General features: G+C 41.9%; 2 protein-coding genes across 2 annotated transcripts; one reads left to right on the top strand and one right to left on the bottom strand.

The window, feature by feature from the left end:
• Positions 1-280: 280 nt before the first annotated feature.
• Positions 281-26,811, bottom strand: vsig8a (V-set and immunoglobulin domain containing 8a). The gene is made up of 7 exons (XM_030084136.1): positions 26,714-26,811; positions 16,664-16,839; positions 11,186-11,384; positions 5,815-5,967; positions 5,106-5,228; positions 4,042-4,183; positions 281-589 (listed from the first exon to the last, which is right to left on the bottom strand). The coding sequence occupies exons 1-7, from the start codon at positions 26,805-26,807 to the stop codon at positions 403-405; spliced, it is 1,074 nt and encodes a 357-aa protein (XP_029939996.1). The 5' UTR covers positions 26,808-26,811; the 3' UTR covers positions 281-402.
• Positions 26,812-31,334: 4,523 nt separating this feature from the next.
• On the top strand, positions 31,335-84,862 carry LOC115383421 (amine oxidase [flavin-containing] A). Its single transcript, XM_030085601.1, has 11 exons — positions 31,335-31,518; positions 31,595-31,682; positions 33,945-34,125; positions 34,645-34,755; positions 35,458-35,547; positions 40,813-40,897; positions 52,057-52,157; positions 63,034-63,192; positions 64,996-65,082; positions 69,041-69,141; positions 83,571-84,862. Exons 1-11 carry the CDS (start codon positions 31,401-31,403, stop codon positions 83,896-83,898), a joined length of 1,449 nt encoding a protein of 482 aa, XP_029941461.1. The 5' UTR covers positions 31,335-31,400; the 3' UTR covers positions 83,899-84,862.
• The last annotated feature ends 37,034 nt before the right edge of the window (positions 84,863-121,896 follow it).

Raw genomic sequence — 121,896 nt, 5'->3', positions numbered from 1 at the left:
CCTTTTTTTTTTTTTTGAATGGTTGAGTATTTCCAAATGAGGTCTATCATGAAATAAATATTTCTCTTTTGGTTTAACATGTCGAGTCTTTTGAATTTCCCTGTCTGCTCACAGAACCCAGTATTTAATTCATTCCATGCCACTTTATCGCTAGACATTTGTGTTAATTCGATTTAATATAGAAATTTTACACTCTGCCTTCTGGATGATGATGTTTTATAAAAAAAAAAAAAAATTAATTACATATTCAACTAGTGGAAGTCAAACTTTCATGAGGCAATTACATGGAACAATGTTATCGTCCAATCGCTGCACAGCTTTTTAATTCCGTTAATTAAAGTCTCTGCAAAGCTGCTGCTGCTGCTTGGTTCGGTTTAACCACGACAGAGCGAGGCTTGACGGTCACACCGCATGTCCGTACTCGCCGTCGTAATCCACAGGTAGGTATTTGACCGGAGTGTGTCCGTGGCTGCCGGAAGAGCCCCCCTGGCTCCGGTCCACCTGGCAGTAGGCGACCTGTGGCCGTCGGCCCGCGCCCCGGCTCGTCTGGCGGCTGGCCGGGCGGCTCTCCGGCGGCGGGGCGTCCTCCCTGTCCCACCACAGATGGTTAAAAGAGTCAGGACGTATCTGAGTCTGCATTGTCTTGAAGGTAACGGCATAAATCTTAGCTGCTTGGAGGCCTTTCCCTCGAGGATGATGACTTTCACCCAGGCTCGGATTTAACTTTCTCTCAAGCAGCAAACAGAGTTTACAGTAGACGCTCCCTTCTGCCAGCTTTCAGGCTCAGAAGCTGCTTTGTATTCTGTGTTTCTGTAACTTTGCGCTACGACACCCCATCCGCTCCTGTGTACGCCCAGGACTCGGGGAATGCATTTGATTTTTGCTTTGCTGAAGTGGAAAAAAAAAAAAAAAAGTACCTCAGGCCCGTGGGGCATCATTTCTGGTGTGTGTGAATTATCCTGAGAGACGCAGGAACAATAAAACACACCGAATCGGCTCGTTTATCATTTACCAGGAGTGCTGCTTGAAGATTGTTCAGGTGTATCCAGATTCATCTGCAAATCATTCATTTCCTCATGTTTATCCAAATGTTTATTGACCTTATTTTTTTAAGCTTTGAGTCAGCAGGTTAATACCTCTCTTTCTTCTATTTCAGAAGTCTGAACAGACATCAGTCGAATTAAGACTGTGTTGTCTGTCATCAACCTATTTTCTCACATATTGAAGCTTTAAAGCTGCTATTTTGAGATTATTGGTGGCTTCACAGATTAAAACAGCAGCCCCAGAGTGAGAAACGCGACTGGCTAAGAAATGAACTTTAATTGATGCAGTCTGAAAAACAAAACAGTCTGACACTGAAAGGATGCAAAAAATTGCAATTCTGACAAAATCTGTCCCAAAGCATTTAAGCCCTGAAAATAATCTCACACAGGCGAAATGACAATTGATTTATTGATAAAAAGTATTGATTACCTGCTTTACTCAGGCTCATTTATGTAGAGTTTGCATGATCTTCTCAGTTCAGCATGTTGTTTATTTTTGTTTGTTTTTAATTAGGCTACTTCTGCTTCCTCTGACTTTGTGACTAAACTAAGCTGCACAGCAACACTTGAGATCAAGATGATACGATTTGTAGCTATGCTCTCTGATTATGAACACTATATTTTTCTATTAGCTTTATTTATTTTTTTATTTTCTTCAATTTGCCGTTTCAGGGCAAAGGGCACAGTAAAGTCAGGGTGAAGCTCTGGGGCTTAAGGATTTAGGGAGATTAAATTAAATGTTAGTTAAGTGAATGTATTTAGTCATTTACACAAGTATTGCAGAATAAAGTGTGTGTGTGTGTGTGTGTGTGTGTGTGTGTGTGTGCGCGCGCACATAAGCACCTTGCAGTACAGTAAAGTGTGGAAATCAGAACTCATTGCTCTGATGGAAACACTGATGAAGAAGTTAAAGTGAAGGCCGTTCTGCTTGTTACACATTCAGAAAAACACATTGGCAGAAAAGACATTAATTAACTTGGTCATACAATGTTCACAATTATGTTCCTCCTATACCTCTTTACATTACTACACAGTATATAGAGTATACTGTACACCGAGAACGGCTCATTAAGCTCCTGTAACTCGACGCCACCGTCAGTTGAATCATGTTTTTGCGGTGATTCACACTCAGGGAACTTAAAGGAAGATTTTCTGTGCATCCGGTCCAGGTTACATCAGAACAATCTGAAGCAAACTCCCAACAGACTGGACAGATTATTTCAGTTGTATATACTGTATGTAAGTTTCCCAGTTTGGAAAACTATAACCAAACAGAAACAACGGTGCTTTGGTCAAGACCAAGACAAGACTCAGACCAGAGCATCCCAAGACCAAAACCTAATACACCCTGATGCAGACTATATCAAACAAAACACTTTGCAGGGTCTCGCTTCCCCCTCATTTTCCCATCAAATAAACCGAGGCGTCTGTACATTTCTCTGCTCCCAGTTATATAACTTTAACCAGATTCTTTCTGAAGCAATAAGAGACTGTGGCACTTGTGGGATCAGCATCTGATCTCTGTTTCTTTCATCAAACAGCTCTTGTCGTACAGACATAAAACAGACTGTTATTGATTTACATCCTTTAAATGCTGTATATTTCAGAACTGTTCATAAGGTTAGAGGAAAACTGCTGCCAGCCTAAATGAAAAATATATATGTACTGAAGTTATATAAGATTTGTGTAACTGTCAGATGTATTCCAAGGCCTATAAATGTTACATGTGCCAGATAAGATAAGATAAGATAAGATAAGATACTAAGTTTTAGTGTAAAATGTTTGTGTATCAGTGAATTTAATTTATTGACTATCATTGCAGCAATAGACTTTTCAATAGAGGTTTTCAGTGAAATAAACTCCAATTTAACCAGGTTAAACTCGTCTAAAAACTATTTTTGGTGCCTCTCCATTTGAGCTTTCATATATTTCTCTCTTGATTATTCTTGTTCTCTTTGGATTTTCCTGTTCCTCCAGCACCAGAGGCAACAAAGCAGCCCTAAAACATTATGATCCCTCCACCATGCTTCCCATTAACTGGACTACACTTGATGTAACTCAGCCACATGGCAGCTGCAGGCTTTTCTCACACTTTTTTTTTTTTTTTTTTGTTTCGTTTCACCTCCACAAAGCGACTTTGCGATCTGATGGCTGTGACTCACGACAGAGTGATAAAAGAAGGGTATCGGGATTTCTCGGTCGCCTTTGTAAGTGCTGTGTTTAATAAGAGCAGAGCTGATGCTCGGAAAGCTCTCTGTGAAACAAACAAACAGCCAGTCGCCTTTCATTCCATCACACTGAGAATCAAGCACCACTAAGTCTTGTTTTTTGTTGTTTGAAGAGCTAATATAAGATTGGTGTTATTTCTTCATGCTGTTTGATGATCTGATTTCATAAAGCTGCTTTATTTACCGCTATTTGTGAAACTTGCTGAAACTCTGTTCTTCTACAACTGGATTACTCCAAGCAGGATTGTAACAGCAACGTGAAGAAACAACGAGGTTGAACAAATCCCACCGAGATGACGTCAGAGCTGAGATTATGTCAACTGAATGTCCATCCCTGTCAGAAACTGTAGACGGAAAAAAATAGAAATAACTGTTCAGCGGAACGGGGTGCGTTTTTGCCGGATCTACACGATGCTCACTCCTACTTTCTTCCGTTTGTTAGCCGAACAGCTTCGTTGTCCTATAATTGCCTCTCCTGCCTTTGAAGTTTGGCTGTTAGCGTCATGTTTTGTCAGTTTAGTGTTGTTTTCTATAAAGGCAGAGTTCTGAAGCTGTAACGATCTGCAGAAGTCCATTTAAATACTGTTCAGCCTCAGCGAGCTTATCCGTTTGACAAAACTCGCCACTAACTGGGAGTGAAGTTTTGTACTCATGGGACAAATTTGGAGATAAATGAGGACGTGGGAGACTGGTGCCAGACAGCGAGACTGAGAGTTTCAGCTCACTTATCTCCCCGTCTGGCCCTCGGTATTCCAGCAAGCCGGCCGTACCTGATCTCATTGGAGAACTCCTTCTCGTAACGTCTCCTGGTGCTCAGCTTCCAGTAAAGCAGGCCGATGAAGACCAGCAGGACGAAGATGAGGAGCAGAGACCCCACCGCCGTGCCGACGATCACGGCCGCTCTGTTCGGAGCTGCGGGAAGAAAAAAAAAAAACCAGCGAATTATTCACTCAGAGCCTCTGTGGGAGAAAATGACACGGTGTGAAGTATTCATTATGCTGCAGCGCACTTGTTGTCGAGTGGATTCTCATTTTGTGAAGTCTTCTCCCAACTCCTCATTCGCCAGTAGGATCTATCTATTTTTCATGGCGTCCCGCTTGAATCTCACTCTGTGTTTGTATGTAGCAGCGGTTCACAGCCTCCCTCTTCTCAGATTGAAGCTATAAAAGGCTGCGGACGCCGTCTCCAGTCCATCTTTCACCCAAACATTACAGTAAGCGCTGGTGGACGGCAGAGCCGTGGGAACACGGGCTGCAATCTGCATGTCATGAGGCACCGATGTTTGTTTAACTCGGCGATTTGATGGCAGACCTGATTTACTCTCAGAGCCACCGGACTCATTTCCCCGGCAGGTTGCTCCGGCGGCGCCTCTGAACTCTGCCTTCTCCAGAGCGGTGTTGAGGTGTTGCGGCGCTGCCCTCATTAAACACATCTTCTGTTCACGCCTTCACAACGTGCCACTGAACGCCCAACAAAGCCTGTTGCATGTGGCAGAGTTTTCTTCTTCTTCTTCTTCTTCTTTTTTTTTTTTTAATTATAGAGAGCAAACAGGGACCGTGAGGCTGCTGAAGTCAGAGGGGGAAACCCTGTGTGGCTCCAGCTTGTTGTCGCCGTTGAAGATGACCTTCCCCCCCGCCATTGTTGAGACAACATAATCAGAGTGAGGCACTTCTCGCTGACACCTCGAGAAAGTGGAGCGACGAAGATACCGAGGTGAGACTTCAAAGAGAGCAGCCTTCTCCCGTTAGAGCGTTTATTAAAGCGCTGCTGGGATCTACCATCTGGGGTTTCAGCAGATCTCACGTGTTCGCCGTCACGCGTCGAGGCTTCTTACGTTTGTCTGCTTTCAGGTGGATCCGGCAGCGCTCTGCCCCGACTTCATTGTTCACTTCACAAAGGTAGATTCCTGCAGAGCTCTGCGAGTGGTTGCTGATTTTCAGATCCCCGGTGACGCTGTCTGAGAAAAGACACACACCGCGCACAGAAGTCATGAACATGCACAAATGGAAGACTCAGTGTTAAAATTACAGATTTCCTCCCAATATGTCTGCATGTGAGTTTCTGATCAAAGCACCTTGCAGTAAACAATGTAATAAAATGACTCTGGGAATGCTTTATGTTGTGAAGAATGAAAACAAACTAGGAAGAAGCTGCAAATAGTATTTTTAATAAGCATCTTCTATTATCTGGGTGCCAGAGTAAATAAATGTTGTTGTTTTTTTTTGGACTATGGGAGGAAATAATGTGGTAATCCAATACAAACGTATCAACTCACATGGAAAACATAAAATCTCAAACCAAGGGCTTCATTGTGTTTTCACACACAAGTAAAGTCTTTTCCAAAAGGAATTTTAACGTCTTTGTTATGTTTTGTGATATAAAAAGAAGTGATTTCTAAATTAAGACAGAATTCACAAAGAAAATGGTGTTTATCGACTGATCCCCAGCCTACACACACACACACACACACACACACACACACACACACACACTCTGTCTTTGATCTGCAGTGTCATTGGGACATCAGCAGAGGTCAGACTTACTCTGCGTGGCGGCAGCAGGGATGGGGTCGGCGCTCTCCCTCCTCCACCTGTATTTTAAGGGAGCCGAGCCTCTGGCAGACTTGCAGTGCAGCGACACGGCTCCTCCGACCAGCTGCCCTCCCTCCACCCAGCACTTAGGCACCGACGGCTTCACTGCAAATCAAAACAAGGCATGGATCACTTTCTGTTGCCATTTCTTTTGCTGTTTTTGGAGGAAGAAGAAAGCCGAACGAGCGGAGGTTGAACTGGGGGAATCATCAGGCTTGAGGCATTTTTTTTTTTTTTTTTTTAGCAATTTAAAGTTTGTGGGTGGAAGATGTTGAACACACGAGGTGTTTCATTACTCCAAACCAACACGTTTTCCAATTAAATCCTTACTTTTAATCACTACTGAATCATTTCTGTGTCAAAAACTGGTTTAAATTCATTCGAATTCCACTGAAACTGATGATAGTTTCATTATGTTCAATTAATTAAGATTCCCATCGCTGCCAAACTGAGGATTTTGAGTTCAATCCCCACAGAAAGCCGTGATGTCTGATAATCCAAGCCCTGTGGTTCATGGAAACACGACATACACAACATATCTTTGGATGGAGACGGTAAATTTATGACGATCATAAACCGGATGCACTTCTAAAACTTCAGGGGAAGATTCACGTCAACAGTTTATGGCTTAATTTCTCCTTTATTCATGATTTTTAATAAAACGTTTCCAGTAAGTGGACGGTCTGGACTGGAGGAAGGCTTTTATTAGCTCTGTAAATCCATGTTGTTGCGAGCTGAGTACAAGCATGTTTTCCTTGAAGAACCTGTTCTCAGTAGAGCTTTAAGTAATGCTGGCGTAATCCGTAATATATGCACTGATGAATCATTCCACTATTGTGACTCCTGGTTTTGAAGCTGTGCACGAACAAGCTGCTTTGTAGGAGACAAAGTGCATGACAGTCGTCCGCTTCGTCAGAGCTGCGGATATTAGTTTAGATAGTATTTCTGAGTACTGCAATGGCGATTTCAGCAAATCTTACAATAACAATGCTCTTTCTCCTCTTTGACTCTTTTTTTTTTTTTTGCGTCTGCAGTTTCCACCATCAGCGTTTCAAAAGCAGAGAAATCGTTGGCTTTGTTGTATTTGGTCATTTTTCAGTGATTTTTATGCTTTTTTCTTTGTGACCTACCCCGGTTTGAACTGCGATGACAGACAATGGCTTCAGGAAGTCTTCTTGAGCTACTGCTGAGATACCAACCACACAGTTTCATCCATTTGTTGTCACTTTTACATGTCTACGTTAATAAAATGAGTGAGATAATCATTCTATTGGTTGATAAGTTCCTATATGTTTAAGCGGACTGAGGCCCAGCTAACATGACATTTCAAGTGGAAATTCAGAAAATTTTAGCGTTGATACAACATTTACAAAGAAATGGCAGAAATACTGAAACCAAATTAGTTTTCATTTAGGGAAACTACGGGGCGCTGTTGGGTCTTTTTGTACCTTAAAAATGAATTTTATTCCTGCTGGCGCCGACTGAAACGCCACCGCACGCTACTGTTTTACTCACAAACATGTCGCTGAATGACTCGAAACAGTTCTGATCTTGTGAATTTATAACTTATTTGATTGTGAAATGCTTGTGAAATGTGTCATTCGTTTAAACGTTTGATATGTCCCGTATTCAAATAAAGCTACATTCTGTTGTCGGAAAATGTTTACTCACATTTCTCTTTTTTATCGGAACGGTGGTTGTAGAAAGTGAACGTGAGGACAGCTACGGCTTCATTCAGGCTGTCAGACCAGCTCAGTAATAGCTGATGATTGGAGAAAGCTCCGCAGGAGTTTTTCTTTAACTATCATCCTGAAGTGAAAGACACCTTGGAAATAATTTCTGCCAAAATGTCTGAAAGTCAAGGTCTTCCCGCCACAGAACCGCTGCTTGTAAATGAAAAGAAAATGAGGCTGGCTGGGAGAAATGAAGGTGAAATGGTCTGGGGATGTTATTTTTGGACGTGGGCAGATATTTGGTTCGTGTGAATGTTAGCCCAGAACCTTTAATTTACAATAATAAGCAGTCTGTATTAAGAATCAATGTTAGGGGTTGAGCGGTTTTAGAGCAGTGTGTCAGACCAATGAAAACCACAAACTGTGCAGTTCTGTCTGTTCAATAGAAAAGACTCGCTTGGATTTTTTTTCTCTTATCAGTGAACATCTTGAATCTAGAATATCTCTGTTAAAGAGCTTATTCTGAGGTATATGTGTTGAAATGATGCCAACTTGTAGAATCACGAGGCATTGTGTAAAAACTAGTCAGGAATGCTGACTTCAAGTAATTTTGCCTCAAAATGTCAGTTTCTACACTTATTTCGAGTGTGCTTTGGACTTGACTAGTGAATTCAAGAGTGGCGTCATCGAACTGAGAATATGTTAAAGACTTTTGAAATGAAGACTGAAAACATGACAATACTGGGAAAACACAGCAAAGAATTAGGTTCTCCCAGCTAATTTCAAGATGTCCCTTGTCTAACAAAATAACATGCACTGTAGACAAAAACATTTTGAGTCATTTAAACCAAAAGAATAGTGTAACCTGCTTTTCATTTCATTGTGTACAGATTTGCTTTGACTCGTACTGGTTTATCCGCATGTACAATTTGTGGAAAAAAATAACAAACAAATATATTGTACTATCTACAAAAGCTGAAACCAAAAAAGTAAAAAGCCTTAAAGGTTTAAAAGCTTATTATTTAAAAAAAAAAAAAAAAACAGTTTTAACAATTATGTGTAAAATGGATAAATTGAGTAAAAACATCTTGAAAATGTGAAATGGCTCCAGCAACATATCGTGGCCAAAAACAGATTTAAATGTCTTTCTTTGTGAAAACTTCATAAGCATACTGTGTAATAAAAATTTAGTGAACGCTTCAGGGAGTTGTTATAAGACAGTAAAATAGCTTCAGAGCCAGAAGATGGGACTGAATGGGAAACGTTTCACTTTGTCACAACAGACCGTCCTCAAGAAAATGCTCAGCTGGTAGCGCTGGATCTCTTCACATCCCATCGATTTGAACTTGCTATTTTGTACCTGAATTGATTTCACACTGAGGCTCAGGGTAACGACACAGAACCAAAATCAAACACTGCTGGAGTGACACATAAACTACATGTCAGGATGTGTGTTTTCAGAAACTCAGCCTAACCAGATTACATTCACTAATCTTCTTCTCGTTCCCATTTGACATGCATCCTCCCCGTAATCAGTCCACTAAGACAGAACACAGCATTACTGAATTGAACATAGTCAAAGTTGGGATTATCTGAGAAAGAGAGACAGACGTAACCGCCCGTTGCAAATTGTTTAAAAATTCTGCAGCCATAAAATCTGAATAAATCCAGCTGGCCTGAATAAATTTAAAGTACTTTACACAGCAGGTACAAAATGGCCTGTATCAAACAGTTATGTCACAGTGCATGAATTATTTAATTTAAATGCTTATAGAGAAGTTTAGTGGTGCAAACATTACAGGCAGTGGTGAAGAAGACAGAGGCAGCTCAGATGAGCCATCTTTCACATGCGAGGTAGGAATGTTCGACCCTGAGATTTCATGGTCTTCGTCCACTCATCCTTTGAGACGGGAAGGTCACTGTTCTCTATCTTTGTTTGGAGTGATTATTTCCATCCAGCATCTCTGTCCTGATGCAAATCCTCTCAGCTATATGAAGGTCCAAATGGAAGAAGCACAGACCTTATGTTGTGCTGTTTTCTCCAGTAAATGAAAAATAAATAAATAAATAAATGAACGCCAGCAGAGGTGAACGTCCTCCACCCCGCTTACTCCTCAGTCCCTCAGCTCAATGAGTTGGACTTGAATCAAGTTAATTCCTATCAGCATCTGGCAAATTTCAAGATTGGCTACACTGACAAATGACTCAGAGTGGAGTGTCATTTCGATTTGCTGTTGCCTTTTTCAGTCGCTCATCAATTGCGCCCAATGTTTCCATCACATCCAGACAAAGCCATCTTCTCTCTTGGTTCACTCGGCTGCGTCAGACGGCGCAAACCGTGACCAGGCCATTAAAACTGCCATGTTTGAGGACAGACCATCATTTGTGTCGGTTTTTGCTCGCGTACACGCCAGTGAATCTGAAGAAAAAGATGACGCTTCGGTTGGGGAAGAGTTCTCCATTCAAATTGAATGGATTTAATTCAACGCGACATCAGAAAGCATCCATCAATCCATTCAGTCGCGTTCAGGGTCACAGTGCATTGGGGCTGATTGCAGCAAAGTCCATCACAGACCATACGGAGCATGTTTTTCTCAATATATATATTTTCCTTCTTTGACAGAGAGAGAAAAAAAAAAGCCTGAAAACATTTTCCTGTAGCAGCGGATTATTAGTTCGTTCTATCAACCACCTTGAAAAAAAGCGACTTCAGTAAATAAGCAAAACATTTACCGTAATAATAATAAAAGTTCTTTGTAGCAGTGTTGTATGCGTGAAAGGGAAGGTCCTGAATGTACAACCAGTCAGTGCGATATCACGCTGACTCCTGTAGTAAGAGAGGAACCGCTTTCTCAGACCTCCTTTGCGCGGCAGCGTTTCAAGTGAAAATGCGAGACTTCTGCATTTTTTACTTCAGGAAAGTTTCACGTTCACATGGCGACGTTCTGAAGACGATGTCTGTTCACACATAAACGGCAGGAGCGCTGAACGCAATTCAACTTTCTGACACTAGAGGGTGCTGTTGCTGGTTTTTGTAATGAAACCACACACGCAGAGCAAGACGCTATAAACATTAACAATGTTAGAACACGGACATTCGCATGGACAGACGACCACGTCGGATTGTTATTCAAATGTCAAACTATTGGTCATGGTGTGCATGTGCAGCAGCTGCATTGCAGAGAAACGGCATTTCTGCCGTCTACACAGAGACGGAGCCTGAGCATTTAGAGAAAGTTGGATTTCTCCACTGTTAATTCGGAGACAAAGCGTTTTCCAAAAGTTTCATTTCAGGAGCCATTTTCAGAGAGTTGTGGTGTTCAGTGGCTCCGAGCACCACCATGTAAACAAGTTTTCTGTTTTCACATATAGACACAAAATGGGGCCTAAAATCTAGCTCTACGTAAATAAAGGAATGATCATCTATCTTATAAACCTTTTTGTCAACGCACGCTCTTCCTCAGTGTATCACCACCAAATGTAAAGTGAGCTCTTTTTTTTTCATAAAATGGTCTTATACCTTTAATCCGGCCAATTTCTGTTTTCACAGCTGAGGCTCTCACTGTGAAGGGACACTGCGGACATTCATAATGCAGCTGGGTGTCATCTGTTCTGCTCACTCCAGGGTGAAACCTGATCCGCGGCCTTACCTAACACCACCAGGGACATCTTGCGCGTGTCCACCCCAGGGGACTTCTTGACCTTACACTGGTAGGTAGCGCTGTGGGCAGGCGACAGCACGGGGATAGACAGCGAGGCGTCGCCTCTCGAAGGGTCACCGGCGGCAAAGCTGAGCCCGTTGGCGAGATCGGCGTGGAAGTATTTAGTGCCACCGGTGTAAGACAGAAGCTGGAAACAGAAAAAAGAAATGGAACACACGATTTTGCAAAGCGTTTGCATGGTTTTCAAGAGCAACCCAATGGATTCACATTCAAGAACCTTCTGTCTGAGATGCCTAGCTTCAAGTGCTTGTAATTTGACACCAGCCTCCTCCTTGGCAAAATGACTTTGGACTGTATGAACACATCAGATGTTTTTCTTTAATCAAAACTGCAGCGGTTTTAATGTGGATTCCACTTTTCATTCATGGAGTCTTCATTAAAGGAAAAATACAGTTTAAACAGTTTTCACAATGTTTATAGAACGAAATAGAACAATATACTCACCCAGAAGGCTTTTCTGATCCGAACAGTGCTTCGTGAGAAAATTACATCCAAAATCCAGTGGCGGAAATCCGTATACGTCTAGCAGACGGGGCATGTATAGCGCCGCTCCTAAAACGGCTTTAATCGTCCAAAAACTCATTAGTTTCACCAGTATTTCATCATGGTCCGCTCACGCCTCTCCTCCACGACAGCCCGGTGTCATGAGATAAATGTTGTGCTTTTGTTGACCTCTGAACTGAAAGCTTTGTTTACGGCTGCACAGTACGGCTCTGGCCAGCCGTTCTTCTCTTTGCCTCTGCGCTCAAATTTCGATGTGCTCTTCACCTGTATACTCTGGCTCGAAACTGTGAGGACACCCTTCATATTCAAAGTTCTCGTCCACAACATCTTCATCTGATTGATATCCATCCATTTCGTGCCGAACTGGAAGAAGAAAGTTGTTGTGTAGCCTCCGGTTACCCGGGAAACAAGAGCCTCACTGCGCATGCGCGCGGCAGCCGTAAACAAAGCTTTCAGTTCAGAGGTCAACAACACCACAACAACATTTGTCTCGACACCGGGCTGTCACGGAGGAGTGGCGTCAGCGGACCATGATGAAATATTGGTGAAACTAAAGGGTTTTTGGATGATTAAAGCCGTTTTTGGAGCGGCGTTATCGATGCCCCGTCTGCTAGACGTATACAGATGTCCACCGCTCGATTTTGGATCTAAATTTCTCCCGAAGCACTGTTCAGATCAGAAAAGCCTTCTGAGTGAGTATATTGTTCTACTTCATTCTATAAACAACGTGAAAGCTGTTTAAACCGTACTTTTCCTTTAACTTCTTCTACTGGGTTTGAACTTTTCACATTTTTACCTTTATTTTCAGAGCCAGGAGAAGGAAATGTCTGATGTGCATACGAAATTCTGACTCCCTTAAATCTGGCGCTGAGCAGCGAGCAGGAAGCGAAGCATCACTCCACAAAAACGTTTCATGTGGAAACGCACCGTCGCTGATTTTATGCTGCAACATTTTGAAATAGAGGTCCGTTTTCACAGCAGAAATGCTGAAAAAGATGAAGACAGAAGCCACAACGTGGCCCCATTAATTGTTTCTGTAATCCATCAGCTCGCACATGCACAGAAGAACCATTTACTGAGGCCATGATGCGCATGGGCAGTGGCAGCGCTTCAGAAAAATTGCATTTTGTGAGCCATTTTTAATGGCTCCGAGCAACATTGTTGTTTGAACAGACTCCCAAAATGCAACAAAAGTTTTCCATTTCCACCGGACATCGTCGTGTAAACAGGGCCTCCGTCGATTCTGCACTCCACTCTTCTTCTACTCTCCGCAGCAAGCGATACTTTGAGAGCAACGCAGATCTTATTTAATATTATCACCTATCTTTGCTCATCACGCTGGTGAATTTATTGTAAAAGAGGCTTCTTAAAGAAAAGAAAAAAAAAAAACGAGAGGCCGATCCTGCAGATTTATTAACTCACTGTTTCTGAGCATTACTCTGCTGTTCAGTTTTTTCGCTCTCAACAGCCTTTTTCAGCAGCAGGGAGTTCATTCGTTTAAAGAAACCGGGACAAAAAAAGATTGATCGTATTCTACCTGCCAGTAAGAAGCAGACAGACAAAGTCGTTACCCAAACAGTTATTTTTCTTAATTAGTGGAGACCGAATCAGGGAAGAAACACAACTTATAATTGAGAGCTAATGGCTGTCAGTCGAACAGTAGACTCATTCTAACAGTATGGGCATTATCGTCTGCTGGATGTGCACATGGGAAATTGCCTGCTCACACGGAATCATAACAACTTTATGCTGCTGTATGTCAGCGCTATGTGTGTGTCAGCTTCTTCACAACCCTCCAAAAAAACCCTTGATTCATGTTTTTTTGAAAAACACAATATTTGACTTTGTCCATTTGCAGTAAAGCCATCAGTCATTTCTCTGAAGCAGAATATATCCGCTGTATTGACTGTGGTAAAACTCCTGCCACCCCAGGGAGGAGATGAGGGCAACAAAACAGTAACGGCTCATTGGATTTAAAGGGTAAACGGGATAAACAACTAATTCCTGTGAACTTAAAAAAGGCGGTGAGAATTCACCCTGCTGGGACTCACTCGCACTTAATTCCTGTTGAAGTTATGGATTTAGGAAAGCATGACATTTGAATGGACTTAGAGTTATAAAGACCGGATTGTGAAGTGGTCTTTAAAACCACAATTTTGCTTTAATTGTGCTCTGAACCCTCATTATCTTATGAAATATAATTCCATTTCCAAAAGCCTTTGCTGCGTTTCAGTCTACCAACAGTGTAAGAGAATAACTGAGAGGGTGTGTATTTCATTTGGGTGCTTGCATAACCTTCAGTCTTTTGAGCACAGCAGGCCAGATGGAAATACAAAAAACACAGAAAAGACATCTGAAATAAAAATATAGCAATTGAATGAATGTTTCTTTTTCAGAAGACCTTTTTACTGCCACACTGTTGGAAGGAAATGTTCTCAAACATACAAACAGAACCTTGGATGTAAGAAACTTTGTACATCAAGTTTTGTTTGCCACAATTTAAAAGGGGCATGCGATCTCCTGAGAAAGGTTGGCAATTTATGTTTAATAGCTCTGCTTCTAAAATATGTTTTAGTACCCAGAGTCCTGGATGCTCGCTGCTCAAAAGAAGATTAATTCATACTTTGTGAAGGACTGAGGAACGTGAAGTTTGCTTTGGTTTAGGTCTTGTTTACAACAATTTCAAGAGAAAACACACAATGTTCATTGCCTTTTGGGTTCCTGTTTCCTTAACTACGGCGCTCAGAGGCCCTGAAAACTGCAGATTTTGAAAACAGCTCCCAAGGTGGGACTTTTTGGAAACTTCTCTGACTCCATCTCTGTGTAGATGGAGGAAAACACAGCTTTCCTGAAATGCAGTCACTGCACGATATGAGTCCATCTGTTGATGTGCAAGGTCCGGGTTGAGGTCTGTGATTAGGGCTCGTTCTGCACATATCAAAAACATCAGCCTCACTCTGTTCTTCCTCTAGTAATCCGGACACGTGGCTCTGTCCCCATATGTTCAGCCGACTTTAATAAAACAGACAAGCAAACAGTAAAGTACGAGCATCCTAAAGTCACAGCTGTGGAAAAATATTTCGTCATACAATGACATCTAAATGGTGCGAACTGGAATTTTATACGTTGTTTCTGAATGTAAGCTTTAATTCTTCCTACCCCTCTTCAGACATGTTACATGAGATGTTTTATGTGCATTTCCATGTTTCTGTTGACAAGTGACACTTGGATCATATGTATTTATATTCATACAATATAGCTTTGTTGATTATATAAATAAAGATTTATGTACAAGATTTATATTTGTGTAAGTATTGTATGTATGCATATGTAAGAGTGTGTGTGTGTGTGTGTGTGTGTGTGTGTGTGTGTGTGTGTGTCCACATAGATTTCATTTCTTTCTTGTTGTGTCTGCATTTTGCATTTTGACATGTTTGGAATGAATGAATTAAGAAAAGAAAAAGTTGCAATGACTCGGCAAACAGTACAATTAGTACTATATAGTACGGTATTGATGTTAATGAGCTTGAACCAGATGCCTGGAACAGTGTGCTGAGCTCAGAATTTACCGAACAGAACTGAGCAGGATTACTGTGCAACAGCACATCATCAGTAGGGTAAAACTAACTTGTCTCACGACGGTCTAACACCAGCTCACGTTCCCTATTAGTGGGTGAACAATCCAACGCTTGGTGAATTCTGCTTCACAATGATAGGAAGAGCCGACATCGAAGGATCAAAAAGCGACGTCGCTATGAACGCTTGGCCGCCACAAGCACTGCACTGCACTCTGTGTTAATACAGATGACGTCAAGACGTATCTTGGACATTTCAGGCGCACTTAGGACTCGTCTCTATTCTGAGAGGCCGACTATCAGTGAACCTACTTATGCTGACAATGACACACAAGAAATCCTTCAGGTCTCGGCTGCATGCTCTCTGTGATGAAGTAGATCCTACATGAACATCCCGATCACCTGTGATTCTTCTTCAAGTTTGGAAAAAATATGAAAGGAATTTATGGCAAAAAAAATATTATATAATCTGATTTATTAGTAAAGTTGTCATAGTTGGTAACTTACACATTTCCTGAATAGTTCTGCTTAACACTGAGATGTGTGTTTGCTGGTATTTTCTCCATTTTTTTTTTTTTTTTGAAGTATGCGTGAATTTACTTGATAAAAATGTATTTGAAACAATGAAGTGCTTGAGCACAAGAAACAAGTGCAAATGTTCAATTTAGAACAAACGGAATCCTTGTAAAAGGTCACGCTGTAATTGGGTTCTATTGTGTGTCGACATTTAGTCAGAAGTTCCACCAACTTAAGAAAATATTTCAGCTGGAAGACGTGAACATTTTCATCTTTGCTGCTTTTCAAAAGGTTTTTATTGAATGTGAGAGCTAAAAAGACTCTTCACAGTATGTAGTCTTCACGTCTGGAAATAATAACCTTTAGATTTTTACATATCCAAGTAGTTTGACGAGTGGCCTTTAAACAGTTATGAAACACAATTGTTAGACTTAAACAGTCCGTTGTTTCCTTTGTCCTCATGCTCACACTGCTCAGTCCATCTGCTGAGAGCAGTTTGCAGTTCAGTGTCTTGCTCAAGGACACATTGACAGAAAGAGAATCAAACTTGTAAACCGCCTCCAGTAGGAAAGTAGTCCTCTTTGTGGCCCTCATAATGGCCCCAGATTGTCTCATTCGATCAGTGGATCAGCTCCTAGTGAGCATTACATATCATGCTCGTGTTGTGATCAATACATACATAAAACCCAAAACATATAGATGTCAGATTTGTCATAAGACACTAGTCTGAAAATAATACACCAAATCTAGATTACTGAATACCGCCTCATGTTGATGGTGCAGCGTTTCGAGCTCTCACACAGCCTCTTACCATTTGATCCTTTTGCGTTGTGTCTGGACTCACAGCAGACCACTCAATGTCCAGATCGCCGGTGTCAGCGGGGCCGGGTGTGTATCTGCATCCCAGAGTCGCACTCTCCCCCTCGGCCTTGTGGACGGTCTGCGAGCCGGTGGACGTCACCTGCAGCCCCCGTGAGCAGATCAGTCCTGAGTGAGAGCAGAAGATACACTCATTATCCTCCCTCGCTCATCCTCTCTGTATGATGATGAAGATTAAATGTTGTGTTTCCACAGATACTGAGCCGCGGCTTATCCTCTCCTTTTTGTTAATGCAGAGTCAATAATGGATTCAGAATCATTTCTCAAAGGGACTTCAGCTGAGAAAGAAGAGAAAACACCAACAAAAAAGTTGCAGCCAAACTGCCCACAGGAATTAGATTATAAGGTTTTTGAGATGCATTTAATACCTTACTCACAATAAAGGAGATCAATAAGAAACACTCAAAACAAACAAAAACAAGTGGAGCGGTGTGCTACTCTTTTCAGAATGAATTTCAAGCAGCTTTATATCACCCATAGTGGAAGGTGCCTCAAACAATGTTTAAATCCAATAACATTAACAAAGGTTTGTGAATTAGCAAACATACTGAATCACGACCTTGAGGAGCAACAACAATAAAAATATCTGCCACTTGCTAAGTGCCGAGGAAAAATAATTAACACGAGAAAAAAATAAAAGATTTCATGAACGGAGTAAAAATTCAACCAAACAGCCTTTCGAAATGGTGATTATGCTGCTCAAGTATTCAGTTCAGGGTGAATATTATCGCTGTAGTAATGATTTCACACAGTAATCACACAGCATTAACATGAATAAAACTAATAAAACATGTTTTCTTGGAAATGCAGCCTCTCCGTACACAATCTTGACACATGGACAAGGAGAAATGTTTTGCTTTGATTGACCTTCAAGATCAAAACAAATGTGGTGAAAGGAAAGCAACTCATTTGTCAGACCATGTATTCTGTATTTTCTCAGCACATTGTGGATTTACGTGTAATCATACACTCTTTAAACTATGGGTGTCAAACATCCATTCCAAGGCAGGAAAAATAACTGTCATTCCTAAAGAGGCTTCAAAGGTTCGCATCATTTACTTAAGAGAAGATGTTGTCTGTCAAAACAGATATCCGGAACTGATAAGTGGCTTTAACTGCTGTGCACTATAATGGAAATAATGTAGACAGGGTAAAACGCTGCAGCGAGGGTGAGCCATCCAGCTGCTCCAGGTGTGGCAGCATGGATGACGCCAGCCTGCTCAGAGTTTCAGAGTCCCTTTAATTTCTTGGGTCAGACACAAAAGAAGATCTCTAGAAAATGAAAAGAATGTTTCTTCCCTTGTGCACTGAGACCTAAATGGTAAAATCCCATAAAGTTTGTAGCATTACAGAAAAGTAAAATATTATAGTACAATATTTTGAACAATATGGCTCAAAGTATTCACAGGACTGACACAGCTTGCATGGATTTGACCTGTGCACAACCTTCTGGATCGAACCACCGATCTTAGTTCTTATTTCTTTGACTGAGAACAAATAAAGTTACTGAAGCCAAACAGTTATGTAGCGCACGGGTTTACTCTGAGTCAAAAAAAAGTCAGAAAAGGACTTGAAAATAGCCTACATATGAACCTGATTGTGTGTGGATCTTTGTCCGTCTTTGTTTGCTTTGTGGTAGATTTATGCTGCACTCTTGACCTTGGGGCTGTTCTGAAGGAGTTCTGAAAGGACAGCGAAGGACAAAACCTGCACAAACATACGTGACATTGAGAGGTTGAACATTATCAAGGACAGGAAATGTGTGACTATCCTTACTGACAAACTAAATGTATTGACTGATAGAATTTTTAGACTACCGTATACACATTTTTATGTGTAACAGAATGTGTGTGAAAGTTCAATGAAAGATCCAGGTCCAACCATAAACCTAGATATTTAAACTGATCAACAGGTACGATTAGTGATGATTCTTAAAATGTAAGTTACAGGCCGCAATCAGCTCTAGGTCTGCTTTTTTGTCTTTCTTTTTTCTGAAATAGCACTGAATGGGATTGGGATGTTTTTATTAGTTTATCTGTTTGAAGCCATAATTGAACTGTATCAAAATCACATTGACGTGAATGCAGGATATCAGGAATATTAGATTTCAAACAGCAGATAATTGTATCATCTGCATAATGTTGAATATTGCAGTCTGTGGAGGTGAGAGAGGACCAAGTGAGGAACCCTGAGGTGCTCCTCTAGATAGTTTGAAAATCAGAATGGCTGCCTTGAAAGGAAACACATTGTTGGTGCTGATGGAGATGTGAGCTAAACCAGAGAAGACAGGAACGGTCAAAACGAACGGAGTGAAGCTTGTCTATAAGGAGATAGTGATCAACCACATCAAATGCTTTAGTGAGGTCTATAAATAACGCACCATTAAGCAATTTATGATCAAAGCCAGATAAAATATCAAAAATGAATTTGACGAAGGTTGTTGAAAAGTATTTTCTAAATTAAGATTGAAATGGAAACAGAAGATTGTTAATGGAAACATAACCAGATAGTTAATTAAAGATACATTTCTCAAAAACTTTGACGACGCTATTGATGATTGATACTGGTCTATAGTTGTTGATGTTGCTTGGATCACGGCCTTTGTGGAGGGGAATGACCCATACACACTTCCAAGCATGAGGTACTTCACAGTTGGAGAACAATAAATACATTTTTTTTTCTTAAATACTATCTGAGCCAGCAGTAGCACTTGAAGAGAGTCCACTAATGGTCTGTTGAATGTCAGCTGGGCTAACTGATCTAAAGGAGAAAGAACCACCACAGGACGGGGCATTAAAAGTCAGAGTGAGAAGGAGATTGTACATGAGGTGGTTGTGAGAAGCACTGACTGAACGCATTTGCAATAATTATAGGATCAGTAACATTTTCACTATTGGTATGCATATTTATTGAAGAACAATCAGATTTACCTGATGCATTATTAAGTTGCTTCCAGAAATGTTGGGGATTTTTTTGAATTACTTGATCATTAGTTTTGATAATATTTAGATTTAGCATTTCTGGTTTCTGCTGTACATCTGTTTCTAAGCCATTTCTATGTTTTCCAATCAGCAGCATCATGTGTAAAGTGTAAAGTCCATCCATCCATCCATCCATTTTCTACCGCTTATCCGGGGCCGGGTCGCGGGGGCAGCAGTCTCAGCAGGGATGCCCAGACTTCCCTGTCCCCAGACACTTCCTCCAGCTCCTCTGGGAGGATCCCGAGGCGTTCCCAGGCCAGCCGAGAGACATAGTCTCTCCAGCGTGTCCTGGGTCTTCCCCGGGGTCTCCTCCCAGTGGGACATGCCCGGAACACCTCCCTAGGGAGGCGTCCAGGAGGCATCCTAAACAGATGTCCGAGCCACCTCAGCTGGTTCCTCTCGATGTGGAGGAGTAGCGGCTCTACTCCGAGCTCCTCCCTGGTGACTGAGCTCCTCACCCTATCTCTAAGGGAGCGCCCAGCCACCCTACGGAGGAAGCTCATTTCGGCCGCTTGTATCCGGGATCTTGTCCTTTCGGTCATGACCCAAAGCTCATGACCATAGGTGAGGGTGGGAACGTAGATTGACCGGTAAATCGAGAGCTTCGCCTTTCGGCTCAGCTCCTTCTTCACCACGACGGACCGATACAACGACCGCATCACTGCAGCCGCTGCACCGATCCGCCTGTCAATCTCACGCTCCATCCGTCCCCCACTCGTGAACAAGACCCCAAGATACTTGAACTCCTCCACTTGGGCTAGGGTCTCTCCACCAACCTGGAGGGGGCAAGCCACCTTCCTCCGGTCGAGGACCATGGCCTCGGATTTGGAGGTGCTAATCCTCATCCCTGCCGCTTCACACTCGGCTGCGAACCGCCCCAGTGCATGCTGTAGGTCCGGGTTCGATGAAGCCAACAGGACAACATCATCTGCAAAAAGCAGAGATGAAATCCTGTGGTTCCCGAACCGGAACCCCTCCGGCCCCTGGCTGCACCTAGAAATTCTGTCCATGAAGATTATGAACAGAACCGGTGACAAAGGGCAGCCCTGCCGGAGTCCAACATGCACCGGGAACAGGTCCGACTTACTGCCGGCAATGCGGACCAGACTCCTACTCCGGTCATACAAAGACCGGACGGCCCTTAACAAGGGGCCCCGGACTCCGTATTCCCGGAGCACCCCCCACAAGACACCACGAGGGACACGGTCGAATGCCTTCTCCAAATCCACAAAACACATGTGGACTGGTTGGGCAAACTCCCACGAACCCTCGAGCACCCTATGGAGGGTATAGAGCTGGTCCACTGTTCCACGGCCAGGACGAAAACCGCATTGTTCCTCCTGGATCCGAGGTTCGACTATCGGTCGGATCCTCCTCTCCAGTACCCTGGAATAGACTTTCCCGGGGAGGCTGAGGAGTGTAATCCCCCTATAGTTGGAGCACACCCTCCGGTCCCCCTTTTTAAACAGGGGGACCACCACCCCGGTCTGCCAATCCAGAGGCACTGTCCCCGACAGCCACGCGATGTTGCAGAGACGTGTCAACCAAGACAGTCCCTGCACATCCAGAGACTTAAGGTACTCAGGCCGAATCTCGTCCACCCCCGGTGCCTTGCCACCGAGGAGCTTGCCAACCACCTCAGTGACTTCAGCTTGGGTGATGGACGAGTCCACCTCTGAGACCTCAGCCTCTGCTTCCTCCACGGAAGACGTGGCGACGGGATTGAGGAGGTCCTCGAAGTATTCCTTCCACCGTCCAACAATATCCCCAGTTGAGGTCAGCAGCTCCCCACCTCCACTGTAAACAGTGTTGGCGGAGACCTGCTTTCCCCTCCTGAGGCGCCGGACGGTTTGCCAGAATTTCTTCGAGGCCGACCGATAGTCCTCCTCCATGGCCTCCCCGAACTCCTCCCAGACCCGAGTTTTTACCTCCACAACTGCTCGGGCTGCAGTTCGCTTGGCCTGCCGGTACCCGTCAGCTGCTTCGGGAGTCCCATGAGCCAGCAAGGCTCGATAGGACTCCTTCTTCAGCTTGACGGCAGCCCTTACTTCCGGTGTCCACCACCGGGTTCGGGGGTTGCCGCCACGACAGGCACCGGAGACCTTACGACCACAGCTCCGAGCAGCTGCTTCGACAATGGAGGTGGAGAACATGGTCCACTCGGACTCGATGTCCCCAGCCTCCCTCGGGACATGAGAGAAGCTCTCCCGGAGGTGGGAGTTGAAAGCCATGCTGACAGAGGGTTCCGCCAGACGTTCCCAGCAGACCCTCACAACACGTTTGGGTCTGCCAAGTCTGTCCGGTTTCCTCCTCCGCCAGCGAATCCAACTCACCACCAGGTGGTGATCGGTCGACAGCTCTGCCCCTCTCTTCACCCGAGTGTCCAAAACACGCGGCCGGAGGTCAGATGACACGACAACAAAGTCGATCATCGACCTCCGACCTAGGGTGTCCTGGTGCCAAGTGCACTTATGGACACCCCTGTGCTCGAACATGGTGTTCGTTATGGACAAACTGTGACTAGCACAGAAGTCCAATAACAGAACACCACTCGGGTTCAGATCGGGGAGGCCGTGCGATCCAATCACCCCCTTCCAGGTCTCACTGTCGCTGCCCACGTGGGCGTTGAAGTCCCCCAGTAGAACAATGGAGTCCCCAGTCGGAGCACTGTCCAGCACCCCTCCCAGGGACTCCAAGAAGGCCGGGTACTCTGCACTGCTGTTCGGCCCGTAAGCCGAGACAACAGTGAGGCACCTATCCCCGACCCGAAGGCGCAGGGATGCAACCCTCTCGTTCACTGGGGTGAACTCCAACACATGGCGGCTGAGCTGTGGGGCTACAAGCAAACCCACACCAGCCCGCCGCCTCTCACTGCGGGCAACGCCAGAGAAGTGGAGAGTCCAGCCCTTCTCGAGAGGTTGGGTTCCAGAGCCCAGGCTATGTGTGGAGGTGAGCCCGACTATATCTAGCCGGTACCTCTCAACCTCCCTCACAAGCTCGGGCTCCTTCCCCGCCAACGAGGTGACATTCCATGTCCCTAGAGCCAGTCTCTGTGTCCGGGGATCGGGTCGCCGGGCACCCTGCCGTCGGCTGCCACCCAATCCACACTGCACCCGGCCCCTACGGTTCCCTCGGTGGGTGGTGAGCCCACCGGAGAAGTGTAAGGTGTAAAGTCTTCCCGGCTTTATCCCTCTGTTTAAAAAGACATACAGTAGTGGTTCACAGTTCACTCAGGGGAGATGGTTTACAAAACAACAGTGTTCAGACTCACTGAAAAAGAAACTTCTTGAGAATGGCTCCCAAGGTGGAACTTTTCGAAAATTCTCCAATTTTTTAGCATGCAAACGGGCAACAACGACGCTGAAAATGATTGGGCTGGGGGAAAACACTGGTACTGTGCGTGTCCACTGTGGCCGTATGAAACACTCCTTCAGCACACGTGTGAGGAAATGGACAATAACAATAATGGCAGCCTCCAGAAAGGCATAACTCTCAAACCATACTCTCCTCGGACTTGGTAGTTTGATAGTTGAGAGTCGCCTTGAACACGAATCCAACCTCTGTCCATATGACTGTCCATGTACTCTCTATTGTTTACAGTGTTTACAGTGTTTGCTTCTCTGCACACGTGTCAGTGGTTTCATCATTAAAAACAAGTAACAGCATCCTCTAGTGGCACAACATGAAAACTTCATTGTTTCCATGTAAACAGACATTAACTTCAGAATGCTGCTGTATAAATGTGAAACTTTTCTTAAACAAAAATGCGAAAATGGTGAGTTTTCAGTTGTGTCAGTGTAAAAGGGCCAAAATGTTCACAGTCACCAGCTTGTCAGTGTCTGCTCCAGAGCTTCTGTCCCAGCCTCTCACTTTACCTTCTTTAAGTGTGTTTGGATATTGTTTTGGCCCCGAGTGTTTACTGGACCATGCCTTGGATTTTTCCCTGACTCTACTGTAGCACATGGATAAGCAACTGCTGATAACTGAAAGCTGGCATTGCAGCAGGAGCAGCCACTTGGACTTATTTGGGAAGTCAAGACAATGCTATCAGAGAGGAACCGAAAGATCTCTTGACTGGAGCAGAGAATGGATAAACTTGAAAAATATACAAGAAGAGATGATTGTATGGTAACCGAACTGGACACGTGGCTCCAAACACCAAAACTTAAGACAACAGAAAATGCTCCACAGGATGAACGGCTGACACTTGAACAGCAAGTAGTGAACTTTATGCAAAGCAAGAGCATAAACATTGACACTGACTGACACATCGATATGTCACAAAAAGGAATTCCAGATAGATGGATATGAGTTGTACGACACAAATAGAAGGAACAAATGAAGGTAGAGGGGTAGCTCTGTAGCAACATGCCAGCAGTCACTGACAACATTACGGTCACAGTGGAATTTATGAACGAAAAGTCTGAGACTTCTCTCAGCTGAGTCTATGGATCGGCAGGATTCTGAGACCTTCGCTGATGAACTGAAAGAGTTGTGAGACAGGAGGCAAAATAAGTTAATGTTTTTATGTTGGGACTTTAACATCGATCTTAAAAATACAGGTGGACTGAAGAGAGCAAGTGAATTTTTCAATTCGATGTATACTTTGGGTCTGTTTCCAGTTATATATGCCAACAACAATGACATCACACGGTGCTTTTGTTATTGATAGCATCTTCACAATCAGTGATTACTACCAATTCTTTCAGTCTGTCAGAACTATCAGTGTAATTTCAGTTCAATACAGCCTTATTTATATGGCGCCAAACACATCACAGTCATTTCAAGGACCTTTCACAGAGAAAACTCAAAAGGGATTGTGTCATTTATTTTTTGTGATTCTCTTTTGCCTCTTTAGTGCTTGATTTAAAAAAGAAAAAAGCATCTGTAAAAGTCATTTTTCTTCTCACAGGTATTCAGTAGACCTTTAGTCCTCCAGGGTAATGTTCATGGTAATGTTCTTAAGTTTACAGTTATCTTTTTTTATTTTCAAACAGATTTAATAATATGTGTATGAGTGTGTCATAGGCTATATATTCATCTTGAACATGTACTTTACTCCAGTTTAGTTTCTTTAGGTCCTCTTCCTCCAGAGCTTTCAGTGATCTATCCTAATACCGGTATATAGGTGTGAATAAGAAAAAACAAAAAAAGGAATACTATATTCATCTGTTAAAGAAAATAGAAATAATATGAAGGTGATATGAGAAATAATGAATAGTGTAATAAAAATGAGAGAGTCAAAACAACTCTGGTAGATTATTTTGTCAATAATAATTCCGATATCTACTATAAAGCCAAGATAACGAATAAGCTGAATAGAAACAACAAAAGCCAACTGCAACGTAATAATGAAGAATGTCAATAGCAGTAGTAGACAATAGCAATAGTGTCAAATGTGGTTTACCTCAGCAGTTGGACCAAAATTTATAAATTAATGACTTTATTTATGTATTCAAACTACTCAAATGTGAGATTTTTTTTTTTTTTTTTTTTTTTTTTGCAGATGATACCACCGCATTTTATTGGGGAGATAATTTAAAGCAGGTGTTGAATGTGGTCAAAAAGGAATTGAAATAAAATTAAAACAACAACAACAACAACAACAACAACAACAACAACAACAACAACAACAACAAAAAACCTCACTAAATCTAGGAAAAACACATTTCAACTTAAAAAATCAGAGATCTTCACAAAACCAAAATTTAAGACCAGAGTGAGGGAAAATTGCATTACAGTTAAAGGAGTCCAGTTATGGATCAATAAAGAATTTAACTCATACCAGATTTAAGAAAAAAAAAATAAAATAAAATCTAGGTTATTATTAAAATACCAAAAAAATCACAGAAAAATAGTACAATACTCTTAAGAGTGAGAATGGCTGCTGGCTGCTCAGAGTTTATATTTTTTTATGTGCTGTTTGTGTGCTATGTATTGTTCAGTGGAATGTATTGTGTTTTTTTATGATTGAAGAGAAATAACAAAGAAGTTTATTTGTCCTTCTGCTCCTTTTCGTTCATGCGACTGAAAATATAGTTCTATATTGTTGGACTGTTTTTTATTTCTACAAAGAATAAACTAAACTAAAACAAGCCTGTTGAAGTGCCTTAGGTCTGCGACCGTAAGTAAATGAAATTAGAGTATCTTAACAACGTACAACACCAATTTCCTTCAAAAAAAGTGAATATAAATTACAGTTTTGATTCACAAACATCATTTCAGCTTTGGCTTACACATATGAAGTCTGTGTCTGAGCAGAGAGATGCCTATGGAAAGAAACAAGTCAGTTTAAAGCAGAGGAATAAAACAAATTTTCCACAAACATGAGAAATCACAATGATTTGTGATGCTCAGGAAGAGAGAGAGAAAAAAATAGTGGTATAACAAACAGCTTTATAAAGGCTGTTCTTTTATATGGCCCTGAGCGCTGGATAGTAACAAAGGGAAATATGAGAAAGGTTGATGTCTGTCATGATTGATGCCTTAGTAGGATATGCAAAATCTACTGGCTCAACAAGATCCCAAACAAGAAGGATAAGATAGTGTGAATATGTCTGTTCAAATTAAGAACTGCAGGCTGGGATGGATTGGTCATGTCCTCAGGATGCCCAACATCGCCATGAACTGGATTCTAACTGGATAGAGGAAAAGAGGCAGGAAAAAAAAAAAAACATCTGGTGGCAAAGCACAAATCAAAGCGCAGTTCCAACGCAATTCCAGTCACATGCTTTTCAAAGAGATGTGGTAGAAGAGGAGTCAGTATCACAAAGACAAAGGAGAAATAGGAACTCCCTGCAACTGTCTCCCAACAGAGCGACCTCCAAGCCTGATTGGACGGATAAAAAGCACCATGGCAACATGGCGAGGTGGGACTTATCTTTCAGAAACATGAAAGACTGTGAGAAGATGCTTCGCTCAACATCATGATGTGTAGAAGTACTAATGGGACAAATAATGAGATGCACATGTGTCCTGCTCTTCCTGTGTTCTCGTCTTACCTGTGCTGAAATAGGCTGCAGCACACAGGAAGTAGATGGAAATCCGGGTCGGGATGTGAAGCGTCCGTGCGTCTTTGAAACATTTCTGGGACATTGTGGCGCTGTTATAAATCAATTGATGAGATGGTGAAAACAAGGAAGGAGTGCATTTCAGACTCTTCAGCGATAAAGAAAACGTATGAAGCTGTAGAAACTCCGGAGTGTGTGCATTACCTGAGTGTGTACATCCACGTCTTTCCACAGGGAAACAAACAGCAGTGTGCTACCTGATGCTCTCCACTCAGCCCCTCCTTTACTCCGTCCTCATTACCATGGAGCCTCCCGGTTGGATGGCAGCTCCACAGGTCTCACCTGTTTACTGGAAGGTTTCCATGGCATCGCGATTCAGCTGAAACACACGCAAGCTAAAGGAAATCAGCCACAGGATATTAATTAAATGGCTCAACCAACATTTGAATGATAATAAGAAGACCTACCAATGGTTAGAAAATGCTGGACTGACAGACAACGCGGACTCACAAGAACAGGCAACGACCACAAGAGCCATATAGGAAAAGGTAGATTAGATCCAAGGCCCGGGCAAAGACGCCCCAGAGACGGCTCAGCACATAGTAACAGGTTGTAAGATGCAAGCAAGGTCAGCATACGTGGAGAGACACAGCCGAGTGGGATCGTGTACAGAAAGGATATATAAACAGAACTCAAACTAACATGAGAAGCATGAGCATGAGGTTTTACTGCCTGTGTGGCTCATTCTCTCCTACCGTTCAAGAACTCCTGATTAATATGCACTTCTTCATTTAGTTTTCAACCTTCAGCTGTGCACTCACACCCCAATACCTACTGCGCCTGCTACTCTGCCAGTGTGGGGAAATTCCCTCTTATTTGCCGCACACAACTTGCAGGACACACCACTTAAAACACCTGTCACTCCTCAGATCTGCCAGGTTTTAAATAATGAGGCGGGCGAAAACAAAGCACGCAAGGTCTCCAATGACAAGAAACTGGTTGTTCAGCCAAAAAAAAAAAAAAAAAGCGAGGTGGGTATACATTACTGTGCCGTTTGAAAACTGCTGAGCTTATCTGGGTGCCACATCAGAGAGGAAACGGCTCTTTTAAATGAGAAATGGTGAAGTGTCCTCCTGTAGACAAGTGGACAAAATGGATTAGAGGTGTAGGACAGGGAGCTTTGTCTGTCATGCTGCTGCTGTGTACAAATATCAGACTCTTTTCTCTGGATTTCCAACACTTTGGGCAACATTTGAAAGAGCGTTTCTTTATTTATTCCCACCAGCTGATGAAGTTGCGCTCCCAGAGACATTTAAAAAATCAGCTAAACTCCCCTCTGACCTCATACACCCACTCCCTCCAAACTTTCAGATCACATATAGTTTTCTCAGTAACTGCTTCAGGAAAAGAGTGATGCTTTCTGGAAAATATTACATTTAAAGGAAGCTAAAAGCATAAGATTGGTGCTCTCTTTTTAAAATGACAAGGTGCGTTCGCAATGGGCTTTTGGGTCGCTGTGCTGAGGTGGGTTACCGAGAAACACCGGGGCGCAATAATGGCTTCACATCCTGACGTCTGGCGAAGAGGGGAGCAGACGGCCAGGCTTAGATGGCCCATGGCGGGGGGAAGAGAAATCAATATAAATGTGAGTTCATGACAACTAGATGACAGAAAGCTGCGTGCAGTGAGTTGGCCTTCAGAGTGGCCGCTGGCCGTGAGGTCGCCAACAGAAGCGCTTCTTCACCCTCACCGTCCGGTTTGGTAACGGTCCTCCTGTGTGGAGGCAAGACGGTGTGAAACATGTGTTTCTGAAAACCATGAATATGTTGGTGCTTGTTTGAATAAATAATAGAAAAAAAGAAAAAGAAAGTTGATGGCATGTAGAGCATTGCACAGTCCTCATTAGGGAGCTGGTAAAGGTGGGCTGGAGGAAAAGAAATGTGTGAGGTGGAGCGATGGCTCTCATGGTACACATTCTGTCTCTTGTGTTGTTTTTGAAATTCTGACTGTGTCTCTGATTCCAGGCTCCCTGACTTTCCTGCATGTTTGGTTTGAGGAAAGTATTCCTCTGCCCGGATCTGTGCATGACTACGTGATTACTGTCACCTGATGGTGGTTTGGGGGTCTTCTTCTTCTTCTTCTGTACTTTCCAATGCTGTATTCAGCGGTATGCGAACAACATGCGAAAAGAAAAGAGGAGCTGAATCTACTGTGACAACAGAACGTAATACTTTAATACGTTCCATGCTTTCAGCACTGCCTTCTAGTGGTCAGTAGGGATGAAATAATACTGCAGACAGCGTAATAACTTGTAGTCTTCTTGGAAATGTACAAAATCCAGATGAAGCTCTGCAAAAACACGTAATCTAAATCAGGATTTATGCACCACAATGAATTTATGGACTGTTACCAGATAAAATCTGTTCATTTGTTCTCTTTTTCTGTGGCTCATTATGAAACCACAAGGACGTTTGATTAATTTTCCAAATAACATTGAAATAACAGTGACATAAAAATATGATAATTCATATGTCTGTGACCGTGAAAACCAAGACAACAAGAGAAAGCGGAGTATTTTTTTTCTCTGTCTTTTAATTTTCTGTTTACCACAATTCTGATGTTTTCACCTCAATTATTTCTCCTTTAGAATGATCACATTTTTTTTGCAAAAACATTTGTGTATATATAAAAAACTGTTGTGAGTGTGAATTCTTGAATGCATTTTACCTTAAAATCTTAAAAATAGAGTTTTCTCAAGAATACATACCACATCCTTAAATCTTTTATGCAGCAATGTAGGTGTTTACTATTGAATATTTGATCGAATTTAATAATTGAACTGCACATTTGCAGACTCCCATTTTGAGTGCACATTTGTATTTTAATTTTTCCATTTTTAACATGAAACAACAGATTTCTCTCTCTCTCTCTCTCTCTCTCTCTCTCTCTCTCTCTCTCTCTCTCTCTCTCTCTGTGTGTGTGTGCGTACATGTGTGTGTGTTCTTCTTGATTTATTGTTCACTTTTTCCAAGCATCAGTAAACCCTCTCAAGCTGCTCAAACAGGGGTTTCAAATATGAGACCCACGGCTAAAGCTGGCCCACAGGGAGCTCTAATGCGGCCCACCAAAGCTCACCAGATTTTTTTTTTTGCACAAGAAGGTATCAAAAAAAATTTGATTCATGTTGAAAATTTAGGTTAAAATTGTTTGGTTTTGAAAAATATCGACATTTTCTTTATGGATGCTCACAAAAACGATTAACTTAAATGCAAACTTTAAGGTTATTATGGCCCCTGTTTTACCAGACTGGCCCACTAAAGATGAAATCAGGCAGTATGTGACCCCTGAACCCCCGAACCAACACAGGTCAACAGGCGCTCCACACCCAGCGTACGTGATAATCCCGCTCCTTGAGTGTACGCATTAAGCCGGCTAAATCCTCCCATGTCTGCTGCAGCGATCTGCCCACACTGAAAGTTTCTCACCCAACAATGACCTTTCCAAAAACAGCGTGCCGTCTGTAAATCAAAACAGCATTGTGATGCTGCGCCGTGTAAGCAGGGGGAAAGTGAGCTCTGTCACACCGGTAGATGAAAACATGAAAACAGCCCAGTGAGGGTTCGAGGGAGGGGATGTGTGGCCATTAATAAGATAACCTTTAAGTTGACTTTACACTGGGAAGGGTTCTTTTTGTTTTGTCACTCTATTTAGGTTTATTTATGGAAGTAGAAAGCTGCTGTCCTGATGTTGGGTTTGCAACAAAACTAAAAAAAAAAAAAATAAAAAAGCTAAACTACCACCATTTTCAAAGTACTTAGAAAGTAAAAATAACCCAACAGCAATCCCACAAATACATTTAGCCTACCACACAGTATTGATGTGGAAGTTATGAAACTCCTCCCACGTTATATGTGTCCTAAAGGGTTTCCATTATGTGTCCATTCAAATCCTTTGACTCTGTTTCACAGAATTGTGCTAATGGAAAACATGCAAAGCATTCATGCTTTGCATGTAATGTAAAAAAAAACCTCTCTTTGAAAATGAAGTGAAAAACTATAGTTGAAGTTTTTGTCTAATATCTAAAAAAAGGTTGCTTGTGGAGGTTGCCAGAAAGAAGCAGCCGAGTATGTGTGAAGACCTTTATTCCATACACCACTGAGAGCTGTCACGTAGACACACACCCATTCGACAGATCACGTCTGCCTTCTTAACCCCCACCGTCAGTGCACCACACCTCGAACCTTCTAATGTGACATATCTCAATCCGCAGACACCATATGCTCATTTTAAATTTGTTTTTTTCATCAAAAATTGTTTCAAAAGCATAACTCTTCTGGCAGTCTCTCCCTCTCTCTCTCTCTCTCTCTCTCTCTCTCTCTCTCTCTCTCTCTCTCTCTCTCTCTCACAGTGTGTGTGTGTGTGTGTGTGTGTGTGTGTGTGTGTGTGTGTGTGTGTGTGTGTGTGTGGTGTGTGCACTGTCCTGACTTGCTTCCTGAAGTTTACACACCCAATTTTCTGCCAAGTGGTTCACAGTTGTGCACAGTTTCAAAGTGCACTGTTACAAAAGCCACACATGACCCAACTGATAGCCAGAAGAAAAGAAAAACACAAGCCGGACTTGTTTTCCCCGTCTTCACCATTTGCCAAACGGAACTAAACAAAGAGCCACTCTTCAACTATGACTGCAGAAATATGGGATGTTGTTATTGTTGGCGCGGGGCTGTCTGGACTGAGCGCGGCCGACTTGCTCAGAAAAAGGGACGGAAGTTTGAAAATCCTGATTCTGGAAGCGAAAGGTAAGTATGTCTTTCTCAGTGGATTCCTACAATTTGGAGGCAGAGGGAAACCATGCTGTGTTGCTGTGCCGTGCAGATCGAGTGGGAGGTCGCACCGTTTCCAAGGAATTCCCAGCAGCCAGTGGGGTGGATCGCTGGGACTTAGGAGGGCAATGGGTTGGAAGGTAATGCCGAACAAAAACCAGGATATTCAGTGTCACTTCTGTCCTTTCTTGTCTTGCTCACACTCATTCATTTCTGTAGTTTCTTGTTCAACTTGAACAGGGAAGAAAACTTGTTTTGTGTATCTTTGAAGTGCTCATTATGAAGCAAACAGCCACAATTTCAGAATGAAAGAATGGTTTCCGATTTGGAAGAAGTGACAATAGCTCACTATCTTCTCAGTGATTATGATGCCTGGATTTATTTTATTTGTTGATGTAATACATAGTGAAAGGAATATACAAGCTCAGTTAGACTCACAGGCAGCTTAGATAATCTCAAGAAAATCATCCCAAAGAGCAACACATAGTGGAACAGATAATAGAAAAGCAACAACTTGTCAATCAGTTCAATAATAATTAGCAAATAGCCAGGTGAATGATGATAATCACAACCAGAAACCACCTGAGAGAAAGGACCCTGAAGCAAGATCTGGAATAAGACCTGAAACTGGAATCAAACAGAACTTGAAAAAGGACCTTAAACAAGCCATGAAACAAGATTTGAAACAAGACCTGAGTTAGGCCTGAAGTGGAACCTGAGGCAAGACCTCAAACAGGCTGCAAGCAAGGCCTTAAATAAAACCTGAAAGAAGACCTGAAACAATACATGAAAAATAACGTGAAGCAAAACATGAAATAAGCCTGAAACAGACTCAAGTAGATGGACAATAACAATGCTTGCCTGCAGTTACATGACTTCCAGTTCATATTCTCCTGGGACTTGGTTGTTGAGAGTCACCTAGAATAACTTGGTTGTCTGTCTACACGAGTGTTGGATTAACTCAGAGAGCGTTAAAGTGTGTACTCCAATATTGTAGTGTTAAAATCAACACTGGTCAGTGTTGATTTTCTAATGCCGTTACTCTTCTGCGTTCATTCATTCACCCAGAGGTTTGTCCTTTTCAGGGTCACAGGGAGGAATAATTCAGAAATAAATACAGGCAAAAAATGTAATGAGGAAAGACATTTAAAAATCAACAAATAAATATACTGAACTTAAAATGACATGAAAAAGCACATACATGGGAGTACTAGTACTTTTCTTCATACTGTTTTGATGTAACCTGAACCAAATTTAATGATGCAAACTATAGAAAAATGATATTAAAGGCACCCTGTAAAGTCTGTTGCTTTTTCGAAAGGTTGACGTGTAACCGTAAACAACTCTTTACGTAAAACAACTCTTTTTTTTAATAAATTAAATATATTTTGTATTTAAAACTTATGACAAGGATGATGACTAGTTAAAAAAGGAGTGCCAATTTAATCCAGGTTCCAGTAGCTCATTCTTTCTCTCAAATAGAAAGGCGAGTAATTCCAGGTACATATAAAGCAAACACAGCTGCCTCTTGACAGGTAACACTTTGACATGGTGACATGGCGTGAATGAAGTCCTGTGGCTTGCAGGGTGTGTTGTCTTTATCCGTAACCTTTCCTTTGCTTCAGGAGTCCATTTATACTCTTTCAAAGTGATTTATTGCTCTGTGCTTTTAGTGTTCTTTGTACTTATACGTAGGCGTATAATTTAATATCAGTAACTTTAGTTTGATTATGGTTCTGTTGTGGAACCCAGAAGGAGTTGCTGCTGTGATGGCAACAAAGCTATATATGTATTTTATTTATTATTTATTTATTTTCTCAGGGTTTCACTTGAGTTGAAGCTCAGTTCTCTTTCAAGGTTCACACAAAAAATAGTCAGTCCTGGTTTTGTATCCATTTTCACTTGTTCACAGACCATTGGCATCTCTTTTCTTAGATCCAGCAGTCCTCTTCAAATCTGCCCTCCAGCGTTTGGCAGAAGTGTTTCACAGTGTCTCTGCTCAAGAAGTGTCGAACAAGACCGTCTATGAGAACATTTCAGTCAGAATTTAGAACAATTCACAGCCCAGACGGCTCCCGCTCGAAGTAGCAAACTGTCACATGTTCTCACTGAGCGGCGCTCCAGTCCGGGATGCAACCTCCAGTCAGCTGACGGCAACAGAGCCGCTCCAGTCAAGAACTTGTGAAGTGTGTTGTGAAGAGCACTTTGAAGACGGGGCAGATTTGAGAGAGGCCAGCACCTCTCCAGTACTTCATGTTTACATTTCACAAGTTTCCAAAGGACTTGTTTTTCCTAGTCGTTGAAGGACTCAGTCAGTCGATGTCACCTCTTTCAACCGAACGCATTCATGATTCAGCAGGGAAGTGCAATCACCCCAGAATGCATCATGCCTTCTCTTTCAGCACCCAAACACACGTCATGGAACTCATAAAGGAGCTGGGTTTGGAGGTCTACCCACAATTCAGCACGGGCAAGAAAGTGCACCACATGGGTGGGCCGGCTTCCAAGGTTCGCACCTACAAGTCCAACTTCCCCACTCTGTCCCCGCTGGTGTTAATGGACTTCATCCAGTTCTTATGGAAGGTGAGAGAAAACCAGCTGATGCAGCAGTTCTCCGCATTCAAAACCGTGTTCTGTCAAGAAATGCCTTCGGTATGTTTAGAAATGTCTGATCGCCTGAATTCCACATTTTCTAAAGGAGAAAATTTATGAAGAGGAAACCACATTTTCATGCATACCTAGAATGGGACGGAGCATATATATTTTTACAATTGGCATTTTCAGGAAAGTATGCTTACCCCCCTGAGAATGCTTATGAAGTCCCAAATGGATATGGTAATGGGAAATTGTAGCCCGCTTCTACTTTGAAAGGACAAGAGTGCATTTATCACACAGCCAAGTACGACAAAATTCTCTGCCCTGAATAAATGGTTAGAAAAGCAGTGGGAACGACAGAATGTGGGGGTAAAATTGCACCGGCAAAATCATATTTGGCAGTCTCCAGCTATTATTTTGTTGTTATCTGTATCGATGGGATGCTTTTGGTTCATCATGGTGTAAATCGTGTGTGGGTGCCACGTGGTGATGAGACTCTTTATTCAGATTGACAGGCTGTGTGCGACAGTGTGTGTCCGGGATCCCTCACAGACTCCGAACGCTGCGGAGCTGGACGGCCAGACCCTGCACTCCTACATACAGCAACATGTTTGGACGGCAGGTCAGTTTTAGAGACTGAGCAACGTGATCAAAGAGACTGAGGAGATTCTGTCAATCTGATTTGCAAAGATGGAAAAGCCTCCTTCACCTGCTGGAAAATCTGAAGCTTAATTCAAGTGCCATTGTGAGTTTCAAATCAACGTTAATTATCCCATTGAGTGTATTAAAAGCCAACTCATCTGAGCTCCTACTGGGTCGTTCTGTTTAAAATTCACATAGGTTTCAGCTCTCTGCATAGTATTTTATAAGAATTTTCTTTAAAGGACTTCAAGGTTGAAGATTGCAAGTGACATGCTGCAGGCAATATCTAGACAATCAAAGACTTGCAAAAATGTCACAAGTCTTAGAGATAATGTTGTATGTGTTTCCTCCAGTGCATTCCTTCACATTGCTGTTATAGTAACGCAGTGGTTATAGTGCTCTTGAGTTTATTGCAAGAAGGTCATGGAAGAGTATTTATGCAACAAGTAAGAAGCATGATTTGCAGAATACAACATGGTTATATTACTGTCATGCACAATAAAGAAAAACTGATCAGTCCTCTACGTCAATTGGTCGGCACTTTCAGCTCTGCAGTGAAGGTGTATATGTAGGTGAAGATAACTTATAATATATATAAAATTGCAAATTTTATGTGCAGAGGAGCATCAATGGAATCTCAGGTCATCTCCGACCGTAATATCTGTCTCCTCTCCACAGGGAGGCACCCAGCAGCTTTCAGAGCGTCTGGCGGATCGTGTTGGGTGGAAGAATGTCCGGCTGGGTTCTGCTGTGACGGCCATATGGCAGGTGGAGTACAGTAACGGCTCACTCAGGGATTGATGAGGCGCGACACAGAGATAACAGCTTCCTCAGTGGGGAAACAGGCCGTCTCCTGTGAAGGCACTGTCTGTTCCGCCTCAACGTCTCCGTTATCCACAGCTGAGAGACCCAATATGGTCTCTGTGTACCCTTAAGTGCATTGATACAACGCTCATCCCTGATGTCTATGTTTTCTCAATTCAGTATCAAGAATCATGTTTCAGGTGAAAGTGTTGTGGGGAAAACCCAATGAAACACACACACACACACACACACACACACACACACACACACACACACACACGCATTATACATGTCTTTGGAAAATGACTATCATCTTAATCCATCCATCCCTCCGTTTAGGGTCACTGGAGCCTCTCCCAGCTGACTCTGGGTAAAGACAGCAGACCTCTGACTATTGATGAGTCGGTCCATGAACACAGCCTGACGATTATTTACTACAATCCAACAAACTAATGTCACTCCAAAGCGGAGGAACAGGCAGCCTACAAGATGAAAGAAGACAGCGCAGGTCAAGAGTGCGGCCCGGGAGCATGTTTGTCTTACTTCTCCAATTTTCAGTGGATTGTGTGCAATAAATCCATCCAGTTCGAACAGACCGGGGATGATCTGAGCGGCGGGCTGATTCCGACTGAGCACTTAATCACGATGACGTGCTTGCCCAAATTACTTGAGGACACATTTTTCTCTTTCCAACACGTCTGCCAGCCAGGTTTCTTCCCCCAGATGAAGTTTGGGATGAAGGCTGGTTATTTTGACACAGTGGAGGACATCCGGCATGTACGGCAGATGAAGATGAAGAATGGTGATTATAGGATCAGGTGAAAGCATGGCAGGATTGCTGGGAGGGCTTCAGGTGATTCCTTCGCTAGTGATGCTGAAAATATTTGAGTTTGCTATCTGCAAGCAGAATTTTTTTTAAGGTGTTTTGAATCTCAGCCATAGGGTTCCGCAGCAAAAAAATTTTTTCCCGTGTTCAAGGCCTGGAGGCTTGAATGCAGACTGTTATCTCTCCTGCCTTGACAGGGCCACTGAGCACTCTCCCCCTCTGACCAAAAATATAATAGCCCTTCCCGTCTCCCGGAAAAGCAGACCCAAAAAAAAAATGCAGATAATATGCAACATGGACCAAAGAGATAGTCACAACTAATTGGAGTATGAGCCAAGGTTCATTCTTGCAGATACCAGGCTGGCTAAGAAGAGCAGGAGCGAACTACTGCCTCGGAAGAGATGCGACATCATGTTTGTCGTTTCAACATTCGGAGCTTGAACTGCTTTCAAAAACACCTGTTTATCTTAAAAGCATCATTGTGTGCAAAGTAAGGGATATCAAAAGTCTGGGTGCACTGATGTCAGGATAAAATTTGTGCATGTGAAAGGAAAGAATAGTTTTGGCCTCTAATTCTAAAATGTTTCTCCTTTTGAATGTTGTTAAGAGAGGGTCAGCTATCCAAGCGTTTGGCTCCACTGCAATCACAGATCATGTTTTTTTTTTCTTAGGGGACTTCAAAGGACGGACGGCTATTAGTTTGTGGTATGGCTTCGCAAAAGAGCAGCAGTTTGGAGAAATGTGGTGCAAGAGGAGCCAAAATGAGGCACACTGAAGAAAAACGAGAGATCTCACAAGTAACAGAGCAGACAAGAGTGGAGTGAGTGTAGAAGAGGAAGAAAATCATTGTAATTCAGGTTCTGGACAGCGAACAAGATGTCTTCAAAAAAAAGAACAAATGTAGCTCCTGCAGAAAGACGAAGATGTGTATCTGGTTGGTGTTTGAACTGTGAGCTGGTCTGGAGCTGATCTGAAAAAGCTTTGTGGCTGTTGCTGTAGAAGACACAGATCAGTCTAAATGCCTGAATTTGTTCTCAAATTGTCACGTAAATGCGTCTAAGTTAATGCCTCAAACTGGATGTTACAGAAACTGAACTGGCTTTATTCATATTAATGGAAACTAAAGTCAGTTCCCAGAACTTTAACCTGAAATGAACTTGGTTTTAGAATTTCGGTGAACATTTGTGGATTAAGTACTTTACTCTTGAAAGTGAGCTGATATGTCAAATAATATAGCTCTTTGTGTTGTTTCTAGTATAGCACATACTCCGCAGTTACATTGATTCTCTCTATTTTGACCAGATTTGAATCATTTTGATTGACTTTTTTCTCCTTTCTGACAGCCAACTATTAATAATTTTCTTTTTCAGAAATAGTTTCAAGTTGCACTACTAATTATACTCATCGGGGAATTGTCCTTCCACAACCTCACTGTTTGACTGAGCACTCAAAACACTCCGGCTTTCAACAAATCAAAACACTTCAAAAGGTCATGTTAAATTTTGGGATATTCTGGAATTGACAATAATGTTTTGGACCAGTCAAGGAACTAACGTTAGACTGTGTCCTTCTGATGAAATAACAAATCATATGAACTTAATTTTACAGACTCACTTGTGGAAGTGTTTTTCGATACACACCTCTCCCATTCAGGATCACGAGGTATGGCCGGCAGCCCGGTGGAAGTGCGCGCTGGCTGGCAGGCGGAGCGCACCCTTGACATTTCGCCTGTCTATCAAAGCGCAAACACATATTGACAGACAAACACATCCGCTGCGACATTCGCGGCTGTTGGGCAATTTAGAGTTTCCACTTCACCTCGGCTGAGAGGAAACCCACACAGGCAGGAGGAGAACATGCAGCCATATGCAGGGGAGCCCCGGAAGGCGAGGCCAGGTTCACACCCAGGACACCCTCGCCGCGAGGCGCACGGGCCATGAAAAATTCAACAGCCTGGGTTTTATGAAAATATGGTGATATAATAGAATACCGTCGAACGCATGTACAGAATGAGTTTAAAAATTCATTCAGATTTTTTTCATCTGATCAAAGTTGCATGAACAGCTTTCCCAGCGCCGACTTGAGACACGGCGGCTCAGGAAGCTGGGGGTCACCGCAGAGGTGCAAGGCTGCTAACATCCCTGTGATTTGTTTTTTATGTACAGTAGAAGACTTTAAGTGGTACTGAGGATTGATATAAAAGGATTTTTTCATGTTCAAACGTACTGCAATGTTTAAATGGTCCATGGGTTTTATCATTATATAAGTATGTCCAATTAGAGTAACATTAAAAAAAATATTTGTTCTTTAGTTATTCCTACACATACAAGTAAACACATTTCAAGAAAAAAAATGATGACCTTCATTTGAAAGCAAAGAAGATATAAAAAGGTGTTATCATATGATTTGAGTTTCATGACCCACCAGCTAAAATGGTAAAAGATGAAATGTGTTTAAATTTGGCTTTGTGTGGCTGTCTACGCCCCTGCTCTCCGAAAAGCTGAAAACACCCATGTTCTCATGATTGTAATAACTTTAACCCGCCTGATTTCGAGCTTCAGAATATTGTCAAGTGGATAATCAAGCAGAAGATATTTTAGTCTGTGAGAAAAAGGTTAAAAAATACACAAACCGACTGATTATTTTCACTGATTAAAACTGGGTCAGATTAAACTGGATGATGTTAATGTGGGCTAGTTGAAACCTTTCACCCTTCAAGCAAGCAAATAGAGATGTTTGAAAAGCGTGAATGTTGCCACATAACTGAGGGATAAATGTCAGAGTCTGAGGGAACCCAACGGGGATGTTCAGAGGCATCTGAACCTTTTCGCTGCTGTCTGCTGGAGAAATTTCTGCCACAAGTTTGACTCTTCAGAATCTTCGTGCTGATAAAAATACCTCATGAATAATCTCCTGGGTAATAAACTATGCATCACAACAGCTGTTTATCAAGCGTTGTGTTACCAGTTTTTGTTCAAACACTAAAAATGATGTGTTCTTCATTTTAATTCAGTTTTATTTATGCAACACCAAAAACGGCACCGTTATCTCAAAGCACGTTTACAGAGAAAATCCCAGCTATTCCGCTGAAGCAGGCCTGAGAGATAGTGGAAAGAAAAAAAAAATCCTTTAACTTGAAGAAAAAAAAGAAAAAAACTGCAGAACCAGATGCAGAGGTGGAGATTTTTGGGAGATCTGGGCTCAGAGGTGGAGATTTTCTGCAGAACTAGACTCAGAGGTGGAAGCTTTCTGCTGTTCCAGATGTGGTTAGATGACAGAAAGAGAGAGAAGGATGGGACAGAGACAGAAAGCAAAAAGCAACAAACAAGATGCCATAAATCCACTCGCTGGAGACTTGATGCGGGCAGCGGCTGCAGATCAACATCTCCCGGTTCCACTGTCAGAAATCCTGCAGGATGGCACAGAGGGAGAAAGCGACAGCGGCATGTTTCGGGTTTGATAATATCGGTCAGACAGGACCAGTAAAATGACATCCGCTACTGAGACCCTGCTCAAGTAGCACAACATGTTCCTCATAATGCTGCTGTGATTGGAACCGACTCAACAAGCATATTTCCAATCGCTGGACAAAGACCCAGGAAATTAATGCGTTCCAAACTGCTGCAATGTCTGTTCAACGGTCAAAACTATTACATTACATAACAATTATACAACTTTGTTTTTATTTCGTTTTTTGAGTAAAAGCAAACCCTCACTTTCCCCGCTTTAAAAGTTGCATTTCATATTGCAGAATTATATTTTCTTCCATAGATCCAAGTCAATATTTTACACTCTCAAAGTAAACCGATTCCAGTGAATATATAAAGGTCAATCCATGACCACCTGTCAGAATATCTCTGCCTTTCATCCTGCTGTTGTAAAAGTTTCGGGATGCAACAGGCGTTTCTGCCTCGCATCCCTGTTCCTGCCGTGCCGGCTGGAAAGAAGCAAGAGGCGCACCGAGAACGTTTAACTTCCGTTTGAAGTTGATTTAACAGTATGTCCTTTTGCTGATTGTCAGTTGAGAACGTCTCTTTGGAAGCTGACGGCTCACTGAGTGTGTTTATCATTTAATGGTAGTTGTCAAGAACAGACTCTCCAAAGATTGCTTGATGCATAGGCATTAAATAACATATCTGCACAGCATTAGTGTTTGTCACAAATGCAAAACCTGCCTGAAAAGGTAACAGAATAGCAGACAGAATTTAAAATAGACACTTGATAAGAGGGAAGCCGCTGTCAACAAGCAGTCACTCCAGCTCAAATCGTTCGATGTACTTGCAATTTAAATGAGATCCAAAACAGGATTTTTACTCACCAACAGCTGCAAACACAACAAACACGACATCATTTGCCACCACGCTACTAAATGGAACTGTATTTCTGTTTATTTATTTGGGCAGGATGCTGAGTGGGCCCGGGTGACGACCGCCACCGACACCTTCCTGTGCAGAGCTGTGATTGTCACCTGCCCCCCTCATTTGGCAGGTCAGTGTGCGCCTCCCGCCTCCGCAGACTCGCTAAATGAAATTCTCAGCGATGCAGGAGGCAGAGCTCCTCGCGTCTGGCCGACGCAGCAAACCGTGCAGCCATGCAGATTGAATGTAACGCTGTCCTTTTGCCCTCTTCGGCTCAAGCACGTTTTGCCTGAGGTCAGGCTGTGGGCTCCGGAAGTGCCTGAGCTGGGCCAATCTTGGCAAACGGTGGAGGTTCTGTCGGTTTAGAGCAACATCCGCGATGGTTGATGTGACAGTGTGAAGCTGGGAAATCATCAAACATGTCATTAACAGCCGTTTCGGAAACACGAGGACCCCCGTCTGTCTTTGGCTGTTTACAAGAACCTCCGAGTCTTAACTGAACCAATTAGCACAACATTTGAAGGCATGCCAAGTTAAACAGGAAACTCCGAAGTCATTAGCAGACTGCATTACTCCAAACAGTCTTGACTCTGGCTTGCAGCTCAATGTGAGATCATGTTGCGTGGCAAAGCTGGGTAAAAACATTAAACCGCTAAGAGTCTTCCATGTGAGACTTCCACACCAGTACAGAGAAAACCGGTGTGGGCTTTGTCTCTACACTGGGGTTTTTGCCCTTTTCAGTGGACTTCACTGTAAGGAGGTCACGTCCTGAAACCAGAGGGGATGTGGGTAAAAGCTGAGACTGGAGTAAGGGTCTTTTTTTTTTTTTTTCAATTTTATTTTATTTTTGTCCAGGCTCATGAGGGGTTGAAGCTGAGTCAGAAGGTCAAGCTTACACTGGGCCCCTTGCCTGTTTGTACCAACCTGGCAACAGATCTGTCACTCAAAGCCTCATGCTTTGGAGCCGTGGACCACAGCCAGGATCCTTAATGAGACAGGTTTGAGAGCCGCGTTGAATTATGCAGCACGGACTCCTCCGGCTCACATGCCGCCGTGCCACGCTTGGCCTTAAATCAGTGTGTGGAGGTTGACAGGGGCTCTCAAAAGCTAAAGTCGAGTCAGTGATTGAGACTTCACCTCTTCCGGAAGAAGTCGGGGATAAATTAAAAGGGAGAATTGCTGCTTGAAGTCAGCTGTGTGACATCTTGTGCTTTAAATTTTTTTTGGGAGCGGTGAAGCTTGAGCGGCTCTGTGGGTGATTGTGGGAGTTAAAAACAAAGCAGTTGAGATTGATGATAATGACTTGCTGATTTCCAGTTTGTCCTGGCCTGTAGTGGCCTGAAGGGGCATTTAGATATGGATCTGACATTTCTAATCAATTCTCAAGTCACGTGCCTCTTCAAAAAAAGAGAACTGGCTTCGGTAAATAATCAAAAGTTGAATCATTTTTTGATATGCTGGGTGTCAAGCGTCAAACGACACATGCCACCGCCTTCACACACATGAACGTATTGTTGTCCATATATCATGTTCGCCCTGTTCTTGGCTCCTAGATTTATCTTCCCCTTCATCCATCCATCTTTTATAATGAGTTCCGTCAGGGTTTTTTTTTTTTTTATTTTCTCTTCACCTCACGCTCTTTTGTTACCTCTTCTCACATTCACATCAATGATTTATGGACTGTTGGGTCTCACTGCATTCCGAGATTGCTGCGCATGAAAAAAGACGGGCGTCGGAGATGGAGATTTTCGCCAAGTGACAAGATGTTGATGTGGAAGTGTGTGGACGCTTTTCCCGGTAAACAGACGAGCATCTTTATTCATCTCTGAGTAGCCTTTTCTCCTCATGTATTCTCAGTGTAATGCAATTAGAAAGACGTCGGTGCAGCTCAGCGGAGAGTGACTTAGCATTGCTTTTTCTGTCTGTCTTCATTAGGTAGAAAATCCTGGGGGCTGAACGTACAGGTATATATGCGTTGGGGGGGTTGGAGTTAAAGTTCTTATGATTGTGCCTAAACTTGACAGTCAGCCAAACAACTAACATCTGACTTTCTACTTCCTGTTTTCTCACGACCACATCTGCCACTCTCGGTTTCAGTCCAGAGCTTTATTTACGTGTGTGTATGTGTGTGTGTGTGTTGGGGGGGTGGTGAACCTTGCATTAGCATTGATTTGCCAACTGACACTGTGTGAGCCAGAATTCTAGGTCAGTGTCTGCTGCGCTGTGAGTGAAACTAATGGAGCCTAATTTAGGGATTAAACACGAAGTGGGAAGCGAAAGTGATTGTGAAGATAATTAACGCAATGTGATTCTTATCTTGCTGTGTTTAAACTCGCTGGAAAGAAATTAGCTGTCTCTGTGCATTTTCCAGCTCTCCTGATGAGCAATGTGGCGAGAACAAAGGAGCAGGAGATGCTCAAGGACAGACCAGGGTCAATAATCTCTTTAGCCTTGAATGTGTGGCCAGTGAGGAATTGTTCAGATCGATAATGATATCAGTAACGATATATATGAGTGACTCTGGGAAAAAAGAAATTGTGATATTTCGGTTACAGAGTTAGTTTTTTGCCGTGAAGCTGAGTATATATGAGGAAAAAGTCTATTTTTTCACAAAACCAAACAAGTAAAAATTAGACTTAATGGTTAAAGACTAGTCATCATGTTTGTGCTCATCCTTTAAAAAATGTGGCATCAGCACATCTCTAGGAAGAATTTATCAATGCCTGCCAAAGTCGTCTCTCTCCTTGAGGATTTTTGTTGATATCAACACCAGAAATGAAATCGTGGTGATACAACGGCGTGTCTGTCCAGAAATGGGGGGGGGGGTCTTTTTCTGCATCCAGGTTTCATTTCCAATGGGAGGCAAGGGGCCGTGTAGATAATTCAATAAGGGATCCTTGATGTGAGGTACCCCGCAGATACAGACCTCCATCTTTAATGTTGGGATTAAGTGCTTTGTGGAGCATGCTGCCCGTCCTTGATGGCCTTCCAGATTTATGAGGGTAAGAGAGGCTATGTATTTCATTTTCATTTCATTGAATTGCCTCCATTTGTCATTATTGCCTGTTTGTTTTTCAATTGGCCTTGAGTACCTGCAGAAAATGAGGGTCTGAAAAATTGGCTGCTCTCATTTTTTCTTCTTTTTTTTTTTTTCCTTCTGAAACACACACACAGATATGCAACATTAAACCCGGGGAATGCGTTCCTTTTTCCACACGCTTATATCGCAGCCGAACACGTCCGCTGAAGGCTGTGCCTGTCATCGCCTCCTCCCGCTCTCCACAACAGGTTGCTAGGTTGTTTGCCGCACACCGCTCTGCTGATTTCTCAGGATGAAAGAGACGATCTAATTTCACAGCACACACAGGCGCGGTGGCGAAGAACTAAACTTCAGCAAACGCTAGCTGCAGCTTTTTTTTTCTTTTTTTTTCTCCCATACTTCATGGAGTTTTCTGGCGCCGCGCTTTGTGAACTGCCATCCGGAAGCTGCATCTCTGAATCATCACCTCTTTGATGTTATGCCTTTATTTGAGTGGTTTTTCATGTTCGGCTCTCCTCGTGCCCCCTGACAGTCAGAGACGCTGAAAGCGCCTGCGCGCCGCGGCGCTAAATGAAAATTCGGAGGCCCTCCTTGCTGAAGGCTACCGGGTGGCGTGACTCATAGGTCAGCGTCGTCCACAAAGAAGTCCAAAAGAATCAAATGCCACAGTGTTTGAACGAGAGGACGCGAGGTGAAGCCGGACAGTGGGAGGACTGAAAGGAAAACCACTGCGGGGGGAAGCGGCGTCCTCACAAGAAGGAGAACCGGGTCAGGGGTCAGGAAGCGGCATTTGTTCAGATCGCTTTGGAGCCGTGAGACATCGTTGAACTTGAAACTGTTTCGCAAAGATGACAGAGTAATGAAAGGAGAGGGTGGGGGCAGCAAAAAAAAAAAGTCAAATGAGCTGTCAAGAGTGTTCCTGAGAACAATAGATGAGGACTGTGTCAGCATCTTTAAGAGAGTACACTCCTAAATCTCTCGTCTCCTTCAGGCCTCGTCCACAGTGTTGTGGAGAGTCCGCAAATTGAAAATATAATCACCATTTTCTTTGACAAGAAGTATTGCTGTGACTTTACTAATAAATACAAATAGAAAGTAAATGGTCATATGCGAAAGAGCTGCCAGAAAAGACTCATTCATTTAAGGCGGGAGCGTCAAACACATTTCATTTCAGGTGTCAGATACAGCCGAGTGGGCCGGACCGGGAAAACAAAGGCTAAATAATAAACTTAAAATTCAAACATCAAAGTTTTCTTGGTTGTGGCACAGAGTATATGTGTGGAAAATGTTCCATCAGTCTGTTTGTTTGTTTGCTTTCAATTATGCGCTGCCGTTTTGGTTGTTGTCTTTTGTAACTTACTTGAAAATGGCAAAATAAAAAGTCAAATCTAAAAGAAATCATAACAATATCAATATTTTCACTGAAGTCTAACAGTTTCCAATGGAAAAAAAACCCCCCAACAGTCTCATTTTGAAGTGAATTTTAATGAAACCTTCTGGTTTAAAATACAGTGAAGCATCCAGAGAAACTGTACCATTATGCATGTTTTTTACAGACTCCTGCTGGCAGGTGGACGCAGCTGTCTTTCATGGCAGCATCCCTGACTTCTCAGCTCGGGCCTCACTGTCATGCTGTGTCTGTGACTCCTGAGAAATTTTGTTGTTTGGTGGTCTGGACTGGAGCCTCTTGCAGGCCAGTTTTGAGTTATGCAATGAAATCTGCAAAACATGTATTTTAAATTTCATTGAGAAGTGTTGGCTGTCTCCATCCAAGCACAATTTGGGCAGAGCAAGAGGCTTCATATCACCCTGTAATAATATCACTTACATGTTTTGTGGTTTTGTCAGTTCATTATTTATGAGAACATTCCTAATTTAATCCAACTGTGACTGAGCTGCTCCAGTGTGGAGACAACAGCTGAAGAACTGCAGCTAATCCACTCAAGGTCCACCCAGTCCATATTCTCCTCAGAGTTAGAGTTGAGTCACCCATCATAGCAGTCCAGCTCAGCTGTCCATCCATGTGAATGTCCGTGTACTCACCATTGACGTGGTAACTACACGGTTTTCAATGTTTCTGCCGTTTCCAAGTGAATGCACGTTGTTTTAAAAATGCAGCCATGCAAATGTGAAACTCTTCTACACTGAAAATGCAACAACGATGCATTTTCACTCATCTGCAGCGCATGTTTTATGACTTATTGAACGAAACATGAGTCACATGGGGAGCATACAAACTGTTTGAAAAAAAAAAAAAGGCTGAAGTAGAAGCCGTGACTTTGTTGCCACGAGACAGGAATATTAACCACTGCACCATTATGCTACCTTTGCTATTGATTTATTTTTTACTCCATTTTCAAAGGCAGACAAGAGATGATTAGATCGGGTTTTCTTTGGGAGCACGCTCAACAGCGCGTTGAGCGAATGGAACCATTGTCTCTGTTACTGTTTCACTGACATCCTGAGAAACTGCTGAAAAATGTGATCAAGAACGTTTTGAACAGATCAAGCATGGCGCTTCACGACCGACCTGGACTCCACACCGGTCTGAGGTGAACGTCCTTCAGCTAGATTGGAGATCACTGGAACACCTGATTAGTAAATTAACTTTCCAAACTGTCTCCCAACCCAGGGAGGTTAAACAAATGCAATCTCCAGCCAGGATTTCTTAAATAAACCTCAGGAATGCAGGAAAACATCGCTCTGTATATCAAAGTGTTTCTCAGGCAGTTGTTATGGAAACAGCCGCGGTGTCAGACTTCTCCGGAAGACAAAGTGAGCATTTGTTTAACAGCAGCGTCGGCATGTCAGCCCCGTGGTGGAGCAGTGTGTGACCTCTCTGAGCGCACGAGTGTGAGCGGCTCGGCGGACGATGAAGGATGTACAAAGGGAAGTTCTGTGTTCTGTCACCGTAGCATTAAGAGGCCAGCTCGCTCTGTGTTTGTGTGGCTCAATTTCTTTTCCGGTCATCTCCGAGACGGCCGTGCTCTGAATTAGGCTCCTCCTCTTTTCATTACCGTCCTCAGAAAAGCCTCCTTGCCTGTTTGAAGTGTGAAGGAAGAAAAATAAAAAAAAGAGAGGAGACATGGTTCAAATTTAGCCATTTATGAAGTTTTTGTCTGAGATTGAAAAAAAAAAAAAAAAAAAAAAAAGAACCCAGACTTCCGAACTCGACCCCCAACCCTGTCTTGTCAGACTATAAAGAGCTGAAAAAGACTGAAAGGAAGCCACTCTGGGGATAGCGGCAGCCTGAAAAGTCAGAGAGTTGAGGGTCAGAAAACCGGCATTTGTGCAGACTCCTTTGTAGCCCCGAGACGCTCTTGAACTTGCAGCTGTTTTTGCGAAGATGACAGAGCAATGCAGAAAAGTCTGATGAGCTGTCAAATGAGAGCGCTTCAGAGAGCGCTGGATGAGGATGGTGTCAGCATTCTGTGGAGAGAACTTTCAATTTCCCTTCATGTCTGGTCCAAAGATAAACCCTGTCTTTTGACGAACACCTCCAAGCCGCTCTTGTCAGACTATGAAGCGGAGAGTCTCTGACTGAAATAGGTGGGGACACTGGTTTGCCATCAGTGCAATCATCGGGCAAAGTAGGAATACCTTGTCAACATTTTCAACATAACATTTCTTCCTTTTCTAAATTTGTGAATAATGTTGCCTTTTTTGCCGCAGTTTTAGTCATTCCTACTTGTGCTTTTGCTCTGCAGATAAGGTAAGGTGGAAAGATAAGGTGCTCCTTCAGTGTCACATGTGATGATCAACTCAGATTCATTTATGCATTAGCCCAGAAGGGGTCAAACATACAGCCTGCGGGCTAAAACTGGGCCTCCGGAGGGGGGGGGGGGGTGTTGCTTCTGGCCCGCTGGATGGCACTGCAGTGCAAAAATGATGAATAAAACACACTTTCTATTAAAGTTAACCGCTGATTTACTGTGGATTGCACGGTTCTCATGAGTGGAGATAACAGAAATTCCGAAATAAACGTTGCCTGGAACATGCTTTTCCACCGCTTGAGCAGTGACCAAAGCACTTAACACTGTAAATCATATTTACACACACATTCACACACCTGATTATGCAAGGTGCTCAAGCGAACCATTGGGAGTGATTTAGAGTTCTGAGACTTGTTCATGGACATTTTTGGACACTGCTAACACTGTTTTGTATTCAAAATAAATTTTTCTCTTAATTGAGAGCAATTTAAACTCATTGACTCATTGATTTAATGACGATCATTTAACACTCTCTCTCCACTTTAGAATCAGATATGAAGAGTAATACCAACAAGTCTGAACATTTGTGAGCTTGGTGAAAGTTTGAGATGTATAAAAAAAAAAAAAATCAAGTAATTCTCCATGCTATAAGGTTAAAATAGTCAAATATAAATATTGACCAAGGAGAGAGGGACAAAAATCACAAAAATGTCAAAAGAGAAGCAACGATTGATAGAGAATAATGAAAAGGAAAAAAAAAAATTCTTAATTTGTTCCATCTTAGATATTCAGGCAAATCGTTCCAAGGCCACACGCTGAAATATTTTGGCCCGAGAGCCAAGGACTGCGAACGTGGCAGTAAAGGAAAATGTCAGAGACTCCCACGGGACTGATGATTATCTGCAGAAAGCATATATTTAATCCAGCTTGAATGAGATGGAATTACTTACAGAACAACTTTGCCTTCGAAAAGCCTGAGTGGCTCACGTAAATATGTCACAGTAGAAATCACAAGAACTAATTAAACGGCATAATGTTTTCCGAGTTGTTTGAGGCAAAATTGAAAGTGACGAAACATAATTATGACTTTAAACATTTTACCTAATGCTAAAAACTCTGATAGAATGCTGTAACGCACACAAAATAATGTTAGCAGAATAAAATCTAATTGTTTATCACCCTGATGATCAGTGACAAATGTGCACAGAATCAAAAAGCACAGCTAAAATCAAGGTTTTTGCTCATATTGTGTGTCTTCACGGCGCTGAAACGAGCAGAAAAGTCTCCTGCTGAGAGTCTCCACTGTGTTTTTTCTAGTAACTTGGCATGTTTGACAATTAGTAGCAGACGTGAGTGTCTTCGACCGGACGGGCGTTTAGGGAGAGCTCTGAGTGCCGCCTGAGGCTCTTCTCATTTTCTCAGAAATCATAACTCCAAAGATTGATTTTTCTCAGGGGGAAAGAAAAAAAACAACAAAAAAAGCAACAACTAATGTGACGTTCAGGTTGATCACAACAAGTTGGAAAACATTATTTTTGTCTGTAAATGAGCAAAACAGAGATCAGCACGCCATTTCATTTGCAACCTGCACAAAGCAGGTCCACAAAGACCTGGAGGGTCCAGTGTGGCCGTCCTGCACAGAGTCCAGGCCGCAACCCGATAGAAGACCTTCAGGATGAACTAAAGCACAGACTGCAAATCAGGCCTTCTCTTCCCACAACAGTGTCTGACCTCACAAATGCTCCAAAATTCCCATAAACACACTCCTAAAGCCTTGTGAAAAGGTTTCCTAGAAAAGTTGATGCTGTTATAGCTGCAAAGGGTGAACCGACATCAGATCAAATCCTTCGGTTTAACAATGGAATGTTACTCAAGTTCATATGAGAATGCAGGCAAGCAAACTTTTCACAATATAGTGTGTGTACATACTGTATATGGAAGTGTGTGTGTGTGTGTGTATGAATGAACTCATCGTCCTTCTATTTTCAATGTAGAGGCTTCTATCTGGCTTTCCTCCAGCAATGCTCTTTATTTCTGAGGATCGTCTCAGCCATTAACAACAACATGTTGTGAAAAGATGGGTGAATTCCTCAGACAGTCCAGCGTCTCTCACAATAGGCTGCATAGCACGAGACAAAACACACGCTTTCTGTGATTTTATTTTCACACTTGTTAGGCGACAGCACTTCTCTTCCTGGATTTTAAATGGTGTGTTTGCTGTTTGCTTTGTCCTACCCTGCCGCAGAAAGAATTCAGAGGGTTTAGATTGATCAGAGGGGTAAATCTCCACAACGATCCCGGTATGAAACCTGCAACTTTCTCTGCCTCCACCAAATGAGACACTTCATCCAGATGTCTGTGTTCAATTTGTGTTTGATTGAATTTAAAAGATTTTTACAAGTAATTATAAAGAAATTTGTTGAAAAAAATTCAGTGGGTAATGTTGTTGTGTATTATTGTCAACTATTCTGTGACAGTTTGTTTAATTGTTTGCTTTTTCCTGAAGCCAAACATTAACTTCTGAATTGTTTTATTAATACTTTCTGATGCAAAATACAGTGAAATGTCTCAGGTGTCAGTGCTGTGTTGTATTCTTATTTTATTTTAATTTTTTCAAATCAACGATTTCAATTAAATGTTTACAATTTGTGTGGTCATTTCGTGGGCCTGCCTGAAGTCTCCTGTGGTCCAGTTTTGGCCCGCGGGCCTCATGTGTCACACCCCTGACTTAACACCTTTCATCCATTGCAAACTAAGTTTACAAAGACGAACTTTGCGGGCATTTGTTGGGCTGGATCTGCTTGAACGCAGTTTGAATCACACTCGTCTCACTTTAATCATTCTCCCCGCTGCCTGCCAAACCGCCGGTGACCGACGCCGTCATAAAAGCTTCATAAATGTTGCAGGCAAATGACTAATTTGTTTATTTATTCATATAATGAAATATTAACACTTGGCACCCGCGTATGATTACAAAATTGCCATGCGCAATGTCACGAGACACTGCATTATTCATCTTTTCACCTCCCATCCCTGAGTGTAAAGATCTGCCAGCCCCAGCATGAAAACCTGAGTTGAGGATACTTTGTCATTTTTCAAGTGGCACTTTCAGTCAGGGGGAGAAAAATCTCAGCGTTTGCCCTGTGGACACGCCGCCGCCTGGTCGATAGGGCTGTAATGTGGGCCGCCTTTTAAGGAGCTGTCAGAAGTGAAGCGCCTTAAAGAATACCGGTGCGGAATCTAGTGTCTGCCTGAAAAAAAAAAAAAAAAAAAAAAACGTGCATGACAAGAGTTTCATTTTGTCACCTCCTCAAATAGCCGAAGGTGGTCTGCGTTTATCAGACGGTCGCGTTTGGAAACTACAGAGTCTGATTTACTGCCTCATCTTATGCTATTTAGCTCCACAAACCTCCATCTGATTGTTTGCTCCACAGAAGTGTCACAGCAGATGGATGCATAATAGTCTTATCACTGCAGGTTTGTGTTCAGAAAATGCAACAGTACATCTTATTTAGCTACAAAATGATCAACAGCTGCCTGACAAATAATGAGGTTCCATCAGCTCTGCTTGCTCTGGTGTCGAAGCCAGTGCCATTATGAATCTGACATCGCCTGACAGGTCCTGTGTCATGTGTGCAGCGCTGTCGCCCTGACGTCTAGGTGACCATGTCAAATTAGTGTGGCGCCACTTATCATGTCACAGTTTTTCATTTTTACCACTTTGAGCTCATCAATTCTGTTTTGCATTAAGGGCATTATTTTGAAGTTGCTGACAGGCCCTTGACAGTTTCAAAACGGCGTCTCGCAGCTTCCCGCGGCTCATTCGTTAAAAGCCTGGCTTCTGGCCAGATGTTGCTTTGCTTGCCAGGGCGAGCGAGCGAGAGTCTGGCTCCTCTTCGTGCGTGACATGCACTACTTGACGAAGGTAGCGACGGAGTCGCTCCAGCGCTCTCACATCTGCGAGATGGAGCTTTTACAGATCTAAGTGCGGAGATTAGTACTCCTGGGCCAAGGAACAAGCTGAGCAGCATTAGGTCACAGAGATTTATTTACAAGGCCATTAATGCTACTCAGCAATTCAAGATGAAACCATCCTGATCAATAGAGGGATTAACTCAAGTGTGCTCTCCAGCTTCACTTTTTTCACCTCTTCTATGAAGTCTGTGAAATGCAGAATGCATCAGGTGAGAGCTGGATTACTGAATGCGAACAGGAAGAACCTGTCATTCATGGACTGTTCGCAAGTTTTCAAACAAAAATTCAAAACTCCGGGTTGTGTTTTGAGAGTCCGTTTGGACCCTCAAAACACAACCGATTCTCACGCACATGTTCAAGTAGATGGACAATAAGAACATTGTCTTCACTTCCAGTCCATGTTCTTCTTCATTCTAGTTTAGGAGTTGAGAGTTGAACAAAAACACAAAAGCAGCACATTTTCATTTGAAACGTTGCTGGACTGTTGTGTAAATGAGTAAATGTGTAAATGTGAAGAGGCAGAAACTGAGAATTATGTTCTGTTTTTGTTTTTCCCATCAGCGAAGATCCAGTACGAGCCGGCGCTGCCGACCGAGAGAGAGTTCCTCACCCAGAACATGCCTGTGGGCCACATGATCAAATTCATCGTAACCTACCAGACGGTAAGAAAGAGATGTTGAAACACAACAAAATTTAGCAAATGTTTATAATATTTAACAAACGTGTCCCCTCTGAAATTAGATGTACCAAATAAGAACTAGAATGTCAGAAACCACATTCGCCAGTTTATGGACTGAATTGGGAAAAATCACCACCTGAAAGTGTGCTGTACCTTTGGCTATCACACGTTTAACCACTAGATGGCGTCGTGTCTCACTGTCATCTTCAGTTTTCCTTGAATTTGAAGAGAAATGTTTGGAGCAGGTGTTTATGCCAGTGGATAAAAGACTGACACACAATAACAAGGCTGAGGCTCTGAGCAGGTAACAATTATCGCCACCTCCACTGACGCTGGCAAAAGGCCATGTTGGGCTTTCAGAGGCAAAAACTAAATAAGTGTTCACACCGATGCTGTGTAATGTTGTGGGAGACCAGCTCTTGGTGAGTAAATAGTTTTGATGCACTCTGTGCTCGATTCCTCCTCAAGACGAAGATAAAAGCCCGATAATGAAGACCGGCTTCGGTAATCCAACGTCCTGCTTGATCAGGTTGAGTTGACTCTTCACACTGCCTATGAAGGTTGGATGGACGGATTCATTTAGGACTTATTACCACACTTTCAAGAAACGATTTCAAGCGTTTTGTAGTGTTTTATGGGTCTGTTTAGATGACAACTGTGCTCGGAATCAGCGAAAATGCAACTTTTTGAAAACTTAACCCTGTGGTGTCATTAACAAAAATGAACATCCTGAGTGGCTCTACAGGAGAAAAAAACATCGTTTTCAGTGTTTCTGCCGTTTCAGCGTGAGTAGACGTTATCAAAACGAAATATTTCTGAAACAGAAAGACATAAAAACAATGCATTTCCACTGGAGACTTTGTCATGTAGACAGGGTCCTAGAAACTTCATGATACCATCAGTGTTTAAATCAGGACATGGGGACGGGACGAGTGAAGGTAAAAGGAGGCTCGTGCATTTACTCTTTAACGACTTTATTAGCATACTGAAGTGGATTTTTTTCTTTTTTTGTGTGCGTACAGAAGTTCCTACAATCACAACTTTTTTAAAAAAAAGCCCCTCTTCTAACAAATACCCAAACTCTAACAGCACCATTGTATTCTAAAAAGGGATTTAATACACTGAAATGAAGAGCTTAATGTCTAATTGAATTGGCATCATGTTCTTCGCACATAATCCCGAAGATCATCCATCCTTATTGATCTATAAAAACCTTTGTTTGTGATGGATTGCTGAAATGGTCAGACAGAGAAGACAGCTATGTATGAATTTACTGCAGGTTATAATTATCTGACTAAATATCTCCATGTATACCAAGGTATTTAGCACCAAAATGTATCTGTATGAGTTGGTTTCACGGAGTAGTTCTCATTATTCTCACTGTGTTAGAAATGAAGTTGAAATGTTATTTTGGGGATCTCAAGCCTGAAATCTCTATCATCCACACACACAATGAAAAGCAACTCCATGAAAGTGCTTGGCCTTTGGTGGGTTTTCAGACAAACTTAGATTTCAGAACATTTATTTTTTGGCTGTTGAAAAACCTGTTCAGAGTTTGGAAAATGTCTTAATAGTGGTAGGCGTCACAACTTATTCAGCTTGTCCAAGATTATTGATGTTAGTTTAGAACATATCTTTAATTAAGAGAAATTAAGAGTCTTAATATACTGAGCATAAAATCATAAGAGTTAACGAGCATCTAAATAGAAAAAAAAATGCCTAAAATCTGCTTTGTGGCCTCTCTGTATACAACAAGTTTGGTTTGAGGAAAGTCAAACAGGCTGTGTTAATGTGAGATTTACTGTGGAAGTGGAACTGCAGTGTCTCTGAAAGAGTGAGTGTCGTTCTGGGCGAGCTGCCCGAATAGAGCCCATGTGTGAGGAGACAGTGGTTTGATGAGCATCAAAACCACTTTGTCTGCCTCCGTCAGACAAAATTGAGCTGAGCTGACACAAATTCAAAGATCCCAGGGCTTTCTGCAAAACGGCTCTGAGCGCATTTAGATTTGCTTCATCTTATTCGTTCTGCACTTAGCAAACTCGCACATAATTAACAAAGTGCTTGCGCACCTTGTTAACAGATTAAATTTGTCAACTGTAATGAAGACAAAAATCATTAGTGCTCATGCAAACGTTTATTCAATTCGCTGCCTTGGCAAGATGCATGTTGACTCTGATAAACATGAAAATATTAGTCCCCGGTAGAAAAGGTGATTTGTATCATATCTCTTTGTTAACCAAATATATCTGTACAGAGTGTGTAATCCAAACACGGGAGAGAAGGTTGAGGTTAGTGTATTATTCATATCAAGCCTCTTTACTCACAGAAATGTCAAATAAGGTAATAGTTGTATATGCAAGAAACAGACTTACAAAAATAATAGAATAAAGATAAAAATTCCAGCTAACATTTCATTTTGTCCTCATGGATGTGGAAGATATGTCCTCTAGACATGCTTGAAATTCACATAATGATGGTGAAATTAATGGTGAAGTTTTTCCTGACTGGACAAATGACAAATGTAGGATTAAATATGTAAATCGTTCAGTCTTCTTGAGCGGTAAGTTACAATCTTCTTAGTACCTGAGCATTTTCAAGACATGTAAATGTGGAAAAAAGGACTTGATCAACCTTGCAGTTCCACAACTGACTCACATCACCTGACCTGACGCTGGAAAGCCCTGTTTAATTCCCTCTTTTAACTTTAGCTAATTGCTTATTAACTCTGCCTCCTTTGTATTTTTATTGGTAACTGCACTCTTATTAACTTGATGTTGCAAAACTATTAAACATGTAATCTTCAAGGAAGAAACAAAGCAGCTCAATTTCCTCCTCACTTAACCAAGCTGCAGTTACTTATTATTATATTATATTGATGAACAGTTAGGTCTAATTTCAACAAGTTTGGATGGAAGTGCACATTTCAAACCTTGGCTTTTAATACCACATTAAAGCATTAGATGAACAAAAGTGTGCTACACGCGATCAAACCGCCCTGTGAAAATATTATTAGGCAGAGAGAAATGTGCTGATCAGCAAATCTGTCACTGAGGCTGAGGTGCCTCGAAATGTACTTTCAGAGCCTGAGAAAAACCACCCATGCATGAAAAGACACAAATGTCATTGAGTTCAGAAGGTTCAGCATGTGAGGGTGGGCTGGATAACTCAGCTCAACTTATACTAATATACTTTGTTAATCCGCTTCTATTTTGTGTTTATTACAGCCATCTTAAAGCTTCTCTTACTGCGTGTTGCATTTTGTTCTTTTTTTGAAAACTGATTCAGTACTTTGTAATAAAGTGATAATGAGAGTCTAATTGGATGCTTCCTTTTCTGTGGGTCACCACAGAAAGTCACTGTAACTTTTTTAGAATGGACTTGGCTAGTATTCAATGTCCTCTTTCTTATTCTTTGAGAGACGTGAATGCAAGCATCATTTTAACTGAAACAGCTTGAGTGGGAAGTACAGGCGGTCTACAGACTGCCCCTTCACAAAGAACCACAAAAACCTCCTGCTGGACGCCACCGACGGGACGGGAGGAGCGAGTAAGTTCAGCGCTGGTCACTGCCGTTGTACCTCTCTGACTCCCAGTCGGAAACGATTCACCGAGTATTTAAAAACCAATCTTGCATTAAAACCCGAGACCAGACGACAGATGGCATATGACGGCAGCTTTCTCTCCAGGAAAACACTGAGCTGATGGAACGGTTTCCTCAAATGCTCTCGTCACATCCCTCGTGCAAGCTCTGGGATTTTTGCATTTTCACTTTTAATAATTGAGTCTGTATTCTTGCCTCGGATTATCTCTGAAGCGCCAGCTTGTCTCTCCCAGGAGCGGAGTCCTCAGAGGAAGCCTCCGGCTGGCCATTGCATCTGTCTCTGCATTTACCTGTGACAATGCTCCCCTGTGAAAGGTAATTTACCAGGGCGATGCTTATAGCAGCTGCATCATCTCTACATTACACAGGAATTTGAGGTCCAGAAGCAAAAGAGCGCACGTCAGCAAGTCGTGAGACCACCTGCTTATGTGTGTGCAGACAAATACACAAGCATCTGTCAGAGACTGTGGCTTTAGAGGGGAGCTTTGAACAGTATAGCGCGCATACAGACCGGGTCCAAGAGCGACACAATGGAGACCAGCAGGGCAGACTGAAGCAGGACTCTTAACAATGAGGCTTCAATTGTCGTTTTCAACCTTGACTGCCACGCTGCGCCGCTCGTTTCCCCACATTGTCATAAATTACAGGTCAGTTAAACTTAGAAGTCAAAATTCAAAAGGTGCCTTAAAAATGTGAATAATGACTTACAGACAAGCTTGTTTTCATCTCAAAGAGTTCAGTTGTGAAAATAGGCCACCTGATGATCATTTGCTCTTTAAACTTGATGCTTTGAGTAAAAACAACTTAATGCTTTATCAATAAACACCAAAATATGTTAATTTTTTTTTTTTTTTTACATTTTTTGGTACACCATCACACAGCTGAAAGCAAAAACTGGGTGAAATAAAAATGAAAAACATGGAGGTGAGATATGGTAATTAGGCAGATATGAAAAAGATTTGTAATTTGTGCTTAAAGGTACACTAAGGAGTTTTTCAACTTTAAAAATACTTACTTTCCACCATAAATATGTTACAAATATTCAATGATGTGCAATGCAAGTACCTCTAACAGCGCTAAATTGTCACTTGAAAGTTGCAGTGCCGGTCCGGCACCAGAATTTTTTGGGGGAGAATTTGAGATGATGTGACGTAATGCGCACTCCCACTGGCCTGATTCCCTTAGGTTTCGTTTTGTCCGCCATTACTCCACCAGATGCTTAGTGAGCAACAACTGAGCAGTATGAGGATGGATCTTCCGGCTTCTAGCACTGCCACAACTCCAGCACAGACCCCACCAGGCAAATGAAACTTAAATTTTACTCAAGCGCTACTAAAAGAACGAGGAAGGATTTCCCCTCTTCCGTGCTCGTACATGGACACAAGCCACAGGCACGAGTCTTTCACTAAGCTGCAGTTACGCCCAAGGCCTGCAGGGGCCGTTGTTTCACATAAAATGTGCAACCTCCTTAATGCTATTTCTATTTTTCAGTAATTTATTATCTGGTCTTTTGAAAAAAAAAAAAAAAATTGCCAATTTGCTTGGCACCTTCTATTCTGGGGGCCTGGAACTGGAAGTGCACACCCTGGACAGAAAGTCAGTCCGTCACTGGAATAACTCGAAGTTGCCAGCGACTACTCACATGCGCACTCACACCTGTGCACAGTTTAGTCAGCAATCAACTTAGCCCTGAATACATATTTTTACAGGTGCCTTACTTTGAAAAAAACCTATGTACACTCAAGGAGAAAAAAACTGGTGTGTGGGACTTACATTCGACTGTCCAATCTTCAAACATGCTTTTGCTGACAGCAATATCATCAGTAGCTTAAGCAACATTGTTTGCTTCTCACTTTGATCCAAGCGGCCATCTTTTATCTCTACTTCCCCAGTAGGGTGCAGCAACAAAGGTAGTTTTGATTTCCGCAATACCAAGATTATATGGGAGCAGGTTATGAACTTACCTCCCAACCTGGAGGGCCTGGCGATCGCTCTTCATCTGGTCTCTACCCTCTGACCTGTTCGGCATGGGTAGGAAAGGGAGGTGTGTGTGAGCGGAGCTGCAGGGGAAAGCTGGAGGAGGCGGCTCAAGGGAGGCGATAAGGAGGGAGGCAGTGCGGCACACTTGAGTCTCATCAGGGACCAGTTACCTCTCTCCACACTCACAGTTACAAGAAGGATGCTCCAGGAGGAAGAGGGGAGAACAGCCTGAAAAGGTGCAATAAACAGACTAACCATTTGATTAAATGGTCAAACGTGCGCCGCCTCGAGAACCTATCGTGCGAAGAGTCTTGTATCACAGAGTATAGCTGACATAGCTCCAGGGGTCCTAGAGACACACTGTCCCACCACGGTGAGGTCCCATGTTGAGGTTATTGTACTTTTACTAAACGGTCTTCAAACTCCTTTTTAAGTTTAAAATAGAATAGAAATAAACAAGGCAAACCTGAAGAGATGTTGTTTCCAAACTGCCGCTCCAATGATCTCGATCTCACGGAGATATGGAGCAATGAGATGAACAGTCGAATGCACATCTACATGCAACCACATGTAAATGTGCCAGCAAATGTTCACACAGATGCGAATGCAGAGGCGTACGCATATCCACAGTGAGTAGCAGTGATACACAAATCTTCTTTGCATTTCTATCACAAAAGAAACATATGCTTGAATAATAGAAAATCAAATGCTACGTGACGCAGACTGAAAACAGCGCGGCCTGCCCAAAGCTTTTCTTGCAGGTACATTAAAGTTACTAATTATTACATGAGGTAGCGATGTTGCCAATAGGCTACACTTAGAGTGTGCAAGAGAGCCAAATGATTACTATTTCATGTGGCATTTGTATGACATATCCAGGTCTCTCGCAATCTTTGGAAGTATCGAAGGCCTTGACATTCATGAAAATGTAACTTTGTTGTCGAACATATAAAAAATGCATACTCTGCCACTGAACATGCAATTTGCCTCCACATTATGGAACATCATTGTTTTCCATTTAGATATTTTTTTCTTAATCTCGCTCATTGTCATTTAGTTTGACAATGTGTGCTTGAATGCCTCTCTACATTATCGATATGATCTTGTTCTGCATTCGGTGGTTAGAGCCTCGATTGCCATCAGTTAGACTGAGGTCAGGTCTTGTCGTTCTCCACTGATTCGCATTTGAACAAAGAAATATGCCACAAAAAACAAGGTAAACTGATGTAGGATTGGAATCAGTTGTCAAATGAGATTGTTAACAACAAAAAGCAGTAAATGATACAACAGAAAGCCGTCGAGTTGCATCAATTCCCCCGGGCCTGTGCCCCCCACAGTGTGAATACAACAACCGCACATTCAATATTAATCTGCTTTGCTCAAATATTAGGAGACATGATCCTGAGGGAGCCCACGGTCCAATCCAAATTCCTTGTGGGAAAAATGCATCCCATAACCCATCAGAAGGCCACACACAACAGTCCCTGACTTTCCAAGTGGTCCTTCATGGTCCCAGATAATCCACTTTACTCTTTATTCATCTGGTGTATTGGTGCAGTGGTGCATGCACCATTAGGATGGGCAGTCTCTCAGCATTTAGGCCTGTTTGTTCGGCCTTTACTCCAGCTGTGTATACAGTTTTTAGCTTTATTAAAACACTCCGATGTGCCTTAAAGGAATACTCCGAAGATTTTGGACCCACACCCTATCCCTATCATTTTTATACTGAGACAAGATCATACATACCTTTCTTGTCTCTCTGTGTCCAGTGGCTGGCTCCCAGCTGTTAGCATCGTAGTTAGCTTAGCTCAGTAGCTGGAGGTGAAAAGGAGACAGAGTCGGACTGACGAAAGTGGACAAAATACTCCTCACAGTGGTCCGGGGGATGGTGTATTAGCATGTGAAGTAAATCCAAATGGTTATAAAAAAATTTAAAAGATGTGTTATCTTTTCAATCTGTAAAAATAACGTTTTGATACACACAGATCTGCGCATGCGCAGTGCTCCGCGGAAGGATATACCGGAGCACAGCAGTAGAAGCCATAGACTCAGCCGTTGTGCTACGGCATCCTACATGTTTAACTGTTTACGGTGGCTGTTCAGCAGACAATGGATATAACCGAGGTAAGCGTAAAGTCTCTCTGGCTGCCCGCACACATTGATTGACAGCATGACAAAGCGGAAGCTCGAAATCTATTGGCCGAAGCGGATCGGCATTTTTTTCGAATAACATGGGGGTCAATGAGACGAAGGCGGAGCTCATAAATAAATTCTTTATATTGCTTTATGCTAATATTATAGTAAGGTATCGAACCAGACTGACACATTTAAGCTCTGTTAAAAAAATGATACATACATTGGAAACGAACGGAAACTCCGGACACGAGCTTTAAGGTTTTTTTTTGGTTCGCGTTGGACGCGGTACTCGATGGACTGTCTGACCTTTTTGAAAAAAAAAAAAAAAAAAAAAAAACACTGCAGAGGTTAATCTGCGATCACCATTTTTGTAGTTGTGGAAATCTGTTGAGTCACTGGTGCTGATCGTGCGTGTTGATGGCAGATGGGGCTTTCCAGGGATCTTCGAACTATATTTCTGTGTTTGGCTCCCATTCAGCCTCTCCACTTGCTGCCTTGGTAATGCAGTTGCTGAGGCGGAAAATACTACACTGCGCTAGACTGTGAAACATGTAGAACTATACCACTGTTGACACAGTTAGAGTTCACTACAGTGTAATGTGGTTAGTTGGGGTAAATTTGTATAAAAATGGTGGTTAAACTTAATTTAAGATCCAATGTGTCGATCCAGTGTTGATTTTTACTTCTTTATGTTAGTGAATGACATATAGTCACAGTAATCAGAGGATCCTGGACTACTATTAATGCACACCTTTTTTTTTTTTTTTCAAGCCAAATGGAGCTCCTCTCATTGTACATCTGTGTTTGCTCTGCAATACATCACTGTGTATCAATCCAGTGCACACTCAAACACATCTCAATGCTATTCCAGGGATACGACATGCCAGGTTATTACGTATGTGCTTATTTTGGCATTCATCATGTTCATCATTATTTCCTGGCTTCTGGTACGGAATGTTTCAATAATCAGGTAATTTTATGCACACTACATGAAAGACATTAGTGAAAATGTATCCAGTGATGACTTCTATTCTCAGACAGGGAAATGAAAACAGGCATGATTCATGCATGCATAAAATGCAGATGTGAATAAGCCAAATTAATTTTTAAAAACTTCCTCCTCACACAAACCAACACGTCTTGGCACGTAGCTCAGTGTTTGTTTCACATTCGACCGAGGTGTCTTTTCTTCGCCTGACGATAGGAAGGTCACCCGCACTGACCTGCCAGTGTTGGTTTTAGTGCTGCGCCGTATCTCGACAGCTACTTCATACAGTCAAATTAAGCTCTTGAGTGAACCACGATTGAATCTGATACTTGTGCCATAAGGAGTGGCTGCTCAGTTCTCAAATGCTGTTTTTTTTCACTTACTCCAAAAGGCTGGGCTCTGAGAGCACTTACTGTCCCACTGACACCAAGAGCAACCTTCAGTGCTGGAAGATTGGGCTGCTTTTGCTGAATGCTTCAAAGTTCCGAAGGATTTTCAGCAATGGAATTCAGTCACAGCAAAGAAACGACTGAATAATTTTCAGTAAGGATTTATTTCGTGGTTCCTGATGTGGAGGATGCCACTGTGGTGTAGTGGTGACCACTTTTGCCTCACAATTAAATCGGTTTGATACTTCTTCGGGTCTTTAATCGTTAAAATTAGATATTAGGGTTCTCTTTTAATACGCCTACCACAATCCAAAGACATGAATGTTGGTGAAAAAGTGACTCTGAGGGCCTAATTACACAGCAGTGGTATGGTAATGAAAAAATGACCTTTTGAAAACTCCCAAGGTGGAACTTCCTGAAAGCCCTCCATTTCTCTCTGGGGAAAACACAACTTTTTGAAAACGCTTCATACCGTGCGCATGCAAGAGGGAAGGCTATTGAGAAATTCACCATGTACCTTATTTTCTGCCATTTTGGATGAATGAACTTGCATAACCACCTTTATTTCGAATATATTATAGAAAAATGCAGTATTGTGAAACATAAAACCTACAAACATTTAAAAAAGCAAGGAATGGAATACCTATTTAACTCACCTCTTCTCCATTAGTTATTAAAAATGATTTTTTCCAAGTTCTGCATAAAAGAAAACAATATATAACTTTTTTCCTCTATGTTGACATTAGTTTTTCAAAAAAGGTGCACTAAATAAGAAAAATGTTATTTGTGAAACTCTAATTCATAATGTCTACAAACTGAATGATTTATTCATTCGTGTGATTGCAAAATATATCCTTCTTTGAAATCACTTTGACATTAAAACTCATCTTTAACTTTCATCCTGATATCCTGTTGTACATATAATACAGCTAGCGAAGACATCTACAAGGTTATTTTTATGTGCTAGTAGTGGTAGAGTGAGTAGCAAAAGGGAGTAATGTGTTCAGTCTTAATCACAATTTCTCAAGAAATGTTATAAATTGTGGGCGTAAAAATACTTGGAGGAATACTTGTTTCCAGTTTCATTCCGCTGGATGACTTACTGAAATGTGCCTGTAAGCGCAGTTGCATGAATATCGCTCAAAAGGTTGAATTCTAATAATTAATTCAGTAATTTGTTGAAGTGTAAGACACGAAAGTTGATGTAAACTGATGGAAAGTAAATATATTTGACATGTATAATCTAGGAATGTGAACTTTTACATCTTGCAGTGTGATTTCATTGCGTGGGACGCACACCGCTAAGTTGGTTCATTCATTAATTTATTTGTTGTTCAGTCAGAGAGCTACTTGTGATCAGATATTGTTGTCAAATGGATCATCATCAGGACTGTATGGGCTTAAGAACCTGAATCCAGTGTCTAACTTGAGAGTGTTTGGTGTTTATTTATGTTGCCGAGCACATACTTGTACGTGTCTGAACTTCATGACAGTTCTCTCTCAGCGTGAGACGCATGGACTGACTGCTGGTTTGAGGAAGAAACAGCGAGCAGAGTAAAAAATTGCCACTGTGTCTGTTGTTGTGGAGAGAGCTGCATCGCCAGCTGGAAATTATATTTTCAGATGTATGTATTGGAGCTTGGTACAGCATAACAGTGGATTTGTGGGTCTACCAGGGTCTCTCAACGACCTCTCTCCACCAACAATCACTAACTACTAATAATTTGAACTTCAATCCTGAATAATGTGTTTTCATTTCTTTGTAGGCTTTTTGGAAGGAAAAGGGTTTCTCCGGGGAAATCGCGGCAGGAGCCTCCACTGACTGTCCGTTCGCCGTCACCTTCGATGCCACCAGCCCCCGAGGCAACGCCGCTCTGGTGGGCTTTATTTCCGGCCAGCAGGCTTCTCTCTGGGCTTCTAAAGAGGTAATGACCAACACAATTTCAATCATCTGTTTTATTATGGAATTTAGAATCCATGTTCTTGGGGGAATTAGTTTTTCCAATGTGATTCATTATAAAATAATAAAAATTTATCTTGCAGACAAATGATAATCTGAGTAATTCTTCATACTCTGCCACCATCTCAGTGAATTGTTATAATGGTATTTAAATTGATAGAGACAGACAATTCGTTTTGCAAGAAGACGTCCTGATTATCAGCCAGCATCTCAGTTATTCTTGACCTTTGATGCAACCATTGAAGATTTCACAGTTTACTGCAGCCAAATCTAAATAACTAAATGCTGTGCCCGTGTTCAGTCATTGGTACACTGAGCAATTCTTTATTGGATCCCTCTACGCACTAAATTAAAGACTACAGCTGGACTTTATTGTATCGAGTGTTGTCTAGTTTTTTTTATGTATATTCAAGTTAATTCACACATTGTAACTTTATACAATGTGTGTGCTCCTCACTGAAAGGTAGTTATTGCTCCAAGGCAGCATTATGAAAATTACATCCAGGGCTGTGCAGCACCTGAGCTCCTGAACAGCCCAGAATATAGACTCAGAACAGCGGGGCGCGGTTTCCAGCTGTCAGGAACCCTTACTTCACTGAGTAAAAGTGCTTTAGTTCAGTTTTACAGGAAAACACGACTATTCCCACTACTTTTGCCAGTTGAATTATTTCACACGTTCACTCTTTTGCCAGTGCGTATGAATTCCTTCAAATTGGGAGATTAGACTGTCTCATTTACATGAACACTGAATGGAATGTTCAGATTGACATTCTTGTGTTAGACTCAACTGTAAAACTACCAAAACTATTTGAACTTCAGACTTTCTTATTAATTCTTTTGTTTTTTGGGGGGGTAGAGGTTGAATGAATGCAGGATTGATTGCCCTTTTTTGCCTGTGCTGCCAGGGGTTACAAATGCATTAAACCCTGTTGTAAGTGAACATCTCTGCTGAAAGCTGCAAATCTCACACACTCTGCACACTCTGCACCCCCCTGCATTGTCCCTGTGTTTCGTCTGTGGTGACATTTTCATTCATTAGCAGTTCTTTCCCTCAATGTGAAGAAACAAAAACAAAAAAAGTACTCCAGCCCGTCTTTTGTGTTGTTTTGCCTTTCCAATCATTATCCTGACTACAGAATCCCAGAGTCACCGTCCCCCTGCTGGGCCACGCTGCACAGGGTGCTAAATAATTAACCTCCACTGCTATTCCACTGCTAAAAAGACGAAAAACATGGTAGCGAATGTGAGGAGTATAGACTTATAGGTTACAGATTTGCCTGGCTTGTGCAAGAAATGTAGACTATGAATGAATATAATTCAGCATCTGAACAATAGTATGGCCCAGATTGTGTATTTCTGCATTGGTTAGCAATGTACTGAAGATATGGAAGGTTCCCTCTAGCTCACTACTCTAAGCTGTGTACGGGAGGCTTTCGGCTTCCAGCTGCAAAGGAAATACCTGAAGGCATAGAAGTGACATGATGATGAAGAATCTTAGATAATTTTTGCAAAAATCTGTCAGCATGTTTTATGGTGATTTGTCCTTTTCTTCCCGAGGCCTCAGCTGCTTTGTGCAGATCTCTCCATGTGTGCTATCATAACCGGGAGCTCCAGTTATTCAAATTGACTTTGCTACTTGTGTCCAGCCTGGATGGGTTCCTCAGATTTGCATCCATATTTCAGCAGCATGCTGGTGGAGTTTGGAGTAATGAGCAATGGAAGAACCGAGTTGGGAGAGATTTTTTCTGTTTTTTCTGTGTGTTTGCAGGTTGGGGAGAGAAGAAGCGCAGTGCTTTCCAGTTTGGTCAAATACCTTGGACCTGAGGCTGCATCTTTCATCCACTATGAAGAGAAAGTAAGTACCTCAGTGGCAGGTGTGCTGTGTAATAATACAGTACTTGTGGTTTCAGGCTGGATTTCACTGTGTCAAAATTTATAGTCCAATTTCTTGTCTTTTATTCCGAAGAGGAAACTTATTTCGTGCAGAAAAAGTCAACATGGCTGTCGGCACAGCCGAACAGATCATGTTTGAACAGGTAGACAGTCGATCATATTTTAGGGAAATTTGATTTTCACCGTAATAACAAACATAACATCCTGGAAAATAAAAGTGTTGGGAAATAATCTAGAGCACATTTTAGTTCAGAGACCACATACAGTTCAATTGAATCTCTAGTAGGCCAAATAAGAGCGGCACAATACATCGTTGCAGCGCACAGTATACATTTTGAAAATGTCGATACACTTTGAAAGATGGTCTCAACAAGATAGTGCAGCATTTCCAGGACAATCTCTCTGAGCATGAAATCTGAATGAAGAGATTTCACCTCAACCTTGAAAATGTTTATACAGGAAAAGTTTTGCATGGCAGTGGCATGTCCAAACACAAACAGTATAAGATTAGCCGTGAGCCTCTGACCCTTTGGCGTTGCGCAGAATTCTTCGATATTAGCGCGTGGGCTCTGGCACACTTGGAAAACCGCTTTCTATGAGAAGCGCTGCTTTATTCAGAGGTACAAGGTAAAATTTCACCATGCAAGAAAGACTCTTTAAACTGTATTGGTTTCCCTTTTCTTCAGCTGAGCGTACTTCACAGGAAGTTCTTTCTTAATCCTGCTTTATGTCCAATGTATTCAAGAAGAGTGCAACTGTTCAGTTCATCTGAACACACTGGGGGAAAAGAAACGATGTCCGTGAGGGCATGTTTTCAGTAACTCTCAGCACCGAAAGACTTCCGTTTTCACGTGAAAATGTCGTGCCGACGAGGCCTCGCAGTCTCCATGGAAACGGTAAAAAAACTGCATCTTCTTTCAAATGCTGCTGCAGCGTATCCACCCCGCGGCCGGAGTAAATAGTTCTTCTGCTCATGCACGAGTCGATGGACAAAAACATCCATGTGACTCTCAGGGTATATTCTCCCGGGACTTTGGTAGTTTCATTGCAGCGAGTCACCCAGAATAGCAATCCAGCTGGTCGTCGGTGCTGCTCTTGTATCAGACACACTGATATCTAAACTAGCATTTCCATAAAGAAACTAAGATAAGAATTTATCCTGAAAGAAAGTGTGAAGCATGAATATCATAATTAACTTTCTTTAATTTATTTTTTTCTTTTACTTAAATCCCAAAAGTCTGTGTTAACATGAGCCACAGATAATCAATCAGCTCCTCCTTTTTAAATTGGATTTGAAAGCCTTCCGCTTGTTGTTTACTTAGATTACAGTAGCATACTGGGGGAAAAAAATGATGTGTGCAATTATTCATGTTCCTTGTTTACATAAAGAATTCATTACAAAAGGAATTAATAAAAAACAAGCCGGAAATCCAATGGGCCACAATAAAAGTAATGCGACGTGTTCTGTCAACAGCGTAGCTCTAATTCGTCAGCCCTTTTCTCCCGAAACTCCGCGCTGACTGCTGTTGTGTTTTAAAACGATGTTCCCCTTGGGTCTCTTTGTCAACAAAGCAAAATCATGATGTCTCCCTTAATGTCTGCCTCAAGTTTTCTCAGGGCAATTTTCCATTACACAGTGTACTGTTTAAAGGCTGCAGAGGGACTGAAGTCGTGGATCTGCATACCAATGCGCTCAATAAATCTGTCACTCTCAACCAGGGGTGGGGGTTCACCTGCAGCAGTCCATGTGCAAAGATTAGTTGGATTAATCTGAAAAGATAGAAAATACAATGTAATTAATTAAACAAAAACACGTTGTTAGTGTTAGGAATATGCAAAAAGCAGTAAAGAACTCAATGAATACTTTTAATGAACCAATTAGAACTAACCGCTGAGAGTGTTTTTTCATTCTGCGGATAAATTTTAGAATTTGCCGGTTAACGCAATTAATAGTGATTATTTGGAGTCGTAATTTAAAGTGGTAGATGAAAAGATGAAGTGCGAAGCTAATCGTTTTGACTGACTGTGGTTAAATGGAATTGCAGATGGTAATTTATAGGATATGATGGCAGCTTGAAAGTCGTTTGATTTTCAGAGCTCATTCCAGGGTTATTCCAGGGATTCATTGCAACATATTCCATATACATGAGACCACACATCAGAAAGACTTGGCTGCCTGTGGCGCCTTCCTTCCTTTGGACACCGACCACTGGAGACCAGCAGTGCTCGACCACAGCCACAGATCTAGAGCGCAACAGCGTTTCAAGTCAAAAAGCATCGCTTTTGTGTTTCAGTTTCAGAAAAGTCTCACGTTTACAAGGCAACGTTCTGAAAATGATTTGTGTTTGCACAAAAAAAAAAAAAACACTGGAATTGATGTCGTTTTCATGCTGTTGGTTGGATTTGTTGCCATTGTTGCTTTTGTCCATCACCTGCATCACGAGCATGAGCAGAAGGATTGGCCACATCTGTGGTGCGCATGCGCAGCATTTTTGTCGTCTTCAAGCAGCGTTTCCGGAAAGTATTGTTTCTCCCCGTCTACATGACGACGGAGTCCCAGCATTTTAGAAAAGTTCCACTCTCAAGTGCGTTCTTCAGCGACTGTGAGCATTGTTGTCGTGTAAACAGACACTCAAAAGGCAAAAAAACAGTTTGGCGTTTTTCACTTGAAATCGCTGCCTCAGATGGTCAGAGTAGTGGTTTAATAATATAAGTGAAAAATACAGAAAAAAGAAGAAAAAAAACAGGTTGTCTTGTATCAATGTTGAAAAAGTGCAAGAAATGCACTTTTTTTTTTCTGAATGTTCTTGCCCTTTATGCACAAACTTTCGAACACCTTGGAGTAGTTGTTTGTTTTTTTTCTCACATGCTGTTTGATGCGACTGGACTGGGTCTCGTGTGTTTGGCAGTGTTAGGATTCACACGTTGGTAGTCTCTAAGTTTAAAATTAAAGACTTTCAGTAGCCTATTGAGCTTTCTTTCCTTCCAATGCGGTGTGTTTCTGAGCCCTGTGAGAGATCGGGACCACAAGAAGTCTTACAAATTGCTTACAAAATGTCAATTACTTTCAAAAGCGGAGCACAGGTTCAGGTAGAGGTGAGAAGCTGTTTTGTTTTAATGAACTGTTTTCTCCTCTTTTTGCACATTAGGAGAACAGAACACACAGTAGTTTGTGTCGACGGCAAACTTTTTGGCTCCTGTTGATCTTTGGAGGAGCAGAAGTAGGAGTTCTTATGAGATGCTCAGTGTCAACAGACCCTAAGGGCCCGTTTGCACGGAAACAATTTCAAGTGAAAAGACACAAAACTTTTGGACACTGTGGGAACGCTTGTGCAAACGGGGCCTAAATTTAATAAAGCGCTGTTTAGATTCAGAAATCTAATGAGCAAAGAATGCATGGTCTAGTTGATAGATCTCAACTGCCTCATTCAAGTTTTTCTTTGTTTTTTTTTTTTTCTGCCTTGTGCTTGACTTAAATATATAATTGAAAATTCCAAGTGGAACCCTCGGGGGGACTAACACATTTACCAGCACAGTAATTGTCACTTTGGTTCCCAACGGCCTGAATTTGGATGTCAGAATTCTCCAACATCCATCAGAGGAAGTCTGCCTGGACTTGTTGGTGTTCTTAAACAGCTTTTGCAGTTTCTGTGTTATTTTATTTGTTTATTTATTTATTTTTGGAGATTATTGTCTGTACGTACTGTAAATGGACAACTTGTAAATAAGCAGATGGAGTTTTCTGGATTTAGAAAACTCCTGGCTCGCAGCATATGTTGTGTTTGCCCGAGCTGCACTATTAAACAGATCCTGCCCTCAGAGCAGCGTTAACTGTCTTTTTCTGCTGAAACAAAGCCTGGCTCCAGCATCGCGCCATGAAATAATAATGTGACATATCATTAAGCTGTTTTGTTTTACAGGACTGGGCGAAGGAGACCTATAATGGCGGCTGCCCTGTTAATGTCATGGCGCCCGGTCTGCTAACGTATTACCACCCCAGCCTGAGGATGCCCTGTGGCAGGTAATCACCCCGCTCATTACAAATACGGCGTGACACCGCGCCTCGTCTTCTCCCTCGCACTCAAAACGAGTCACCTTTCCTCCCGGTACTTACCAAAACAAATCATTACGTGGAAGGATGGAGCGCGGTAAACAGCTGTGACGGCTGGAAATGTTTCACATAAATCTTTTCACGAGGCGAATTTAAGAGTCCGCGGATGGATAAACCGTGTCACTGCTGCACTCGATGGCGGCGCCAACGGGAATTGTACGTATCTGCTAAAATTTCCAGCTATTTTTGTGTCTTTTGAAGCTTTTGTCTGAGCCTCTCCAGCTGCCATTAGTCACGACTTGCACCCAGTGCTCACAGATCATTGACACGAGTCGTGGGAGTGATTATACCTTCAACGATACATAGTAGTCCAGTTCTAAGAGAAATGGCAAAAAGGTCATCAGGAGGTGGGGGGGGGGGGGGGGGGGGGGGGGGGGGGGTTCTCATAGGAAAAATCTCCTCTAATCCATTTGTAATAGCCTGTTCAGAGATGCACCAAGCTGAACAAATGAGGAGGAGCGGCGGGGAGGGGGAGATCCAGGTAATGCATTTCCATAATGTCATGGAGTCCGTGGGGAGCAGGAGAAGCTCATTACATAACGTGACTCGCGCAGCAGCCGCTGGATGGAAGCCCTCATCCACATTCATGCCCCATATCGCAAATGGATCCTCAAGGACTCACAGTGACCTTGACACAGATCCAGCACATATAACGAAGGCCGGCTAAAACTGTTACTACAAAACGTACAGCCAGTAACATATGTGCGACGAATTGTGGCGGCGGCGGCGGCGGCGCGTAGATTACGGGATTATTTATTCGATACGGCCCGTATCTCAGAACTGTGGCCACATTGTGGTTTTCATAATTAGAGTCATTATCCCAGGTGGATATTACGCTCGACTGGTCAGTATGTGAGATGTTTACAGAGAGAGGAAAAAAGGCAAAGAAAGAAAGAAAAGCTGAAGGGAAATGTGAATAAATTGACCTCGCTGGGTCACACTTTTCTAAATTACCAGCTCTCTAATGCATACCCATTTAAAAAAAAAAAAAAAAAAAAAAAAAAGAAGAAGAAACTGCTGTGACAAATGGTGCTCGGCGAGATGATAAAATACTTAAAAGCAAATAGAAAAAGTTTGTCCTGGTACCTTGCATTGTTCCAAATATTCCCTGCATTTGAAAGGGATTAATTGAAGCACTGCTGTTGGCTCTGTTTTCTATCATGTATTTGTCACACACACACTATCATCTGAAACATGCAGTAAAGGAAGAAAATTGAAATTTGGATTGAAGCAAGACGCTTTCACGAGTCTAAAGCTCATTACGTTTTTTTCAAAGTAATCAAAACAGGTATGTTACTTGCAGGCATATTAGAACCTACTTTTTGCTATCTTTCTACTGATCTCATCTAAGAGTTATCTCTTGGGGTTTATCCAGCTGTTTAAATAAAATTTATGGAGTGTGTAGGAGCTTTAATCACTGTCAGAAGAAGATAGATGTGGAGGATTACACCCTGGACTCTCACCCTCGCCCTCCCACCAGGGACCAGAGGGCAAGGAGCTTCCTTTCAGCATTGATAAAAAGCCAAACATGAATTTAATTAACGTTTCAAATGACCGACTGACACGTGGTTTGGACCCAGAATCTTCTCGAAAATTAGGGAAAAAAATGTTAGATGTCTCAGACGTTTTACATCATTTCAGTTATTTACGTCGAACCACTTGCGACACAGGCTGCCGGAGATAATCCCACTTTCTGTCCAGCGACAGGAGGCAGAGCCGTCCATCCGCAGGACGCCAGCCCTCGCGCTTTGTTACAACCTGGCAGATAATTGGCTTACACACCACTGACATGCCCATCATTGACTCTGATGACGGGCAGTTAGGCTGTGCACTGACGACAATTAGTCTCGTCTCACTTCTCCTTTGTAATTTGTGTACTTCAGGGCATAAGGTGAGGATGGACAGGTTTTTTTTTTTGTCTTTTGTCCTAAAGAAGAGGTAATTTATTTTCAATTCCAGTGTGAGAAATGAGAATGACACGACGGAGCGGAGGAAATGTCAGCCGGCGATTAAACAAGCTAAATCTCCTGTTCTTCTGAATAGCATGTGAATGGCTGACGCTACGCCTTGATTAGAAAATAATAGATGAGCATGCCATGCTGACATTTAGAGATGATGTGTCTGTTCACTGTCTGCTCGTCAGCCAGGTGGGTCAAACTAAAGGCCCGTGGACCAAAACCGGCTTGCATGACATCCCAATCCTGCCAACCAAACTGCCAAATAACTTGTAAAAAAATTTCAAAGAAAAATTGATTTTAACAAATTCTATAAGACATGTGGACCCAAAGGAGACTGAGACCCTGAGATATCTCTAATGCTGCCATGAGTGGCTGTCATCAAACTCACCTCAAAGCCAAGGGTGAGCTGTAAAAACTTGAGCAATGCAACAGAGACCTTTCACTGTATTTTCACCAAAAAGTATAATTAAAAGTAGGCTAATGTTGAGTTTGGAGTAATTTTCCACAGTAACTGTTTAGATTTTTTTGTTGTTGTTGTTAAAAATATCAAATTTTATAAATCAAGGATACTCGGCGCCACATTAAAGTAAAAATTCAAAGTAAACATTTACAAGTTATTGTGGCACAATTATACCAGCTGACTCAAGGCGTATTGGTCCCTGAATTAAAATGTGTTTGACACCCCTGGTCTAGTTCTTGTCTCCCTGAAATAATCTTTGGAAGTAAAAAAAAATACATGGGTTACAACACTGCCACCTATTGGTAAACCGTTTTAGTCTCTGAACCTAAACCTCAGATTGCACACAGCTGTGTTTTGTAAGTACAAACTAATACTATTCCACTCATCAGGACTAATATGTATTTGATACTGCTTTGCATGTGCTGCTCGGTGACCTTAGTGTGTGGGCTATATAGGTGAAATCCATTGACTTATGAACTACTTTAACAGATTGCTGATAGAATAACCATGGTATGGTGTACACATCCAATTAAGCACGATCCCTTCAGTCACTTTGCGGTACTGGAAGCAAGGTCTCCTCCGTGATTCTTTACAATGAACATTTAAGCTGTTTTCGTGCAGTTTAACGACTTGAAATCTGTTCAGAAATAAAATAATTACAAATTCATCTGTTTACTGTTAAACTGTCATGGTGGTTACAGTGCAGCAACACATCAAGGACTCATGAAAAGGCCTTCATTTAGTCGACACGTGATTTTTGCTGTGAGTTGTTCAACACACTGCTGTACATAGAAAGAAGCTCTTTTGTTTGATTCTACTTGTTTGAAATAAACCTTGAAATGTCAGTGCGACAAAGGCTTGACTATGAGTGTTGTACATCTGTTGGTGACTGCTTTCACTGTGCTGATACTTACACGGCTGTTACCAGGTCTCAAACTTATCTGGAATGCAGCGCCTTTCAAGCGGGTTAAATTGTTCTGGGGTTCAGTCCTCCAGTCTTTGACCTTCAGTTCTGCCTGAATCGCAGGTTAAAGTGAGACGGAGCCTCAACTTTCCTGCAGCGGGGGCTGATTTAAAAGAAGTGAGTGTGTCAGCAGCGCTAACAGGAAGTTCCACAGGTGAGGAACTAAAATCTGCTTCACTCTGTTTCTTCTGACTTGGGGAACACTGAGCCAACCTCTTCCCGAGGAGCTCAGGGACCAGGATGAAGTTAGTCTGAGATAGAAGAGCCCAAAACCGTCCGACGCTTTAAAAAGCTTTACAAACAAGAAGTCAGACTTTAAAGTTGACCTTTTGACACACAAGCAGTCAGTGCAGAGACTGAAGTTCAGTTGTAATGTGCATCCAAACCGATTCCTGGAGTGACCCTTTGGTGAGAAATCATTTTTGTTATTGTCTTAATGTGGTTGTTGATTTTCAGGTCAGAGTCAAGACGGGGGGGCAGTGACCTTTAACCTTTTCTCCATATTTTTTTTAGGAGTTCAGTTCTTACACATGCATTCATCCATTCACTTCATTTATCATACAGCAGGTATAATGGATTGCAGTCAATCACTCACACCGACATATAGTGCTGCATGTCATCTGCATAATTAAGACAGGAGATGTTATAATATTCCATGATCTGAGCCGAGAGAGAGCAAGTAGATATTAAATAAAAGAGACCCGAAGATGGAGCCCTGAGGAAATCCACAACTGATTTTCAAATGCTCACAATAAAAAGATCAACTGACACAGAACAGCCCCTGTCTCGCAAGTTAGATTTGAATAAATTTAATGCTTTGTGTGTGCAAAGCGCTTTGCAAATGAGCAAAAGGGTAAAATATGCCGATTACCACTTTGATACATAGCATAACATGCTTTTTTTTTCAGAACACACATAGTATACATAAATATACATATGCAAAACATTGGGATGTGAATTATAATCACCCTACAAACACCACCAGATTCAGGAACAGCATTTTCCCTCCAGCTGCGTCCCTGCTCAACTCTGTCCACACGTATTGCATATCTGAAGAAGTAATTGCACCACTGTACATTCTGGAGCTTTGTCCCTTTGCACTATTATGCATACTGTAAAATCATAAAATACCTATGATTGCACAACTTTATATACTGCATAATTGTTTATAAATGCATGGCCATACATATTCCTAGCCTGTAAATACCTGCAGCCACAATATTTATGTGTTGTTTCAGACCACAGCTGTATATTCCTGTATTTATTGCAGCATGAGTGCCTCTGGTCAGATGCAATTTTGAACATGTGACAGATGCAAAGGTATTGAAGTTGAATCGGAACGGTGCAATTTCTATTTGCATTTATTACAGCTCATTGACTTTAAGTTGTAAATCAAGTGCAAAAAAAAAAAAAAAAAAAAAAAAGTTTCCGTATCACAAAGCGATATTATGTGATATTTTCTCACATGGCTGCTGCACGAATCTCTACACAACCTCTGATGAGCACGACTCGCTGCTTCGCTCTCCAATTTGCATGCAACGCCGTGGGGGCGGCTTCCATGCTGCCAACACATACAGTAGGATCCTGATATGCCAACATAGAGCCAAAAGCAAAACATCTGTTTATACATGGACAATCCAATAAAAATACATTTGCTGCCCTCTTTTCTTGGACCAGGGCCGTCTAATACATGAAGTGATAAAATGTAGGCAAGAAGAAAACTGTAACATGTTTTCAGCCACAGTGAGCCTGAATGAATTCTGGGCATCAATGAGGAGAACACCAAATATTACTGGGATTCATTCATTGCACTGAGTATTCAGGGGACATTTTGCTGTATTGAATTTAAAACTGAATCCGAAATAAGGACACAGAACACTGATGAACTTAGATGGCCTCTGAAGTGTTATCTGCAGCCATGACTGTCGCTGTTTGACAAGGTGAAAGAAGAACTACTCAAGACTGGTGAGGATTAAGGCAGCCTAATCAAGGCCAGGCCAGCAACGTGTCTGTACAGGAGTAATCCCAAACCCAGGCAACAGGACAGAGTGGTAATCCTAGATGAGAGGTCAAAAGGGAGCAAGAATTCAAAGTAAGACATGGACTATGAATGGCAGAAGATGCCTGAGAGAGTCTGGAATGAAATCGATGACGTATACAAGAGACAGACTGGCATGATGGGAGACAGAAAGCTCAGAATATACCATAGATTCCAGCTGAAAGGTCGACTTTTTACTTGTCCAACTGGTCATGTGACTCACCTAAAGAAGCAACTGAAATATGAAAACTACACTGAGACGGTTAGATGTCACTGTGTGACAACAGTAAAACTGTAAAACTATCAGTGTTACCATATTTCCAGACAGCACAGGTTAAATGTGGCCAAAAAAAAGACAATTCTGAGGGAAGAAAGCGGAGAAACTGTTACTCTCATGAAGAAAACTAATCCTGGGCATTATTGTTCATGCAGCTATGTCAGAGTACGGAAAAATGAATGCGACTTAAATGCGCCTTTTGTCTGCATGATACATTTTTTTGACAGATGTGAATTAGACCCTGTTTACGCAACATTTCAAGTGAAAATGCATCATTTTTGTGTCTCTGTTGAAAAAAAAAATTGCGTTTACTTGACACTTTTAAAAAAGGAAGTCCACTCACACATTCTGCCACTAGTAGGTGCTGTTGGTCATCTCTGTATTGAAACCACACGTGTGTGTGCAAAAATGATGTGCTATAAACATTAATGATGGCGAGTACACCGACATTCGTACGTGCAGACGACCAAGTTGGATTTCGAGTGACTATAGAAGTTGGAGCAATAATCAGAATTGCCAGGTCAGATTTAGAAAGTTTAATTAAACATCAATGTCACTTTAATCATCGCACCATTTATTAATCTGGCAGCACAGCCTCATTTGATAATTAATAGATCTGGAAAAAGGAGGATTACTAAATAGCCATTTTGTCCGTGATGACACAAAAACATTTTCAGAGCTCGGTAAAAGAGCAGTTTCAGGGTAAAATGCTTTTAAATGCTGGCAGCCTTTCTGTAATTATTATAAAACACTTTGTGGTGATAGCAGCAGTCTGTGGCTTTAGCGCAGTGTAAATGGTTTTATATGGGTATATTTTGAATTCTGTTATTTTGCTGGTTTTTGGGCCAATTTTGAGTTGTTGTTTGGCTGGTGTTGTCTCTCAAACCTGTCAACCCTGGCAGCATGGCTTCTAATCTGCCCACAAAATGCCAATGTGTTGTTTTTGCAGAGGAACTGGAGAACTAAACAGTCTGTAGCATTTTATTTATCAGTCAAGGAAGGTTTTATTTGCGATTTAATTTTTTCTTCATTCAGCAGACTCAATAAGGCATTTTACTGGGGTCGGCTTGCTCTGCTGTAAGCAGCCTGAGAGTCATTATGTGCATTAAACATATGAGTGTATACCGTTGTGCAAGCTTCAGCAAAGTTGCAGCATCAGGAGGAACCTGGGGGCCAAACGGTCAGAAGTAATGTGGTAAACAAACAACTGCAGTGAATGTAATCAACAAACTTAGGCCCTGAACACAGACAGCATTTTCAAGTGAAAACAGACAACCTTCACTGTGTGTTTTGGTTGTCAGTTTACAGGACAACATTGAAACATTCTATCCACATAAATGTCTGTGTACACTCTATCATTACTTATTGTGTATCCAACCTGTGGCCTGGCAGGTAAACAACATCATTTTCAAAATATTGCTGTGTAAAGATGAAACTTTTAAGTGAAAATGTATCATTTTTACATTTTTGTTTCAGAAAACACAAAATATGGCCTCAAAGCCTTCTTCATACTCATTTATATTCCACATTCTTTGTCCATATTCCATATTCTCACAGACATTTGTCTGTGGAACCCACTGTGGCGAGGACTGAAGTGGCGATAAGTAGTGGGTTTTTCCATCTTTCTCACCAAACGTTTGCTTGATTTACCTCATTATCCCAATGGGATCCCCACTTTACAGTCTTTGTGTCTCGAGGAACCCTAGAGTAGAGAGGGCTGCCTGAGGGAAAAGACAATGCAGAACTTAGCGGTCAGATGGCAAGTGCAAGTTCCATCAGGCACGGAGAGGAATAAATCAATCATAAATCAAAGACCTCTCGGTTCGTCGTCCACTGTGACAGAGACACTGGGTTTACCAACCACTGTGGATCATTATGGGGGAAAAGAAAGTCTTTGTGCATGTTTGAAAAAAGCAAAAAGATAAAGTTTAGTCTTAAGTTGCACTAACTTCAATTTGTCAGACAGACAGTGTGGCCCTTTATATTTCTAAAATAACATTTCATCATATTTGCTTTAACAGAAAACAACAACCTATTCACAGGGTGGATTAGTCATTCCACTTAAAAGCTAAAAAAGAAGAAGAAGAAAAAAAAAGGTCAAGACTGGAATAAAAAAAGAAAGCTTTCTTCTTCCCGCTGTCTGTAGTTGCTCTTATTGTGACAATGTGGACCACTTTCTCTCTGAGCCCCTTTAATTCATCTGCCATTATACGATGTGACTCAGGCTTCAGAGCCGAAGTGATAAAACTGAGACAGTTTGTACTCAGCGCAGTTTGAAATAATATCTCCCAATAATGTCTGTCTTGGAGTGTTGCTTTATTGCCATTCTCCGTTCAGGAGATTGGATTAATCTTATAGTTTTAGTGCAGTTTCGTCTTACTACAGCCTTCCAGTTATATACCGACGCTCACCTTTCTCAAGGGTCCACTCCAACGAGACAACATCCATGTTGACAAAGCACTAAATATGTACCGGCTGGCACTTGATCATATTCTGTAAACTCTTCTTGCGCAGTCAGATATTTAAGCTGGCACAGAATGCCTTCAATCAAATACACAAGGTGGTCTTTCTGATGTGACAAGCTCTCATCCGTCTCGTCGGACTGCTGCGGCTCATTATGCCGTTTACTGCCACCTGTTATCCGCGACGCCGTAATGGCCGTGTTGATTGATTTCTCCTCTCCACCCCACTCCTGCCTGTTTCATTTTTTTTTTTTTTTTATTGCCATACTTTTTAAAGGCATTGCGGTCATTTTTCATAATAACGTGTACATCTCATATCTCAGTCGTCTGAAGCGCCGCTGTATTATTCTATTATGGAGCTCCACTAAGCAAGAGTATAATCACACACCGCAGCCATTGAAAACCACTACAAAGCTTTCTGAAAAGCAATTCTAAAGGCTTTAAAATACAGGGTACCTGACAGAATGTGTTGTTAAAAAAAGAATACAGTAATAATCAGAGATGCACTGACACCACTTTTATAAAAGACAAGTATGTGTTTGTGGTCTGTCCGTTTCCCTTGACATTCTGTGCAGCAACGCCTACCATCGTTCTCTTATGGAGTAATAAATTAGACATAACGGCAAGCCAGAGCGCGTGCGCTGCACAAATGTCCCACGTCGGTCACACTTCAGTTACATTTAGCATGTAGCACCGCTGGTCTGTGAGCAGCGAGAGTCTGCAGCATGGTCCAAATGTCTCTGGTGATTTAGTTTCTGGCGTCGTACGAACTGGCTTTTGCTTCCTCTCGATTCACGGAACATGATTTACAGTCTTCATTATGTTCGTCATTCTCATTAATATTAAAGAATCTCCAAACTGCGGACATCGATCATGCTCTGTGCACCTGCTGCTGACAGATGATGCTACGTGATGCTTGCCGCCTTGTATCATTGATCTGTTGACTAGTGTGTCATTCATTATGGGACCCCATACTCAATACTGGTAAGGGAGCATCCCTAATATACATCATTATAATAAATATATCATCTGTGATACATCTGTTCCAATTTCTGTTTACCAGTTCCAGTCGTTCATAAGACACTGACATGTTTTGCTTTGCCACACTGGAGAGACCGTTTACCCTCCTGTTCCAACGAAATAAATGATCATGAAGGACACAGGCCTGTTTCAGACATGCTAAAATTTACAACAGTGTACAAAAGGATAAGTGTTGACTAAAGTGAAGACACGAACCATTTGCATTTCTTTGTAAAACTCCTTTTTTTATGAAACACAATCATAAAATCCATAACCTAAATCATAACTGTTGTTCATAACGTTTGTGTGTTTCAGTTTCCTTTTGTTTCTAATTTACAGTGTTTAGTCCATCCGGAAGTATGGTTCTTTTAACAGTCACTTGTCAGCTCCATCACAAGCATGGAACATTATTTGTTCATTTCCCGGTCTCTATACTAGTATACTAGCAGAAAATGGTACCAAATGCAGAGAAATTTAAACAATTAATTGACACATATACTGTATCTGAGGTTTTATTCAGATTCCAGTCTTAACATTTAACACACTGCATAGAAAAAACACGAAAAAACCCAACAGATCGGTTAATTACAATCCCAAAAAATAGAACTTTATATCTTTTAACTCACCGTATTTTTGCAATAAATCTTAACAATAATTTATTTTACAGTAGCACTAAAAGCAGTATGTTATTTACACATGTGTCAAGCTATCAGGGTCCCTGATCACAAATTATTCTAATCTAACACTGCAGAGCATATTTTTTTTAAAAGTGCATGAAGCTACAGAAGTGTAAAATCAGAGCATGGCATCTGTCATATTGTAAAATCACCCACGTGACTGAGCTGCAAGCGCCTCCATTCATTCATTCATTCATTCATTCATTCATTCATTCATTCATTCTTTCAATTAACTCGAAAAAAAAAACAAAAAAAAACCTTCACATAACACATCCCACTCGTGCTACAAGACACTTAAGTTTCTAATGTGATATTGTGTGATTTTCAGAGCGCACTGACCTGGAAAACACAGCTCAAGTGTTTACAAAAGTGAAGACACGAACCAACGCATTTCTTCCCAAAAGTCTTCTGAGGAGGCGGGCAGGGGCCGCACCTCAAGGAACCTGGTCGCAACAACACCAGCGCACATTAGTTCCGCTCTTCGTCTTGCAAATAAACAGAGTCCAGATCCCAATAAATGTCAAATTAATTACAATGAATGTTTCTTTACACTGATGATACAGTGATTTGATATATACATAAAAATAAAGGAGAAATTATACGCAGAAATGCAATCACACATTTTGAGTGTATCACATAAACGTGAGCTTCTCATGTTCCATGATGTTGGACAGCTGTGGATAATATAATAGAAATCTTGTGGCAACTGTGCTGAATTGACAAATTCAGCACACAGCCCATCTGAAAGGTGTATAAATGAATGGAAAAGAAGAATGAAATACATTCTTTTGAACTGCGTGGGCTGCTGAGGAAGCCAAAATGAAAAGCTCCCAAATGTCAACAGTGCACTGTAGTAATATTAGTGTCAAACAGTGTGATGGGTTAATACACCGTGGCAGAGTTCATAAAAAAAAAAAAGATAAATAAATGCTTTATTTAAAGTCTGCAGAAGAAGAGAATAGAAAAGTCACAGTGAAAGCTGATTATCAAGTTTCTACTTCAAACCATCCTTCAACGTGTTTGCAGGCTCCACAAAATAACTACACTACAGACGCTAAATGAAGGGTTGGAAGAAATTGCTGCTTTCTGTGGAGCACTTCAGCCTTTTGTAGGAGGGTCTGTGTTTCATGTGGAGAGGATCTGAGCGAGTCCTTCTGCTGAACTCACCACAAAGACAGAAGAGCACAACACACTTAAAGTCTACAACTATACAATTAAAACACCACCTTTGATAAACTCTACGAAGTCTGCAGGAGTCCCAATCATATATATATTTTTTCAGTTTCTCTGATCCCAACAGGTTGGCAGGTTCACAGAGGGCTAAATTATGCCATGTATTATTCATGTTGTGCTTTGGCCCACCATCAGCGGTGCCACACTCCACACCCCAGGCAGGAGATCTCAGGAGAACAGTGGCTTTACTCTTTCTGCTGACTCCGCAGTGTTGAAACAGCTTTGAGTTTCTCTCCTTCGCTCATACTGCTGTCCAAGTGGTTCCTCCACGCCAAAGGACAGGGGAGGGCGCTCCTCACTTTCTTCTCCTGGATTGAGGCTCCAAGGCTCACCTGCTGCTTGGGTACTCAACCCAGAGGCAGGGATGTGTGTTTGTACAGTAATGAAAAGGTACATTTCAGCATCGTCTTTCGGAAACCAATGTTTGTTTTTGTTTTTTTTTTTTGTTTTTTTTATTATACTGCACTGCCAAATATAAACCTGTATGTAGAATGAAGGTTGCAAGCTCAAATATACACCAATGAGAATGAAGAGCTTATGTAATTCTGGCCCCAGGTTCATTTGTCAGCAGTGTTTTCTGCTCATAAACACATCATAGGAATCTTTGTTGACTCAAACTTGAGCAGTTTGTAGAGCTCATGTGTGACTTTTCGGCTTTTAAGCAGGTGTCAGGGATAGCTGGGGTGATTGGCTAAACGTTCATGGTGACGGTGGTTCTTCCTATGATCGTGAAGCAGAATTCACCAAGTGTTGGACTGTTGAATAGGGAACGTGAGCTGGGCTTACACCGCCATGAGACCAGTTAGTTTTATCCTGCTGATGATGTGTTGTTGCAGCAGGAAACCAGCGGATGAAAAGTGCATCATGCCGTTTTTGAAAGCGACTGTGTTTTACTTGCTTTCTTCAAGGCAGGGAATTGAGCAGCGACTAAATCACATGACCAAAATGTCTAAAAATTTCAGGTTTTTATTGCTTTTAAGAAAGGATTTTTTTCTCTAGGACGCCTGCCGAACATTTTACATTTTTACATTTGTGCACTAAGACGTAGGATGACAACTATTATGTTGTTTTTTGATTTTCTATGCAGGAGAAGGCATTATTTCTATCATTACATCTTTCTAAAGAAATTCATGTTATTTTGGATCAACAACTGCCATAATAAATCACACTGAGTGACATCCAGGAAGCCCATCTGACATTATATTTAACTTGTTTGTTGCAAATTGGAGCACGTATAAAAGAAAGGATGTGAAAATACGCAGACAATTTGGGACAAGCGTGCTGTGACATTTGTTAAAGGTGCTGTAGGCTGGATTTTGCTAGTCAATGCTAATTTTTCTGTGTTTTATTTGGGTTAAATTTTAGAGTACCCATTGATAATCCTTTAGGAGTGTAGCATAACTGCACTACCGCGAGGGCGCAGCGTTTCCATCTGTCTCTGTTCTGAGCTGAAAAGGAATCTCGACAGCTCCAGGTATCTTTGACCAATCAGAAGAGCCCCTGAGGCTCTAACCGTGATTGGTCGAGGGGCGTTCGTCGCACGTTCTTGTGGGAGGGGCTTAACTTGCGTAAAGGCGTGATCTCAGAGAAAACAGGACAGGATTGGCTGTGCTGAGTTTCAATTCGCCATCTTAGATGGGTCAAATTGCCATCTTGCTTAGGTAAACCTAAGCAAGATGGCGGAGATGCCGAATCCTGCCTACAGCACCTTTAATGAATCTGTCAGCTGGTTCTGTAAAAAATCCCCCAAATATGCGCAGTATTCTCCATCACTATTACACCATTACTGGTGCCTCATTGATACGTTTAAACTATTACTGTTATGATTCCATAAACATTTTATTCCCTCTGTCAGACACACTCATACACACGCAACAACAACATCCCAATATCGTTCATTGATGAAACACAGCAAGTCCAACCAATTGTAATGAAGCAGACAGTGAACAGTGTGAGTTTAGAGTTAATTGCATGTTTTACTCTTGTTGGCTGAACAGTAAAGAAACATGTATTTGGTGTGTTTCATCTCTTCAGCCTGCTATTGGAGCAGCATTTATTACCACGAGGGTTAAAAAGCGTTGCATCTCTTCATTAGAAGAGATGTATATGCCAACAGAACAGCGGCTGCGTGAACCAAAGAGAGCAGCCTTCCGCAACCCTACCAGGAAAACACACCCTGTGTGTTAACCTAAAACTACATGTGGCTCAAACAGAGAACAAACTCATCAAAATCAAACCAAATTGAACGGCGTTGGGTGCCTGAGAGCCAGCGGCCCTGCAGCTGGATGATACATGCAGCAGGAATCGACTCCTGAGCAGGTGAAAACGTTTTCCCTGCGAGATAAAAAGGAAACAGAAGGCCGGCCACAGCGTCTCCCCTGTCATCCGGCCCTGGGACGCCATCAGCCCCCATGAGTTCCAACAGTCTGCTAAAAACCTGCTAATTTCAGTACACAGAAAGCAGGTCTGAGCAAACAGCGGCTTATCAAAAATGTGAAACCTCAGTTCCATCGTGGTGCCAGTGTTTCTCTATGAAACTGCAGCATTTCCCTCGTGAATTGTGAGCGTTTTGCCACCCTGGGGCCCAGCATCTGGATTTTTCTATCATTTATTTTTAATTAGAATAAGAATAGATGCGTCATCAGCGTAGAGGTCTGATCAGTTTAATGTGTTGGGCTCCAGGAATCCATTCCTCTCGGCAAGCTGGCACCACCTGCTGAAAGGAGCTTCCTCTGTAGGGTGGCTGGGCGCTCCCTCCCTCTGCAGCCCCCGCGACCTGATCCCGGATAGGCGGTGGAAAATGGATGGATGGATGGATGGATGGATGGATGGGCTTGAAATAAATCAAACATTAATATACAGCTGAGGTACAGCAGTGTTAATGGTTTACATTCTGAAATGAGAAGATGGTTCTGACATGAGGTTGAAACCATCTCTCCTTCCCTGGTGTTTCACTCTCATGGCAGAACGCTGCAACTGCTCACTTCTGAACACACTGTACCAACAACCAATCATAACATGCGATGCCATGTGCGGTGGCAGGGCAACGAACCAGGAAGCCCTGAAACTCAAGATTCCAGTGATTGCTTTTCAGCTGGATGTGAGACACATTTTAATGAAGATTGGAGCCTCTTGCAGGCCACTTTTGGTCCACAGACCATATATTTGACGCTCCTGTTTTACAGCAGTTAATATTGCACAGCTTGCACGGAGAGAGAAAGACAAGACGACGTTGTGTTTTCTCTTGCAGGATCCACTGGGCGGGCACCGAGACGGCCACCCAGTGGTGTGGATACATGAGCGGAGCGATACAGGCGGGCCAGCGAGCCGCTCTGGAGGTCCTGGCTGAGGTCAGTCAGGTGGTCCTGAACGAGGAGGAGCGGGAAGTCCTGCAGCAGAGCCTGCCGGTGCAGAGCCCCGCCAAGCCGACCACATCCTGGAAGCTCACGGGCAAACCGGTGCTCCTCGCCACGCTGGCAGGCGGTGCTGCACTGCTGCTGGCTCGCCATCCAGATGCACTGATCAAACTCAGAAACTTGATGAAAACCTTCGTGACCGGCAGATTCGGACTGTTCTGATCATAGCAAAGACATGTGGGACAGGTGTACAGGTAGAGGTTTATGTTATCCTTAAGCGATCGGCATTTGATTTCCCCAAACAGCATCTATTTGCCGTTTCAACATTCAAAAATATGTCTAGTTGTGTGAAAAACAGCTTGTAAGCTTTAGGCTCCGGAGCAATCACGGTGCATTTGAACCAACAAGAAAACTGGTTTTATACTGCATGCCTCACGCCGCTTCCCGGAGAGCCATAAAACCTGCTTGAAAGGCTTGGATCGGAGCCACGAGCGGGTTTGCGCGCTCACAAAACCACCAACAGACGCTGGGATGAGCGTAAGATGGATGAACCAGTCGCACAATGATAACGTCCCCGGGAAAGTGATTTAATCGCTATCGCTTGATTGCACAGTTGATTGAAAGGATTTTTGTCAGTCCCCATGTCTTCTCTGGGGAGCGTCTCAAACGCCCACTAATCATTGCACGGTACTCTGCGACTCCATTGGCGCGGTGGCTTGCTATTTGTCTTTGTTATCGCGAGCTCGCACTGAATCAGGCGCTTGTTCTTCCTGGTTTAGTCTAAGCAGCCCGGGCTGCTGCGGGGCCAGCAGCCCAACGTCTCTGAACCTGTGCAGGGCTTCATGCAGCTTTCCATCGTCACATTATCCTCTTCAAACGAGGAGTCGTCCTCTTACAGATGTGATTTTGAGCAAATGTAAATAATGCATTGCAGAAAAATTGGATATAAGCATTAGGGGAGTAATCTGTACCCAATGATTTTTAACATTATTTGATTACATTTGATACATATGTGTGGTTTCACTACAAAGACAGACATTATCACCCAGTCATTTTCATTGTTTCAGCCATTTCCTTGTAAACTGAATTCATCTCCAAAATGTTGACAAGTTGTAAATGCAAAACAAATGAAGGGGTATACGTGCAACAAAAATGTATCTTATACATGCTGGAATGTGCGGAAGTATAAGTTTTCAAAGAAGAGCTTGCTTTATTTTATTAAAATATGGTGAATGTAATGTGAATAAAGAATAAAAGATAAAAACTAATAAAAAGTTTAATAAAGAAACTTTCATTTTATTCATTTTTACATGATGCAGAAAGAATAGAACTAGGCTGAAAAGTCTGTTGCTTGATAGTGAATTCATGTGGTGCATTATGTTTTTGAATAAACACTGTTCATGAGTGGAATTAGATGTGGGGGAGTCTACACCAACCCAGACGAACGCCGCCCACACACCCAGCATCCCAGAGGCTCACACCCCCAACCCAGGAGGCACCAGAGGGACGAATAAATACAAGTATGAGTACTAAAATGAAGCTTCTTGCTGATACTGATTACCGCTATAAGTAATTCATCAGTACCATCAAGCCTAATTCACACTCAATCCACAAATAACCACCTCCACGCAGCTTCTGGGCCGACACCAGACACTCCTGCAAGAGCTCTGAAGGCTCCGGTGAGCAACTGCGTCCACAGTCTTTGGTGATGGAGTCGCTGCCTTTCGCCTCATCTTGAGTCCAAACCGCTGACACCACTCGTCCTGTCCTCGTGAGGAAGTATTGGAAAACACAACACGGTATCAGTGCATCCCAATTCGTAACACTTGCTATAATACATTTATTTTGCATTATATATTTGTCTCAAAGATGTATATTAAGTTAGGAAAAAAAGCAATAATTTAACTTTCCAATTATTTATTTTCATCGTAATTTTGATTAAAAAAATGAACAATCCCTTGCGCCCCCCGGGGGAGGTGCACACCACAGTTTGAGAACCACCAATATACGTTGAGGATAGTTCATTTTAACCTTCAGTTCAAACTCTGCTTCCCTTCATGTGACTTGACCGGCTAAGAAGGCTGAAATGGATTGCTGTACTATTTCAGGAGCCACAGGCGCCGCTCCAAGGTTGCTACTTATGGTATATGTCATCATCAGTTCCAGACATACATGCAGTAAATGCACCATCTGGGAGACTGGCAGCTCGCCTCAGTCGGTTGCTATTTTTTTCATCATTCAGTGCAATCCTGCTCTCGAGTGCGGCGATGAATTCACGGCCATTTTGAAAAGATGAGCGTTTGTGAAAGCCGGGTCGGCCGGGCCGCAGTGCTCTTGAGTTATAACACCAGCGTGACACAGGCAACCGCAAATAGCTCCGGTCTTTCAGGGCCGGAGGCGGCGTACGTCTTCCTAAATTAAAGGGTAAATCAGCGCAAGGCTTCAGGGGGTAAAAATAATCACCAAAAAGCAGGCGTCTCTGTTTTAACAGGCAACGGCCAGAGTTTACCTAAATTACCTTGATGAATTGTTGATGCTCATAAATAATTTTTATGAGCTTCAACCAATTTAGCTGTAAAAAAGAAGCACCGGTTTAGCTTCTCATGATATTAAAATGCTGAGAGTTTCACGGTGTTTCATATTTTTATGCATGACACATTTGCCTCCAGAAGTTTAAACGTCCAAAATGAGCTATAAACTTTAAAAGCACAACAGAGAGATTAGGCTTTTTACAATCATCATGGACATTGTGAACCTGAGGAGAGAAAAAAAAAAAAAACATAATATAAAGTAAAATAAGATTAAATAAATCATCCAAAAGATTTCCAGTAGAGCTGGTGAGCTGTAATTACTGCATCCTGTGTAAATACCTGTTGAAGCACTTCTCTTAGTGTTTGCCTTTGGGCAATAGCACCAACTTTAAAAATTCATAGGATGCGGTGTGGCACAATCAGTGTTCGTGGCCATAACACATCTTTCCAGTGAAATAAACATTTCTTCGCAGCAGATGTTCTTGCACTTGCACTCGATTTCTCTGCCTCCAACATTGTGGCACATTTAGCACCTCATTTGCATCCATTTGTTTTTTCTTGTGTTGTGATAATAATCATACAAAACACACTTATTGATAACAGCTGAAATAAAATAAACAGGAACACCAAACCGTTGGAGATGTTCCGTGCTGTCGTCACATGAAGGTGATGATTTTTAAACACAGACTGCTGAAATCAAGAGATTTTCTTTAAAAAAAAAAAAAAAAAAAAAAAAAAAAAAGATTTTCATGCTTACTCAACATGACACAAACAAAACAGTTCGTTAGGAACAAAACAAAAACTAACATTTTTTAAATTAATTTAGACCCTGTTTAAAAAAACAGTGCTTCAACAGAAAATGCATTGTTTTTGAGTTCTCTTTTCAGTGGAGTTTCGCATTAACACAGCATTTTGTCAATTTACATAAAACAACAGAAACAAAATGTAAAAATGTGGTTAGTATTTGGGACCACTAGTGGGTACTGTTGCTTCTTTTTATCATTAAACGATTTAGAATAATATGCATTAAACATAGGCAATGAGGAATACACGGACAGTTGTATGGACAGAGGAACAAGTTGCTGTTCCAGGTGACTCTTATTATAAAACCACCAAGTCCCAGAAGGATATTTAAACAATATGAAATGGGAGTCAAGACACTGTGCTACACCTTTGTTGTTATTGTTAATATATATATCAACATGTCCAGAAGAACTGTTTTCTACAACTGTGTTTTCAGTGGCTCCAAGCTCCGTTGTTGTGTAAACGGACACCGAAAATGCAACAAAGGCATTCCGAACTGAAAACCCCTGGACCGTTAGCGCTTCTTATTTTCACCTGCAGGGATTTCAGAGTGTGTGTGGCTTCAGGGTATCCCTCTTCTTGGGTTCCCTCAGATAGTTTACAGGAGACTCGGACTGAATTGATGGATTTGCGGATTCTGTCCTGGGCGTGGAACTCCGGACGACCTTTTCACCATCTCACAGATGGTCTTCATCTCCACCTTCACCAATGGCCATGAGGATTGTTTCTAGTCTTCCGTGTCGAGAGACAGTTCAAGCATTTGATTGATTAGAACCTGCTTTGGTTGCTTTCTGTTTTAACACTGGAGTTGTACCAGTAAATCTAACAGGGGCAAGTCTCTATTGTGAATGCAGGATCTTCTCAACAAATGTATTTTCCTTCGGAGCGCCTTGGATTCCCCTTCAATGACCTGAAGACAGTTGTGGGGAGCATGTAAGTGCACAAGTCTGTGCTTTCCTCAGTACCACTGCAGCTTCATGTGGATTTGGAGGGAAAGAAGACGGACGGAGAGGATAAATCACTTCAGCTGACTACCTTGAGGCTTGTAGTCTTGGAGCGTTCGCTCACAGAGCGATGATTGGAGATCAACAACCATCTCTGATTGTGGATTTCCATAATCCTGCAAACTGTTTTTCCCCTTTGGGAAATCTCCCAACATGCATTTCGTTTGCACCAGTAGTTTATCTGCATCTGACGCCTCCACTGTACAGCTCTTCAACAGGTCAGCACACGTTATCTCAAGATTCTATTGACAACTGTTTTTTTGGTGGACGATTTTACGTAATGTGGTGAAAGTGTGAATGCAAACATGCTGCAAACACGTGGATGAAGACAGAAGGAAGGTGTTTTTGAAAGCAGATTTTTGAAACAGTTTGATTTAAGCCGGAGGAAAACTTTCAGATCACACAGCACATGAAGTCGCAGAACCACTGTCTTCTCTCCTTGCAGAATATTCTAATGAGTCGCCGCAGAACAGCAGGAACATCTGCCCTGTGTGGCTGTTTTACTCCATGTTTTAGAGAAATGTGAGTCAGCTGGGTAATCTTATTCTGCCAGTAATTCTGAAATAATTAATAAAGTGGAATTCTTTCAACATTGCAGTGTTGTTGTGGAAGTTATGAAGAGGTGTGTGCACAAAGTGAACTGAAACACTACATTTTGAATGTTTTATAATGACTTGTTGAAGCAGTTTTTCTAAATATCTGTAATTACACCTGCAGACACAGACCATTAGACACATGACTGGAGGGATGTTCTTCAGAACTGGCTCCATGATTAGTTTCAACAGAGTTGAAACTACGTGAAAGTAATCCAACTTGGTCTTCTTTCCATGTTGATTGTTCAGGACACGTGTGTTCTTTCATTACAAACAAACAAACAAACAAACAAACAAACAGACAGACAAACAAACAAACAAACAAACAAACAAACAAACAAACAAACAAACAAAACAAAATCAACAACAATGCCAGCCGGTGGTCTGGCATGAGCAACGTCGTTTTCAGAGTTTCTACCATTTCCATGTAAACGGACATCGTTTTCAAACCATTGCTTTTTAATGGGAAATGTTTTCGAAAACAAAAACACACACAAAAAAAACACAAAAAAATGTGTTTTCACTTGAAACATCATGTAAACAGGGTTAAAGGAGGGCAAAAAATGACTTCTTTAAAAAAATACATTAAAAATCGCGTGGAATTAAACAGCTGTTAGCTTCTTTTAATCTGGAACATGACAGGGATGCACACAGCTCAAGGTCAAGATTGTATTTGATAAACTTCTCAGATGTTTCCTGGCTACATTTAGCCATAGAGCAATTAAAGTATATATGCTTATACATAAAAAAAGACATAAGTAATGCAATTTTGTTCAGGCGCGTGGGAAGGGGTTTTAAGTAGAGGGGGCTAGCAACTGAATGAAGGAGTGACGTTGTTGCATTTTTTTCCCCTGCTGTATAGCACATCACCACTCAGGTGAGCCATATGATACACACAAATAAACATTAGGAACTTCTAACAAATTCACATTTAATACATTTTTTCTCCATAAGGAGGTCAGCAGCAATCCACCATATGACAAGAACAAAAACACTTTCACAGCAGTAAATCACTGCCACTTTAGGAGCTGTCCTTGGTGCTGAAGATGCAAAAAATAAGACTGATGGGTCTATACTCCAAAACTCACTACCTCTGACATGACAGGTAGTAAGGATAGATTTAGAAAAAACATCAACAGATGAACACAAGTCCCGCAAACCAACAGCAAGCACAAAAAAATCTGATATTCTCTCCTGCTTGCTGTGTGCCATCACTGTTGTTTGATTGCGAAGAAGCTGCTTCCGAATGAGGAAAGAGTCTCCTCAGCGTCCTCCACTTAAATTTAATTTCTTTTAAAATAGATTTTTTTGCGTATCCCCACACCTCTGTGTAAATCCATTCCACACATACTTTTTATATTTTTATGTTTTGTTTTGTTTTGTTTTTTTTGTTAATTAAATTTACAGTCAACGCTAATGTAAGGTGCTACAGCTTACAGCTGCCACAAGTGGGGGCTGCTGTCCCGGCAGCACCCCCTTCCTGCGCCAATGATTTTCTTTATAAAACAGAGGCTTCAGAATGAAAACCATAAAAAAAACACTGTTTACTGCAAATACATCGAAATTTTTTGCAGATAGTCACAGCTGAGGCATATTGCCCAACTTTTTTTTTTTTTAAGACGATCTCTTCTGCAGTGGAAACCTGACCAAAGCAGCAGCCAGAACAAGATTAGACAAACTACAACCAACAAAGCATGTGTACAAATATCACACTAGAAAGCAGAGGGTGTGTTTTATTGCTACTTTTAAATGTATTGATAAATGTGAGCAATTCTAGCTTCAGATATCCATACACGTTATTCAGAGAAGGCAGTGCCTCAAGCCCCCTGATAATCTCTGGCACCGCCCTCCCAAAAGAGGCTCCTGCACCCTGAGTTTCCCCAACTCACTGTTACAACATATTTCATTCCAGTTCGCTGCTGCAGCAATTTACAACCTGGGTATTACTTGGAGTAAATTATTGCCTTCCGGACAGCTTCATGTAAAGGTCAGCGCTGTTGTCTCTGTAAAGGCAGAAAATATGGCAGAGCGCTTGAGGTGGCTCACATCGTATTGTAGCATGGGAAGAAGTCCAGCCGCTGTGAGGCTTATGCTCATTTCCAGTCATGTCAGCTGATTCAACTTATACGATTGTTTTCAGACGGCATTTTTATGTGATTGTTATGCAAATATCCCATCAAAACCTCTTCAGCCAGTGTTGGCCAGAGTTTCTTCACAGCCTATTCTCCTCTTTGCCAAAGCAGACAGTCTGTATTTAACATAAATCAAAATGTTTGAAGCTCTTGTAAAACTTAACGAGACATTGTGTAGCCGTGATTTTGTTACTTCCAGGTTAAATGACACTTTTCTTTTGGGACTATATCCATATTATGTGATTCTGCACATCCAGTTTGAGTCCAACATCAACATCCAAATGTTTCATATTGAGAAGCAGAAGGTATCAGACTGGAGAGGCTGACGGGTGCAGAACTCATCCCACTGAGATTTTTACCCCGTCTTAAACCATCATCAAAAGCATCCCTGCCAATTTAGCCTCATGCTTCCCCAATGCTGTGCAGGAGTTTACCATGGGAGCGCATCAAAGTGGCACTTTTATCTTCCCTTTTGCAACCAGGTGCCAAGAGAACCCATAATTTACCTAATCTGATAACAGGTTAGAATTATGCATTAAGCCAGTCCGGGTCCAGATCACCATCTGTAATCAAAGAGGCGCAGAAGACTGAAGGAATCCGATCATCTGCGCTCCACTCTATCAAAACACCCCTGGATGTTGATTTATTTTTCCAACTTCAGCTCCAAATGAGATCAATTTATGCACTTCATTGACTTTCAAACCATCTGGAGATATACATTGCTCCATATGACTTATTTACATTTGCAGCAGTGCTTCAACAGGACTGATGTGTTAAATCTCTGAACATCTCTTGGAGTTATTTCAGCTCTAAAATCAAAACAGCCCACTGTCTCGATATTGTCTTGGTTTTAAAACGGAGCCCTCCTTTGAGATCTTCCTGCATTAATCATCATTGCGTTGACAATCCTCCGCGTGCAGGGGGAAGGTGATTGAGTCGTTAACACGTGATTGCATGCCTGATTGAAAGGATTTCTGCTGGTGTCTCTCCTCGGAGAAAATCTCCAACACCCACTGATAGCCGAGCAGCAGTCTGCCGCCGCCGCTCGCTGTTCGTCTTTGTTATCGCGTTCTTGCAAGGGATCAGCCATGATGACCGCGGTCCCGGTTTCATTTCAGCTAGTGGAGGTTGAATCATTGCCAGCAGCTCTGCTGCTCTTAGCTGTGCAGCGGCAAACATCTGACAGATGTGGGGGATCTGTGGACTTACATGCAAGCTGGAATCACTGAAACAAAATGGAAATGAGAGTTGAACGTGAAGGTGAACAAGCCAACAAAGAGCATTATAATAATGCAGTCCAAAGAGACGCACTATAATATAACTAATGTAGTTACAGTGAAAACAGCAATGTTGTATATTACTTTTTGAAAAAAAATAACATTGATTTTATGGATTTTATGGATTTAATGGATTCGAAGCAGCACTTAGATTGGAATTGCATCATATGAACACTTCAATAGACTCAGACTGACCCTCATTGAAATTATACATATACTTACATACTATATTTATATCATTGTCTCTTCCTGATTCGTTTTTTCTTCTTCTTTTTGTTTTGCTGCTACTTCTTCTTTGAAGCTCATCAGGAATGCAAGAGCTACTGAAGAGAGCCATCGATAGTTAAGACAGTAGCTGATACTTCTCTTGGAGCTCTACAAAACCAAGCAAACAGTACAATAATGATCAATGTAGCTCCATGAATGGTGAAAACATCTCCAGACTGCTACCATTCATCCTGATTATGACAGATAAAAGATTTCTGGAGAGATTGGTCCCAGTGGCTTTCACCTATCATGGCAGCACAGCTTGTTCTTGGTTGACACACAAAATGGACAAGCTCGTTATTTTTTCTCCTTAATATATCAGAGAGTAACCTGTAAAGATGAATATGCTCTTAACACAGCGGCTGTCCTTGGACTGAAGTGGGACTTGTTTTCCCATTGAGCTTAATATCTGCAGCAAAGTTTAATTTAGTTAATTATGAGTGAACATGTATCATTCTTTTGTCTGTAATTGAAATAGTTTATGACTAAGTGGTAACCAGAATTGCCATCACTTGAAATTTGGTGAATAAACTAGACAGAGAGACACAGGAACACAGACACACCGACAGAACACACACAAGACCTGAACAGAAACCAAAGCCAAAACGGGTCCATGTCATAACTCCCTGTACTATTTTTCTATGTGATGATAACTCATTGCACAATTGTACCACAGCATGCTTACATTACATGTCTATAGAGGTAAACATTGTCGTCAAGAAGGAACCTCAACCCTGGAAATCCCACGGTCGTACAATTACAATTTCAGGTTTTGGTACCTCAACAAACAACAGCATTTAGATGATGAATGTGTTTATTAGTCTGGCCTTCAGGGCTGCAAACTCACACAACCTGCAAACATTTCTTTATTCTCAGCTCTTTGTCTTCTATTGGATTTCTCAGGATTCAAGTAAATTAACTTCCTTTTTTTTTTTTTTTAAATAATGATGACATCATCTATAGCATGTATATATCTGGTTATTATGAAATATATTAATGTTCAGGGACAGGTGAGACGGATCATGAGTGGTAGGAGGAGAACATAATAGCCAGTCATATCCTTAAATTGCTGCAGACTCGGTGTGATACTGTGATAAATTATTAAATGCTTCAATTTGTTGATTAAACTTTACTACATTTTTTTTGTCTAGAATGATGAAGTGATTAAATTGAAGTGTTAATAAAACATTTGCTTTGCAAAGAAATGCTCCTTTTTTAACAATTATATCAAAACATGTTGTGAATGTTTTCAAGTTAAAATGGTATAACAACAACTAACCTATAACGCCCGGAAGAAGAGTGCAAGGTATTTCTGATTTCACATTTTCTAGGGTGCTTAAAATCCGGATCAATATTGGTAAAACTTCAAAATGCCACGGGGGGAAGCTTGTTTGGAACAGCTGCTGAAAACACAGAAAGCTGTGAATGTGAAAACCGGCACGAATAAAGGCGACATCAGATGTTGACGGTAGTAAAGCACGGGTGGGAGGGAGCGGCGAAGAACCTCGGTGGCATGTGAGAACTCCCTGGGCTCACCGGGGAATGGACAGATAGCCTCGCTGCTACCAGTTTAATATCCAGGGTGTGCAAATGATCCCTCGTGGCAACGCAACCAAGGTGGCACCATCTGCTGTCAACAAACGTGACAAAGCAAACTGTCCACACAAACTGGCAATCTGGAGCATCTCCTGCAGCCATGTGTGTGTGTGTAACAAACACACACATATCTCACAGACAGCACGGCTTAAATGTAATGTTACCAAAAGATATCCTCTAAAATAACTTCCACATATATTTCGGGTGTCAGGCTGTGAGCACAGTCAGTGCAAAAAGGGGAAAAAAAAACCCAACAGATGAAACACTCGGCTGTCGGGCCACACAGCAATTTCTGGAGGAAACATTGTTTCAAGCCTTGAATACTGTAAGTTGGAGTAGTTTTGCGGTAGTTGACACCTCCCCACAAACCAAAAATGAAAAGGAATTTGAAGATGAGTAGCATAAGAGAGGCTGAAGACGCGGGGGAATGATACTTATTATTTCTCTGGATTCCCTTTCACCACAGCAGTTGGTTCTTCCTGGGGTTCACAATAAGAAACAATAAAGAGAAAAACTGAAAAGAAAAAAGAGCTGAAGCGAGACTGAGTTGCCTTGGCGTGGTAAAGTTTCGACAGGCAATATTAGTGTTCCTAACATCACTAATGCTGTATTTGAGGAGTTTGTTTAAAAAAGTCACATCGGCCACTGCTTAATGAGGAATAAGTTTTATTGTGGTCATAATCTTGTTTTAGATATGATGGCTGCTTGTTTTTAAGACTTCTAATGTTACTACATCAAAGAAAAAGTGTGGTTTTTAGTGGTAATTGTTTGTTTTTATGAAAATGCACTGAATTTCATCACTCATAATATTCACCACAACAAAGAAGAACTTTCAAAGTTTAAGCTTAAACATGATTAATTCTCTATTTTATTGCCCCGACCCACTCAAGATGAATTTGGGCTGCATGTGGCCACTGAATTAAAAAATGCTTGACACTGCTGCTGTAACATCTTGTACACTCTGCCTTTGTATATCATTGTTTTTTACAGCATCTTGTTATTTATAGACACATAAATGTCAAAAAGGTTGAGCACTGGAGTAAAATGTTTTAACACTAGGTTTACCAAGCAGGGGCCGGTTTGGCCCAACCCATCCCAGAACCCAGAGAGGGGCCACAGTGGCTCAGTGCTTTTGAATACACAAGTCGTTGTCCTCCAGCCAGCCACCTTTCATTTGTAAATGCAGCCGATACACAATGCATCATGCAGGAATGAGGCCCAAACAGAGGGAGAAGTGTAGCACACACGCCAATGTTCAGCTGATGTTTCTAAAACTCTCTTCATGTGATAGTTTGTATCAGTTTGACACAAATGACCATTTTCAGAGAATTGGGGAGTTTGCACATTTTATTAGTGTGTGTATTTCATAGTTAAAAAAATAAGATATATTTTACAGTGCATCTGTGGGTGCTGTGTATGAAAACAATATTTGTCATAACATAGTATGTACAGTGCCTTGAAAAAGTCTTCACCTCTTTTGAATTCTTTGCCCTTTTTCTTAAATTTCATACTTTGAACATTAAGTTATAAAATTGGCATATTTTGTGAGGAACCAACATCAAATGGGACACAACTGTGCAGTGAAATGAAATTTGTACAACATTTAAACTTGTTTTTAGAAATAAAAACCTGAAAAGTGGGATGTGCAATATTATTCACCCTCTTTTCTCATAGTGGCTTCAGAAGTTGTCTGATTGTTTCCTAAATGATCAAATGTTGAGCTAATGACTAAACAGAGTCTGAGTGCAATCTGATCTTAGAACAGATGTGACTGGTCTGCAATGGTCCCGATGGTCTGTAAGAGAAACAAACGCAAAACTGCACTCTTCTCTGTGCCACAAAATCAGTCCTTCTGTTGAGGGGAGGTTTGAGGTGGCCTTTTCATAAGGCTACCCCTGCACTGAAGTGCCTTGCTCCCCTTCACACTCTGGCCCCCAAACCCCCACCACACAAAACAAATCCATTGTTTGGAGAAAGAATCTTCCTCCCTGGCTCCCCCCCCCCCCCCACCCCCAATAGGTATGCATGAGCCACCAACCCGGCAGGTATCGGCTGCATTTACAAAAGAAAAGCAGGCCAGTGAGTGGCCGCTGAGCTGTGCACTGAAAACCAGGGGAAAAGGGGAAGAGTTTAGAAGATTTTAGAAGTAGGAAAAAAAAAAAAAAAGAAAACTTGGGATTACAAAAAATTCAGTCTTTTTGGAAAGAGTCTTCCTGGCCGATTTGCCAATTTTATGTATTTATGTTTGCAGTATGAAATTTAACAAAAGGTCAAAAAATTCAAGGAGGAAATATACTTTTGCAAGGCGCTGTATGTGCTTGTAGAAAATATAACACTGAATCTGCATCTAATGTAAAACTGAAGTAAGAGGTCGACGCAGTTTATGTTTTTCATTTCTTCCTGTGACATATTGATGATGCACAGAATTCAGTCTGCCTGGCTGATCCGGGCAGCTCCCGACGAATCTTATTCATTGTGCCAAGGATGGTGGTCTTCCGTCAGAGGAGTTGTTTGGCGAGAGCCAGAGACATGAAGAAATTATCTGTTGTTACCGTTCTGCCTTTGTCCAGAAACGGCTCCATCAGCTTCATCACCACATCTTCTCCCACTCTCACTCCCTTGGCATGGCTGGGGTCTTTCCCAACATAGGGGACCATGTTGCACACGTACTTATTCTTCAGGTCACATTCCACCCAGAACTTTATCCCAACCTTGTCTGGTTTTGTTGCAATGCATTGCAAGAAACAGCAGTGAGACTTTGTTGGGAACAGCTGTTTGTCTGTGGTGATGTGCCTGCCTGGACTGGAGGACCAAATGCAGTTTGCAACAAAGAAACTCCAAACATTGGAGATTGTGGGAAACCTGTCAATCTCAACTGGGTCCCAGTCAAACCCTGGGAGTTACATCACAATTTGTGATGGTTAAAAAAGTTCATTGTGTTTGGAAAGAATCTTCTCTGCCAAACTCAGGAGGAAATCTCAAAGTAGTTCCTGGCTGTTTTCAAGCCTCCTCCTCCCCCTCAGAGGTATGCATGAACCAACTAGCTGGAAGGTATCGGCTGCATTTACAAATGAAAGGTGGCTGGCTGCAGGAAAACGACTTGTGTATTCAAAAGCACTGGACCACTTTGGCCTCTCTGGGTTTCCTAGGGAGGCCAGAAAATCCTGGTATTCCTAGTGTTAAAGAAATGTTGAAACAGGCTGGTGAAAGCAAGCGGTACTAATGAGACAAGCAGCAAGAGGCAGCGGTGGCGTAAAACTGAAGGGAGCAAGCCTGTAAATATTAATTTTCTGGTCTCAGTTGATGTGTCACTCGAGCAAGACCCCCAACTCCCCACTCAGGTGGTGTCAAGAAGTTCATCTGCTGGTAAAACCTGCTCCAAACATGTGGATCAGACCATGATCCTGGAAAAGAAGCAGCCAAAAACACATTTTGTGTGTCTGCAGCAAACAGCAGTAGAAGCAGCCTTTCAGACAGCCAGAATATATCACAGGTCAGGTTTCTCACATGTTTCATGTGGAAGAGAAATGGCAAGAATGTTGGGTTATAAACAGGTTAAACTGCAGTTGAAGGCTGTATCAAGTAAATCAAAACACGATCTGAAAACATTGCCTTCTTGAAAGTTTAATCAGCGTTCATTCTCTTTAAATAACCATGCTGGGTTCACACAGAAGTGGCCATCTGGCTTGTTACCAGCGTACAGTTCAAATTCCGACCTGTTTGTTCTGCGTAGCGGTCTCATGGTATGGGGTTGAATTTGTGCCTATGGCATGTGCAGCTTAAACATCTGCTGGAGAACAAACATATGCTCTCATTCAGGCGATGTCTCATTGTGTAAACCAGCAGGACAACACTGGACCGCAAACTCCATCCAAGCCAACAGCATCAGAAGTGCTGTCATGCTCTTCTTCACTTCTCAAACATTCGGATGAGAGGCTACGCCATTAAAAATGGGTATATCCAAACTTTTGCGGAACGTGCTGTCATAGAATTTACAATGAGCTGATATTTTTAATGAGATTGTAAAAATGTCTTCCTGTCATTAAGTTCCATATGCTTCATTCTAGAGAAAGTGTGAGTTTTACGAGTGTCGCATCACTCACACTTTCCCAGTTTTGGAGGAATTAGAGTTGTAAATTGTGCGTACAGTTTCACCTTGCACTGGTGTTTTATGATTATGATTTTTTAAAGGCAGTTTTGGGAGTGCATTAAGTTGATAAAACATTTTGCACAAGTTTATCAATAACAAAATAGAATGGATACATTCAATAGTGTTGGAAATCTTTCAGGTTCCCCAAAATAACTTTAAAAAACAGTTTAATACTATATTGATGATTTTATTTGTGTTAATAGTCATTCTGCTATTAATATATTTTTACTGAGTGTGTTGTTGTGTGTGGACATGTGTTGTGTGTTCGTTGAGGGTATGTCAGTGTTTTTTGAGCTGCTGAAGCTATTCTATTATCTACACGTAAAACTGCCTTTATGCTCCAGGAGGCACTGAGTCTCCAGAGACTTAGTGGCCCACTGTTGCCAGAAATTTACTTTATTAATAATTTAAATTGCAATCTGTTGATCTATCTGGTTCTGGAGGTAACTGCAGCGCCTAGCTTCGCCATCTGCTGGTACAATGTCGCGTAACAAGACGGATTGTTCTGGAAATAACTGCTTAGCTTGATAACTTGTAGACTTCGCTGCAACATTGATTTTTCAGGAGTATGTTTTAATGTGTTCACTAAAAAATATTTTTCACATTGGCCTTCATTGGCCATTTTATAGCAACACATTTCTGCCTGTGCCTATGTAAGTGTTGATCTTTTTTATTTTGTCATGATTTAGATGGAATCTAAGGAAATGGGTGATACTTTTGATTTGTCTTGACCAAATCTGACAAAATTAGGATTGCTGTCTCAGGAAAAAATAATAAACTCTTTCTTCATAGTAGCAGAATTGTATTTTATTGGAGAAACTCCACCTGCTGCCCTCCACCAGCCTCTAGAGGCCTTCGGTACGATTTACTAGATCCATCACTGACTTGGCACACATATAAAACAATCGCATGACCATGTGTACAGTCCACCTCTGAGGCCAGAAGTAAATGACCACTCTGCTGAGCGTTGGAGGGAATTCTCACCAGCCCATAACTCATTAATACAGGAGGAAACGGCACAGCAACGGCGCCTTGCTGCACTCGCAGTTCACCGCCGGCTACATCAGGACTTCCGCGATCCAAGTGCGAGGACGGCGCAAGGGTAGAAATGAGACTTCCAAGAGCGTCTGTGAGCGATGTGGAAATTAAGCAGCAGCACATCACAACCACAACAAGGCGCGACTGTTAAAAATAAGACTCACTCGCCCTTAAAAATAGCTGCAGGCAGACAATGTCTGAGACGAGCTAAGAGACGATAGCATCTTTCTACTCATTGCCGCTCTCGTGGTGAGCTCTTTCTCTCGAAGGCCGTTCTGCAGTAAAACAGGAGGGAACATGATTCAATGATGTTCTGTAACCATGACAAAATGACTCTGCCTGGAGAGGAAGGCTGTTATCAAGCTAATCCCAGCCTACAGTCAGAGCATGTCCTTTCTCTTGAGGAAACCGTGGTGGATACAGTTGGTGTTGTTGAAGTTGATACTTTGGTGATTTGGTTTATGAGACCAAAATCCATCACAGATAAGGTAACAGCTGAAGGTAAACGAGAATTTAGCGATTTGCTGCTGATGCTACTAAAGTGTGTGTGAGCCACAGTTGGTTGATCTTGCGCATTTCTGCTACAACCCTGTCCGGGTATGATGGTCTGCATGTATTGTGTGAAAATCTGCTAATGAGGCTTAAATGTTAAAAACGTCACTTCAGGGTGGTGTAGGAGAGACCACCTAACCCAAGATCAAGCAAAGAAAATGACCAGAGCATTTCAAGACCATGGCAAGATGACTCTTTTAAGGAACCAAGACCAGTCAAGACCAGAACATCCCAAGAACAAGACGAGACCAATACATGAAGGAGCTGAGACTGAGTCAAGACCAGAACATCCCAAGATTAAGACAAGGCCAAGACTTGAAAGGGTCAAGACCATAAAGCCCTTAAAAATGTGTTGTCAAGACCGGTCTTGAGTGCTTCAACACGATCTCTAACATGATAATGGTCTCTGATATGAAATATTTCTTGAAAGATACTTTGTCTTCAAGTTCTCTGGGACACAATGCGAAGGATGCATTGTTTTGCCTTAAGTCACCTTGGATTCATGAACTTTCATCCAAAAAAACAGCACATGCTATTCTCGTAATACTTGACTACATGACTTGGGTTGACTGAAATGATGCCAGAGAAGGGTTGAGTTCTACAATGAGCAACAGCCTTGCTTTCAATCAGCTGATTTTGAAGCCAATATATCATTCAAAAAATATTCCATATCAGTCTCTAAATTAAGAACAGCCTTTCTGAGTGTTCTCCGCTCTCTCTGAGATAATGCAGTTCAGACACATGGTTAAGTATGTTCATTTTACATAATGAATCTTTGTGGAATCCTTGGTGAGATGCTTTATTGAAGTTTTTTTTTATCCGTTGTTCAGACAGAGATCCCGAACTAAATGGAAAAACACTGCAGCAGCATGTGAGACTTTTACAGAATTAATAAACTCCTGCCCCTGTTGACCATTAGTCTTACCTTTCAGCTTCACTGACAGTGACATGTGGCAGGTTTTCGCCCTCCTATCCATACACTCGGGTGAAAACTATCCCCCTAAGTATTGCAGCACTCGCTCTACTGCCCAGTGAAGACTTTAAGCTGCTGCGAAACCATTTTACATCATCCCACCGTCATCTGTTCCAGCTAACTTACAAGTGCAGTTTATCGACCTTCTGTTGTATTAATCATCACTTGTATGGACAATTCCCACGAGCTGATGCTCAGTGCCCACAGGAACTGCTGCTGTAATATGTCTGGGATGTGGTTTGGCATCGTCTGCTGTGATGAGTAAGTCCCTCGCTGAAATGGGTGGTGTGTGGACGGTATAATATTGCTTCAGAATCAGTAAATATTGTTCATGATTGATTAATTAACACATGTCCTGGAAAGGTGACAGCAGTTCTGGCTTATCTCATATTTTCTTGTCTTTCTCTTCTCTTCTCTCCGTCACTCATTAGACTGATCCGCTCAGTGCTGACAGCCCAGGGTGCGATTTACTGTGGCAGGCGTACATGACCTCTTTCTTCTTAATTGTTTTATCAAAGCGGGGATGAAACACAACTTCCCCGCATAGTGATTAAAGCTACTTTGCCAGCAGAGCGGACAAAACACATCAAATAAATGATAAACCCAGAGTAAAGCTGTCACTTGCCACACTTTGAGATTGAAACTCGCAAAGTCACACTCATGCCAAACACAATTTGTCTAAAGAGGAACTTTCTGTGATTTACAGATGCTCAGATTTATTTATTTATTTGTTATAAACAAGAGGAGAGCAATTTCTTATAGGAAAAAATTTTGCCTCATGTTCTGAGATAGTAGGAAATCTGTAGAATCACATGAGACCTTCACTATATGGTACCATCGCCACCAACCTCACCATTTATAAAACATCCTTCATTCTCATTTTTTGAACATTTAACCATGATTTGATGCCCAGTATCCACAGGAAATAGTGTGATAATACAGCAGAATGTGTTTTATATTGTCTTCTGCTAAATATGCCTGATAGACCTAAAATATTGATTCAGAATCACTAAACACTATTCAGATTGTCTTGATTGAGTTGGTTTGAAGACACACAATGCCCCAAATAACTGTAAAACCATCAATTGAGTCAAAATTCTGCAGCAAGACACCTGATAAGAACTCACAGGCAATATCATATTTCTTCTGTGTCAATTTGTGTTCCCTGGATTTGTAAAAGTTTAGAATTCAATTAAGTCTTGTCTTAACATACATAACTGTTAATAACCAGCCTCCATCACGTCTTAAAGAAGTGTCAGCACCAAATTATCCCAGTAGGACACTTTGTTCTCTGAGCATTGACTTAAAGGAAGAGCGTCAGTTTTTTTTCTATTTTCCAAATCAGATTGACAGTTTTCTTATTGGATTAGTTCATAAAGTTGACAAAGTTTACACCACAGGGAGACCATATTGCATGTCACTAACTTTGTATGTCTCTTAGTTTCAAGTTGTGTTCACACATTATTTTAAAGTGAAAGCAGAAAACTTCTGTTGCATTTTTGGGCATCCGTTTCCATGGTGGGGGGCGGAGCCACTTAAATCACGACTTTTGACTCTTTTCTTCCAGGACTTGGTAGTTTTATAGTTGAGAGCCACAGAGTAATGACCTGATTTTCTCCTCTGTCCATACAAATGTCCATGTACACTGTTAATGTTTACAGTGTATTGTTTTGTGTGTAGCACGTGTGTTTTATTTAAAAAAAAACATGAAAAACAGCACCTACCGGTGGTCAAACATGAAAACTGTAGTGTTTTCGGCATTCCAGAACTTTTCAATGTGTTGTCCACTTGTTTTTCTCTTTCCTGTTATTTTCACTCTTTTTTTTCTTCATATTTTGTATTTCATTTGAATCTAAAGTGCTACTTCATGATTTGCAGTTTATCAATAAAACATAGGTGAAAAGAATGAAATTGAACTCCATCTCCTTAGATATGCAATCAGCGTTACTTCTTTTGATATTCTGAATGCATGATGATATTGTTAGTGAGCAGCAGCTCTCCTCTCCATGGAGCGGCTGGGTCTAACGCTGGCCACTGTGCAGGGCTGAAAACCTGAGCATTATGGAGATGAGTGCTGACAGCAAGACACTCCTGGAGCACAGGCCACATACTTTCACTCCTATTCCTCGGGTGATGCAGTCATTTCCCCTAAAAATACAGAGATTTGAATGCAGCACTGCCTGCGTGCTTCAAGATCACGGTCACCCAGGACTCATGTTTGATTTTGAGATTTTTTTGAAATTATGTAAATCTCTCAATGATATCATGCATACCAGAATAGAACACCACTGCAAAATCCTGGCAGTTTCCACAATGGTAAATATTAATTTTGAGAAGTCTTAGTATTTGACTGCACAATCTTTCACAGCATTGTGAACCTTTTCCCTTTTTTATTGCAAAAAAAAAAAAACAAAAAAAAAACCTCTCAACTGTTCCTAGCACTGCACTCTTCTGGACAGAGATCTCAGATGTTGTTCTCAGTATTTCCTGGAGTCAAGCTTAGGGTTTATTGCCCCTATTGTCCCGATCACCACTGGCACCACTGTTGCCTTCACACCCCGCATCTTCTCCAGCTGCTCTTTCAGCCCTTGGTATTTCTCCAGCTTTCTGTGCTCCTTCTTTCTGATGTTGCCATCACTGGGGATTGCTACATCAATCACTACTGCTCTCTTCTCATGTTTATCCACCACCACTATATCAGGCTGATTGGTCATCACCAGTTCGTTGTTTGAATCTGGAAGTCCCACAGGATCTTGACTGGTCTATCGCCACCACTTTCGGGGGTGTGCTCCATCTAGACTCTGGAGTCTCCAGTCCGTACTCGGCACAGATGTTTCTGTTTACTATGCCTGCAACCTGGTTATGGTGTTCCATGTATGCCTTTTTCTGCCAGCATCTTGCACCCTGCTGTGATGTCCTGTACTGTTTCAGGGGCTTCCTTGCACAGTCTGCACCTGGGGTCTTGTCTGGTGTGTTACACCTTGGCCTCTATTGATCTTGTGTTTAGGACCTGATCTTGTGCAGCCATGATCAATGCCTTTGTGCTGTCTTTCAGTCCTGCCTTTTCCAGCCACTGGTATGTCCTCTCTATGTCAGCCACTTCTTCATGCCGTGGTACATGCCGTGAGGGATTTGTCTTTCTCAGGCATTCATTTAGCAGTTTGTCATTGGGGGCCATTTTCTGGATGTATTCTTGGAGGGATGATGTTTCCTCCTGGATGGTGGCCTTAAAGGTGCATTGAGGAGTTTGCACGTTTTATGCGAAACAGCGCCCCTGTTGGCCTTATGCAGCTTAGTGCCTGTGGCTTTCATGCACGGAAGAGGGGAACTCCTTCCTCGCTCTTTTAGTAGCGCTCGAGTAAAATTTAAGTTTCTTTTAGCTGGTGGAGTCTGTGCTGGAGCTGTGGCAGTGCTAGAAGCCAGTCTTTTCTTATTTTCTGGAAGATCCTGCTCAGTTGTTGCTCACTAAGCATCTGGCGGAGTAATGGCGGACAAAACGAAACCTAACTAAATCAGGCCAGCCGGAGCGTGCATTACATCATTCCTTTCAAATTCTCCCCCCAAAAAATTCTGGTGCCGGACCGGCACTGCAACTTTCAAGTGACAATTTAGCACCGTTAGCGGTACATTCAAAAAACTGACTCAAACCCCTCTTAGAGTTAACACATTAACATTTCGTTTTCGTAATTAAAGCATATTATGTCCAACAAAACCTAAATATGTTTCATAAATGTGACCTAATTGTAATTCATTGGGCCGCCTGTACCACTCTCCAACTCAAAATAAATGTGTTTGAACAATAGTTTTGTAGTGGTGGTAGTGCTGCAATGCATCGTGGGAGTTTGGGATGAAATATTCAAGATTTAAACATTGTTTTTGTGGTTTATTTCGATGTTCTGATGTTAATACTGTTGTTGGTAGTTGTGTTTTGTTGTGTTCTTGTTCTTCAGTGAAACTAAATAGTTCAGTTACTTTTCATGTCAAACCTGGAATGAGAAGTGTTGTGCATTTCATCAGGTACTGCTACTGCTCCTATGATTACATAAAAGCTCCCGAGTGCCTCTGGGAGTAGGAAAGGCCTGAGGCATCCTGTGCAGCATACGCGGATCTAGGGGGTGGCTACTTGGGCTCAAGCCCCGGATGTTTTTTCAAGAGCCCTGGATCGCGGATCCGAACTGGTCTGAGTATAATGTGCAGTACTGGAGTGACCAGAGAGTGGCAGCATGCGCTGGAGAGCAGCCAGCAGTCTGCCGCCTGTCCAGAGGAAAAAGCGTTCACGTCCATGCGTGCAAGTCGCTGCTCCTTGATTCCACTGCTAACCAGAGTTGACTCAAGTCATGGATATCAGAAGATTTTTCGAAACGCTGACGTCGCCACCAGCAGCAGCAGCATCAGCAGCAGAAGCTGCTACACAGGTTGATGTTCCCGGTTTGTGAAACTCTGACTGATTTTGCTGGCTGGCTGTCAATATTATCCGTTAATACCAACAATAACACAACCGCACTGAAAATGAAAGACAGCAAGGTCAATGTTGCATTCCAGGATAAGACTACCAACCCTTTATGAAATGTGAATGAAAAGTATTACTAGCAAAATGATTAAAGTATTTATTGTGCAGAAAAGTGCTCCCTGTCAGTGCTTTGCAATTATATAGGATGTTTTGGGATTATTTTACTGTATATTACTACTGCAGATGTATAAGCTTGCGCTAATTTTAGCTAATATGTACACTTTTGGGTGGTTCAATCAACAGTTAATAATGTATTTTTCAGCTAATCCAAGGGAGTTTAAAACAGTTCATTTATTTGAAGAAGAGGGAGAATTTTCTAATCTCATCAAGAAACATTTCAAACATTTAAACTCAGCATGCGGATTTTCACTTGGATTTTATGAACTGTGATCTGAAAAGCAACTAAAGCTGTCACACAAATGTAGTTGAGTGCAAGGACAATATTTCCCTCAAAAATGTAGCCTACCTTAAAATGGAAATACTCAAGTAAAGTAAAAGTGACTAAAAATTGTAAGTGTACTGTCCACCACTGATGTTAACATTACAGAAATCACGCAGAAGCCACTTTACACATTTAACTTACAGCCTGTGTGTATGTACGTGTGCACAATGTATATTTTGAAATATAGGTCAGCTGCCATCCTGCAGTGCAGTGTGTCATCTGCAGTGGCATCAGCTATGGCGTTATATTTGTGCCACAATTCCGACGCGAGCAAAAGATGAAGAACGCGAGCGCACCTACAATTTTGTGCGCTCGCTCGACCCGCCTCTCTCTCGCTCTCTCAATCTGCCTCCTGCGCTCGCTCGAAGAGCCCTGTGCGCTCGCTCCACGGTGTGCGGTGTTAGAATTCTGCCACGCTGATTGGTTGCTGCGGCTCCAATCAGATTTTAGCATTCCGGAAGTACGTCTACAACCAACGAAGAAGAAGAAGAGAACGTAAATAAACAGCAAACCTTTTGATTTCGACAACAGACAACGGAAAGTTTACCACCACAGCCACAAGTAAGTAGTTTGTTTCATTATATTATTACGCTACCGCATTGTGATAAACTTAATCAAATAGCGGTTTTTTGGTAAGCTTGTGTGTCTTTACATTTTGAATTACATTAGCTGTCCAATGCTAAGTTAGCCTATCCGTGTCAACGAGACAAACACATGCCAACACGTTTATAATGTAAAGTAAGTAAATCTGTCCCAAAATAACAAATCAACTCCCAAAGCATCATATAAATTGTTTGGTATTGTAAGGATAAAATTCAGCATTCAGCATTTCTTAGTCTTCAAGGTTTTGAGCAATTCTGTGAGTGTGTGTGGATGTGTGTGGAATACTATAGCCTTTATTTATCTCACCATGGAGAAATTTACCATTACAGAGGCTCAAAGAACACACAGGGGCAAAACAGTGAGGGAATGTGTAAGGAATAAGAATAAGTAATAGTGCAAATCTTAATAAGAATAATAATAGGATAATATAATATTGAACTAAAAGGAGGAAATACCTAACTTTAAATACAACATAAATCTAAAATATAGCAGGAGCTTTAATATATATACTAATATGTAGAGTATGTTTTAGTGCAACTGAATGTGTGTATGATGAAGTGACTATGATTTATTATGGGAGTTAAAAGGTGACCATGATTGCAAGACAGTATGTCCAGGGTTATTGCTCATATTTGATATGGTAGAGTCTATGTAAATTGTAGTTAATGTAATGACCTGCTTTGTGAGATTTACTTTTTTTAAATGTCTTTCTTTTTTTTTTTAATCTTTCCACTCCAGGACATCCATCAGACCTGTTTCCCCCAGACACAACTGACTGGTTGCCATTAGTGGATCTGGGCCACAACAAGGTCCCAGCACCACCTCCAGCAGCCCAGGCCCGTGATGAACGTGCTAGAAGCCGCAACAAAAGGAGGAAAGATTCAGAAGCTGCTGAGAGTTTGGTGGCTTTACAGAACATGTCATGAAGTGACTGTGTGACCAGTGGTTGTGAACCACTGGAGGAGCAGACCTATAAGCTGCAGCCAGAAGAGGATGGAACTGATCAGGAGTGTCAGGCCTGATCTCACTGGCATCCTGGTCACTGGCATGCAGGATGAGATCAACTCTCTCACTGCAGAGAATTTAGAATGAAAAAACAAACTGACAGCTACTGAAATTGGAGAAGAAACATTAAAGATGATGACGAGAATGTTCGTTTTTATATATATAACATATGCCATATTGATGACGATGATGACAAAATTGTGCACCTGTGCTGTGCACTGATGAACATCAGTGACACCGTTGTGCCTTTTGACTAAACTGTAAATGTTTCTGCGCAGTATTAAAGAACAGCTGTATTCTTTTTCATGAAAACTTAGGACTCCATGCTACTGCTTTTTACGTTTTGTCGTAACATGTTTCACATGACTTGTATTTGAGCTGCCAAATAAAAATATGCCCTTCTGTTTAGTCGGTTACCAATTGAATGATAAATGCAAAGAAACAGTTCCACTCGAAAAACAGCTTTATTTGGTATCATCAGATTCACGGACAGTTAAGAGGTAAGAACCAGTTACATTGGACACATATATTGTAGGTTCCTGAATAATGAAGCCCAAGCTTGACACTCCTATCTCCTCCTGAAATCCACACATGAAATACAAAAAACTCCACAGAATCCTCTTGATTCACTCAAACTGTTTAAACTTCAAAGTCGTGTTACAAAAACATTACGTCCAGAAAAATAAATGAAATAACAAAGGTAATATCCAGAGATACAAAGAAAAAGAGAGAGGTAAAAAAAAAAAAAAAACTGGCTCCACTCCACTTGCCCAACTGTCTGTCTGATGCAGGACAGCCACACACAAAACGAAACTTAATTTTTTAAACAGGCAATTAAATATGCAAACTTCCAGAAAACCTCAGTTTACTCCATAACACCCAACAAACCTGATCCATATGGATTTTTAACCTTAACTTATTACACATATTTTACCTAATCATCTGTGAATATTTTAACCTGTAAATAATCACTTCGCATCTCAAACACAAATAAGCATTTAAATATGAAATGACAATTTTCACATTGATAAACTCAAACTGTTTTTAAGTTCCTACATATATGTTGGTATGGATTTTGTCACAATCCTTTCAGTATATGTAAAATTTTTCAGCAAGCTGAGTAGACACCAAAACACACCTCCAGCATTTATGTAAAAACAAACAAGAAAAGGTCAGATAACTTCAAAATAACACATATTTACTACCGCAACTTGAGTCACATCTCATTCTTCGTTGGCTCTGGACATACTTCCGGAATGCTAAAATCTGATTGGAGCCGCAGCAACCAATCAGCGTGGCAGAATTCTAACACCGCACACCGTGGAGCGAGCGCACAGGGCTCTTCGAGCGAGCGCAGGAGGCAGATTGAGAGAGCGAGAGAGAGGCGGGTCGAGCGAGCGCACAAAATTGTAGGTGCGCTCGCGTTCCTCATCTTTTGCTCGCCTCGGAATTGTGGCACAAATATAACACCATAATCAGCCAGTGAACCACCACGTGCTGTTTCAGTGGACATGAGGCATAAAACAATGAGTTCAAGGCTGCTGGTGGGAAGACATTTGCATCATTAAAGGGTCTGATTTTTAAGTGTTCTCCGTGCCTTTCTCAGCTTTGAATTGGTGGTAAGTTGATGTTAAAAAAAAAAAAAAAGAGATAGTTTAGTGTGCATGGCACAAAAAAAAGCCGGAAAAAATAAATTGGCATCTGCACCCTCAGGGCGAAGCCCCTGATCTCCTAGAATCCTAGATCCGCCCCTGACGTGCAGCATCAGCCCACATGAGCGATGTAGGCATTGGATTTCCAAATAATCATAGTAAGTTAAATAAAACTAATCGTCCTAACGACTTAGTAGTGGACAGCCATTGTATTTGACATATTTGACAAAAAATGAGTTGAACAAACTCAATTATATTGGTTTACACAGAATAATTCAGTTTTGGTTGGATCTAAAGGAACAAAACAAGTTGGGCAATCTCAAATATATTGTCCTGTGTAGATGTATTTGATTTGAGTTGGGGCTACTTATATTTTTTGGATGGAAATCCTGCACACATTTTAATTGTGTTCATCCAATGAATAAGTTTTTTGAGTGTACCTGCAATTAATATGTCAGGGGACATTGTACACATCATTAAAAATGTGCAACATATTTATGGTGGAAAATAAGTATTTTTAAAGTTGAAAAACTCCTTAAAGCACCTTTAACACTCACCAGTCCTCGGCCTCCGTCACTGTGCTTCATGTACAGCCTCAGGACGCTGGACTTCGGGTGGAACCCTCCGTGCATTCTGAGGAGTTTCCGGGTCTTGATATCGGTAGATTGCATCTTTTCCAGTGGCCAGGATATTATACCAGCTGGGTATCTGAATACTGGTAGGGCACATGAGGGCGTACCCAAAAGAAACCAGAATTTGGTCATAAAATACTAATAATAATGAGTTTCGACTTCTGGCCGTCAGATGTGCTACAGGTAAGCCTCATGCATATCTGTGAATAGTCTGAGATCCCAGAGTGACACTGACGTCTGTCACGTGCTATTTATAGTAACAGAGTGCAGCTCCTGTCTGCGATTTTTCCAAAATGGCAACATTAACTGGAAAGCCAGAGCAGCGTGCGGACATTAAATTCTGCTTTTTGCTGGGAAAAAACAGCAGCAGAAACACTCACCTTGTTGCAGCAAGCTACAAGGATGATGCTCTGGGAAGACTCAGGTCCATGAGTGGTTCGGGTGGTTTAAGAAGGGCCAGATGCCCACGTGTCAGGTCCGCTCAGCCGTGAAAACAATGCTGAGCTGCTTTTTCGATGTCCAGGGTATCGTCCACAGCGAGTCTGTCCCTCCAGGTCTAACTGTAAATTGGGACTACTACATCGAAGTCCTCAGATGGCTCCGTGAGGATGTGAGGAGGAAGCGGCCCACGTAGTGGTGGAGTGGAGTCTGGTTGATCCACCACGACAGTGCACCAGCGGACATGGCGCTGCGCGTCATGCAGTTTCTGGTGAAGAATGGGATGAATCTCCTCCCCGATCCGCCTTATTCTCCAGATGTAGCCCCGAGTGACTTTTTCTTGTTCCTCAAGTTGAAGAAGGAGCTGAAGGGACGGTTTGCAGTTGTGGAGGAGGTGACATAAAAATCGCAGCCGGCTCAGAATGGCACAATTACGCACAGGTGTGACGACACATTTGTGACGACACATTTGTGAAGTGGGAGACACGGCTGGAGCGCTGCATTAATGCGGATGGAGATTATTTTGAAGGCGACGGTGATGTTTTATTTCAAACTGTTAGAAATAAAAAGTTAAAACCAAATTCCAGTTTCTTTTGGGTCCGCCCTCGTACATGTTAATGGCCGAGATTTTATTCTTGCCATTCAGTTGACTGTTCAGGACCTGTTTCACCCTGTCGTTATTTGGCTTTGGCTGACCTCCAGGCTGCTTCCTCATGGTTGCCATTTGCCTGTTGTGTCCCCAGGTATTTGTTACTGTCTTCCACATCTCTTATGTTGCCTTCAGGTAGTTCAAGCCTTTCAGTAGTGATCATCTTCCCTCTCCTTGATACCACACACTCACACTTATCTAGTCCGAATGACATGGCGACGTCATTGCTGTATATCCTGGTCAGGTGAATCAGGGAGTCGATGTCCCGCTCACTCTTGGCATACAGCTTGATGTCATCCATGTAGAGGAGGTGACAGACGATTGCTCCACTGCCGAATCAGTACCAGTATCCACTCTTGGTGATGATCTGGCTGAGAGGGTTCAGGCCTGTGCAGAGCAGTCGGGGGGACAGAGCGTCTCCTTGGTATATGCCACATTTGATGCTCACCTCTGCTACTGGTTTCGAGGAAGCTTCCACGGCTGTCTTCCATAGCCTTATTGAGTTTCCCATGAAGGTTCTCAGTTCTCTGTTGGGGTTGTACATTTTCAGGCATTTCAGTGCCCATGTGTGCAACATTGAGTCATAGGCTTTCTTGTAATCAACCCAGGCAGTGCACAGGTTGGTGTTTCTTGCTCTCACAGTCTTGTGCAATCACCCTGTTGACCAGTAACTGGTGCTTGGCTCCTCTGCGGTTCTTGCCAATTCCTTTCTGGGCTCTGCTCATGCATTGCTCCATGTACCTGTTCATCTTAGCCGCTATGATGCCAGATAGGAGGTTCCATGTAGTGCTGAGGCAGGTTATAAGATGGTAGTTGAATGGTATTGTTCCCTTCTGGGGGTCCTTCATGATGAGGACTGTTCGACCTTGGGTCAACCACTGTGGGTGGCTCCCTTCTCTTAGCAGCTGGGCCATTTGGACTGCCAGGCATTCATGGAGTGCAGTTAGCTTCTTTGCTTCTTTAGCCAGTTGGTGTCAATCCTGTCAGGACCCGGGGCTGTCCAGTTCTTCAGTTTTGGCACCTTTTTTCTGGATGTCTGCTGTCGTAATCACTACTGGTTCTTGTTCTGGGAGGTTGCAGTGTTCTGCTTGCAGGTCTGCTGGCCACTGTGCGGTAGTGTTGTGTGGCAACTCTTTCTCCCAGATACACTTCCAGTATTGCTCAGTCTCCACCTTGGGTGGGTCTGCTGTGGTCTTACTGTCCTCCCATTGAGAGTATACTTTTGCTGGGTTGTTGGAGAATGTTGTTGGAGAATGTTATGTTTATTCTCCTGGCTTCAGCTTCTCTTGTATATATCTTTAGGCAGGTAGCTAGGGCTGTGAGTCTTTGCTTAGCAGTCTCCAGTGCCTCGGCTATGGATAGCTTGCTGTATTTCTTGGACAGTTCATTCTTAGGCTTCACACCTCTGTTCAGTTCTGTCAGGAGGCTAACTTCTTTCCGTGTTGCCTCAATTTTTGCCGCTAGTCTTCGTTTCCATGGAGGTTCTGACTTATGGCTACTCATGATGTTCATCTTGTAGTCAAGCATCTCTAGGATTACTGATGCCGCAGTGTAGATCAGCTGGTTGGTCTCAGTGATGTTCTGGATAGTGATACTTAGCAGTGCTTTGTTTACATCGTCCAGTAGAGATCTTTCTGGTACTTTGTTCTAGCCTTGACAAGCAGGAGGTAGTTGTGTTCCCCCAGGACTTCATGATCTTCTCTTTCATGTCAGCTGTTCTCCCCTTCAGCAGTTCTTTTATTGGGGCTTGGTACCCGATCTTGCTGTTTGGGGGTGATGCTGTTATCAACCCCATACTGACCTGGCATTCTGACTCCTCCTTGCCGTTGCATATTTGTACCATGGATGAGGCACACTGTGCCCCATCAATCTCCAACTGCGACAGTAATTTCCTCCTTCGAATATTTGAACACGAGTAGTTGTTTTTTACTCAGTTTCAATGTGGGGTTTCTGACCAACCATTCGTCCCACATTCTCTGCATATACCCCTGTTTGCTGGGTTTGCTCGGATAGTAGCAGCACTTCATCAATACCATGTTTTCTGATCCCGTCCATATTCGTGTTTTTGTCCTAGAGATATATTAGTCATTCTGTCGAGCATAATTTCAAACCTTCACTGTGTTGTTTTTGTTCTATTTTCAGAGATTACTGGGTTTAAAATATATTCAGATTCACATTCATGCCTTTGGTTTACATTCATATGGAAAACGCTATAAGCATGTAGGAGATGGCAGGGCGAAATATCAAAACCAGATAAATAGACTTCATTTGTAAAACACTTTTTTCTCCTGTTTCCAAGGTCTCAGAGCACTTTACATTGATATTCCTATTCAGCAGACTGTCATCCGAGGCATTCAACCTCCACTGGGGGAAATTTGGAGTTTGGTGTCTTGCTCAAGGGAAAGATGACCCTATGGACAGGGAGAGAGATCGAATCAGAATACAACCAACAACCTCCTTTACCAAATGAGCCATAGAAGACTGAAGCAAATATTGTCTATTCAACACAACTCAGAGGGTGTTTATAGTGTCGGCAAAGAAACAACAATAAAAAAGCAATGAAAAACCGAATAAAATGAACAGAGGTTCCATTTGACATTCAAAACCGATAAACACTAAAACCAACAATAAAATCAGTTAAGATGGAATAAAGCAAGGTTGCATGAATTACAGTGGAAAAGAGCCCTAGAGACTGAATGGAACTCAAATAAGAAATAAAGGCGACAGCAAAAGAAGAAATTTAAAGTTTGAGTTGAGCTTCTTTTAAATCCTGTGACAGAAGATGAAAGCAGTAAACATTATGAGGATTTAGTAGAAAACAGGGAAATGACACTCTTTCATAATGACTGAGTACACAATGGGAGAAAAATGATGGAAATAATTGTAGGATTCATGCTACCATTGTGTAACGGTTACATCGTTTATCCTTAAAATGACTGATAGAATACAATCGCAATAGAAACTTCAGTTATACAATCAGTACCGCTCCCACTGAGTGACTCTGAAAGATTGTCACTAGTTGAATGTGAGCTCAATCATTATCCAACCAGGGGTGTGCGCTTTCCGACAGCAGGGATATTCTTTTTCTGACTCTTGCTGGCTTGGTGGGTTAATTGGTGACTGTGGGTGTGTTCACACTTGTCAGGTTTGGTCATAATGAAACAAACCCCGGTACCATTGCTGCATTCATTTGTGGAAGTGTGAACCCTGTTTTCTTACTCTCACCAAGAATGTGGACCAAATACACACACACACACACACACACACACACACACACACACACACACACACACACACACACGTACATACATACACACACATATATATATATATATATATATATATATATATATATTAGTGCTGTCAGTTTTAATCGCATTGATCGCAATTAATCGTGATTAATTCATGGAGAACTGTCAACAATTAACTTTTTTAAAGTTGGAGATTAATCGCAATGAAGAATCTAATCCTCATAAATCAGTCCCAATGTCAGGAAAAACACTATTATCCTCTAGTTCTTTTCTTTGACCCAATTGGCAGATCTCAATGGATTAATCGCGATTAAAACTGACAACACTAATATATATATATATATATATATGTATATATATATATATATATATATATATATATATATATATATATATATATATATATATATATATATATATGTATATACATACATACATATGTGTGGGTGTGTGTGTGTGTGTGTGTGTGTGTGTGTGTGTATTTGGTCCACATGCTTGGTGGGAGTGTCTCTCGGCTGGCCTGGGAACACCTTGGGATCCTCCCAAGAGGAGCTGGAGGAAGTGTCTGGGGACAGGGAAGTTTGGGCATCCCTGCTGAGGTTGCTGCCCCCGTGACCCGGCCCTGGATAAGCGCTAGAAAATGGATGGATGGATGGAATATATATTCATATTTAAAGGTGCATTAAGGAGTTTGCACGTTTCATGCGAAACAGCGCCCCCTGCAGGCCTTGGGCGTAATGCAGCTTAGTGAAACACTCGTGCCTGTGGCTTGCATGCACGAAAGAGGGGAACTCCTTTCTCGCTCTTTTAGTAGCGCTCAAGTAAAGTGTAAGTTTCTTTTACCTGGTGGAGTCTGTGCTGGAGTTGTGGCAGTGCAAGAAGCCAGTCTTTTCTTACTTTCTGGAAGATCCTGCTCAGTTGCTGCTCACTAAGCATCTGGTGGAGTAATGGCGGACAAAACGAAACCTAACTAAATCAGGCCAGCCGGAGCGCCCATTACATCATTCCTTTCAAATTCTCCCCCCAAAAAATTCTGGTGCCGAACCGGCACTGCAACTTTCAAGTGACAATTTAGCACTGTTAGCGGTACTTGCAATGAATATGTCAGGGCACATTGTACACATCATTAAAAATGTGTAGCATATTTATGGTGGAAAATAAGTATTTTTAAAGTTGAAAAACTCCTCAATGCACCTTTAACACAACACTGAGGCCAAAGGCAGCGTTAGCTTCAAAACAATTGCACGTCTGTGTGGTTCCACAACAAAAGTAACCAACAGCGCCAACTCGTGGCCTGGTAAGCTAACAACATTATGTTAAGTGTTTCTGCTGTTTCCATGTGCCATGGCATTGTGTTCAGAATGTAAATGAAAACGCTGGAACATACTATAACTAAAGTCTCACTATTACATTATTACTCCTTACAGAGCCAAGTAATGAGCCTGTGAAACAGCAAAAATGATGCCTTTTCACTTGAGACGTTGTGTAGCTAAATGGGGCCTGAAGCTACTTTGTTACCTGTTTCATGTTTTTGGCATTTGAAGACTTGTGAGAGCTAAAGTGTACGATGAGTTTGGTTTCAGCAATCTGCAGCCCTGACCATTAGCAGAGAGAGTTAATGGTTATGTATTTGTTTATTTTCATTTTTTTCAATACAGTTAATTAGAACTTGAACTGGTGAAACATTGAAAGACTATAAATCTCTTTCACTAAGTGTTCTACTTGCAATAGATGAATTACTAAATTATTTAAATATCTCTCTCCAGTATGCCAAGTTTCACCTTCTATGAGGACAAATGTTTTGAATCGCTGAAAAAGTGTGCGGTTAATGAGTAGATGACATTTTTTGAGGGAACATTGACAATCGATTCTTTTTATTGTCGTCATTTGGTTCAAGGTGGGACTTTTGAAACGTTGGCAAAGAGCTATGGAGAGTGGGAATGAAGTGTTCTTTAGTTTTGAAAAGGAAAATTAGGAACTATAAAGTGCATCATGAGCACAGCTAAATAGCTAAAGCTTTGGCGATTCTGCTCATGTTCCAACTGGAACTAATCAGGAACATGTTGATTCAGAGAGAGACGCTGAGAAATTAATCCATGCATTTGTTACTTTCTGATCAGGATGTGACCAGTATGTAAGTGTTGTAATCTGATGATGTGCAAATAAAATTGAATTGTCACTTTTGTCACTTTTTTTTTTCTTTACAGTTATAAAAAACTATTCTGCTTGATGCCATTCCCAATCCCCATGGGGTTTCCCATGTGGCAAAAATGCCATATGTTTCAGGTCTATTAACTTACAGTCCAGCTGATGCTATCTGATCATAAAGGTCATGAGGCTGTCTTCCCTCCTCCACCTAACAGCTGGATTCCACTGCATGACAGACACATTCCTGTTCTCTTCACCGGCTTTTTACTGTATGCAGAATGCCCTTAAGATTGACTGAATAACTGCTTTTGTATTCATACTATTCACTCTTTGAATTGCACCAAACTCGATTATGCTCCTCTCAGGAGGGCAAAGTCATTGTTTGGAATGGATTCAGTGATATCATTGCTATCTGGACAATGCGCAGCTCTCTGAAACCTTCGAAAAATACAGCAGATATGAACAAAAGAAATCTCCTGGTGATCTTCGGGTTTTCTGTTTTCACTTGATAACCTTGTCATGTGAACAGGCTCTTGGAATTCAGGTTTGTTGCAGCAACGAGAGCTGATGCAGGACAGGGCGAGAGACCAGTGCTCCAGTGCAAATGGAGTGTTTTTTGTCAAGACAATCCACCAGGTGTGGATCTGGTCTGGATCTAGATTTTTCAGATAGTCAGTGTATGACGTTCCTCAACATATCACAGAATGTTGTGATATCAAAATGAAATCCATTTGCCATGTTATGTGGGTCATACTACTGCAAGACCCTTGCTAAGACTCAGTCCTTTTTCCTGGCATGACAATTCTGACCTTTCTGGAGGGATCAATGAAAGCAGTGGGAACAGTCTCCAAAATCACAGGAGCCGATAATTAGTGGGTTTAAAACTGTTTTTTTGGCCAGTGGGAAAGGGGTATGAGAGGATCTCACTGAGTACGTTTACATGCAGCCAATAACCCTTTTCAAACCCTTTTCAAACTCGAATGTTGGCAGTAACCCAATAGCGCGTGGCCATGTAAACACCTGCCAAAACCCGGAAAAGCTCATTTTTGAGATTTGTAACACCCGATAAAGACCGCTGGGTTACTCCTTTTCAAACTCGAAAGTGCCGCCGTGTAAACAGATAACGAGTTAAGGGACATTGTTTTTGGCTCTGCGCATGCTCCCATCCGCAATGAATCATGGTCTTTTGAGTCCAGCAACGAGTAGGCGTGAAACTCAACACACTTTTGTCCGTGTGAGGCTCCCGTAACGCACGATATGAACTGTAATTCTGAGCGCGCACGTCACACATGCTTCCTTCTGAAAGTCGGCGATTTGTATGGCCTGCAGAAAAATCATGTACAACAGAACAACCGTTCTGTCTGCGTTCTGTCTACAGGACAGAATCACCGCAGCAGTGTCTGCCTCTGCAGTCCAGTGGAGGAGATTGCCAGATCTGTCGATCTAGCCCGTCAAAAACATCTGAAACTTGTAGAAAGCAGCCCAAACCTCCATCTTGGTTGAAAATGCACATTAAAACCGTATTTTTATGATACAAAAACACGTCATAAACACATAATCAAGCCATCCAACGTGTTCAAAAAAGAAGCTTGCTTTGGCAGAAACCCCACCCAATCTGGCAACACAAAGCCGCTCCGGTCAGAGCTGTTTTGTTTTGAGAACAGCATGACGTGCGACGTGGTTTGGAAAGGGAGATCCCGAATGAATGCGCTGACTTGTCAATGGGGTAACTCTCTGTCTGTTAAAGCATGTAAACGGGGTTTTCCTAATGTTTCAGAAACCCAGATATTGACCTGAACCCGAATTTTAGCTCCATGTAAACGTAGTCACTGATGACCCCCATCCTTCAAAACATTTAATCATGAGTAACAATATGGGTTAGTTCAAAATGTGGATTTCTGAACGTTCTTCGTTATGGAGCAATGCTTCAGACCATCATTGCTCCAGAGAGCTGTGAGGATGTCACAGGACACACACTTCCAGGGCAAACTAATGGCACAGCGTTGCTGTGACGCTACAGCGGCATGCTGCAGTGACAACAGCTGTGTGGACGAGGGTCCATTCCGCTTCTTCTTCTGGCCATTTTTAGTACATGACTGCATGCACGTTGACCAGTGCACACTATGAATACCTGGATGCCGTCCTCTTTACGGTCAAAGCGCTGTCTGAAATACTGCACACACATTAACTTCGATTATTACCACCCTTTCTCACAATGCAAATGGACCATAAACTGTGGAAAAACAAAGCAAAACATGAAATATCAGTTGGTATTGAGGTCAAATGTTGCAGCCGTTATTTCCCGTGTGTGAACAACAGCAGTGTGTGATTAAAGGTCACACACAGATGCAAAATAATAAATGGTAAGTTTATAAACATTCAATGCATTACATGATCGTGCACACATGGAAGTAAGCCAATTTGAACCCCACAAAATGAAGAACATGTCACCTTTAGATTTGAAAACCTGATTTTCACTTCAGTGCGGATGAAAGAAGTGGAAGCTCTCGCTGGTCTGATGGGGTTTTATCTACAGGCGGGGGCGTCGGCGCCCTGTTGACCTGTGAGTCCTCCCGGTGTGGACGGCCTTAATGGTGGCATTTTCTACGGTCTTTGGTGTCATGCAGTGTCTCCCTACTCTAAGTGGTGGTGTGCATGTGTGTGTGCGTGTGTGTGTGTCTCTAGGTGTAGTTGTAAGCAGTCGTGTATATATGTATGCATGGATGATGGGAGGGAAGCGCTTTCCTGTTTTATGTTGTTTGATCTTGTGATGTTTTTATATGTGATAAAGCACTCTGTGTGACTTTTTAAAAAAAAATAAAAATTTAAATAAAAAAAATCCTATGGAAATATAGAATAATTTTATTTGATACATTGAACTTGAATGGACCAGACAAGTGAAACATAAGCAAATAATGATAACTCCAAATGAACAGAACTGGAATTTAAGCATTATGTTATTTTTAGGGATACATCTTCCTGAAAAATTGTCAAAAATCACATCTTTCATTTGCGGCTCCAAAAAAAAAAACAAAAAACAATCCCTGACTTGATGATCACACACTGGCTTGTTGATGGATCATCAGCCATTCCGATCATTGGCTTTTCTTATTTCTTCTTTTCATGAGGTTGGATATCCTCATGGGCTCACTGATTGGTCAGTGTGTGTTGTCGTGCAAAGTTACACAGAGAAATGGCTGCCAACATGTTTACACGCTGCTGTTGCTGACACAAGTTTCACTTTGTTGGTTCAGTATACATCGTGAGCACACTGTGTGCCTCTAAAGTGGGGCAGCATTCATGTAGCCGCAGCAACAGCGGCCTTGTCATTACTTACTTATAACTTCCCCACGACAAGCGGACACCGTCGGTAAAGGGCGAGACGCAGATGCTATTGTGTAGCTTTCTTCCATTCAGACACGTAGGATGTCACACGTGCATAATTAGGCCTGTTTTCCCTGCAAAAAAAAAAAAAAAAAAGCTGTGTTTCCTCCTGCTTTACGAGTCTGCTGTCATATGTGTGCATATGTGTTGAGATGTCAGCAGACTCGGCTCCGAAGCGAAATGGGAAATAGTTGTTTCATTGGTTCATTATGCAAAACATGCTCATGAATGAATAAAAGGCAAGTGTACCACCCCTTTGAAGCATTTACTGTACTTTGCACTCAGGTTATCAGATAAGTGGTTTTGTACATGGCAAAATGCACTGGTGCCATGAGATTTAGACCATGAGCTCCAGATATGTGAAACACAACAACAACAAAAAAAAAAAGCTCCATGTATTCTCCCGTTGACCGAAGAATTTTCTTTCTCTACAAGCTTGTTCAAGTCGTGAGGAACAGGGTTTTGTTGTCTTCTCTTCTTTCTATACTGAACTTTATGGAAAATTAATAACTGTCAAGACGGTTCGCTACATGTGCTTGAATCCTTTTTATTCAAGTTGTTAAGTTGTCCAGAAACATGAAATTAAATCAGATTTGATGTGTTCAAGCTGTTTCAGTGACTGTCTGGTTGACAGTTCTCTGCAGGAGTTCTAATGATTCTGAGGAGTATTTAAATCTTCCTTAATAACGTGACCACTGTTAGCAGATCCCCAAAGTGTTCGAAAAGGAATTGAATGTACAGATACAGGCCCGATCTGGCAGCACTCTGAGCCAGTCTTCTCAGAACTGCCACACACTGGACTCCCAGACAATGAACTAATTAGATTCTGGTGTCCAGATGTGAAGGTCATGGTCAGAGAAGTGTCACGCTTATGACATTTATGGTAAAACAATTTCTTGGACCCACATGAGTGTCAGATGCAACTTTGCCGAGGAACCCAACAGCGAGGGGTCATTTTAGCGTCTGTCTGATATTGAACTTTGTCAAACTCCTATTTATATAGAGTATGCAGTTATGGTAATGCACTATGGAGCTGTATTGATGCTGCTGGCTGCAGTGGGTCTGCATGTTGACAGAATGTAAGCCTGATATAATTATTCCTCTGTATTCATGGCTTTCAATCAATATAATGTATAGCATGTAGGAACTGATGGAGTCAGCTGCTTTCACATGATCAATTGTCACTTCCACTTCAAAATGTTACTCAACATTTAAATATATATATATATTTTTGATTTTATTTCTTGATATCTTCAATCCATCTGAACTCCAGTTCACCACTTTTTACTTTGCTGCTCCACCCAGCTGTAATAATGCCAAACCCTTAAGCTCATTCCCAGGTATCTACGGCCATCTGGCATCTGTCAACGCTGCACGGAATCTTCATAAAAAGAGTCTTTCTGCTCCGAGGCGCAAATCGCAAGTTTTAATATCCGTAAGATGATAATTATCGGGCCGCTGGCATGTGTTAGCGTACCGCTGCATATCAGGTGGATTATTCGGTTTAGATTTATCTGTTCCACTTCAAGATGCTATAGATAGTGTTTTTCCTTGCAGCGGGCGGAGATGTTTTGTTCATGCAGAGGCCACTTGGATTCAGTGGCGGTGCTTGTCGTCCAAGAGCTCTATACCATAGGTTCATGAGGCTCACAGTGCCAAAGTCTGTACATAGCCTTCATTCATCTGAATACACCCATTCAATAGACTCATTGAGACACTTCACTTCATTTTCTAATTTCCTGACAGCTGCTGATATGTTAATTGTGGACCTGCTTTAAGAATACATCGTAGAGGGAGGAGTGGATTTCTGTCTCTGCAGCTCTGAAAGCCACCAGTGGCTGAGCTCTGGAAGAGGGTGCAGATGTTGCAGACGGATGCTGGCATGCCTCGCAGGCTGCATTCCCTCTTGAGCCGAGAGGAAACATTTCCTCAGTATCTAAAACACTCTTTGCTCAACCTCTCTGAAGATTGGAAAAAAAAAAAGAAGAAGAAAAAACGAAAAAAGAAAGGAGCGACCAGCAGTTGGCGATGATGGCATCCAAGATGATCTCAACGAGAACCCTGCCGTCCCCTCAGCGAGGAGCAGATGGCTGGAGCAGATGATCTGTTGAGCGCCACTCCTGGTGTGGGTTGCGAGAGAAGCAGTGCGACTGCTTTGACATAACTAGTGCTTGCACGAAAGAGTCACCATTCCTCGGCTGACGGATTTCAACATTTTGCTTGGAAATCACTCCTGCCGAGCAGCCGCTGACTGACTTCTCCAACCGCAGTGACAAAGCCATCCCAGGAACCGCAACTCCCGCGATGGAGGCCGTGTGATGTTTGGAGCGACAAGGACTTATTCCTAGAGCGGTTCTGAATAAAAAGTTAAGACTAGAGCGTCAGGTCAAATTAACACGTCCAAGATAAAGAGAACGAGTCTCACGTGAGTCAGCGGCTGTGAGGTCAGGCCAAGTTATTAGAGACACATTTGTTTGAAGTGAACACCTGCAAGAGAGACCTGAGAATCAAAGGAGTTATTTTGCTGTTACCTTCAATACTTTCACCAAGAAAAAGCAAGAGAGAGAGAAAAATCTCTGGATGGATAAA

This window comes from Salarias fasciatus, assembly GCF_902148845.1.
Source record: "Salarias fasciatus chromosome 7 unlocalized genomic scaffold, fSalaFa1.1 super_scaffold_4, whole genome shotgun sequence".
In the NCBI taxonomy this organism is placed as follows: domain Eukaryota; kingdom Metazoa; phylum Chordata; class Actinopteri; order Blenniiformes; family Blenniidae; genus Salarias; species Salarias fasciatus.
Note: the sequence above shows the minus strand (reverse complement) of the source record. Positions and strands in the feature narration are given on the sequence as shown.

Coding starts and splice junctions, on each gene's coding strand:
- vsig8a (XM_030084136.1), bottom strand. CDS start 26,807: ATGTCCCAGAAATGTTTCAAAGACGCACGGACGCTTCACATCCCGACC. Junction 5,229..5,814: donor CCCTGCTGCCGCCACGCAGA/GTAAGTCTGACC, acceptor GTCTTTTCTCAG/ACAGCGTCACCGGGGATCTG. Junction 590..4,041: donor GAGTTCTCCAATGAGATCAG/GTACGGCCGGCT, acceptor GTGGTGGGACAG/GGAGGACGCCCCGCCGCCGG.
- LOC115383421 (XM_030085601.1), top strand. CDS start 31,401: ATGACTGCAGAAATATGGGATGTTGTTATTGTTGGCGCGGGGCTGTCT. Junction 34,126..34,644: donor TCATCCAGTTCTTATGGAAG/GTGAGAGAAAAC, acceptor CTCTTTATTCAG/ATTGACAGGCTGTGTGCGAC. Junction 65,083..69,040: donor TCATCCACTATGAAGAGAAA/GTAAGTACCTCA, acceptor TTTGTTTTACAG/GACTGGGCGAAGGAGACCTA.